General features: G+C 40.7%; 4 protein-coding genes and 1 long non-coding RNA gene across 6 annotated transcripts; 4 read left to right on the plus strand and 1 right to left on the minus strand.

Annotated features, from left to right (window-relative positions):
• The first annotated feature begins 2,825 nt into the window (after nt 1-2,825).
• LOC144583624 (EF-hand calcium-binding domain-containing protein 13-like) lies at nt 2,826-8,891 on the plus strand. The gene is made up of 4 exons (XM_078377813.1): nt 2,826-3,153; nt 4,328-4,471; nt 5,115-5,186; nt 6,592-8,891. Coding segments are annotated over exons 1-4 (369 nt in total). The 5' UTR covers nt 2,826-3,152; the 3' UTR covers nt 6,744-8,891.
• On the plus strand, nt 7,029-29,554 carry LOC144583622 (EF-hand calcium-binding domain-containing protein 13-like). Its single transcript, XM_078377810.1, has 17 exons — nt 7,029-7,119; nt 7,424-7,567; nt 8,633-8,704; nt 10,589-10,735; nt 12,395-12,466; nt 13,626-13,769; nt 13,971-14,042; nt 16,214-16,357; nt 16,451-16,522; nt 17,256-17,399; nt 18,538-18,609; nt 20,147-20,290; nt 22,294-22,365; nt 24,832-24,975; nt 25,834-25,905; nt 27,158-27,301; nt 28,549-29,554. Exons 1-17 carry the CDS (start codon nt 7,029-7,031, stop codon nt 28,953-28,955), a joined length of 2,157 nt encoding a protein of 718 aa, XP_078233936.1. The 3' UTR covers nt 28,956-29,554.
• On the minus strand, nt 19,324-25,024 carry LOC144583626 (uncharacterized). Its single transcript, XR_013537529.1, has 3 exons — nt 24,931-25,024; nt 22,256-22,382; nt 19,324-20,301 (listed from the first exon to the last, which is right to left on the minus strand). It is a non-coding gene; the product is annotated as an uncharacterized LOC144583626 (long non-coding RNA).
• Nucleotides 29,555-29,798: 244 nt separating the features above from the next.
• On the plus strand, nt 29,799-94,780 carry LOC110081351 (uncharacterized). The gene is made up of 31 exons (XM_078378729.1): nt 29,799-29,868; nt 29,954-30,097; nt 30,808-30,879; nt 31,499-31,642; nt 34,296-34,367; nt 34,456-34,599; nt 35,013-35,084; nt 35,923-36,036; nt 37,376-37,447; nt 39,142-39,246; nt 47,038-47,109; nt 48,187-48,291; nt 50,419-50,490; nt 50,739-50,843; nt 51,851-51,919; nt 53,186-53,272; nt 56,238-56,342; nt 57,811-57,879; nt 60,764-60,868; nt 66,480-66,542; nt 66,797-66,901; nt 68,160-68,231; nt 76,718-76,802; nt 77,523-77,596; nt 78,109-78,252; nt 80,441-80,512; nt 82,777-82,894; nt 84,324-84,535; nt 86,433-86,620; nt 86,993-87,097; nt 91,538-94,780. Exons 1-31 carry the CDS (start codon nt 29,799-29,801, stop codon nt 91,829-91,831), a joined length of 3,330 nt encoding a protein of 1,109 aa, XP_078234855.1. The 3' UTR covers nt 91,832-94,780.
• A 15,302-nt stretch (nt 94,781-110,082) lies between these two features.
• LOC110088994 (tRNA N(3)-cytidine methyltransferase METTL2) lies at nt 110,083-119,433 on the plus strand. Of its 2 annotated transcripts, none has more exons than XR_013537531.1 (9): nt 110,083-110,311; nt 111,074-111,165; nt 113,067-113,443; nt 114,253-114,302; nt 114,583-114,643; nt 115,894-116,033; nt 117,134-117,810; nt 118,621-118,686; nt 118,895-119,433. XR_013537531.1 is itself a non-coding variant. In XM_020811698.3 (9 exons), exons 1-9 carry the CDS (start codon nt 110,220-110,222, stop codon nt 119,062-119,064), a joined length of 1,155 nt encoding a protein of 384 aa, XP_020667357.3. In that variant the 5' UTR covers nt 110,083-110,219; the 3' UTR covers nt 119,065-119,433. The 2 variants fall into 2 exon arrangements, 1 of the variants encoding a protein (XP_020667357.3); XM_020811698.3 differs by having other exon boundaries at nt 117,134-117,240.
• The last annotated feature ends 2,458 nt before the right edge of the window (nt 119,434-121,891 follow it).

The following is a 121,891-nucleotide window of genomic DNA, read 5'->3' on the forward strand; positions in this document are numbered from 1 at the left end:
TTTCCATACACTTCCTCATGTTGAGCCCAAACTATTTTGCCATGTGCAACAAGCAAACATAACTTATTGTTAAACCTGAGCCTTTTAGCTACAGGGAACCTCACCCGAATTTCAGGGGATTACAACTTCAGCAGAAAATAATGATATGAAGGAATTTGTGGCAGCCTATGGAATATTATCTAAGCTATATGATGTCGCCTCCTGGGCAAGACCGAACATCAAGTGCATTTTTTTTCTTTGTGGTTTATTTTGCAATGTATGGAGGCTTCTCCCATTTCTCAGCGAAACATACCCAATAGAGCAAGCAGAAAGGGACATGCTGATGGATCACAAAGACTCAACCTGTCCGATTCTACTGTTAGTTGTTCAAGTGACAAGGCAACAGTTCTCATGGTTTTCAGTTTTGCATATTTTAAAGCAATGCGTACAAATAGATGTTACTCGTGTGCAAAAGCTCTCAATAACTGAGAAAAAAAATCTCACTGTGGCACAGCAAGGAGAAAATTCTAATGTTGTTTGGTTTACTACATATGGAGAAGACATATCAGAATTTACATACCTAGTTGCCCTATTCCTTCCAGCCCTTATTTAGCACTGGTCCACAAAGCCATGCTTCAACCAGAATGGTTTATCACATCTCTGAAGATGGCCAAGGGAGTCTCCAAGGGACCGTGACTTAGTAGTATTACCTTCTAAATGCTGTCATCATTATTGCAACTCATATTTTGATGAAGATCAACTTGTGGAGATCAAGGAAAGACTGCTGATTCACTGAGACAATAGGGCAATGGAATTTGAAATCTAGGATATCTTCTACAGTATGTCAGTGGTTTCCAACCTTGGGTAACCCAGGTGTTCTTGGATGGCAACTCCCAGCACAGCTGTTGCTTAAGGTTTCTGGGAATTGCAGTCCAAGGTTGAGAACCACTGTTCTATGTGGATGTCCACTATGAGAAGACTAGGTGTCAGTGGAACCTACAATGGCATGGAAATCTATTTATGTTATTTTATTTATTTATTTATTTATTTGATTTATTTGATTTATATCCTGCTCATCTGGTAAATCTATACCACTCTGAGCGGCTAACAGGAACATGTATACAATTATAATAAAATAAATTAAAAATATCAATTAACAGAAAATGACAAAAATCATAAATAATCGTAAATAATAAATAGATAAAGAAGAGAAAAATAAATTAAGTTAGATTAGGTGCTGGCAGGAGGGAAGGCCTTGACATAGAGCCATGTTTTTAGTTGAGTTTTGAATGTACCCAGCGTAATTTTAAATTATTGTAAACATTTCCAGCTCCTCCTCATTTCCACACAAAAGTAGTGTTTTGCAAGTAACAACATTGCTCCTAAGCAGTTTGCATCTGCTTTCAAACAAACTGTCTGCATTTTTTGCAAAACATTCATATTTTGGAAAAAAAATCCTAATAGTTTAGATTTAAAACTAGGACTGCATTGACACACTGCAACTTTTCATTTTAAAGAAGCTTGCTCTTTCTTCAGTAGGGCAAAACAATGCTGCTGTACATCTTGAATGAAATGAACTGCAGGAAGAAAAATCCATCCACTCTGTAAAAAGTTGTCCTTTTATTGTATGTTCTCAGTTGCTATAATGCCAGCCACCAATTTAGAAAAAGGGTGGCAAAAGAGACAGCCATTTTGAATTTCTGAAATTTCAAAGAGCTGCCTCAGAACAGGGCTTTCCAGAGAGAAGAAAATGGTTGGGAGCATTTTGCTCCTCTTCCGCTCAAAGTTCTTTCTCATCATTTTTGAAATGCATTTGAAACAAATTCCACTGATTTTGACGTAGGTGAAATGTCTAAACAATGGTTCTTCTCAATTTGATGCAGCTTTACGTTCAAATATCTGGATCTGAAACCAGCTGACTTGGCTACAAAACCAAGGAATACTGTTTTGCCATTTTATTAGGTCTTTCCTGTAGTGTCTTTGACATAATGATATGGTGCATCAGAAAAATACTAAAGCGTAGAAAACATACTGGCCTTTATTTGGCGGTGGTGGAGCACATCCACATCACCCCTTTCTTTGTTTCTTGGCTTAAAATCACCCTCTTCTGAAGTTGATGTTCCTTCAACAATGTCAGTGTTATGTTTTGCATATTTGTGTACAATGTGTAGTTTGCCCCAAACCAAAGTTTCTTTATAGCCTTTCAGGATGTTTTTGACACCATTCGTATGCTTGCGGGAGAGAGCATCAGAGACCATGAGCTGTGCTCAGCTCTAAAGAAACTGGGAGTGAGTTTGAATGACAAGGAGTTCCAGGAATTACTGCAGACGGCAAATGTGGCAAGTAAGTATCACCAAATCCTTCTAGTTGTTGTTGTTGTTGGACTGATTGGGCAAGTGGGTGTTCTCATTTTGATTGCACTCTATTCATAGGCAGGATTCTCAATTTCTCTCTTGGTTTCTAGTGTCCATGCTCTTTTCTAAAGAACATATGTTGATTGCTGTTGTGTCTCTCTTAAGTCAGATCTGAAGGTCAGATCCTGTGCCCTATGGAAGCTGGCAACTCTGACTTCACTGGGCCAGGGGATCATCTCTGGGTTTTAATCTGAACACTACAGACACTATCCAAGATTCTGAACCCTATGTCCAACATTGATTCCAGACCTTATATTACTCCTGTAACACTGGGACTAAAACCTCAAGTGCTTTCACTGCCCCTGCAGAATCAGAGTCATTAGCCTCTGCTACCTGTAGTTGAGGAGTGAACAACATACAACCAGTCAGGGTGGACTGTGTACATTTCACCCAAGGCCATTTTTGCCAATTGTGGTTTTCAAGGGAGTGCATATGCCTAGTGCAAAGTAGCAAAATCATATCTGGAAAGCTTCTGTCAGGCCCAATGATTTAAAGAAGTGTCTTTGACTGTTCTGAGTCTTAAAAACATGGTTGTGAATTTACAACCCTCTTACTGCCAAGGGCCAATGGGAGTTGGTTACCAATAGTATCCAGATGGCCTCAAATACCCCAGCCCTTCTCTGATGCTTTAGATTATTCATATAAATATGAGTAAACAAGCATTCATTGTTATTCTTATTTGACATTACAGAAGATGGGACAGTGAACCTCAACAGCTTCATTTTCATCTGGGAGAAGACCCAGTTCTCTGGATCAACAAGTAAGCAAAACAAGCTGTTCCTGGTTGGGAATGGGACATTTACAGATGACAAACAAAAAACAAAACCAAACAAAAACCTCTGCCAATTTCCTTCTCATTGTTAAAACTTGCATCAGTAGCACTATACAGTACAGTATATCCCAATGCCACATAGACTTCCATGTGGTGTTTCTGAAAGAGCACAGGGTATAGATGTTCATGCTGGCACTGAGAGAGACTGCTTTGAAAGCAGAAATTAGAATGTTTCCTTTTTAAAAATAACTTATCAAAAATTTATTTATTTATTTATTTATTTATTTATTTATTTATTTAGTTAGTTAGTTAGTTAGTTAGTTAGTTAGTTAGTTAGTTAGTTAGTTAATTAGTTAGTTAGTTAGTTAGTTAGTTCGTTAGTTCGTTCGTTCGTTCGTTCGTTCGTTCGTTCGTTCGTTCGTTCGTTCGTTTTATATCCTGCCCATCTAGACCGAAGTCTACTCTGGGCATTAGTCAAGAGATAGTCATGACATCTCAGGTTGGAACACTCAGGAGCCTCAGAAACTTGTGAGGTGGAAGGGAGAATAGGAAATGTAAAATTAAAGATTAATCTCTATGGCTATCAGCCTTCACACCTGTGGAGTTGCACAACAGGAGTTTAGCCAATGTATTCGGAGGCGCGTTGGAGAAGAGCCTCCTGGATGATCTTATGTCAGGGACAACCTGGTATTGTAAATGGTGTACCTGCAATTATCTATCTATCTATCTATCTATCTATCTATCTATCTATCTATCTATCTATCTATCTATCTATCTATCTATCTATCTATCTATCTATCTATCTATCTATCTATCTATCTATCTATCTATCTATCTATCTATCTATCTATCTATCTATCTATCTGACTTATGTACCACCCATCTAGAACATGTCTACTCTGGGTGGTTTATACAAAAAACAAAAATACAGATATAATAAATGAAAACATAAATACATTAAAAGATGGGGCCTAATTTTACTACAAGATTAAAAAAAAATAACCAAAACACTCCTAAGTGATGGCTTTTGAGAAGGCTTGCCTGTAGAGTCAGGTCTTTAGTTTAGTTAATGCCCTCAGCATGTGGTTCATGAGGGGAAAAGTTCTGAAATGAACATAACTCTAGTTTGAGATTACTGGTGTACATGTTTGCAACTTTATAGTGTTGAAGGGTACCATTCAGGCTATTGACAAGATTGAAGGAGACAAGATGGTAGTGCATGATCTCCCTTCCTTTATGAGAAGCATGGGTGTCCACCTGACAGACCAAGAGTTTCAGCAGGCATTAAAACAGATTCCTGTAGATGGTGAGTACATGAGTAAATGTTTTCCCATCCATGCCACTGGAGTTACTTACCACCATCTAAATAAAAAAGAATTTTCTCCCCCCTCTCCCTTCAATATCTTTTGGACTGTAGACTATAGACCACTGTCTAATTTGGGTGAAAACAAAATTAAAATAAAAAGTTAAAAAAAGAAGACAAAAACATGGTGGCACCTTAAAGACTAACTTTGGTATTTCTTAAGGTGAGCTTTCATGGGCAAATCCACTTCCTCAGACATAAGAGCATCTTATATCTGATGAAGTGGACTTGTCCACAAAAGCTCACATTAAAAGTTGTCTTTAAGATGCCAACACATTTTTGTCTTTATTAACTTTTTATTTTTTTTTTTGTTTTCATCTATGATGCTTGCACAGACTAACATGGCTATCCCTCCTACAACCTCCAAGTTGGGGGAAGCATTAGTCTGTTTTTGTTCATTTGTTTGGTTACTGAAAACGTGATCAATCTGGCAAAAAGTTTTTGCTTGAACATGACCCAGAGCAAATATTTTCCCAGTCACATGCTCTGGCTGCCAGTTCTGGAGGGAGTACATTGCATTCATTTTATTTTCAGTCATTCCACCAAGGTGATCGTTCTGCTTCATATACTTATGCTTTATTTATAGGTAGTGGAAAAGTATTTGTGAGAGACTTCATTAAGGTTCTTACCAACACTCCACACTTCTCAGAACTGTCAGGTATTTAAGATAATTTGTTGGTGTTGGGGAAGGGAGAATTAGAAACAATTGCAGTGATATTTATTCATTTCACTCACTTGCCTGTGGCGATGGTGGTGTTTATTTTGAATCCTGATTGAAAGCCATTGAGACTTAAGGTCATCATGATCATGACTTTCATAAGTATCACTGATTTCAACAGTCCTACTGACTAAATCAGAATTCTACCTTGTTCACAGTCTCACATTTCTCATCTCAGATTTCAATGTGTCTACGTATTGTTGCAGGGTTTTAATTTCTGGTTAAATTCTTTTAGCTGCATAGCAGAAGTGCAGGGATTCACAGAACACAATACCTTCAGTTTTAACAACTCACTCGGAGAAAGAAAAAAACATTTTCTTTACTTACAGATGTGCACAGATCAAACAGCAAACTGACAAACACAACTGCTTTCAACAACAACGAACTTCAACAGACTTAAGAGAAAGAATTCACAAGTAGAGGGAGGACTTTCTTTGAATTCAGAGGCAGGGAAGAAATGATTGGTTAGTGCTGGATGGACTGACAGTTACTCCAGCCTAGAAAGGTACCTCCCAGCCAAACCTGCTTAAGGCAGCATGCAAGGTTGCAAAACCTGCAACACATATGACTACATGTGACCATACTCACTGTTCTGTTGTGAAGTAGTGGCTCTGCACAGGTTAGAATGCCTTTACTTTGATAAATGAAAGAAGCCAAGCTACTTTACAAAACTTTCAGAGGCCAGCACATGGTCCCAGTACCCAATAAGTGAAGCTATGGTCTCTGAAACCCTTAGGTATTTCCCCAGTCTACCTTACTCTGAGAGAAGGCTACTTTAATTATTCAGATTGCTTCTCAAGATAGCATCCGCAGTTTGCTCATCACACACTTGCCTATCTTAGCAACCTATCAAGAAGAACTGCTGGATAGCTCAGTGGTTTAGGTACAGTATTTGGCTACGAAGTCAGAGATGTAAGCCGCTGATGTAAGCCGCCCCGAGTAGACGTTGTCTAGAGGGGCAGGGTAAAAATCAAATAAATAAATAAATAAATAAATAAGTAAGTAAGTAAGTAAGTAAGTAAGTAAGTAAGTAAGTAAGTAAGTAAGTAAGTAAGTAAGTAAGTAAGTAAGTAAGTAAGTAAGTAAGTAAGTAAGTAAGTAAGAGATAAGGAGTTCAATGCCTCACTGTGTCTCCTTGACAAGGGCTCGAAAGGGACCCTTTCAGCTCTGCAGTTCTAAGATTAATGATCATGATACTCACCTAGGCTATTGTTTAAACTCTGATCCCAAGAAGGATTGGGAAGTGGGATGAGGCCCAGATTTCTGCTGTTAGTTTTTTCCAAGGGGGCCTGAAGAATGTTTGCCAGTTCTCGTGAGCAAAACTCAGCTTTGCTTTATCCCTCAGTGCTGAAGGACACCATCAAAGCAGTCAGCAATATTCAAGGAAACAAGGTTCCTCTGCAAGATCTGAAATCCACTCTCAAGCACATGGGCATTCATCTATACCCACAAGAGTATGAGGAGCTAATTCAGAATACTCCCAATGATGGCAAGTAATATATGGCCCCATCTTTGGGAGGCTGGGGCCTTAACTGTATCTTCCTGACCTCCTGCTGTTGCCAGGCAACAGGGAGAGATGACTACAAATTGCCTCTGTTTTAAATGTGGTGTATGTCACATAAAGGAAGATCTTAGACAGGGAAAGGGTATTCTGGGAGCAAAGGCCTTCTGGCTATGATAGGAACATTTGCCAATCTAGATTACTTTTTTTTTCATGGAACTCCTTAACTATTTCTTTCATAATATGTCAGTGGCTCCTGCCCCGGCACATTGTTGAATATAATGTTTTTTCACTTTTCAGGAGAAGGGAACATTGATATTGATCAAGTCATAAGAAAAATATCTAAAACACAACGCTTCTCAGAAATCCAAGGTGAGTGAACAGGAGTAGAGCAGCAAGGTACTTGAAAAGAATGAAGGGATGATGAGAAGAAATGTTTTGTGATGAATTGTTCTCCAGCTCTAGAGTGCTGTGTCCAGTTTTGTACTCTTTAAGAAGGATTCCAACAAACTGGAGCAAGTTCAGAGGAGGGCAACAAGAGTGACCAGGGGACTAGAAACCAACTTCATATTCTTGTAGTCATGATGACAGAGAGCAGCAGAAAAAAAAGTGAGGCACTGGTGAGATAAGTTTCATGAGAGTGAGAAAGTTAATTTTGTGTTCTTTCTCCCCGTAGTTCTGAATAATGCCATCAAAACCTTCAGTCAGTTCAAAGATGAAAAAGTGGCAGTTTCAGACATGCAGACGTGCCTCAAAAATATTGGAGTCCATCTAACCAAGTCAGAATTGGAGGAGGCCACAACATCTCTCAAAGGTTCTTGTGAGTATTTGTGCCTACTCATTATTGTCCAATTTTATCCAGATGTACAGATCTTAACTCAGGTCAGGCAGAAGAGTAATAGTTTTTCTGTTAGTTCTAAGAGTTGCTTCCCAAATGGCATTTTCGATAACATGATTGTAAGTTGGCCAGCTGAGACCAGTCAGGAATATGCAGGGCTGAAGATTTTAATCAATTGATTAATCAGCCAACATTTTTATTGATTGGTCCAGCTATGCAATAAGGACACATTTGTCCAGAACACTGATTGCTACAGGTATGAAATAGTCATTCACTTCCAAGGACAGGTAATTCTGCTGATATATTTCAGTGCACTGGGGTACAGCAGAATTACTTACCTCAGCAGAGGCTGATTGAAACAATCAAATACATGAGCAGTGAGATTTAAAGAAAAGCCACCTTGATGAATGAGTAGTACTTTCTGTGTCATGGTCATCAAAGAAAGTCACATACATTATATCCTTTCTGCTCATAACTGCTATGGAAGGTAAGACTGTGAGATTATTCTGATATTGCAGAAGGAAGTCTGAATCCAAGAACAAGATACTGTATGCATAATGCCACCCAGCATACACACAGCTGAGGTTGAGGATTATGATTTGTCTGGCTCATTACTTTCTCTGACTCGCCATGTTGTCCCCAAATGGCATATTGCACTCTTAGAAGCTTCCAAGCTATCATGCCTACTTTCTAAAAAAAATAAAATAATAAAAATGACATTTTAAGGTCTCAGACAGGCCCAGTGAGGAATTATGTTTAAATGGCAAATCACTCCAAATCAATTTGTAATTTTGTAAATGGAGAGTACTTTGGGTCATACTGATGAACCCATGGGTTCATATATACCCTGTGGGCTACACTTTGTCCACCTCTGGCTAGCCACTATACTACATTATGGAGGAACTGTAATGATGAATGTCCTTCCTCAAAAGAAGAAGCTTAGTAAGGGTTCTGTTGTGGGAATGTTTGAGGTACTGATTAGAAGTGGGACATGGTTGGGTGTATCTTATAATAAGATGTAACTTAATTATTTGGTTTCTTCTGTAGCTGATGGGACTGTAAATGTCAAGGAACTTATTTCAGCTGTCAAGGGAATAAGGCGCTTCCAAAATTATTCAGGTAAGCTCTTACATGCACAAGAACAAACCTGTATGAAAGCACATAATGAGATAACAAAATGGTTTAATTTTAAAAAAATTAGATTACTTTAGTGTACATATTCAAGTTTTGATAGTGAACTGTATTCAAATGAACACATATAACTGAAGACATTTTGCTACTTGAGACAGGCAGGATTGTCCCCCATTATCACAACCCATGTACAAAAGTGGATTGAACCTGCATTTGATCCTCACTTTACAAGTGGCAAATGGGTATTAATTTCCATTCCATCTGAAGCAAATAGACTAATCTGAAGAGGCTGACTAAACAGGTGTTTAGCCTGCTGTTGGATCTGCTACAGGGATGGGCTGCTTTGTTCCCAAAGGTGGCAATCAGATGATGTCTTCACTGGAATGAACCAGCCCATTCCAGAGTGTTCGTACCTGCACATTTCTGGCCTCTGTCTGAGGTGCCTACTTTTTTTCATGTAAGTAGGATTGCTCCATGTTCAACACATGTGATCGCTGGAAATCAAAAGTTTTTAGTGCATCATTTTTAAAACAAAGTATGTATGGGTGTTAACATTTAGGCATGTTTATTAGATTGGTATACCTAATGCACTTACCTAATATACATGGCTAACTTCTAATTCACATACAGTACTTAATACTGTTTTTAAAAATGATGTAGAGCATCTTTATTGTTCTACTATACACTTTTTTTGCACTTCCTCAACCCCTCTATGGAGCCGAAGAAGTGTTAATTTGCCAACATTGTGAAGTGCCTTTGTTTTTAAGGCACTTCACAATGGTGACAAATTGACAGCAGGCTGCTGCAGATCAAATAGGGTCGCTTGAGGTCTGTAAGCCATTTGGATACAAGGTTAACACCAAACAGCACACCTGACCTCCTAGTGAGCCTATTTAGCCCGATCTAGTCTGTTTGAAATGTCACATATAGACAAGCCTTTAGAGAGTGTAGAGCAGGTTGTGTAGCACACAGTTCTCCTCTATCTGGGCCATCTCACTCCATCAAATGAGTGGACTGATGCCTTAGTTTTCCGATATATTCAGCCATGAAGCATCATGATGAAGGATCAATTGCTCTGAACTTAGCCAGGATATAGCTTAAAGCCCTCAACAGACATCTCAGTTGGATTGGGGAATCTATGCACTGCGCTGGTTAAAAGACATCTCGACAATGTTACTGGTTGTGTTGAAGGAGTAGTTGCTGTAGGATAGGAGCAGCTCTATCTGTCACTGCAGTAGTGCAAGCATGCAGATATGTGTGCGTCTGAAGGAAAATGGCTTCTAACTCACTCATTTTTGACCTGTGTCCCTTGACATAACTTCCGCTTCAGCCAAATAAATTTCCCGTTACAGGGTATGGCGTTACCCCATATTCCTTGCAGGAAAGGTTATACCAAAGCAACTGGGATATAACAATACCTGTACCTGCACTGACACACTTCGCATGTATAAAGAAGGGTGCTCCATCAAGTGTTGAAAGGCATCTAGTCCTCATATCCATTATTTTCTTCACCTGTGTATCTTGTGTCTATGTGTTTAGTTCTGTAATTGGTCATTGGATTGTAAACACAGGCTTAATTTGCAAGCTTGGATTTTGAAGCATGTATCAAGAGGAAAATGGATATGAGAAAGTGAATTATCCCAGTGGTTCTTAACCTTGGGTTACTCAGGTGTTTTTGGACTGCAACTCCCAGAAACCCCAGCCAGCACAGCTGGTGGTGAAGGCTTCTGGGTGTTGGAGTCCAAAAACATCTGAGTAACCCAAGGTTAAAAACCACTGAATTATCCCATAAAGTTTGTTTGTGAAAGCAAGCGACTTTCTTCTTGCGCATGACTAAAGTGTAAAGGATGCAGCTTCTTTCCTTCTCTGCAGTTGTGCTTGAGGTTATCCTTGCTCTCAAGTTCCTTAAAAAATACACAAAGATGGATTCAACATGGGTGAGAAGAAGCCTGAATACCTTTGGTTTCAAACTGGCTAATGAAGTGATCAGCCAGGTATTAAAGTCTGCACATATGACTGGTAAGTGTCCGAACTAGCAGGAAGTGATTACCTATCGTGGTTGCATCTGACTATACTGAGCGTTTCTGGTGATTCTGGTAATCACCAAAAGTTGGTGATTACAGTGAATAATTTTAATCCTGATCTCTTTCTTTGGGATAGAATTGTATTTAATGTTCAGAATGCCTGAGAGGAAAGCAATTTATGTATGTATGTATGTATGTATGTATGTATGTATGTATGTATGTATGTATGTATGTATGTATGTATGTATGTATGTATTGTTTGTTTGTTTGTTTGTATTTATTTATTTATTTATTTATTTATTTATTTATTTATTTATTTATTTATTTGCTTGCTTGCTTGCTTGCTTGCTTGCTTGCTTGCTTGCTTGCTTACTTACTTACTTACTTACTTACTTACTTACTTACTTACAATATTTCTGCCCCACCTTTCTCCTTAAAAAGATCTTTTCTTACTTGTGGAAGGACAGCAAAGATGGGGCCAGCCTGGCCTCCTGTGGGAGGGAGCTCCAGATTTTGGGAGCAGTACCAGAGAAGGCCCTCTCCCTGTGTCCCCACTAAACGTACCTGTGAAAATGGCAGAACTGAGAGGAAGGTCTCTGCCAGTAATCTTAACATTCAAGCAGGTTCATAAAGGCAGATGTGGCCATCCTCGAGATAGATTGGGCTCTAGCTGTTTAGCTTTAAAAATTAGAACCATTTCTTTGAATTCTGTCTGGAAATGGATCAGTAGCCAGTGGAGCTGCTGTATCCGTTCTTTCAAAAAGCACATCCAGTGTTTTTAACTTTTGATGTTGATATTCAGAACTAGGGAAACGTGATTGCCCTGTAATTTATCAATCATTTAACATCTGTACCATATGAAACGTAAGGTTCAGTACTGTGTGATCTCTTAAAAGTTTGTGTAGGCACATATACAGAATATGCTACCTCCCAAGAAGATCTTTGTGGGGATTCAACAAAAAGGAGGTTGAAACCAACATGGTGCCAGAAATTCTTTCTGACTTTTTTCAACGATTCTCTTTCTGTTTGATGAGAAAGATAACGGCTGTTTTATTTTATTTTGGCAGAAAGAAGGAGGAAATGGTGGAGAAAATTTTTGTTGTAGGGTATGGAGTTCTAACCTAAGTTAAGAGGAGGCTGAGGTGTTTGGGGAAAGAGAGAGACTTTATTGTAGGATCATTTCTCCGGCATCCTGCATCCCCATTTCCTTCCCTGCTTCCAATAAAATCATACGGAGAACATGTTATGAGGTAACACCTTCCCTGGGACTTTTTCAGATTAGCAGATTTGGGAATTGGGAACTAGCTGCAGAACGATATATAACAGAAAATTAAAACATACACAGTAGCTTCAGTCAACTGGTGACAAGACAAATTCAAAGACGTTACGAAAAGAAATTTCAAAGCACAGTTAAGAGAAAAGGGGAACAAATTAGAATGGTGATTTACCAGAAAGATACTAGTGATGAAAGACAGTTGAGAGGAAAGTCCTCTTTCTTTGACTTTTTTATACCTGTTCTACTTCTGGAAATTTGTCAAGTCCAGAGAACCCTTGCTTTTTTTTCCTGGTCTCATTAGTAAATTAAGGATAACCAAGATGAAGGTTCCCACCATTTTTTAATTGCTTCCTTCCCTATTCCTACTATAATTTACAGAAGCTGGGTGGGCAAAGTTCAATAATTTCTTGAGGATTTTGACAAGGAATCAGCAATTTAAAACATCTGCAGGTAAGCAAACCAACTCTGTTATAGTCAAACTTCTCTCTGGTACTATGGAGAAGGCAATGTTTACCTTTTGTCAAAAGTTGGAAATAATTTTAACAAATTATTTCCAACTTCTGATGAAAGATTCAGTATTTTAATGCATTATGTTATTCAGCAATTAATTAACAGTTCATTACTTTATTCTAATGTTGAACAATAGTTTCATCATTTATTGGTACATTTAATCATGATGGTAGTTTTTAGCAATTCTAAGCAATATTTTAAAATTACCTTTTTAATGACTTAACTAAGGCAACAATCAATGAATTAAATTTGTTAACATTTTAAGCTCAATAGATTAGCTTTCCTTAAATATTTAACGTTAACATATGTGGCTGCTGCAGTTTGCAACATCTACTCTGTGTAGCTGGGCTTCTCCGTTTCTATTTTGGCAGTGTCATACTCTCCACTTCCCTGAATGGTAAGAAGTTCCAGTTCTGTGGAACTCCTTGCCACAGGATGTGGTGAAGGTATCTGGCCTAGATGGCTTTAAAAGGGGATTGGACAGATTTCTGGAGGAAAAATCCATCGCAGGTTACAAACCGTGATGGGGATGTATAATCTCCAGGCTTAGAAGGAAGGTCCCTCCAAATTCCAGATGCAGGGGAGTGGTATCAGGAGACAGGTATCTAGTTGTCTCGTGTGCTCCCAGAGGCATCTGGTGGGGCCACTGCGAGATACAGGAAGCGGGACTAGATGGGCCCTTGCCTGATCCAGCAGAACTCTTCTTATGTTCTTATGAGTTAGCTTTGTAGGTTTATGTTTCCTTTGATCAAGAGACCTCTCAAAATGTATGTTTTCGAAATGCTGCCTACATTGATAAATATACAAGCAGAGCAAAGTGGAAGGCAACAAATAGCAACAGTCAGGCAATCCAATATCTAATTCTATACCTGATCCCCAGAGGGAACTACTGTGCTTTAAAGACACTTCAGTGACCTCAAGGTTGGCTGATCATCTTCTGAGTCAAAAGAAGAAAGCCAAGGAGAAGAGGGTGGGACAAGGAGAAGAGGTCTTGTTGCGTTTTCGCCTAGTTTAAGCTTAGTTGCCTAACTAAGCCTTCATTGTGGTTTCTTGTATGTCCAATCTCTTCCCCTTCCTCTGTTTCTCCCCATCACTGTAGTCTTGGCAGATGGCTTTGATGTCCTTGCCAAGCTAAACAACGGGAGGATTGGTGTGGATGAGTTACAGGCAGTTATGAAGAGCTTCAACATCTACTTGCCCTCCAGTGATTTGTCAGAGGCTTTGGCCTATTGCAACATTGATGGTAAGGACCTGTTATACTTGGTGCAGAAGAGAGTGGCAAGGTAGGATGATGTGTGCTTGTGTATGTGTTCCATATATTTAAATATTTTGTATTAAAATGATACAGTTGCTATCTTTTGGAGGGAAGGCAGTCTGTGAATATATGTCAAATCATCCAGTTCACACAGTTCTTCCGTGCCTTTTTTTCCTACTCTATTTTCAGAGAACAAGACAGTGAATCTGAATGACTTTCTCAGGAGTGTAACCCATACTGGTGCTTTCATAACTAATCCAGGTATGTGAAGAACTCTGGGAGTATAATAAAACTGGTCTGGGGGCTCACAACTACAAGATTAATTTATTGCCATGAATCTTTAAAACTGTAAATGTGCAATATGATCTCAAGTGCCTCTTACTTTTTGAAATCCATCTTGAACATCAGGCATTTTTCACATTTCTCATATAAGGCAGAAGCCTTTGTTGCAACACCTTGAGCATTATTTTGCTTGCATGGGAAATTAGAGCAATGGTCCTATAATTACTGCACTCCTTGGCATCTTCTTTCTTAGAGACTGGAATATATGTACAGTGGTGCCTTGCATTGCGACGTTAATTCGTTCCGCAAAAATTGCTGCAGAATGAAAATGTCGCAATGCAAAAATAAAAAGCCCATAGAAGCGCATTAAAACGCGATTAATGCGTTCCTATGGGCTTAAAACTCACTGTTCAGTGAAGATCCACCATAGTGCGACTATTTCTGGTGCCTCTTAAGCAAGGAATCCGTCCCAGAAAACAGTGGGCGGCCATTTTGTTTACCCAGTGGCCATTTTGAAACCGCCAATCAGCTGTTCTAAAATCGTTGCTTTGGAATGCTCGGTTCCCCAAGCAGGGAACCGATCATCGCAAAGTGAAAATCCCCCCATAGGGAACATCGCAATGTGATCGCTTTTGCAATAGCAAAAAATGCGTCGCAAAGCGATTTCGTCATAAAATGGAGCGATCGCTAAGGAAGGCACCACTGTATATTGAATGTTTCCTGTCTGTGGCCCTTTGTTTTGTCTTCCATATTTATTGGCACAATCTTGGATTTTGATTAGTTCTGTGGTTTGACACAGTTCTATCGGTTTTCCATCTACCTCAGTAATTTATTTCTTCCCAGCGCTTTCAGCACAGCTTTCACTTCACTTTCTAGAACTGCAGGTCCTTCATCATAGGATTTCTCATCAAAGGAATCTATTATCCTTTTATCTCTTCTGCATAGGTCTACTGTATCCATCTTTTCTTTATTTTATCCTGGTCAGATAGTGTGCTTCCTTGTTGGTCTTTCAACTCTTCTAATCTAGACTTAAATTTCCCTTTAATTTCTTGGATCTTTCAGAAGGGATCTCTTGTTTTTCCTCTTCTGTTACATTCCCCTCCTTAGATGTACTGCTTAACATTGTGAAGGGATTTGAGTGTGTCAGAAAAGATGAGAGCAATGCTGTCAGCTACCCAAGACTGAATGTTCACAGCAGACGCACCAGATTAAGGTGCATACCACCCTCTTTACAGGAAACAGAACTAAGGTCAGAACCCTGAATGCAGCTTTTCAGCAACTGTCTGGCAGAGACAAAGAGAACTATTATAATCGCCAGAGCAAAGAAATAGAAGAGAATCATAAAACCAATATCAACACATTATTTCCAAGCTCTGAAAAAGAATAACAAAAAGGGAGAAGGAGGAAAGAGTCTTGTGGCTCTTTTAACAGATGAATTAGCATGAGTATTTTTGGAGTGTGATCCACTTCTTCTGGAAGTGTTAGATGTAAATAGATTAAAACAGCTACCTCTTTGAGCAGAAAGAGTATTTTCTTTCTGTATTTGTAGCCCTTCTGCCAATTGTGCCCTCAAAGGTGAAAGGAGCAACTTGAAAAAATGTGTAGTAGGGAATGTATGAAGTCAGTTATACTGTATGAGAAAACAAGTAAAGGGTACAGTGAAGAGGTCATCTCACTGCAGGGGGAACTGAGAAGGAAAAGTTCTCTTAGGAAAGGAATTTCCAAAGAGGTAAAGGTGGAAAAATTAAAAGGTGGGGGAAGGAAAACAATGTGACATGTTGTGACACTGTAAAGACTAACAACTCAGTGTCTGAAGAGAGTTTTGATCCATGAAAGTTCACATGGAAATAAACCAGTCAGTCTTTAAGGTGCTGTATTATTTTGCCTTTTCCCCCCACCTTCCATGTCTCCTTTTTTTCTTTTCCCCTTGGATTTTGCCAGTATATTAGAAAAGGGGTTGTTGAAAACTCAAATATGACTATAAGCTTGGTACCTTCCTGTTATGTTGTATTACATCCCCCATCACACAGTAGCCTTACTAGCAGAGGTTAATGGAGTATACTCAATCACCTATGAAGGTTATTGGCTTGCAGAGAGCTCCAAAGATTTGTTCTGCTCTTTTCTGCTGACTTTGGAAAGTGTTTTTATAGGATTGCAGCTCACATGCATGGCACTGAGCAAGCTCAAGGACGGCCATTTTGATCTCCATGCTCTTGAGTCCACTCTGAACACGATGGATCTTCCCAATGCCAAAGAATTACTGCAAGATGTCATGAAGATGGCCCAAGTTGACAGTAAGCCTTCCAAAAGAGAAGTGTCTTAGAAGTGTCCCCAATATTCAGTTACAGTTCACTCACTTTCTTTCTGACCTACATTTTGCTTTGCAGATGGTGGCAATGTGAATTTTGAAGAATTCATGAGGATTTTTATTGTTGTGCCAGAGTTCCCAGAAGCTATTGGTAAGGATGTGCCAGGCATTCCATTTACTGTTCCAGTATAGTAAATGGCAAGATCTCTTTCTTTGGCATGAAATCGCCCCCCCCCTCAAAAAATAAGAAGTTAAATGCAGTTGCAAAGAAGTTCTCTGCGGCCTCATTCTAGTGGTGGGCATCAGCCAAAGATGAAATGGTGAGACCAAAGATATTAGTTATTTCAGCAAAATCTCTTATTGCCAGTAACCCAGTTTTAGGAGAAGTATTTAAACTTTCAGAATGGGGGAAAACTTTAAAAAACCCACAAAAACTAGGAAACTTGTAAATGAGAGTGTTCTATGGCAGGGTGTGTGGCCCTCTTAGGGATCACTTAGTCTTTGCCTCAGAGTGTGAGGTTTCCCACAACTGACTTGGAACCACCTGCCAGTTTCCAGAGAACCTCTGTTCTCAGCATTTTACTCTTGAAATTTTATTTAATTATGAGTTACCCTATTCTTTCCCCAGACAGTTGGAATTTTCAATGCAAAGTGACTGTAGGAAGACAGGGATGGGTGAAGGGCAAGAGAGGGCTGTCTAACTTTTTCCCTTTCCTTATCCCCATTTCACTCAAAATAACCCCAGGCTAATTTCCTACCTGTAGAGGAAAGATCCAAATACTTTACTGGGCTGAAATGCAAGCAAGTGCTATATGTTGTCTCAATCTCAGTTCAACTGGATGTAAACTGAGCTGGTTTGTTTTCCTCTTTCCTGTCTTCGGTAGTGCTGAAAGATATATTTGATGCCATGAGTAATATCAAAGACCATCAAATCCATGTAGATGAACTGCCTCAAACATTGACTAATGTTGGCCTTAATTTAACTCCAGATGAGCTCCAGTCTCTGAGTAAATCAGTCACAATAGCAGGTGAGATTATAAGCACTTGTTTCCATACAGCATTGTAAGATGGTTTGGTTTAACCACGGAACACACTGTTTTGGTTTGGAATAACTCCATGAGGATTGTGAAAAGGAATCCAGTTATAGTGACCCAAAACCAAGGGGAATAATGTGTTTCTTAGACCATCCTTCATTAAACCTTACTATCCTCTTTTATACAAGGATGACAGTGTTTCTTTTTTGTTGTTGTTCAATCATGGGGGTGTCACATACTGTACTGTATACTGTTGCAGTAGGAACCCATCTCTCTGCTATAGTCTCCCCAGGCCTCTCTGTCATTCTAGAACAAAAACACACCAAGTGCTTGAGGGATAGAGCCCTTAAATCTCACTTCTGGTTAATTAACAATACTTACTATGTTATTCCAATATTACTATGGCCTAAATCTAACATCGCTTTCCTTTTCCCTCCCGCAGCAGCTTTCAATTCTGCCTGAAAATTTAGTCTTCTCAGTTTTAAGGGTGCACAGGGAGGCTGTGGGGGATGGGGCTATTGCTCTTCCCATTTCTGCTGGATTTCTTAGTGTCATGAGGTGACATCCAATATTGGATACTGGCCATAATTCACTTGACAACTATTTGACTTTAAACCATCCTGAGGTATTGTATAGGAAGCAATCACTAATCCTACGTAGGTTTCACTGATTCAACTGACCTATTCTAGTTTTAACCTAATCCTGGATTTCAGCAAGGGTATGCTTCTGATATGTGTTTACTCAGGAGTAAATCAACTATATTCTATGATGCTCCTTAGTAAGCATATTTAGAATTACAGCCTTGAGGATCATACAGATGCTTAGCATTGTTATTAATGCTCTCAAGACACCATTAAAGCAGTGGTCTTCAACCTTGGGCCTCCAGATGTTCTTGGACTTCAACTCCCAGAAATCCTGGCCAGCCAAGGTGGTTGTGAAGGCTTCTGGGAGTGGTAGTCCAAGAACATCTGGAGGCCCAAGGTTGGGGACCACTGCATTAAAGGATGATTTCAAGTCAAATCGTCATCAAGTCAAGTATGAAAAGAACTGTAGGCAAAATGCAAGAATTCTCATATATAGATACCACTTCCTTTGTTTAGTCCTTGTGCCATTCTGGTTTTTTACTGTACAGGAGATGGAACAGTGGGTTTTGAAGATGTCATCATGAACATGACGGGTGCTCAGTCCTTTGCAGAATTTACTAGTAAGATCACAAATGAAAATTCTCTCATTGTCTTAAGACTTATTTGCCCAGCAATAAGTCAGTAGTTCAGAGAATGTTGACTATGTGCATGGATGAAGGAAGGAGTTCGTTTTGCCCCAATACTTCCCATTGTGCTTGATTCACAAGCTCTTTTCTGACTTGTTTTTTCACTATTGTTCATGTTATAGAATGCTCCACCATGTAAAGAATGCCCTCTAGTAAGGAATGGAATGTTGGAGACAATGGAGGGTGGTGGATCTGATTCCATGGGGGTGGCAAATCTGCTCTCGATTATAGTCCATACTTTACAAGAGCTCTCCAAGATGCTTAAAATGCAAATTAAAAACCCAGAGCAGATACATCACCCCTTGCAAAACCGGGAGTCACCAGCAGTTTCCACTACTTGGACAGAAATGCTGTATCTATTAATACAAAGTGATTTGTGCTTGCTTGACATGTAAATCTAGTACATTCTGAATTGTTTCTTATAATCACTTGCACAGCGAGGAGAACATTTTGCTTTGGATTACATCTTCTAGAATGCTCCAGCTGGTGGTAGTGTTGGCTAGTTTATTCTGGTAGCCATAGTCCAAAGAGGTAATGCTGTTTCTCTTTTCTGCATTTGTGTGCAGACATAGTGGGCCAGCCAGAAATGTAGCTGCTTCCAATGAGTCATTGCATGTATTTATTTGTTTAGAATATTTATATCCCACCCTATATCACAAGGTGGCCTAGTAGCCAGATGGGCGGTATAGAAGCTGAATAAAGAAATAAATAAAATAAATAAAAGTGTCAGGATAAGGTACACAATAAAACAATTTAAATAGTGTGAAATCTATAAAACCATTTAAAGTTTAAAAACAATTGTAAACACATGTCTAAGAAATTTAAAACCATTTGAAACCATAAAAGACATTTATACAAATTTTATATTAAAGAAAGAAACTACTAAACACAAGCCACAACCTGTTCAAGCTGAGATCCTTAAACTCAGTGAGCAGCCATGTTTTAACTTAGAACCAAAATGAAACTGACATCACTGCCAATGGAGCCTCCAAGAGGAGAGTATTCTGCAGTTGAAATTGACACATGCCAGCATTTACCCTTTTCTCTCTTTCCTCTGATCGGGTAAGTAGCAGCTGATTGACTGGCAGTGGTATATCCCACCCAAGTCTGGCCTACACAAAATGGGTTGATTCATATTGTCTCAATGGTAGCTTTAGTTGACTGGATAGCTCAGTGAGTTAGGGATCTGGTTGCAGGGCCAGAAGTTGTGTGTTCGATTCCCCACTGTGCTCCATAGGAAAAGACCCAGCCAGCATAGCCACGTGGAAGCTGCACCGTCCCAGGGTTCCCCCAGAAGCAGGGAATGGTATTCCTGAGCATTGACTACCTCAAAAACCCTGAAAAGAGTCACCATAAGTTAGAATCAATTTGACAGATGATGATGGTGATGATGATGATTGGTAGCTTTAGGACTGATGGGGAGTTGGGAATTAGCATAGCTGAAACTCTGCTTGAAACTTGGTCCTTGCAGCTCTACGCGATGCTTTCAGTGTGATCAACAAGGCCTTCACAGAGAAGATTAAGAAGGAAGATCTGCCAGGTGTCTTAGAAGGCCTGGGTTTCCAACTGCCCCCTGATGAACTTCAGGCAGTTCTGGCATCTGCTTCAACTGGTGGTGCGTAAAAACTGGATGAATAAGTTTAGAATATATCTTACCTTTCTGTCCAAGCTGGTTAACAATGTCTATTAAATATTTTTAAATCAAAATTGACGCCTTTACATTTCTGTGAGTAACTCCCCATCTAATAGTCCAGTATTCTAGTGTGAAATGGAACCTGAGGTAACACAGTTGTCCAAAACAGATGACACAGCACATTGTTAGAAGCAGAGGTCTCTTAAAAGGTTAATCCTAACACAACATTTGCACCTCTGTAAGTGGCAAATTTGCTCACTTTTGGTTTTGGCTGGACTACCTAAAACCCCAAAGAGCTTTTGTTGTTTCACTCAAGTTGGAGATAGAAAGCTAATGGTGCCGTAGAACATTTATCACAGAGATAATTGACATAGATGCAACATAATACAGTATAGCAAAAGGAAACATGGAGATGCTCTTATACAGTGAGTAAGCCCTGCAGTCCAGTCAGATCTGACGCTTTGAGACATGTCAGGGGCACTAGAAAGGTTTTTAATATCTTAGCTTCCCTACATGGACACTGGAAGGAGACAAATAGAGGCTAACCTCCAACTCCAGAGGACGAAAACTGTTGCACGCCAAGTGGCATGAATGTCTCTGACCAGGTGAGCATGTTATCACCTGGGTGAGATAAACTACTCTTAGAGCCATACAATTGTAAACTTTAGGATACAAAATGCAGTTTCTTTCTATGCTCCCTAAGCCAATGCCACATCTGTGAAACAGCATATAAATATATTTTATATAGTAAATTTACAACCCAATCTTATCTGTGATTGGTCATCCAGAGTTCAGCATAGGTTTTGTCTGTGAATCCCAAATATATGTAGAAACATTCTCTGGAGAGGAAAGGTTTTATTACCTTCTAATTGCAAAGGCTGTATTCTTTTTTTCCCCAACTTCTAATAGACAGTCTGTGGTTTTATTGCATATAATCATAAACCAGTGGTTCCTGATCTTGGGTAACCCACATTACACTCCAATTCCCGGAAACTCCAACCAGCACAGTTTGTGGTGAAGGCTGTGGGAGTTGTAGTCCAAGAACACCTGGGTTAATGAAGGTTGGGAACCACTGTCATTGATTCTTAGTAAAGATGGGGGAGGGGGGGAGGAGGCTAGCCAAGTAGGAGTAAGTTTGGTTATCAGTGCCTTGCATTCAGTTATGTGGGACAAAAAGCAAGCCTGGTAACTGGCAACTGAATTGCAGGAGAGCAAGTAAGTATTCTAAATAGTTAAGTATAAGCAGATAGGTAACACAGGTGGGAGCCTATATGAATATGCAAACAGATGGAGCTTAATTATGGACACTTTAATAGGCTGGGTATATAAAATATATTCTTTTGGAAGGAGGCACATGAATTTCATTTGTTCACAGTCTTATTGGAAGAAATGATACATGCAGCATCCTTCTTTTGCTAGAAATAGGAACGAAATTACAAGCCCTAGCTCCTACAGTGAAAAGGGCTTCTACACTTCCCACCGGGAATACTTCAATGTGTAGTCCAAGTCTCTGCCTTTAGTAGGAAAATATGCTTTTCCATGAGAGCTCTGAGCAACTGCCACTGTCTTTTCCCTTTCCTTTCACCTGCCCAATGGTGAATATTGTTACTTCTGAACAGGAGAACAGGGAGGGAGAAGCAGCATTGTGGATGCTAAAAGTAAGAACCTTTGAGGGGTTTTCTTGTATTTCAATTAGTTACATACTTCTCAGGGGAAAGCACTGGGATTCTTAGCAGTATGCATCTTTTGGGGCCAATGTAATAATTGAGGTATGGTGGTATTTCATGGGTGTTTCTAATTAATCTTCAAGGCTTCCAGAAGCCTCCATGCAATTTTGGAGATGCACAATACTTAATAACAATTTTGAAAACTGTGATCTTGTATTTGATTATGAAGGGGCTGTGTCTCATGGCAGATGCCAGCCAGATGATGTCTCTCCTGTCTGACCTTATCTTGGTGTTTCCTTTTCTCTCGATCCACCGTAGACTCAGGGAAGTTGGATGGGATAGAAATCGTGAAGATCTTGTCCAATGTTCCATGCTTTTCTGAATCCAAAGGTAGGCACCTAAAGTGTCTGGAGAGAGAGAATATGAATGCTTCCTCTATGGCAGGCAAACCCTGGAAGCTCTTCATTGGCAGAGCAAATGCCATGCAGAGTTGTGGTGAACAACGAGAATTCACATTTTTTTTTAAAAAATGTGACTCATTGTAAAGCCCCCAGAAGCAATTAATTGCCATTTATGTTTTTAATCATACTTCATTGCAATGCTCATTATTTTTATGTTAATTAAGTTGGATTGATAAAAGAATAGCACAAAACTAGGGATGTGAAGAATTTTGCATTCTCAGGAAGATCTGCTGCCTCAGTTTGTGGCAGTGTGAGTCTTGTATCTATACTAGGAACTAGATGAGGGAAACCTTTTTATAAGGATTCTGCAATTAGATAGGATGTCCCTGTACAAAACTAATATCTTTTCCTTCTGTTGGGAGATCACAAAGATGCAAACAACCCATCCAGCACTCCTTTTTAAATATAAAAGTCAGTGCAACAAGGCAGCAGTTTTGTTTTGTGCAGTTGTGCAATTTGCGCAGATTTGTTTTTACAATTGCAAGACCTCTCCCTGACAGCACCAGAAAATCTTTCACCAGTTCGTGAGTAAGAGCGAGGACATTTTTGTGGTTTCTTCACATATAACCCTGAGACAAGGAAGGATCTAGATCCTTTCACCAGGTATGGTATCGGAGCACAAACCTGAACTCATACATGTTCGAAGACACACCTGTAAAAGAACTCTGAACGATAGCAATAGTGCATCTTGACACAGACGGGGCTGAGTATATCATGCTCACGCAAGAGCTATTCATAAGGGAAACGTTCTTGAACACCAAAGGATTAAAATATATCAAAGATCCAACAATAAAGCATATAACTAATACAGGGAAATAAAGACTCAAAAGAAGCAAACTTGCATGGCTAAGAGGGTTTGGAGATTCAAGCTTCATTGTCAAGTTCTACAGTGCCTGGGCAAAATATTTGCAGAGGTTCTGCAAGGGTGTAATGAGAACCAAAGGAAGGATCTTTTCCTAAACCACAGACACATGCATACAAAGGAAAGAGAGGAAAAATTGGCGAGCCACTGTTGTGTCAGAAAAATGCTCCCAGAAAATAAATTAGGGGTGGAAAAGGTTAGCTCTCCTTAGTCTCGTAAGACTGCCTAGGAGCTGGGGAGCATTGGAACTCCAGCTGGAACAATGTGAGGGAATTCCTGGGTAAGGATCCTAGGAGTGGACAGGCTAACAGAGCTTCTAGGCCAGAAACTAGGAACTCAAGAGAGCAACATAGACTTACAGGATTCCCCAGCTAAATTCTGTATTCTGGGGAGCTAAGACAGTGATTTCAGCTCAGAAATAAAGTCAGCAGAGAAAGGCCTGGCAAGGAAAAGCAGAATCACTGTACACACACACACACACACACACACACACACAGAGAGAGAGAGAGAGAGAGAGAGAGAGAGAGAGAGAGAGAGAGAGAGACAGCAAGAAGATTCATCTCTGAACAAATAATACCGGGTGTCTTTTTAAGTGGTTTTTGGCTAGGCTGACTAAAATGTTCTGGCCCCTTGTTAGTCATGTGTCCACTTAACCTGTTCTGTCCTGATTATAATCTTGCCACCTACCTAATCCAGCCTGGGGCACCTGATTAAGCAGAAAGAAGATGGCCAGATTCTATTTGGAAAAATGCAGAACATCTAGAGTGTTTGCTGTCACAGACTTCCAGGCAATCCTTGTAGTACAAAAACACAAGAAGGTGATCTAATCCAGATGTCCTCTCTACAGGAGGGCCATCCTATGAGATAACTCTTTAGCTGGGCCCTTCTATGCAAGGATGATAGGAGTCATTTAGAACTGTGTTGCTGTCATTTCTTCTTGGGTCTTGATTCATTTGATACCAGAGACTGCTTCTTCACAGTCACTGTTTTTAACCTAATCTTGTCCTTGGTCCAACAAGTTTTCCATTTAAAACAGTCTGCGGTATACATGCGCGTGCTTTGGCAACAGTGAGACTTTGCTGGAACGTTTTACAAACCTAACCAGTTTTGGTAATCTCCACGTAAAATTTTGGTGGGGAAATCCACTAAAAACTTCTTTAAATATGCTGTAAATGATAACTCTTATAAGTAGATCTTGATTGTCACACCAAAAAAAGTGATGTTAGTCCACCGAATACATTGCTTTGGAAAAGTAACTTTCTCATGCTGTACAGTTTTTTAAAAATGTAATGGATTATTGGATTCTGGAAAGCATCGTTTTCCAGTTTCTGATACAGCTATGAGAGAGAGAGAGATTTGTTTTAAAAAGAGTAAAACAGAAATGGTATGGGGGCTATATTCAGTGGCTGTACTAAATTTTGCAGTTTTTCTGGATTTCTGTCAAGTGTAGCCGTAACCATGGTAGGTTGAGCAGGAAGATCAAAGAGATGTGGTAGCCCCCCCCCATTCCTTTTCACACTTTGTATTTTCCAGCACTGCGGGATGCCACAAAAGTTGTTGAAAGCATAACAGATGAGAAAGTGACTGTTAATGAGCTGAAGAAGACTCTGAGTAGTATGGGAGTGCACTTACCTAATACAACCTTCAATGAGTTGGTCAAATCTACCAAAACTGATGGTATGTTAGACTTAGTTGTTGCACTTCTTCCTCTCTTGGTTCCCTTTCAGTTCCTACTGCTGTACTTAGGAATTACCTGAAACATGCTAAAAGTTAAAAAAAAAACCTTTACCAGGTTAACTCATATCCAGCACATAGAAAAGCTAAGTGTGGAATGGTGATGTTTATAAGTTACTGAATAATCTGTTACTGAATACTTCACAAGTCAGTACAACATGCTAACAAATAATTGCCATGTTTTGCTATTGATGCTGCTTCACATATTGGCCCTATTACAGTGTTCAGCCTGAAAGTATGTTGTGTAAGGCTCAAAGGATGATAATGATATATGGAAGCAGGTGAGCCCCTTGCTAACATTCCCTCCAAAGGTTTTGTATGATCTTCATATCTTAAGTGTGAAGGTTTGCAAAAGTACTGCAAACATGTGTTACTGAAGGTGCTTGTGGTGTTTCCATGATCATATGAAGGTCTGCATGACCTCTGGTTGGGGTGGAGGTTGGGGGGCAGCCTTATCTGCATCTGCAGGTGGCTTATGGACCAAGATGGAGGCCACCTCAACCCAAAATTTTTAGAGGGGACAGCCCCTGTCTTCATCCAGAACCATCACTGTCTCCATCCCCATGTCACCACCACATTTCTAGGCTGACTACCTTAACAAAACTATTGTTCCCAGTGGGTTTGAAAGTTATAGGTAGAAGCAGCAGTCAGGTAGTGCCTATACTATGATTCTGAGCCAGCAAGACACAATATTGTTAGAATTTCAGCATTCATTTAAACATGCACGCAGACACTTTGATCTCTCCCAGAACTGTACTGTACACTAAATAAATAATGAAACAATATCTGCTTGTTTTTCAGAGGATGGCAGGATTGGTTTCAAAGACTTTTTGTTAGCATTGGGTGAAACGGATGCTTTTACCGAACTAGAAGGTATGTTCAGCTTGATCTAGAGCCCATACTAGTCTTTAGTGGGCCAGACAAGTATAGCATGGTCAGATGCCTCTTGGCCGAGGTGGTGATTTTACGGGGACATAGCAGTCATTAGTTTCAGTACCTTTTCCCCTCACAATGCCAGCCACATTCCAGAATCTAATCAAGAGAAGAAAGAAGTAGGGTTTCAGGGCTCAACTGAAATGTGTGCTGTCATGGCGAATGTTTCTGAATTAAGAAGACAAAAAGACCATTTTAACTGGGGTATGTAGCACTCAACCCGTGTGCCACATGTGGTCCTGCCTCCAAATCTGAGCAGGCTGGCAACATAAAAACAAACAACTGCATTTCCCTTTGAAAACAAGTCACACAAGAGTCGGAGCCTTGCTTTGAAGTAAAATCATGGTTGCAGAAGCCTCCATGGTATTAAATTGCCCCAACTTTCAATTTGGATGTTACTTATGTTTAAAAAGTCCAGAATTATTAAACTGGATAAATCATGAGGGCCGGCTGTAATCCCATTATTCACAATGCTTGTTGAATAGCTGTTTAACATTTCACAGCAGCACTCTATTTATTTGCTTATATTTTATATATACTCTGCCTTTCTCCCTGTAGAACTTTTTCATGACCCTGGGGAAGCAATAGTTCTATCCTGTCTGTATGGAAGTACAAAAGAGGACAACTGGCTTCCTAAATGATAGCATAACCATTATGACTATAACTGCTGGTTGGATAATTGGTGATATGCATTAATAACTTTTGTTAAGCACTTCTTGATGCAATTAACCTTTACTCTATTAGATATTTGTTAGCTATTGGTATTGCTTATATACCACCCTATAATACTTAAAGCACTGTCTGGATAGTTTACAACTTAATTATGTAGGCTACACATTCCTCCACCACCACCACCACCACCCCAGCAAGCTGGGTACTCAATTTACTGATCTTGGAAGGATGAAAAATTGAGTAAACCTTGAGCCAGCTACCTTGGTTTGAACCCGGGGTGTGAGCAGAGTTTTGACTGCAGTACTGCAGTGTAGCCACTGCACTATGGGGCTTCATAACGTGATGTTGCTCTGTGGTTCATTTTAGTGCAAGACTACACATAGCCCTCTCTCCAGATGTGCTACTTCTGCATGGTGCCCTGGTGGTGGCAGATGTGGGTAAACTCCCATTTAGATATAGTGCACGTCTATGTTTTCTTTGCAGCATTAAAAAACAATATTGCTTTACTTTGCTACTCCAGCTTTACAGCATGTGATCACCATCACTGGCACAATGCATGGCAGTCAGCAACAAATGCATGAAGTACAGAACACTCTTGGTAATCTGGGCATTCATTTGACAAATGAAGAGTTCCAACAAATTGTGGATGCCATCGATATAGAATGTGAGTTTTGTTCACTAGGTGATTCAGTGTGCATTTTGATTCAGTGTCATCGATCTCTCCTGTGTCATAAAGAAAACATTGTGGGTTGGGTCCAACCATTATGGGTTGGCATTAGTCAGATTTGGAATGCATGCATTGAAATCAATGGGACTTAAAACAATCATGAATAACTCTGGTCCTATTGATTTTAATGGGTCTACTACAAGGATGATTAGGGTTGGATCTAAGCCTTGAATCCAGTAGGCAGAGCTAGAAAGGATGGGAATGGGTGGGTGGGTGGACAGACAGATGGATGGATGGACAGTCAGTTGGATGGTCGGTCACCTCTGCAACTTCCTCAGCATCATTTTGCCAATAATTCAGGGATCCAATGAAACAAGGAGAAATGGTGAAATTAGGAAGCACTCTTGTCATTCTCATTTGGCTTTGTGACATCTTCACTAGTAAAATTAGATTGGCTGCGTGATATCACCATGATGGACAGGATCATGTAACTAAACCGGCATAGATGAAATCTGCAGCATAGATGAAATCTGCATCAAGCTAATGCTAAGAGAAGTGACAGGAAGAAGTAAAATAATGGGGGAAACTCACACAAAGTGTTGCCATTTTTCAGAGATCTCTGCAATGTCCCTTTTTTTGCACAGAAATGTTTGTGCATATAAATTCAGTTAATTGCTAATAATGTCTCCTAATGACTGGTTTTTCTTTAGAAGCAATCCTTTAAAAATGACTTGTGTAAATGACTCCTTAAAAACACTTTTAATCTTTTTCTTTTAAAAGAGAACTTGGGGTGGAGAGAGAGAGAATTAGTAGTAAGGCAGATAAGGCAGACAGTAAGCAGGCCAAAACCAATAAATGGCTCATGCAGAGCAGGTGACTGGTGGCGTAGCAATGATAACTGGCACTGGTTGGATAGTTTATGTCCTCATTTAAGAAGATTCCAACTTATTATACAAGCTTCCCATCTGGAACCGTCTGCACTTATGTTGTCTTATCAGCAGTCCCAGGGATACAGGGAACCAGCGTTTGATGATCTGTATAGTACAAGGCTTAGTGCCTGATAGTACTAGTATGGTAACCATTTTTAATTAATGTGCTATTTCCCTAGGAGGAAAAGATTAAAGAAATATAGAAAAGAAAGGTGTAGATGTCGCTTTCTATAGTATTTTAACTCTCTTTCGCCTAAGGGTAAGCTAGTGGATCCCTTCTTAACTGTTCCTTCTTATATTATCTCTTCTTCCCAGCTGGTGGCACGATAAACCTGAAGGAATTTCTGCTGGCACTGTCAAAGACGCAGCGCTTCATGGATTCTATGGGTGAGCTTTTAATAACAATGGCAAGAAAAAGAAAACTGATAGTTGTAGGTTTTTCGGGCTGTTTGGCCATGTTCCAAAGATTTTTCTTCCTAAAGTTTCACCAGTCTCTGTGGCTGGCATCTTCAGAGGGTGAGTTAGAACTCTGTCTGCATTCTAACTCCTGTCCTCTGAAGATACCAGCCACAGAGACTGGCGAAATGTTAGGAAGTAAAACCTTTGGAAAACAGCCAAACAGCCCGAAAAACTACAACAACCATTGGATCCTGGCCATGAAAGCCTTCGAGAATACAAGAAGACAACTCCAGGACAGGCATGGCCAGACTCATTGGTCTTGAGAGCTGCCTTCAGGATGTGCTGGGAGACCTGAGGCTGCACGTATGAATATAGTCATACACCTATACAGTGGTGCCTCGCTAGACAATGATAATGTGTTCCACTGAAATTGCTGTTTAGCAAAATCATTGTCTTGCGAAAAGCATTTCCCCATTGGAATGCATTGAAACCTGTTTAATGCGTACCAATGGGGAAGAATCGTCATTGTCTAGCGAAGATCAGCCATAGGAAAACTGTTTTGCTAACCGCTGATCAGCTGTTTAAATCACTGTCTTGCGAAGCTTAGGTCCCAAAAACACCTGTTTTGCGAGTGCGGAGGAAGCTGTCAAAATCGTCGTCTAACAAAAATTGGTTTGTGAGGCAGGGACCAAACATTGTCCAGTGAAATTCCCCCATAGGAATCACTGTTTTGCGAATCGCTATAGTGATCGCAAAAAATCAATGACTAGCGAAAAAACTGTCATGTGGGGTAACTGTCTAGCGAGGCACCAGTGTATATGTACACACATAGATGAATAGATAGATGGATGGCCAGACATACAGACAACCCTGCCCAACATAAATCTCTCTCATACTACTTTGACTTAATGTACTGCTATTTAACAGGGGAAGGAAGAAAATGGAATGGCACCAAAAGAGGGTTTGAGGAGCGATGTGTGTGTATGAGGGAAATCACTTTCCCTGACCCTCTGTAGATGAATAGGGGGAGCGCTTAAGAGCTGATATGAATACAAGGGGTCATTTGCTGTTCAGATAGCAGGATCATGTCAAATGACGTATCAGTCCTCCCCCGCCCTGCTCAACCTCAACAGAACTTTTGTATCCTGATCCATCCCACAGCCAAAATGGACAATCTGGAAAGGCCACAACTGGGGGAAATGGAATCCTTCCACTGGAAAGACAGTTTCATTCTGGGTGAAACTTTAGTTCCTATGAAATATGCATCTCACGCCATACTGATGCCACATTCGGGGTGTATGTTCGCTCTCTTTCACGGCAGCCCTTCGCTGTGCTATTGAGGCCTTTGGCAGGATCAAGAATGAGAAAGTTGACACTCGAGAACTGGAGACCATTGTGAGTAATCTGGGCATTAATTTGAGCAACCCAGAATTCCAAAAGGCCCTTAAAAACACCTCTGTAGATGGTAAGTACTGCAGTTGTTTTGTTGTTGTTGTTGTTGTTGTTGTTGTTGTTGTTGTTGTTGTTGTTGTTGTTGTTGTTGTTGTTGTTGTTGTTGTTGTTTTTCCTGATTCTCACAGTGCAAATCCTTGCTGGAAATAGTGAGTTAGCTTTATATCTGCTTAGTGTATGATTCCAACAAAGCTATGAGCCACACGATGCTGAACAAACAGCCTAGAGGAGAATGACCAAGAGTTCAGTAGCTAGAGGGGAATTTCTAATTTCCAGGCAGCCAAAGCTAAGCAGCAAGCAAACTCTCTCAGTGCAAACTTTTGAGAAAGAGAGAGATTTGTTTAGCATTTGTTAGATTTGTTTGATTGCAATGGGACCCTTAATTAAGGAAGCCATTAAAGAGTGCCTAAGCCCTGATCCTTGGCTCAGAGTTAGCTGTAATTTAAATAGGTCTCCAAATCAGGCAAAGAATTTAGTTGGATATCACAGTCTCAGTGAAAGTAGCCTTTTCATGTCTCTCATGACAAGAAGAATTGCTCCTCACCTTGACAATTCACATCTTTGCACAATTCACGGAGAAAACTGAATTTTCACAGAATGCAGACAATTGAAATTTCAAACAGCTAAAAACATGAGCAGCTGAAGAAATACATACAAACACTCTCAGTCAATAGAACAGAAATACATACATGAAATAAATGCATGAATACATTCTTTTTTCAGAAGGTGGAAGGGCAAATTTCAAGGAATTCTTGGTCAATGTGATGGACAATGAGCGTTTCTATGAATTATCAGGTGAGTGCGATTTGCTTTGGGCTGGCACTTGAGAGGATCCAGAAGCAAAAACTTGTCAGGTAAGCTAAATATCAAGGGTCAGATCAAATATTCCTAAGATGTCTGGGAAAGAAAGCAAATCAGGAGAGTCATAGCTTTTTTTCTCAGCAGGATGGCAGGGATGTTATGTGTGGATAGCTTGTGAACTGGGACAATTGGGTGTCTCTACCTAGAATTTGAAGGGTCACCCCCTTCCCTACTAATGAGCCATTACTGATATAATAGGACACTTAAGCCTCATTCCATTCCATAAAAATGGTGGAAAGAATTTAGATAGGGATGATGTTAAAGCCTCTCTTACATTCTGAGCAATTCTGCTGTTGATCGCTGGTATAAGAGAGACCTAAATGTCCTCCACTCCAGCAGTGCTATGTAGGATCACTAAGAATGGGAACAATTGCATTTTTAAACATCTCCTTGCAGTCTTCATCTAGATGCACGCAGGTGAATGTTGTGCATAAACTTACTGTAAGTCTCTAATCAGGACAGGACCCAACATCTGGAGGAAAACGCACCAGCTATTGGAAGAAACAAAAATAACTTTGTGCTGTAGAATAACACTGTGCTTTCCTCTTTGCAGCTGTTCATGATGTCTACACCCTTGTCAGCAGAGTGAAAAATGACAAAGTCGAAGTTTCTCACCTGAAGGATGTGCTGGCTGCCATTGGCATCACATTGAACAAGGAGGAAATGAAGGACGTGATGAAGAACATCATGGTGGATGGTAAGAAACCTTGATACATGATGGATTTGAATGGGCAGAAATTCCATGTGAGGTAGGTTCTGTCAAGTCAGTTTGTGTGGCTGAGGCTACAGGTTAGAAAACTGTCCTGTATTTTAAAAAATCCACCCTTTTATTACTAATAGAGAGATTGCACAGCAGTGTGACAGCTAGGCTCGAAAATTTCTATTTCAACTTTTCAATTTACTCACATGCGGCAGCGGTGGGAGGCAATATGGAGGAACTCTGAAAAATGTTATTTCTTATAACCTATCCACCTCTAGGAGGTGTTATGCACAATTCCTCTGCACAGATGAACCTGTTCTTAGGTAAAGGTAAAGGTAAAGGCTCCCCTTGACAATTTTTTGTCTAGTCGTGTTTGACTCTAGGGGGCGGTGCTCATCACCGTTTCCAAGCCATAGAGCCAGCGTTTTGTCCAAAGACAATCTCCTGTGGTCACATGGCCAGTGCGACTTAGACACGGAACGCTGTTACTTTCCCACCAAGGTGGTCCCTATTTATCTACCAGTTCTGCTCCAACGGCGTAATTTCATAGCTCACTTTGCTGCCCCATCCCTTCTTGGTCTGCAGTCAAGGCCCTGATTTAGAGCATGTGAGTAGCCCACCTTTCTTCTTACAAGAAAGGCTCAAGGATGGGCAACCTTGTACTGCCAGATGGATACCATCAGTTATCTGCTCCTACCTGCTCTTGATGCTGCCTCCATTTCTGAGGGTTCTCTTGGTTTGCCTGGAGCAGAGAACGGTGAGCTGTGGAGATAAACCACTCAGGAGTCATTCCTCACTCTAAACCTGCTGCCTCCTCAAGCCAAGTATTTTACAAGGTGGTAATCTCAGGACAGTGTTTATGTTTGAATCGTATGAGTAGTAAAGTCAGCAGTAAGAGCTACCTCTTCTCCTGATATCTAATCCACTTCTAGGGTGGTCCTGCCAAGAAGGTGGTAAGACAGGATCTGAGTGTACAGTATGGAATTTGGAATCCTTGTGCCTGGGATGCTCATAGCAGCTACCCAGATGCAAAAATACTCTGGCATATCTGGATGTCAATATTGTTGACATCCGTGATAAAGACTCTGGATGCCCTTACAAACTATCTATTTCCTGGGTCCTTGGTTCCTGAGACACTAGCATTTCATCGTTCAGGGTGTCAGGACAGGAGGAGTGGAGATCAGGGCCTTAAGCAAAAACTGTTATTGTGAGCCAGGTATATAGGAAGGGAACTGGGCCTAGATAACAAAATTCCAAATCAGGCTAAAGGCAGCTTGCTCATCACTTAGCTTTTCGGCTGCAATTTGACCAGTGCAACTGTCCTCAGAAAGAGGTCATCTATTTCTAGAGAGTAAAATGAATTGATAGTTATTAATAATGATAGTCTACAACTTTTAACCTGGCAACAGCCAAACACTATTAACATGGTAACCTAATGTAATTAAATCCTAATTATTTTAACACCTGATCAAAACTTCAGTAGTTTATAGAGCTTTATTAATTGCAAATACCTTTAGCTGGTCTGTTTTTCCAGGGCTTTAATCAGCAGTGAAAGCATGTAAAGTCTAGGCCACAGCCAGGAGAAGGAGAAAGCATTACGAAAACAGAAACAGGAAAGTGAGGAGTCTTCTGTTTTAAATTCCCAAGCTGCAGCATGAAACTGACCCTATCAAATCAGGGTGGCAAAAACAGAATGAGGCAAGCTAAGAGGAAGTTGGTGACTGAAAGAGAAGAGGGCACTAGAGCTAGCTGGAAGCAGATGAAGAATGAAGCCATGTTAGGCTGGGCAAGCACATCAGGCAAAATCCAAAGAAACAAAACTAAACTAAAGAAAACATGTGGCACTTAAAGACTAACTATTATATTTTACAACAGTACCCTCAAACAACACACGATACCTGTTGCACTATAAATCCCATCATTCCCAGATAGCAGCTGAATTGTGGCATTTATACTCCAAGATGTTTAGAAAATGTCATGTTGGGGAAGCCACCTACTTGACAAAAAGTCAGTATGAAGAATGCTACTGGCCTTCTAAGATTTCTTTTAAAAATAAACTGCATTTCACTTGATTAATTAAAAACTCTACTCACTAATGTTAATCTGAATTCAATGGGGGTTTGGGGCTCTCTAAGTAAAATCCAGTCCTAGAAAAGCACAGATGGGCACCTCCCTTCACACCACATTTTGAGAGTCAGTGTGGTATAGCGGATGGCTATTTAGGAGGCACAGTCAGAATGTCGATCAGCTCAACAAATGCTGAGTATGGGTCCCTTCCCTTGAACACAGTGTAAAACAAACATTTTGAAATATGAAAGGGAAAGATGCCTCCAATCTTAATTTAGAAAAGTAACTTGCCTACAGTATGTTGGAACCTACATTCTAGCAGCGAGTAAGAATCAGGACTAACTCCATAGCAGGTGGAATTTGCTAAATGGGTAGGGATTTGAACCTCATCAGAGACCACCTGCACACATGATAAGATTGTATGGTGCTAGTGGCCCACTGGTTCTCCCCTCCCATAAATTGAAATGTTTTGCCTTGTTTGTATTTATTGATGTGGCCTTGGATGCATCACCAAAGGCTGTAGACCTAAACTATCTTTTGGTGGTTTCTTTGTCATCTGTTTCTGTCTTGTTTTGTATTGCAGAGGATGGAAAGGTGACTCTGAAAGAATTCGTGAATGTGTTGCTTCATACCCAACAATTCTCCACAGCTGTAGGCAAGTTCAAAGCTTGCTATTCTGTCACCTTTATCTCTTGTAAATCTTGCCTTTGGAGGCTTAATTGGGTCACTTCTTGTCTGTGCAGAAATGGGAGGAGCTCTCAAAGCAATGCAAAGCATCAAGCAGGACAAGGTGAACATTGAAGACTTGGACTCCATCATGTACACAATGGGCCTCAATTTATCTCCAAATGAAATCCAGCAGGCATTGAAGTATGTTGTGCAGAATGGTAAGAATTGACCTTAGCCATCTGCGAAATTTCCCCCAAAATTTACAACTTACACCATAATCTCAGAGGAAGAGAGTAAATCTGGCTACTCTGCTTTCCAGTGTTACCAGCTTTACTTAACTACTAGCAGATGAATGAACTAAAGCTTTAGTTGATCAATGAATAAAAGCCCATTTTAATTACAGAGTCAAGTCAGGAAACTTTTACATGTTTAAGTCATTTTGCTTTTGTTACGTCAGCATAAAAGAGAAATGAAAACCAATGTAGTAAATATGGCATTTCCTTCAATGAATCAACTAGCCAATAAAAAGGAAGATGATTAATTAGTTACAACATTAGTTAATTAGTTCAGAGCTCTACATCATTTTGCATGTTCTAATTGGAAATTGATTAACTAATGTATTCCTTTGCAGTGGATGGGACAGTAAGTCTGAGAGACTTCATGTTTGGCGTGACCAAGACTCAGCGCTTTTCCAAAGCTGAAAGTAAGTGAAAATAGAGCTACACCTTGAAAAGTGGGTGACAAAATACAGATAAAAAGGCTAGCAATAATCAAAAGAGATAACATTGGAGTGTCCCAAATGTCTGTCTGGACCCTTCTCATGGAAGAAGAAACATTTCCATGTTATGTGAATTGAAGTGTGTCCAAATGCCTCTGTGTGCATCTTCTCTCCCGCTATTTATAATTCTTTCAGTGGTTCACATGTCCCCCTGCCACCAATTTGTAAGTAATATTTTTCCAAGGACCTGAAGGTCGAAAAGCTTGGAACTCCAAGAATAATTATTCAATGGAAAATCGTATTGTTTCTGCAGTCTTTATAACTCCAAAAATTATAATCACCAGAAGAGTACACTATAGGACTTACAAATGATAATTATTTAGACATTGTAACATAAATAAATTAATTATAACATAAACAAGTTCAGCTGTCAGGAATATTATGATACAGTGAAAGCTAGCTAATTGTTGTAGTGTGACTATAGTAAACTATTATTCAAGCCTTAATTTTAAGAGCACGTTTTCTATACCTCCCTTAATTAATTTTATTTAAACACTTTATACAACGAATTTTTAAACTTTTACAGTATGCAACAGCTGTCCCCTCCTATAGGTGCATCTTTGATGCAAAGAGGATAGAAATAACATGTGTGTTTATTAATGTTTACCCATTATAAGCCTAAATTTTGCTTCTATTTCTACTATACTAGTAAAGTAATGAGTAGAAACTACAAGTTAATTTGAGAAAAGATTTGGCTCCTTGACATGTTTTTCACTGAAAGCCTCAGCTATACAAATTGTGGTCATTATCTCCTCCTCTCTAGTTGCCCAAGGAAATATGGTTCCTATAGCCGATGTAGATTCATGTTTATCCAACATGGGGGTCCACTTAACCCAAGAGCAGCTTCAAGAAGCTTTGAAACATGTGAACATGGATGGTAAGTATGCCTGAGGAAAAAAGTCTTTCTGTTAAAACACGTAATATCTTAATTCCAGAAATCCTAGATTATTATTTTGCTGAAGCAGCCTGTGTCTGCACTTTGCATGCTGGTCATTAAATAATCTCGTTATCTGCTGCTACCTCATCGTCCATTTCTCCATCCTAAAAATGGATGTAACACTGTCTCACCTTATGGCTTTCTGAAGGCCAATAGGGTAACACCAGGTAAAATTCAAAGTCTATATACCTTCAGCCTCCCTTCATGGATATCCTTGGCCAGTTTTTGCAGGTGCTTAAATTGTGTTTCATGCAGCTGGGCCAGGATTGGTTCTGTAGCAGGGACAGTGTCCTTCCTTTTACCCTCTAATGTGACCCTCATTCTGGGTCCATTCTCCTCAGATTCTCATGGATCCTTTGTGGTGAGTCCCTGCAGCAAAGAGTGAAGGTGAATGAAGCCCAATGGAGGACTAGAGCTGCATATAGGGTGTGACCTAGCTCCTCTTTACTCCACTCTGGATTGAAGGATACCAAGATTAATAAATGAAGGGCCCCTGGGTTCTTGCCTGTCTCTAACATATTAATCAATCAGCCAGAGACAGAGAGATCCAATAGATATTTTACTTTCAGCTGAAAATAGGTGCAAACCACACACAAAAAACATGCAGAGAAGAAGCGTGGCCCCAATACAAAAGTATACATATTTATAAGGCATAACACAAAAGCGGGACCAAGGGGGTTGAGAAGAGGTGGAGAAATGGGAGGGGTTTCTATAATTGGTACACATTCCTGCGTGAACCCAGCTTTGAGCAGTAAATCATTCCCCATGTCTACCATCCAGCTTCCCAAGGACAGACTTTTAATTAGACCAGTTAGTTACAAGTAACGGAATGCCAGCGGCCTCTCTCCTTTATGTTTTTATCTAGTAAGCAGAAACTTAATCATGCAGCAAAGCAGTTACAGAAAGGAAAATGGCTGTGGTTAGGCTAAGATATATTTTATATTTTATATGTATTCATCATCATCGGCCCAATCTTCACTCCCACTCCCTTCCTTTTCCCTGCCAACTACCCTCAAGCTCCTTTTATTGTCCTTTTGGTCGGGAAATTTCTTGGGGGAGGGGAGCTTTCCACCTTCCTCGTCTTTTTGCCCCTTCTGGTCTTTCAGTGTTTTGGTACAAGATCTTGATAGGTATTACTGTCATTTCTATTTGGTAGGCTTAAGAACTGGAAAATTATTTCTATCACACAAACATTCCTACCCTAATTGTTTTCTGCATTGCTGATTGCTTGTCAGTTCCATCACTCTCTTTATCTTATGCCAGTATTTTCTTACTGCAGAAAACAGGAAAGTGAATATGACTGAATTGCTGGGAAGTGTGATGAAAACACAGAGACCATCTCGAGCTGATAGTAAGTGGGTTTCATTTGTTGAGTTACAAACTGGTTCAGCTGAGCTGGTAGTATTTGAGAAGAGCATTAATGTCCGGCAGATCTAAAAAGCAGGGACAGGAATTAGATAACAAGGAACAAATTGGCATGAAAAGAAATGTGATAAATGAAGGATAGTATATTTTGTGCATGTCATCACGTTGCAGGAGAGCTGAATGGTGTAATGGAGTCAGGACTCAGCTTCTCAGCAAGCTTTAAACAAGTGTATATAACAGGGTTTCTAACCCCTGTGGCTGTGACATTATGTTTGATGGCCAGCACCTCTTGACAACCTGGAAGCCAGAATGGTGATAGGGAGTGAAGATACTGAAGTCTTATATAGCTCTTTGCACTCCTTTTCTTCAGCAGCCCCCTCCCACAAAGCAGGACAATTAAAATGTACAACAAACCTCACACAGCAACAGAAAATATGTACATTTGCACACACAGTAGTCCACACTTCTTAACATGGAATGTGTATTTAACATATGAATGTCTAGCTTTGTTTATTTATTTGTTTAGCACTGAAGAGACACAGCCCCATGATGCTATACTAATGTTGAGGTGTGAATTAAGTTCAAAGATATCCAGGGCTAAACCAAGTTCTTGCATAAAAGAATAATACTGTCTATCGAATACAATGATGTTAAAATGCATGTAGTGAATAATCAGTACAAAGAAAGCATACACATCCCTTTACAAGGTGTGCCAGATAAGCTCCCAAAATCCAGCTTTGACACTGTGACTTTGAGATGATAGGTTGCCAAGTCCATTGCGAACTGCTTGCCTCAGTCAGAAGGCTGAGAAATAATTAACTAAGGGTATGGTTACGCTAGGGAGAAAACCCATATTTGAAATGAGTTTAGGATGTTTTAAATCCATTTCTTAAAAGGTGCAACAAGTATTAAAAATACTACTGCAGCAGCAATGGTGAGTGGCCAGCACGAGGGTGGGCAGGTGGGTGCAGGACAAATCCCTGGTTCCAATAATTTTAAACCCCTGCATACCCTCTTCAACCAATATGCAGTGGTGCCCCGCATAGCGACGATAATCCGTTCCAGATAAATCATCGCTATCTGGAATCGTCACTATATGGGGCAAAAAAAACCATAGGAACGCGTACAACCCAGCTTAAAAACAGATTAAAAGTTTTTCCCAAGAGGATGCACACCCCAACCCAAATACCATATGACTGTCACATCAAAAAGCCTGATCCATCTCCCAATTTATTTCCATAATGTAACTGTACCCAAACTTGGACTTTATACCTTCTTTTTCATATGGGAGAAGGGAGGAAAGGAAGCTTGTCAAGAGAAGCTGCCTCCTTTTCCCTGGTGCTTTGCAAGCCTCTTTATAGGAAGTTACAATATAACTCTTTATCACCATAATGAGTTAATGCAAGCCTAACAAAATGGAAAGTTTATGGGAGCTGGTACAAGACTACATAATGGTTTCAGCGTGGCTGCCTGCCACTTATACTTAGTGTGGGCTACTCATTAATACATGAAACTATATTTGGCTGCAGCATGGCTACTGTAAGTAATCCATATGCTCCCTTTTGGCAACTACCCTCTAGTAAAAAATCCCATTACAGTAGCCTTAAGTGATTTTATAACCAAGCAGGATATCCAGAAGTCTGGATGTGAATATTTTCTCATTTATCATGTATCTTTTAGTGGGTCAGGTAAATGTCCACGATCTAGATGGTGTTTTGGCCAACATGGGGATTTACCTAACAGATAACGAAGTTCAGCAAGCTTTGGAATATGCAGCTGTAGATGGTGAGTCTTTTAAACACTTGTTCTTATGCTTCTTGATTTTAGAGTATCCCATTGAAGGGAGAGACAACGATTCCTCTTAATGTTCCTTAAGGTGTTCTTTTTCACAGATTCTGGCTGAAGCCCAAACAAAACTTTTATTGTGCAATCACTCATCCTGATTTACTCCAAGGGTCAAATGATACCTTACAGAAAATAGGGAGTCGGAAGACGAAAATCCTTAAATGCCTAGGACATCTGATTGTCATGGAACAATCTTTTTCAGACCTCCTTTGATTTACAAATTAGCTAACTTTTGTTTTGTTGTTGATATTCTGGGTGTAAACATGAGCTTCATTTATAAGTCTTCAAACAGAGGGCTGCCAGAATCACATCTCTGAAGCAAATTTTCTACTGAATTCAGCTGGAACAACTTGTTATTTATTACAAATATAGTTTGGTCCTTGATGTGGTTTACCTCGGTCTGTAATCTTTTTTACATTTTCTTTCAACTTCTTGAAGCTTGTTCTTTCTATTTCATAGGGAAAAACATAAAAGCTGCACAACATTTTTTAATGATAGCACTGAGAGCCCTTTGTCTGGAAGATCACTCAGTTTTTGTAATTATGTAAAATAATAAATAAAATAACACATACAGTACATGCTTTCATTTTTTCAAATAAATAAAGGGAAGTCATTGAGTTTCAGTGAAGAATGGGTAGATACTGTATACCTTGTCCTCATTTCCCCTTGGTCCATGTTTTCCTTCATTGTGATTCTAATGGACCCGACCTGTTTCTTTAGGAAGCTCCTTAGGAAAAGATAAAGGTAACAGCCCTTGCCCTTTGTTTATCCCTAGTCTCTGGTGTTTATAAGAGAGCGTCAGGGAAATATATATATTTAGTACCACTCTCAGACTGCCAAAACTAGTATGCCACGTGTTGACTGGGAGATTTGGGGAGTTATTTCCTAAAAAGTAACTTTCCAAGCTTTGATTCAGGAAACATTGCCTCTGAGCATGGAAGTTCCATTTAGTTATTACAGTCAGCAACTGTCTCTAATCCATATTTTGTCTTCTTTCTCTTTGTTTTCCTCTGAATGCTTCTCTGTTGGATGATAACTGTCATTAATTCGTTTCTTGAGATTTCCTTCTTTAGCAAACTTTTTCCTAAATGACCTTCCTTTTTTTTTTTTTTGATAATTTTTATTTTATACAAAAAAATACACAAAAGAACACATACATAACAAAAATACAAAAAAAATACAAGTAATAGTGCTTATTATAAACTAAATTCTAATGTGCACCCCATACCCACGGGACTCTATTTACTATAATAATTTTTTTCTTACAGATTACCTCTCCAAAATTGTATTGAGTATTCTTTAGAGGCTTTCCCCCTTCCTTTCACTAACACAAATTCCACAAATTTACCCCAAATATCATAGAAATTGTTACATCTTATTTCCCCTCTTTTTATTTTAAGTTCCATAGTCAATTTATCATTTAATGCAATGTCCCATACTTCACAATACCAGTCTTCAATTTTAATATCCTTCTTGTCTTTCCAAAATCTAGCTATTAATATTCTAGCACCTGTCATAAAATTAGTGATTAATTCTTTCGAGTGATGGTCCAGATCTGTATTATCAAAAATTGACAATAAAGCAATTTTGGCATTAAAATCAATATCTTTACCAAATATATCACACATTTCCTTAAAAATCAATTCCCAAAATTTCTTAACCACTTTACATTCCCACCACATATGAAAATACGTACCAATTTCCTCATCACATTTCCAACATGCTTTGGAGTATGTTGGATTTATTATATTCAATTTTACAGGAGTCAAATACCACCTTAGACAGATTTTAAAAAAATTTTCCTTTATTCTTGTTGACATTAATCTTAACACTCTCATCCTCCACATTTTTGTCCAATCCTCTATTTTAATATCTGTTTTTAAATCGTTTTCCCAAATTAATTTTAAACCTTCTATTCCCCATTCTTTTTCCTCTTGTTCCAAAATTATATTATATATTTTACTTACTATTCCTTTCAAAATTGTATCTTGCATATCTTCATGTGATGACAGAAATTGTTCGTACTTAGTAAGTTCTCTACATTTACCATTAGTTTTCAACCAATCCTTTGTCCAGGTGTCTAACTGAATAAGATTATACCATGATAGTTTATTAGATTGCAGTTTAGACATAATCAACTCCTTCGATCTCATGTTACCCATCCAGTCCTTCAATCTTGCAACCCTTTTATTCTTAAATAATTCTACTAAATCCTTTAAATTTATAGGAAAGTTTTCTGTCTCAGTCACTAGTTTTAATGGTGAAGTTAAGGGACAAAACTTCTCTTTATATTTATTCCAAATATTTAACAGGTTTCTTAAAAAGGGGTTTTTAATCTGATTTATTGAACTTCTCTTTAGTATATTAAACAAGTATCCTTCAGCATTTCCATTTATTTCTGAAGATTCCATCTCCCACCAAATTAATTTTTCTTTATTGAATATAATATCTCCAATAACTCTTAATTGATTTGCTATATAATAATTTTTAACATTGGGCATACCTAAACCTCCTTTTTTTTGAGCCTTATACCAATATCTTTTATTTATTCTAGATTTTTTGCCTTGATTACAAAATCCATTAATTAATCCCTGCCAATATTTAAAATCCTCCTCTTCTAATCGTATTGGGAGCATCCTAAATAAAAAAGTGATCTTCGGTAATATTTTCATCTTAATTAAAGTGATTCTCCCAAACCATGATAGTTTCAATTTGGCGTACTCTTGCAATTTATCTTTAATTTCATTTTTTAATTTATTAAAATTTTTCTCTTTTAATTTTTGAGTTGTTCTAATTATGTTTATACCTAAATATTTGATAAGATTACACATTTTAACGCTATATTTATTCACAAACATGTCTTGCTCCTGTATATTATAGTTAAACATCATCATTTGTGATTTTTGCCAATTAATCCTTAAACCTGTTATTTCCCCAAATTTTTCTAAATGGTTTTTAATGTTTTCCATACTCTCTAATGGATTTTTAATAGTCAGTAAGGAATCATCAGCAAACAAATTAATTTTAATCATTTCATTTTTACCTGTTCCTTTAATTAATTTATCATTTCTTATTGCGTTAGCTAATAATTCTATAATCATGCAAAACAATATTGGTGAAAGTGGGCAGCCTTGTCTAGTACCTCGGCCTAGAAAGATCTTTTCCGTTATACCATCGTTAACTATTATTTCTGAAGTATTATCTAAGTATAATTGATCTATAACACCTCTAAACTTTTTACCAAATCCCCAACCTCTTATAAGAAGTTTTAGTGTTGACCATTCAACACAATCAAAGGCTTTAAATATATCCAATGATAAAATCATTGCTTTTATTTTTTCTTTTTCTATTTCATGTATAATATTTAATACTCGTCTAGTTAAATTGTCCATTTGTCTACCCTTAATGAAACCACATTGGTCTTCTTTAATATAATTTGCTATAAATCTATTTAATCTATTTGCCAATATAGCGGTAAAAATCTTAGCATCTTGGTTTATTAAAGATATAGGTCTATAAGATCCTGGATCTGTTTGATCCTTATTGGGTTTTAGAATGAGAATCGTTAATGAATGTTTCCATGAAGCTGGTATTGTCTCTCCTTCCATTATCTTATTATAAATCATTTTTAGCTTAGGTATCAAAATGGTGCTAAAGTGTTTATAATATTCTGGACCCAATCCGTCAGGACCTGGTGTTTTACCATTTTTTAATTTATTTATGACTTCAGCAATCTCTTGTTCATTGATCTCTTCTTCTAATATTCTTTTATCATTTTCCGATAATTTAGTTTTTAAATTATCGTTTATATATTTTTCTATACATTCTTTCTTTATGTTATTTCCTTTGTATAGTTTCTGAAAAAATTCATGAAAAATCTTCAATTTTTCTTTCATTATATTACAATTTTTACCTGTTTGATCTTTAATTATCCCTATTGAATTTTTTGCTCTTTTATTTTTACACATTTTAGCTAACAATTTTGAGTTTTTGTTATTAAATTCAAAAAAATGTCTCTTTAAATACATCAGATCTCTTTGAACTTTCTCTATTTCTATATTATCTAATTCCTTTCTCTTAGCCTGAATTTCTATTAATATTCTTCTATCTCTTTCTGTAAAAAATCTATTTTCTAAGTTTTTCAAATCTTCTTCTAGTTTTTTCACATGTCCCTCCTTAATTTTTTTTAATTTACACGATTCTCTTATCGTTATTCCTCTTGTGATTGCTTTCATGGTGTCCCACAACAGGCCTGGGTTAGCACCTCCTGTTTCATTTATTGTCCATAATTCTAGCCATTCCTTCTTTATCTTTTCTATTATTTCTGGATGCTGCAGAATATTATTATCAATTCTCCATCTTTTGGAGTCTTTATAATCTTTCTTTATTTCAATCTCTATTAACATCAATGCATGATCTGTTATTTTAATAGGGTTTATTTCAGTATCAACAATCTTAGAAATTAAATCCTGAGATGTAAATATATAATCTATTCTAGAGTAAGTATTGTGCACAACTGAAAAATAAGTATATCTTTTTTCATCACCTTTCATTTCTCTCCAAATATCCTTCAAATGGTTATTTTTTATCTTTTTACTTAATATTGTGTTTCTATGATAAATATCATTCCGACTGTATGCAGTTTTGTCTTTTATCTTATCCATAACCATATTGAAATCTCCTGCCATAATAACATAACCTTTCTTTACCTTTTCCATTTCTTTAAAAACCAAATCATAAAATTCACCTTGTTTATTATTAGGTGTGTACATATTTACCAAAGTATATTCTTCCAACCCCATTTTACCTTGCATTATTATAAATCTACCATTACAATCTTTTACTACCTTTTCTACTTTAAATTCGCAGTTTTTGAAAATTATAATTGCTACACCCCTAGATTTAGAAGTTCCAAAGTTTTTTTCATAAATGTCGATATTGTTCATCTTTAACTCATTGACTCCTTTTTCTGATTGATGAGTCTCTTGTAGAAAGACAATATCCAGCTTGTTTTTCCTCAACAATGCTTCTATTCTTCTTCTTTTCACTGTTGATCCGAGGCCTTTAACGTTTAAAGTTGCAAGTCTTATTTTTCTACCCATATGTGTTCAAAAGTTTTCTTTCCAATAGGTCCCGTGTGTAACCTTACCTCCCACCAACCTACCAAACATAAACTAAAACATAAAACAGACAAAACAACACCCCATAATTGATCTTCACCAATTTTGTGAACATATACATTTGTATCCTCTCCACCATGGTCCCATGCCATGACCACTGGCATGAGCAAAAGGTGGGGGGGAGACGCCACCATCGTCCGGCGGAACCATGACCGGAGCCTTGCCTCTGATCTTTTCATTTAACTTTTGCATTTCTACTTAATGTTTAATACTACAATAGTAACAAAATAAGAATAAGAATAAGAATACCCTTCTCCTTCCCCCCTTCCCCTTACTGGAATCCTTTAAAGAGTTTATATTTAGTTTTTAGTAATTTTAATTTTGTTACCCCTTTTACTATCTAAATTTAGTGTGTTTAGTATAATTAGAACAAGAGTAAAATAAATGGTATTATTCTATAAAGCTAATTTAAAAAAAAACAACAAAAAAGAACCTCAAAAATTAGAAGAGGGGAAAGAGGGGAGGAGAGAAACATATATATGTATATATATATGCACACACATACATATATATAAGAAAGATTTTGTTAGGAGAAAGATAAAGGAAAAAAAATAAAAGATATATAGAATAAAATAAAATAATAAAAAAATATAAGAAAAAACTGGTCCATCTTCTTCCTTCTGGTTCAGCCTTCTAGTTCTTTGCTTGTGGTTGGAATTAACTCCTGACTTTCTCCTTCATAAATGTTCCAATCTTTCAGCAGTTGTAAACCTTGCTCGCAGGAGTGGATTTTAAACAAAATCTTGTCTTTCCAGATTTTCAAAAAAATTGGGTAGCCCCATTGATATCTGATGTTATTTTTCCTCAGAATTGCTGTAACTGGCTGCATAGATCCTCGCCATTTCACAGTCTCTTTACAAAAATCCTGGAAAATCTGAATTTTTCTGTCCCTATAAACCAGCTGGTCTTGTTTTTGTTTGATTGCTTTTAAAAATTGATCTTTCTTTGTATGATTCAAAAACTTCACAACCACTGGTCTAATACCGAGACTACTTGGATTTCCCAGGAAATATGCCTTTTCTATATCTGTTTCAATCAGATGCTGTGTGCCCATTATAGAGTTTATCCAAGCCATTATCTCCTTTCTGAGATCTCGGCCCTGTTGCACTTGGAAGTTCATTATTTTAATATTAGACCTTCTGAGGTTATCATCCATAAATATGAGCTTTTTATTGGTTTCAGAAATTTGCTGAGCCATGGACACAATTTCTTCTTTATTTCCTTGAACTGTATCACCAAGGTCCCTAATTTTGCTCTTCATGTCCTTTAACTCCTGTGACACCCCTGAAATTTGGTCTTGAAGCTTAGTAATGCTTCTTTCGATGGACTTAGATCTTTGCTCTGTTTTGTCAAAGCCTTCAGACATTTTACAAGACAGATCTTTTATAAGCCTTGTAACCTCGTCCATCCTATCGTCTTCAGTTGGTTGTGTCGTCAATCTTTCCAAACTGCGATCTGAGGGGGTTTTGGCAGTTTTATCCCTCCTCCTTGACATAGAGAGTTCTAATTAAAAATAATTATTGTTGTTTCAGGCTTTTCGTTAGGAGCAGGGCAGCTGGAAAACGCCAGTAGCTAATCGGCCATGAAAGTGAAAGTAGTTCATAACTTTAAAAAAACATAGTCCTTAAGGCTTTTAATCAGCGATATGCCTTCCTTATCCTTCTCTCCAAGGATTTATGATAAAAAAAACATTCTTCTAAAGAAAGAAATGCATTTTAATAGCTTTTTACCTTGCTAGGCGATACGGAGGGTTCGCTCCTAGCTGGTCATCCCCCCGAGCGGAAGTGACGTCTCCTTCTAAATGACCTTCCTATGTGTTTTCCTTGTTTGGACATTCATTGCCACTTTACTTTCAGATAAGATTGCCAATTGCTTTAAAAAAAATCCCTTTGTCAGCTTGCTCTTTTGACCTGCAGCTGAAGATTTTCCATTATTCAGTGGTGGTCTGTGGTTTATCTTCTCCTTGCACCACCCCCAGCATGTCATAATAATAAAAAAAAATCCATGCGCTATCAAGGAAAATCGGACTCATGGTGATCCTTTTCAGAGTCTTCTAGGTAGAGAATACTCAGAAGGGGTTTACCATTCCTTTCTTCTGGGGGCACCTGGGGACTGTGCAGCTTGCCGAAGACCACACAGGCTGACTCTTCATGGATGCAGAGTGGGGAACTGAACCCCCAGTCTCTGGCTTTGCAGCTAGATACCTAACTCACTGAGCTATTCAGCCAGCCGAACTTATGTCATACCATTTCCAAAACAAAACGTACAAACATACTGTATATTAGTCTAACACTGTTCTACTTTTTCGTTGTTTTGCATTCTGGGCCCTCCCTATTCCTAAAATGAAGTCTTAAGCTTTTTATTTAATGTGCATTTATTTTATATCACATTGTCTGCATGCAGATGGCTATCTTGCATATCTGAAGCGTCATATGCCACCTTCACATTCCATGCAGCTTCTAGTGTGCCCCTTTCTGGCTAAAACGACAGCAGTGGCAGGTCTCAGTCTTTCTCCTTTGACTTGCACCTCTTTCCTCTTCTTGTCTTCCAGAGGATGGTAAAGTCAACCTAAATGACTTTGTGAAGGGGGTGAAGACTGTACCACTTATAGCAGGGGCAGAAGGTAAGTCTCAGCTGTGGTGTTGTAATGCTGACAGGCTGAGTAGTACAGAGTTCTGCTGTTCAGTCTCAGGAATTTTGTTATGTCTTAGGTAGGGCACCCAGGAAAGCAGTAAAATCTCAGAGGTAAGAGAGGAATGGAATGATGGGGCAAACTTGTACGGCTTGAGGACTTTTGCTATTCATTTGTACCGGGCTCAACTCCTGAGACATGACAAGGCCTGGCTCCTTCCTTTGATGCCTCAGCTAATACTTTACTCTGCTTCCTGGCCTCTTGTTCCAGTAGGCTTCACTTCTCCCACAATCGGCAAGAGATGTTGCAAGCGTCCTGTGAGAAGGGTTTGAACATGCAAGTGCCTCTGTGAGCAGCTGAACAGGACTTTGCCCCACATTGTAAATGGAACTATAGTGCACTGAAAACCAGACTACACAATATGATAGAGAGTGCAACTCTCCCTCACAAATGGAGTGGGGTGTGGGATGTGGGTCAGGAGCCCTGGCAGAAAGGGTTCACTGTGATTTTACTGAAGGGACAGAAAGGTACTTTGTATGCTATATTTGTGCTTACATGCATATATTTCCATGGGAAAATGACACTCCCCCCATGCCATTGCCCCAATCTGGATTATACCTCCTACCCAGTGGCTTTTTGTTCCCAGAGTGTGGAGGGGCAGAGGCAGTTTTTAACTTCCCAAGATCATTCTGTTCCTCTATGGAGGGGCAAAGGGAGGAAGCAGAGTTTATTTTAAAAGGCTCTTAGGGTAGCACTGATGCACTGTACCTTTCGGGGGGGGGGGAAGAATGCTTCTTCTTGGAAGGAGGAGAAGATAGGAGAGGGCAAGGAAGGGGATTTATTGTTGTTTCCTTCCCCACCCCACCCCAGGAGACAAACAAAAGAGAGTCATTTGAGGTGCAAATGCCATGTGGATGCAAGAAACACACCAAATGGCATACCAGACCTCTACATGAGCCTATTTAGTTCACTCCAAGTGAGCCATCTAGCCAATTTGACAGTTTTGGCCCAAAAAAAGGGAACAAATATCCATAACATGTCATAATGATTTCTGCTAATTGATTTAAGGGGAAATAATTCATATTGGTGACTTGAGTTCCACTCTGGCGAAGATGGGCATCGACTTAACAGAAGATGAAATGCAGGAGGCTTTGGAATATGTCCCTCTTAATGGTGAGTTGCCAAGGAAGCTTATGATGCAATTGAATTTCCAACATGCTTGTAGGAAGGAAAAACACACAGAGACATTTGTGTGGCCATTTTAACGTGACATTTATTCTGCCATTTTCCAAAATCAGCTGTTTGTTTTTTGTATCTAGAGAAATATATGAGTTTCAAATACTGATTAATATTGGCAAGCTCGATTGGTGAGCTTCTTGCTGTCTTATTAAGCTTTTATCGCTTTTATAAGCAATAGCTAAAGTAACAATGCTGGCTGGATAGCTCAGTGGTTTAGGAGGGGTTGGGAATTTGGCTTTCCACTGTGCCTCCAGCAAGTAGAGATCTAAAATTTCTTGAAATTTTGAAGCCATATAAAACAGCTTTGGAGGGGGGATGGAAAAACCCTGTTCCCCCCCCCCAGTTTTTCCATTTTCCCCCAAGGCCTTCCCATCTCTAGACATCTCTACCTGTGAGTAAAGCTAGCCTATGTGGCCTTGGGCAAGCTGCACAGTCCCAGGATGCCCCCCCACCCCCCGAAGAAGAGGATGGTAAATCATTTGTGAATGTTCTCTACCTGGGAAACTCTGAAAAGGATTGGCATAGGTCAGAAATGACTTGATGGCACATTATTATAATTTTAAGGTAACAGTATAGTCCACTGGTTCTTAACCTTGGGTTACTCAGGAGTTTTGGACTGCAACTCCCAGAAGCCTTCACCACCAACTGTGCTGGCTGGGGTTTCTGGGAGTTGCAGTTCAAAAACATCCGAGTAACAAAGGTTAAGAACCACTAGTATAGTCTCAGGATTAGGAACTGTGAAACTGTCCTGTGATTCTGGAAAAGGGCTGCTACACTAAATTCATAGATGTCCCTTCTCTTTGTTGACAAACAGGGTCCTCTAGCAGCTAGAACAGTGAGGTGCTTCCCCTTAGCTCCCAGACCAGCTCCACTTGGTTAGTAGGAAGCAGGTTTCTGGGATTGATTAGATCTAAGAACGTTTGAAATTAACTTCAGCAGCTTGTTTCATTTGTGAGACAGGAGGGCACCTTTAGGCAGGGACTCAAGATTGTGTTTGGTTGTTCCCTGTACCCAAACCTTGAAGAAAGTTCCCAAGGACAGAAAGTCTTTCTCGTTCTGGAGAACCTTCAAATGCATAGCTTCTCTCCATCTTTCCATCTCAGCTAGAAAACAGCCAGTTTTGAAGTAAAGGAGGCTATTATTTATCTCCATATCTTCCTTGCCTTCAAAAGTGAGAGAGGGAAAGGAACTGCTACATGGTGAATTATCACTCACAACTTTCACCTACAACTTGTTTCATTCTGCAGTGCCTTATAATGGCAGATGCCATTTTGAAATTTGTGGAAAAAGCAAGTGACAATGATCACACTCTTCAGTCGCCGTTTGGAAGTTGGCGCTCTGCTTCTGGTTCACTAATTTTTCCAATCTCTTCAGCAGCCACAAGATGGCACCCAATAACAAAATATACAAATATTTAAAAAATGACTGAAGACAACAGAGAACAAGCAGGAAAGAAGAAGCAAAACATAGTAATATAGGCAGCAAAAAATAATACAGGAAGCACAGTATAGAAACAAGTGCATACAAAACCAAAACCAAAACAACAAAATAGCTTCTCAATTTCTAGTAGCATTAAAAAGAGCCAAACTGTATGTTAGAGATAGTCATTAGAAGCTGAAACCATTTATTGTTCAGAGATATAAGTTAGGCAGCTGGGTGGATAGCTCAGTGAGTTAGGTATTGAGCTGTAGAGCCACAGGTTGGGTGTTTAATTCCTCACTGTGTCTCCCAGGAGTAGAGGCAGCCTATGTAGCCTTGAGCAAGTTGCACAATCCAAGATGTCCTCAAAATAAGAAAATGGTAAGCCATTTCTCAATATTCTCTACCTAGAAAACTCTCGGAAGGGTCACCATACATCAGAATTGGCAATACACAATTAATTAATTAATTAATAATTAATAATTTAGGCAGACCTTTGTGAAACTATAAGGTTTCTGTTTTTACAGTGGCTAGATGAACAGAGGTTTGCATTCATTATCTACAGATAACAGACTGTTCATCAGATTCCCTTTCTTTTCCTTCCTTCCTTCCTTCCTTCCCTTCCTTCCTTCCTTTTTGCAGTTGATGGCAACGTGAACTTGAAGGATGTATTACAGAGTGTTATGCTTATGCAGCGACCTTCCAAGCATGAAAGTGAGTTGAAGCAAGGGCTCATAAATGGGTTTGCATAAAGAAATGTGAAGTAACATAGAGAGTATGCCATGAAAGATGCCTTGCCAGGTGTTTTGTTAGGTAAAGTGTACCCCATCATTTTCTCTGGGCACAGGGATCTGGACCAAAGCAGAAGTTACCAACAACTGATTTGCTAAGCTCTCAAACGATGTAGACAGGACCTACATTTACCATGCCAGACCATATGGGTTCTTTCCCTCTGTTCGCAGGAGACAGGGTTAGTACTCACAATTTGGATGGCATCTTGACCAGCGCAGGCATCCATCTCACAGACGATATACTCCAGGAAGCGTTAAAAAATACCCCAGTTGACGGTGAGTATTTGCTTTGATAAAGCAGTTCTTGGAAGCTTTTGAGATCATTTGCCAGCTTAGACCATCTAGCATTCAGTACTGAATGAACATGGCTAGCCCCATCGCTAAATTCCACAGCCTTAAGGTTATAGATTCTGTGATATGGGCAGTATATGCAGAGTCTGAAAATGTGCTTTTTTATATTTCTCCTTGCATTATCCAGCTTATATAATGATGGACGTGTTTCAGTTTCCGTTATGTCCTTTATACAAGTATTTAAAGGCAGAAGAATTAATGATGGAAAGGAAGTGCTGGGAGGGCGGACTGGAATATTGAATAACATTTTCCCCAGAGTCAGATTCTCATGGCAATGACATTTTTTTAACAACAAAGAAGTTCGAAAAATGACAAAGAAAGTAAACTATCTAATAGTTGAACTAATCTTGCTTAATTACACATGTGGCGGGTAAACATAGTAACATCTGGCCACTTTGAACTGGCAATTAACAAGTCACCAGTGGGATTTTTGGAGGCACATGCACCCATTGTCCTGGCATTGCCCAGATACAACTTGCTAGTTGCCAATAGAACTGACTGGCTGTTAATGCTGTTTGCCTTTTGCATGTGTAACAAAGTAACAAGATTTCAGTCTTTTTTAATAATAATAATAATAATAATAATAATAATAATAATAATAATAATAATAATAATAATAATAATAATAATAATAATAATAATAATAATAATAATAATAATAATAATAATAGAATCCAGAACAGAGTAAAGTGTTTATGGTAGATGGATGTTTAGTTTGCTCAAAATCAGCCTTCTCCAAGGCGATACCTTCTGATTGTGATTGCTTATGCTAACAGGGCATGATGAAAGCTGTAGTCTGAAATCTTTGAAGGACACAAAGTTAGGAAAATATCCTCTGCTTCCATCTTTTGGTCTGCATTCCTTTTTGTATTTCTCATGGAAGATTTTTTTTCTCTCCTCCTTGCTCAGAAGTCTTTTTCTCTCTCCTCTAGCTGAAGGAAAGGTGAATTTGGGAGAATTCATGAAATGGGTGAGAGCAGTTCAGCTGCTTCCTCAATCCTGCAAGTTAAATTAATTAACTGATTGAGAATATGCTGTGAGAGAAGTGTTACAGTGACAACAGGAAAATGCATGTCTGGGTTTGCTTTTGAGCCACATATACCTTGGAATCAGAACCCTGAGGATATACAAATGCTGATGAGTATGGTCAGGGTTTGGAGGAACTGCATGTTCACACAAAACTTTTTCAAAATCATTAAAAATTGAGGTTTTGTATCCGCTAATCATGCAAGCAAAATGTGCAGCGACCATTACTTTATTTTTCTGTGACATTTAGACGCCTTTTATTCTAATTTCTTGCTGACAAATGGGAACATTATTGATATATATTGATATATATATTGATATAAATAGAGCAGGCAATATATATATTGATATACTGATATATATATTGATATATTGATATATATATTGCCTGCTCTATTTTTCTACCAACTCCCATCTTTCCATCACTTTATATCTTTTGCTTTTCTATCAAAAATGAAATCACAAGCAGAATGATCACACAATATATTTTGATGACACACGTAAACATCCTCCATTTGGAAGCATCTCTATCAATTTTTCCCTACAAGCGCCATGCTCCACCTTTTTTCCCCTAATAAAGGAAAGAAAAACTTCCCAGGAAAGGTCTGAGTTGTTGTGCAACAGTTTTGAAATAGAAATTTCCCATTCAGCCTCTTCCAATTACACCTGCATTTTTTTTACATAGGACCCAAGCTGGGTCTGCTGCTGCCATGTGTAATTTGACCTCAACATTATATCAAAAGTGGTGACATATAAAGCTATCCGGTTGCAAATTAGCAGATATCTTCAAGGTTAATTAGTGTAAATGAGTACAGATGCTGTGAGATCAGAAGATTGCTATTTTGGGGTTTTTTGCCTTTACCGTACAACAGTTGAGATAGTGCACTTTAGCAGATTTGCCAAGGCAGTTGAAGAGATCCATGAGTCACCACCTTGTGAGCTGAGAGTCTCAAAGCCAAAATACATTCTGGGGAATAAAATCCCTACTGGTTTGTTCTCAGGTGTGAGAAAGAGAAAATGCAAAATTTCTCAACAAGATCATGTCAGTTTTGCTGAGAGTTTTCATGTACTCTAGATCTTTTTCCCCCCTTTTCATCAGCCCCCATGTGTGTAGTGTTCGGACTGAACTTAATTTAAAGAACTAGCCAGAGATTCGTTTTAGCATTCTGCAGGACCTCGTGTCCCTCCACCATCTTGGCTGCTCTGTCTAACTGGTTTCATTTTGTCCTTCTTTCTTGCAGCTGATGGGAAAATGAAGCTGGACAACCTGAAGGATGAGATAACTGTTGAGACGGCCCCCCACATAATTGTGGATGGATGGAGTAAAGGTGGAATTAAATCAATCTGTGGAAAAGTGGGGGGTGGGGGGCAGAAGGAGAATTCCATCCAAAGAAAATCTCCTTTTCAGATGTTCCTATTTGGCAGGTGTGCCCATGGGACTCATGGGACTCGTTGTCAAGTCGGACTTAAGTTGAACCAGTGCTTCAACTCAGACTTGACTCAGAGTTTGGGTTTTTTTTAATGACTCAGACTCCCTTTTTTCTGGGGGGAAAACTTGTTTTTAATAGAGACTCAGACTTGGAGTTCGAAACTCGGGACTTGGTACCAAAGACTCAGATTTGGGCTCAGACCTAAAGACTTTCCGACATCCCTGGCCCATACAAACACATGCATGCAGAGAAAAATATATCAACAATGGTATAACGATGGCATATAGCCTGCTGTTTCTGCCTCTTGGGGTTGTGTTTCATTTAACTCATTGGTCCCCAACCTTGGGTCTCCAGATGTTCTTGGACTACAACTCCCAAAAGTCTTCACCACCACCTCTGCTGGCCAGGATTTCTGGGAGTTGAAGTCCAAGAACATCTGGAGGCCCAAGGTTGGGGACCACTGATTTAACTAATCTGTAACTGCTGATGAGTAGACATTTTATATTAGGGAGTGTCTGCTAAAACAATGGCAATCCACACCTGCCACTTACTCTATAAGACACACGGCAACTTTGAAAGGGCAAAGGGGCTTCCTAATCTTTTGTAGTGTTCCTCTTTGCTACTGTTTTTGAAAGTGAAGGCGATGGTTTAAATAAATGTGTAGGGAGTTACAGGATGGAAGGTATGAGTTTTGTTAAGGATCCCTACCTCTTTCCCCTCCCCCCCCTGCTAAGTTTGAATTTTGAGGCAATTCAGTTTGGATTCTTCATCTTTCTTCAGTACAAGGGTCATAGCCCAATTTATTCACCAATGATTACTTCAGTCTTTCAGTTGGGGGTGGGGGGAGTGACCAGTCATCTGTTTCTTAGTGGCATATCTAGTTGGCTCTTGGTCTTGGAGTATATTTTGTACTAACCAATTAAGAGCATCTAAGCATGTACAAAACATTTTCTTTCTCTTGTGTATAGTGCCAATCAAAACTGTAGCTGTGGACAATTTCTTGATCAGCACAACACACAAAGGAAAGATTTTAAAAAAACAATCTAAATGATGCAGTGCATCAGTGATGGACTAGCACAGGTAAAAATAATAAAAGTCAGCAAGCCTTAACGAAGAGCTTAACTCTAAAAGCTAGCTTTAGAAACCTCTTTATACACAAGTGGGATACAAAACAATAGTTTTGTTTGTTAACAACCACAACCACAAAAACAAAATGTCCCCTCAAATAATAATGCGCCCTCAAGTCAATTCTGACTTAGGGCAGCCCTTTTTTCAGGGTTTTTGAGGTAAACAGTAGTCAAAAGTGGTTTACTAGACTACACAGGCTGGTTCATTTAACAATGAGCTGCTTTTAAAGAACGTTAAAAATCTACATTCTTTAAAAGCAGCTTATTATTTTAATGCAGGTTTAAATTCCCTTTATGTGCCAAAGGCCATTTGAAACCAAGCCCCCAATGAGGGATAGAGTCAGCTTAACGTTCCTTGGGAGAAACTTCTAAAATGCCATTTGATTGCTCGCACCAGGCATCCTGCATCAGGAAGCACCTCCCAGAAGTTTTTCTTCTCTTTTGAGAAGAGATGTGTTTATGTTCACTTTAAGGAACTTCCAGATGCTTCTTAAGCAGCCGTCCCCTATACAGTGACAGAAATAACCTGTACTTTGCTGCCCTTTGGGGTGAATCATGGTTTACAGCTGTAGAGAGAGAGATGTTCTCCAGCCACAGTCTACTTCTAGGCCACAGAGTGACTCTACCCAGTGAGGCAGGACACTACTTTCTTTTAACCTAATAAGGCTGTAAGCATTTTGTTGGCCTGAACAACATTTCAGCCTTGATCTACTCTGCCCAGCTATCTTGTAAACAATGGATGAAGGGTGCTCACAAAAGCAAGGGCCCTTGTTTGAATGCTCTGCAACCAAAACTGCTCATACTTACTCTGAGGAATATATTGTTTGCCTTGGTCCTAGGAACTGAGAACTCTCCGTTACCCAGTGAGTAGAAACATATTTTGAAGCTGGGCCAGGAAAAGGGCAGTGATATCCCAACAGGGTATCTTTTGCCACTAGAAACCTGAATGATCAATCCTAGTATTCCTGCTGCTTCTTGGTACATTTCATGGACATTTGTAGGAATTTTGTACACACTTTTTCCTACACTTGCATTTTGAAAAACGTTCTTCTCAATTAATGCATGTTTATATCCATTTACTAAAGCATGTTGGTGCACATTTTTCAAAGGCACACATGTGGACTTGTATGCATTTGTGTTCATATACTTTGAGAAGTATACTCTGCCAAATACTCTGCCATGCGTTGTTCCTTCTGAATGACAGAAAAGAGAATACAGTTACTTTTACTAAAAGACAATGAATGGGATTACACTTGTTTTCTAAAAATTCATTATTATATACAGTATTTCTTTGGGGCCTTCCGTGGCGCTCTCTACCTTGCCCTGGGGTTCCTCAGGGTGACGTTTGTGGGGCCTGGGGAAGAAGAAATGGCAGAGGGTGTTTTCATTTTCTGAATGAGCTTTGCAAACATCCCAATCAAATGCTTACAAAGAGTTGAGTCCTTGCACGCATTCCCTTGGCAAACTCACAAATCATTGAGTCTTTAAAGGTGAGCAGCAGGATAATCCGAAGTCCATTATTTGCGGTTCTTGCACTTGCCTGATGCTTCTTACGCCAGCAGCTTTCCTTCCTTTGTTACTTCCTGTCAGCTCTTTTAAGTTAGTGATGGTCCAGTATCTGGATGTCCAGGTACTACAATGGTGATGGGACTTCATCATGAAGTCCTGAGCCAGTGTTGCATATTTCTTTCTCCTTTCAATGAATCGTTTTGGGGCAATACTGCTCTCTCTTACAGAGAAGAAGGTTGATATTGACTGCTTGGATGAGATCTTGGATGAAATGGGGATCTGTTTAACCAACAAGCAGCTGTATGAGGCATTGAAATATGCTCCAATGGATGGTGGGTTTCTTTGTTTGTATATTGTTGTTCAAAGCTATTGTTCAAAGTGTAATGTTTGGCCACATGGGGCTTGCACTGCTTCAGCGAGAGAATTCTTAGGTTCTTACAAAACTTGTGACTAAACTATTTGTGCTGTAGTTGTACAGAAACACCTGTCAGAATGAACCAGACAGCCCTTACAAGAAAAGAAAACAATCTGTGCGTACCTCAAAATCTATATTGTTTGTAATTAAATCACAAAAACAGAAGAGCAACCTCTGGGAAGACTTGTAATATAAAGGCCCCCAAATCCATCACAAATCCTCGGGGGGATTTTACCACCTCTCCCCAGCACTGAAATTCATTTAAGGGCTTAACCAGACAGCCATTCGGAGTGGGCTTTTGCAAACTACCATATTTTTCCATGTATAAGACAACCCCCTAATTTTAACCCTTGCTGAAGGTGGAGGAGAAGACAACGGGCAGCTGTGAGGTGCTCCTAGACTGATCCTCCACCTACTGCTGGTGCCTCTGCAGCTGGATTGCTTCCTCCAATGCTACTCGCGGATTCCCTTCGGGCAGGGGACAAGGCGGCGATGTGAGCTGGGGGTGAGCCCTGGCAGTGGCGCTGGAGGAGGCGATCAGACCGGTGGAGGCAGCAGTCAATGGGCAGCCATGAGAGGCAGCCGAGCACAGCTGCTCCTCTACCTCTGCTTCCACCTCCACCTGTGTATAAAACAACCCTCATTTTTTTCTTTTAATGATTTTAGGGGAAAGTGTCATTTTACACAGGGAAAAATACGGTAAATAAGGTTGCTTAATATAGGGTGGAGATCCGGTGTGCCACTTGGTGCAATCCCTGAATCCACATACCTCAAACTACCCTACTTGGCCCACCTCTCTTAAGAAAAGGAAAAGAAAGGGGAATCCCCCCTCCTTGCCCCCTCTTGTCTCCTCCTGATTCCTGGAGGAAGCCTTCAATTTTTAAAATGATTTTCTAAAAGGTATGTTGTGCCCTAATTGTCTTTTTTTTAAAAAAAAAAAACTTGCTTCCTCCCTCTGCCCATGGAGGAAAAGAGGAAGGAAGTTTTTTACTTTCCTAATTTTTCAATAATATTAAGTGGTTAAGCTGTCCATTTAAGCCACTAATGATATTGGGAAATTGAAGCCAGATCAGAAATTACAACAGCAAGTTCTACTTTGATATGATCTCAGTGACTGCACATCCTGGAAACAGACCAAAACAGAGTGATCCTACTCATACCTAAAAAAGAGTAACCCCCAACAGGGACCCAGAAAGGTGTGGGTAAGAACACTCGGGGGATGGGCTGTATTTCTCTAGCAATACATCATCTGATTATTGGCAAAATGAGCAAACCAGCCTTTCCCCACAATGGATGCCAAATGCCTGTGTCAACCCCCCCCCCCCCAAGTTGAATCCAGTTCTGACCTGCCTTTGTATTTCTCATGATCTGTTTGTTTCATGTAGCCGATGGGAAAGTGGATCTGGAAGCATTTAAGAGAGGTGCAAGTGCTGTCTTGATAAGTGAAAAAACTGGTGAGATGAACCATAATATTGGAAAATGGATGAGGATAGTACAGTTGTATTGAGAACTGTTATTAAAATGTCTGAGCCTTTATTTTGTGTATAGGGACATTGCAGTTAATAAATACCGGTAAATCAAGCACTTGTTTAAATGCCAAGGACCTCACCCTGAAGTCCGGGAATGGGAATCTAATTCCTCTGGTCCAGTCAACACTTTGCAAAGTGTTCCACCTGACTTTCCCTAAACACATTTTTTCCCTTTAACAAAACCACTAGATGCTGGAATCAGGCACTTGGAAAAGGTGAAATGGCATGAATATTTAACATTTTGTATGCAAGTTGCTTTTCATTTTAACATTTCTTCCACCAGGCTCTTTTTCCAAAAGCAGAGTAAGATACAGACATTTTATATTTTTACTCTTGTAAAAGCAACATACCTGTATAAGGTTTTGAGCAGAGCTTGGAAATCTGTTTATTTTTTTTTAAATGATATTTTTAAAAAGAAAAAGAAGAAAGCCAGTCTAGTCCTGGTATTCCAGGATAGATGATGCCTTTATTAAACCACTAAAAGACCACAAACCTAAGCTAGCTTTTCACTTTGTAGAGGTCTTCATCAGGCTGGCCACCACAGAGCCACAAGTGTTGCAGAAGAAACATAAAATTTTCAGAAATCCAGGCCAAATATATGTGCAAAGCTCTTTAACAAAAAGCAAATTTCAAAATGGCGTAAGAGTGTGAGTTTCAGATTTCACCTCTTGCAGTGTGGATCAGAATCTCTCTCTCTCAATCTTGTGAAGGCAAATGGTTGCCAGCCATTCAGCATCCCCTTCATGGCAATGGACGAAACTACACCTCTAACCTGAGTCTGTAGCCCCCATGTTGAAACTTCCTTTTAACAAAGGAGTTATGTGGTTGCCAGCCTGATGAAGACCTGTACAGGGTTAAATGCTAGATTATGTGGTGAATGTTAATGGTCTAATAAAGGTATAACCCATCCTTCCCTTAAAAGAATAAATATAATTTGAAATAGTGTCCTCTAAAGACATATATAATAGTGTTGTTCAATACTGCTCAGTTAAGGATGGCTTCAGCCTGTCATTCATTATATTTGTTCTTTTGAAAAAGAAATCTAAAGCTTTTATTTTAAGAAGGAAAACAGCTGACAGGGAAATAATTAAACTCACATTCCTTACTCTGCCTCTCCTTCTTCCTTTCCTGACTGCATATTTCAGAGACTGCTGATTTTCTTTTTAAAGAATTGCAGGGATAGATAAAACAGAACTCAGTGTGATAGTTCGTTTCTCATTCACTATGCCAGCATATTGTTTCATCAGAGGAAATTTCTGCTGTGCTGTAGTGCCTCTACCAATGGGTAGGAGTGCAGATTCCCGGAAACCGGAAGTCAAGTGACACAAATGACCAGTTAGCTTTCACATTGTGCTGTAAAGCTGCTTGGCTCCATATTCACAACAGATCTGCTCAGTAGAGATGGAGTCAAACCACCAAAAGGTGTTTTGTCATGGTTTCTGGGTCATCAAGGTTGACAACCAATGACCCACAAAGCAAAAAAGCAAAGCATGCTGCTTATATACCGCCCCATAGCGCTTCAAGCACTCTCTGGGCGGTTTACAAATTAATTATGCAGGCTACACAAATTTCCCATGGGATTTCTGACAAAGCACAAATCAGTTTTTTAAGACAGCCTGTGGCTGTCTAAAAAAATTAAAAAGCTGACCCTCCCGCCCCTTCCTGCTCCCCCACTCCCTTCCCTCTGCCCTCCTTTGTCTCCCTACCTTGTCATGCTGCTGGAACTGCCAGAATGGAAGCTAGGCTTATGGAATGGAAATCGTTGTTCTGGCCGACTAGGCTGCTCTCTCTGACGCTGGGCACGCTGAACAGCTGATTGGCATGAGCAGAGTCAGAGAGAGCAGGCTAGCCAGCCAGAACGGTGGTTTCCATTCCAGCAACCTAGCTTCTGTTCCACCACCAGCAGGGGCAGGGGTGGCAGGACAAAGTAGAGAGATAATGAGGGGCAGTGGGAAAGGGGCAGGGGCAGGCTGTGGGGGCAGAGAGACCGGGCTTGCCAAACAGCTGTTTAGTGCACCCATAGGCAGAGAGAATGAACTAGGCTGCCAGAACGGCCATCCCAGCAGCCTAGCTTGCTTTATGGGCTCAACTAGGGACAAATGGAAAGAGCAAATATTGTCACTTCGCATTTGTCAGGGTCTTCAGAATTGACGAATACAAAGTGATGAATATTGCACAAATCAGCAGTATCTGACAAATATCACAATTCTTTTTTTATTCATCTCCATGTCTAGTATGGAGCTTCTCTCAGAGATCTTGTTCTCACTTGTGTGGCTGGATGCCACTTGCCTACAGAATGTGGACCTTGGTGGGGGAAAAAAGCCAAAAAATTAAATACTGCATATTAAAATATTTCCATTTTATTCGAGGTTGGATAAATCAACTTGTGGTGATGTCTTACAGCTTGAAATAATAGAATCATAGAATAATTGAGTTGGAAGGGGCCTATAAGGCCATCTACTCCAAACCCCTGCCCAATGCAGGAACCCAAATCAAAGCAGATCTGACAAAGAATATAGATTTAAACTTTGTCTCAAATTTACCCTTGTTGTCTTTCCTTGTGAAGTGCTAATTAATGTCATCACAATTATATGACTCTGACATCCCTTTGTAGTGAGACTCTCAGGAAATCAGAAATGAGATGGGGGATAAGCAGTAGGAGGGGCACTGTGGAAAAGGTATTGAAATGAGCATAGAACAATATGGCGGGAAAGCAAAGGGAGAACACCCTGGAATTAACAATAAAACGGATGAATATTAATTGATACTCCATGCTTACTTGTTGTTTCCTCCATACTTTCTCTTCAAGGGAAGAAGGTGGATGTCAGCAAATTGGACTCAATCTTGACTTGCATGGGGCTTCACTTAACTCAAGAGGAGGTGCAGGAGGCTCTCGGGAAAACAACACTGAATAGTGAGTGTGTGTCAGCAGTCTCATTTTTGTTGTTGGATTCTTTGTTTGTTGTTTCTTGTTTGCTTGCTTGCTTGTTTAGCTTATAGATTGCCAGACTTAGTGAGTTTATATAATTAGGCAAAGCATGCCACCGACTAAAATATATATATATTTAAATCAGAAAACATAACACCACAAACTAAAACAGAAAAGACAAAGATTGACTCCTGATAAATGAAATCAAACCAAACTGCATGAAACATAACAAGCAAAATATACACTACTATAATAAAAATAATCAATAACCATAGTTATAAATATAACATACAGGTCTCACCAATTAGCTTAAGATATTGCCAAAGACCTCCTTAAACAGCTCTGCCTTCAATAATCTTCTAAAGATCGCTAGGAAAGGGGGTGCTCTCTAATTTCTGATGGAAGTTTTTTCCACTGCAATCAGGTTCCTGGAATGCTTTATTTGCCACTAGTTGCTCACACTTAGGTACAAACTCCACATTACAGTATAGTACTTTCTCTCTGTGTGTGTATATGTTGATGGCATTGTTCTTTTTAACCAAAGGGAACCTAAGTAGCCTACAGGTGTGAATGGTGGAAGGATCTGGGGAAAGAAGCTGACTAACCTTTCTCTCTGGTCATTTTCAAATCAAAATTACCTTTTCCAGGCTGGCTTTTAATAAAAGAAAAAAAAGGGGGGGGAGGTATCTCCATAATGGCCTCGTATCTTTGTCCTACAGTCGAAAAACAATTTAAACAGGCTACCGTTCAGCTTTTTAAAAAATCTGTAATCAGCCACTCGCCATCTGCCCTGTTTCTATTCCAAAACAGCCTGCGAGGCTATGAGAAATAATTTCTAAATTCTGCTTAATGCACAGGATGCTTCCCGATAGATGGCTTCCAAATGAATGATATTGTACAGTTATTGTGTTGTGGTGAATAGAAAAGAAAGAGATAGAAGCGGTGGGAAAACATGGAGCAGTTACTAATGGAAAATTCTGTCATGTAGAATAAAATTCTACAGGCTGGTCCAAGACATTTTGCAGCCTGAGATGGACTATCATATACTGTCTCCCACACATCCAAGCGTGAGTATATTACCCAAGGCCAACCAAACTATTTTTGGACACAAGAAAAGACATCCTGTGAGACTTTCTCCCTATCTCTGTCAGCAAGCATATAACAATAACAAGTAACTAACAATTTTGTGCCTTTTTGTAACACCCCAGATCTGCTACCTGAGGCAGCTGCTACACTGTACCAAACAGTAGAACTGGTCTAGCAGTTGTATGAGGCAAACCTCATCTGGAAGCAGCTGTAATTTGGGTCATTGTTGTTGGAGAAAAATCTGTCCTTTTGAATATGAAATGCCCAGATGCCTTTATTATGTTTCTCAGGTCACATCCAGACAAGCATACAGTATAAAGCAAAAAAGCATGCTGCTTATGTACCACCCCATAGTGCTTAAAGCACTCTCTGGACGATTTACAAGTTAATTATGCCGGCTACACATTGCCCCCCACCCTGCCCCCAGCAAGCTGGGTATTCATTTTACTGACTTTGGAACGATGGAAAGCTAAGTGAACCTCAAGATGGCTACTTGGGACCGAATCCTGGGTTGTGAGCAGAGTTTGGCTGCAGGACAGCAGTTTAATCACTGTGCCACAAGGCTCACTATATGATTTGCTTTGGTTTTGTTTGGTTCGAATCAAATTATGGTGTCCACACAAATTTTGATTTACAACAATTTATCCCACCCCTTTTTAGAGCTGTCCTACTCCTTTTTGATACAGTGCTTTGTCTACAGGGAGTGCTCTTAATTATCCTCTTCTATGGCCCATGCAGATGGTTAGTTCCCCTCAGACAGAGTTGTGGGCGGTGTTAACAGAGGTGTCAACCGTGTGACATATGTAGTGGATTGTGGCATTGAAAAGGGAGGGGGAGATGCAGGAATTGCCAATGATAAACACTGCTTTTTCTTGTTAAGGAAAGGATACCTCTACTTCTGCCTCATGTCCCCACTTTCTACCTGCTGGCTGTGAGCTGATGTTGTGCCCAGTTGCTTAGAGAGAAGTAAAAAAAGGGAAATGACTTTTCAGAGAAATGATGACAGCGGCAGTGCCTGGCAATGAGCAGCTGCTGAAAACTTTTTCTCCTCTTTCATGCCATCCAGCCAGCCCCCACTTCCCCCTTGCTTGCTTGCTTGCTTGCAATTTGCACAAACAGGCCAGGGAGAGGGAGAGAGAGGTGGTGGAGGAGGGAGTGCTGAGACTCGTTTTGCTTTTGACTTGGACTGATCTTTGCTAAAAGCAAACAACTTTTAATTTTGCTCCTGCAATTGACATTGCCACCTGTTTTCCTTTCCATTTTCTATATCTTGGCAATCATGATATCCTTGAGGAATCCAAGTAGCATTAGGGTGTATGCTCAAACCCGTGCTCAGATCATGCCAATGCAATCCTCATGCAACCCTTCCTCCCAGAGGACTGGGTACTGCATAAGACTGAAGCCTCAGTGAGCAAACATGGCTTACACTTTCACTATTCCCCCATGGCAACTAAAATCAATTGTTTATGCTGGGATGAAAATCCAAACCACACTTACCCTCCCAACCTCGGAATAAAATGTGAGACAGTGATATGGGTTAAATACAGGGCCACACTTTCTTAATATACAATCAGATCCGAATTTCTAGCATTCTTTTTCAAAAAGAAGGGGGCCTGCTGTAGTGTGGAAACAATTAAATGGTGGGATTAATGAAAGGGTGAATCCCCGGCCCCAGGTTCCAGCGATCTTAAGGACAGCAGGAACCCAGACGGCCACTAATCAACACCCCCAGACCGCAAGCCCTCTTTAATCGAGGGCTGTTGGTCCCGAAGTGGCCCCACGGCCGGAGTCAAGCGACCAAGCACCCAGCCAGCTCAAGCCTCCTGACGCTGGGTGACTGCTGCCTCTGATCACGGTAGCGGGGGACCCCCAGGAGGTCTCTCAGGGCTTCCCCTCCACCATCGGAGACCTCCTGGGGGGTCCCCTTCCACCGCGATTGGCACCTTCAGGCTTTTCCCAGGGAGTATATATTTTATATATATTATTATTATATGACTGTGGTTGTCATATATTATATTATATTATTGTATAATAGAGCAATCAATGAATTGAAAACCCACTGTATACAGCTCCTTCAGTGCCAATTGTAAATGCTCCAAGCTTATTAATTGAATCAAAAATATTAAACATCCAACTGAATGCATGCCAATCTATGGATTAATTATTCAGTTAATAAAGGTTTGCTTATCCAAACAACCCAATAGCAATCTCAAATAAATTAATTGAGCTAATAAATTAATTGAGCTAATAAATTAATTGACCAATTAAGTTGCCCAATTAATCCCACAATAGTAATCTTTATATCAATAAATGCTGCTATCTTATTGTGTGATAATCAATTTATTATCTATTCTATTATTAGTATTGTTTATCAATTTATTTATTTCAGTTACCTATATTTGAATGTATTTAAATTTTATATATTAAATTATATCGATCGATCGATCGATCTATATTTATATTTAAAAATTATAAAAGTTATTTAAAAATATATCTATGAACGTTAACCAGTAGCAGTGGTAACAGATGGATAAAGTTAGAATGCTGGCCAAAGAAAGCCAAGCAAAATTAAAGTGTCGGCGAAACAAAGCTGAGGCAGAAACAAAAGGGTGTGTGTGTAAAATTTGGCAGGAAATTCAAATATGGGCCGAGAACAAAGCCACCAACCAAGCAAACAGAGCCACGTAAAACCAGAATCGCATCCTAAACCCCCTCCTTTTAGTCCCCTGCCTTACCACCACTCCTTTATAATGCTACTGGTAGTTTAGCTGCTAAATCTGTGTTCCAAACCACAACCACAGTCATATAACCGCCAAGCTGGAACTCCGGTTTGTTTTAGTTTTCACTGGAGTACCCTTGCGCCCGAATACAGCGGCACGAAAGCTACGTCGCCGCTTTCCCTTACGAAGTAGGGACTCCAAACACCAGGACTGCACAATCCGAACCAAATAGCACAAGTAACTAAACAGATTATAATAAACCAGAAACAATGATAAAGAAGAGATTGGTAAACTCAGCTGCTGGAGAGAGCCAGTGCTGCCCTCCCGTCCTAAAGTTCAAGCGCCCGACAGCAAAAGGCAGACCTCCGTGGCCTCAAAACCGTAGTGTCCAGAGTTTTGTAAGAACCATTGTGCTCCTGGGCGGCCTACCAAAAATGCAGCCATGCTCCTTTCAACTACACCCCTTCTCACTGGGGTGTCTGGAAAGAAGAAGGTGATCCTAGAGGGGAAAGCTCCTTAAGTAGCTGGCTTTCCCCTCCTACTCGTGATTCACAAGGCAATAATCCGTCTCGTGATATCCCAGGTGGTGGGCAAAAGCCAGCTACGCTGTTCGAGGTCCGAGGCCCCTCCAGTGGCTGGAGCCAACGATGCATGATTTCCAGCTGATTCTTGATTAGGGAATGTTCTCTCCCTGAAAGCAAACAAGCAAGCAAACAAACAAACAAGCAACAAACAAACTGACTTGTCCATGTTCGGATTCAAATATGGTATCTTATTTTTAACAGAGCTTTTTCCCATGAGGATCTGAAAGTCTATGCCATCCTGGGTGGGATGAGAGAAATGTTGGAGAACACCCCTCTTTTCATCTACTCTACCATTTTAAATTTTTTAAAATATATTTTCCTATCGATGCAGCACTATTCTAGATAAATGAGACAGAGGTGCATTGCTGTTTCACTATGTCACTTACTTTATGTAACAAAATAAGGAAAGTCACTCTGGCTGACTGAATTATGGTTGTGGGGAAAAGTGGGGAAGGTGGCAGGAAGGGGAGTGTCTTTAATTGAAAGGGGGGAAAATTGGAGTGATCCAAATATCTGCTTGGACCTTTCTCACAGAAGAAGAAACATTGATCAGTGTGAATGAAAGATAAACTAGATCACACTAAAAATAAGAAACTTTTAGGTGAGAACCAGACCACTCCAGCTTCCCCCGTCTGAATGTGCCCTCAGTCAGTATAGTAGGGGACATCAACTCTGCCCATTAGTTATTCTGGATTGCTAGGCTGAACAGTGGTGATAAGACTTCCTGAGTTATTGAGCTACAGTGGACCCTTGACTTACAGAGGGCTTGACTTTCAGACTTTTTGAGTTACAGACTTCTCTGGCCGCAAAATTTAGGTTTGACTTGCAGCCTGAGAATTGACTTACAGACCAGAAAAAAACCAAAATGGAACAAAAACGGCCTGTTACGGGATTAATCGGTTTTCAATGCACTGTAGGTCAATGGAGACTTGACCTACAGACTTTTTGACTTGAGAACCGCCTTCCAATACGGATTAAGTTCTCAAGTCAAGACCCCACTGTAGTCAGCTGTTGAAGTGAGTAGAAGAGATTTCATCTGGATAAGGGAAATGAATGGCATCGTCTTGAAAGGAACTAGCAACAGTGAGATAATTTTCTTCTTAGGGGTTGGTGTGGTAGATTTTTGAGAGATGTGGGAATTTAGTAGGATGTAAGAATCTCTGATGGCCATCTCTGTCATCTCGTTTCTCTGTTTTTGTCTTACAGAGGATGGGACTGTGAATCTAAAAGATTTCATGTGGGCCGTACAGGGCCTCTCCAGTATTCAAGGTGAGTTTTTACATTCATGGCGGAAATAGGGAGGGAGGAGAATCAGACTCCTAGTCCTACCTAACTATAGGCTCATTGAAGGAACTTCAACATTTTGTAATCAGACTTAGCATTTGTCATTTATAAAATGGGAAATAATTATTCTTGTGGGGCAAAATGAAGCAGCTGATGAGATTATTTATGTACATTTAATGCAACAAGTATATATTTGTGCTCGAATCACACTTACCCGGCATTATTGTCTTTTATTAAAGACAAACAAATAGATATTAAGAATTTGGAATCTCTCCTGAGTGGCATGGGGATCTATTTAACTCAAGAGGAGCTGCAGGATGCACTGAAGTTAACAAAGTATAATGGTGAGTGTCGTCCATAGTATTATCTTTTTCATTTATCTTGGATTACCTGCCCCTCTAAAATGTCACATCTGTACATTGATTTCTATCTTTCAGCCACAGCCTAGTTGGTATTTCTGGTACATCTGTCAAACATTTTGAATAGGATGTTGAAGTTTCAAGTCAAGTCTTTCTCAAGGCTAACCCCTGCTTTAATAGAATTATTGTTATTTCAGGAAATATGTCAACAGTGAATGGGAAACTTACAGTAGGTGGCATTTACTGCATAGTTTCTGCCAGGGCAGAAGAATAGCATGACCAAACATACTCCGGCCTGTGCTGACTTCATTTTTAAAAGGCCTCTCTCATCTGGATTGTTAGGCTGTCTGTCCTATCTGCTAGACATTGATAAAAACATTTAGGTATAAACAAGTATTAAGAAAGTGGCTCATCAGTCTTTAGCTGAGTGGAGGGCATATTACCTACCTTTGTTTCAAACCGGTGCTGCCTGAAAATAGTTTGAATGCTTATTTGAAATTACAGTGGTGCCTCGCTTAACGAGTGCCTCGCTGAGCGATGAAATCGCTTAACGAGGCACTCTGGGCCATCGCTGGAGCATTCGCTCAGCGATGGCCCCTATGGGGTTTTTTCGCTTTGCGAAGATCGCTAAGCGATTCGCTTAGCGATCTTCGCATAACGAAGCCGGGGAGAACAGCTGATCGGCGGTTCCAAAATGGCCGCCGGAAGGTCCGCGCCGCATTTTCGCACCCTGCCCTCGCTTAACGAGGGCGCGAAAATGGCGGCGCTATGAAGAAACATCGCTGAACGGTGAGTTTTCAAGCCATAGGAACGCATTGAACAAAGTTCAATGCGTTTCTATGGCTTTTTTTATTCCGTTTAGCGATGTTTCGCTATAGCAAAGGTTAATCCGGAACGGATTAACCTCGCTATGCGAGGCACCACTGTAGTTTAAATGGCAGATAAGGTTTCATTTCAGCTTTAAAAAACTCTGTTTTAAGATGTCTTTTTATTGCTTTATTGTGTGTCTCAAGGCTACTGTTGGTGGGATGAAAATGCAATTCATCATTAGGTTTGTGAATAATACTGTAATGAAATTCTTTACTTGGGGATCCCTAGTAATCTTTGTTCCCTGTCTCAAAGTATGTCATTCTGGATTGTGCTGTTTTCCTACAGTTATGCTTTAGGGCTTCAAGTGCTCTGGCCTCTTTCATCTAATTTCTTTCTCTTTCTCTTTTCTCTTTTTTACTTTTTTGCCTTCCAGAGGATGGGACAGTGAACTTGAAAGACTTCATAAATTCTTGCAATGCCACCCTAACTCCCTCCAGCACTAAGGGTAAGTGTGAACTTTTGAAGGTAGAAATAAGGAAGCAGTCAGCTGGAAAAAAGGGCGGTTAACAGGCCTCCCTCCAGTTTTTGGAAGCCTCAAAGGAGCATAATCCCTCCTTGAAATTACCTCCATATATTCATTATTGCTAGTGCCTGCTGGTGCTCATCATTACTATCACCTGTTTGATTGCCTGAGACTTTTCTGCCTCTACTCTGAGCAAGAACATTTGGGAATACAGTACCTTTGAAGGAGGTTGATCAGGCTGCTAGTACGACAATGCCCTAGCAATTTACAGTACCTCTGCCCAATTTCTGTCTACAGTGAAGGCATCTATTAGTCCTGGGATCTTCCCCACCTCAGAGTAGTCCCAGAGGATGCTCTTGTCTTCCTTTTGTTGGTAGAAACCCAGACTGACCGACTGCTGTCCTGGAAGCTGCTTGCTTCTTTAGGCTTAACTAGTCCCACCAAGCACTGAGGACAGGATGGAGGAAAGCCAGCCTGCTTCCATCTGATGTAGCAATAGCGTTTGTATTTCTCAGCTATAGAGAAGTCTCATAGTCAATTATAGAGATGTCTCATGATGAGACACAATGGTAATGTACTGTATTAGTAAATGTTGAACTGAACTGGTAAATTATGTAAGTTGAAACAGTGTAGAGATATCCTGCACTAACAACTTAATTGGCTTCCTAGTGATGGCTATAAAGTGAGCTGTTATAAGTGGAACCTGACTTTACTATTGGTGTTGATGTGAAAAGTACATAAAGGTTTGATGCCTGGTGAATTCTTAAGTTTCCGTTCTACCTGCTCTCCTTGCCCCTTTCCTGCTTTCTATTTCTGAACCCTGTTGATGTCTCTTTCTTTGCCCATCCCTCTTTCACTGTCTTGCTTGCTTTTTCCATCCCCCTCTGCTAACTTATCAATTTCTCCATCTGTCCTGCATTATCTTCCTTGCTCCTTCTCTTCCAATCTGTTACTTCTGTCATCTGTTTATTCTGTTATAACTTCCTGCCGTTAGTGTGCTGGTCACAGAGGTTGTACAAGTGAGTTTTGGACGGCGCACTAGGTAACACTGGAGCAGCTGTAAAAGTGTGATCGTAAAAGGAGCCACCACAACTCAGAGGTCTAGTGTAGGTTTTTGCTAACACAAGAAAGGATGAAGTGGGAAATGAAAGTGAAAAATAAAAGTGTTTGTTGTAATTCATATTCACAGTGTGAATGAGATGTGCACTATAATAATAATGTATGTTCTCTGTGCATAATTTACTATATTTCCTGGCAGAATTCAAGTGAATGCATATCTGAGCACATATACGTACATATGCATACATGTGAGAAAGACAGAGAATTCTTTTTTTTTTTTAAAGCAAATTAGGAGAAAACAAATGATACAAGTAGAGCTAACTGGGCAAAGGATACAATAAGTATCACTAGCTAAAATACATAGATATGCACAAAGTAGGCAAAATTTACCTCTAAAATAAGCAAATCAAAAAGGCAAAGAGGGGATTAGTCAAATAGCTAATGGAATCAGTTAGCAAGGGAAAAAAGGTAGAAATTGCTCAGATTAATATAATTTTAGAACTGCAGAGCTGGAAGGGGCCCTGTGAATCACTGAATCCAGCTCCCCCTGTCAAGGAGCCACAGGGGGGGAATTGTACCCCCAACTTTTGGCTCCTCAGCCAGATGCCTAATCTTAGAATATTGTACATGCAACACAGTTACGTTCTTAGAGGTCTTTCACTCATATTTCTAATAATGTTTCTGAACCTGGTAAAAGACAGAGTCTATGAGATAACTGAATATATACGGTAACTTCCGTTACTTCACACGATTCCTGTCCCCCAAGCACTGTGATTGAAGAGTGTGATGAGATATTTGTCTCACTCGACACTGGAATTGTCAATAAGCAAAGTGAGATCACCTTCCTATCCTTCACCTGGTCAGTCTGAAGCATTGCTCTTTCACCTTGCCCTGGAGCCAAATCCGGCCATTGTTCTTTGATTAAGCCCTCAAACAAATTGGTCCAATTCAGGCCTATTTGTTTAAAAGCAAAGCAAAGCAAAAGTGTGCTGCTTATATACCGCCCCATAGTGCTTCAAACACTCTCTGGGCGGTTTACAGGTTAGTTATGCAGGCTACGCATCCCCCCCCCCCCCGTGAGCTGGGTACTCATTTTACCGACATCGGAAGGATAGAAGGCTGAGTCAACCTTGAGCCGGCTACCTGGGATTGAACCCCTGGTTATGAGCACAGTTTTGGCTGCAGTACAGCCGTTTAACCACTGCGCCACAAGGATTATGTCTTTGTGCAGCCCAAGTTAAAACATTTCTCAACTATTCCTTAGTTCTTTGAGATAGCTGACTCAATCAAACTAAGCCCTTCAAGCAAGAAGATGTAATTTCTCCAGGATCATTGGTAGTGGTCCATGGCATATCAGTCTCCTCTCTGGAGTGAACCTCACTCCACACAAGCCATCTTTGTGTCATTCTAGGGGAGGATAATGAAATAGAAGCACAAGAATCTGTCAGTTATTTCCGAGCTGATGGTGTGCCTCTCTTGCTGGCTGGACAAGATCCAGCTGACACTACTAGTCAAGTGGTAATAATAGAACCATAGAATCATAGAATCATAGAATAGTGAAAATGGAAGGGGCCCATAAATTCACTGAGTCCAACCCACTACTCAGTGCAAGAATACAAATCAAAGGGTATCTGCTAGGTGGTTGTCAACATTTCTCTTGAATGCCTCCAGTGTTGGAGCACTCACCACCTCTCAAGGCAATTGGTTCTGTTGCCATACTGCTCCTAACAGATTTCACCTGGAATCTGGCTTCCTGTAACTTTACCCCATTGTTGTGTGTCCTACACTCTGGTATGATCGAGAACAGACCCTGCTCCTCCTCTGTATTACAGCTTTCCAAGTATTTGAAAAGTGCTATCATACCTCCATCGTGACCTTCTTTGTTTTCTAGGAGGGATGGTATTCTCTCACCTTTTTTATTTTTCTCTGGGGTTGACATACAATGAGCTACATGTCTACCTCTTAGAAAGTATACCAGATTGTCCCCTTCATGGTGTGTTGGAACTTGTTAATCTCATAAAAGTCAGAAGGGTACAGTCTCTTAAAATGGAGGTTCTGTTTCTAGCAATCAAGAAGAAATGACTAGATCGGTGCTTGTACATTTCTCCTATACAGTGGGGTCTTGACTTAAGAACGGCCCGAGTTAAGAACATTTTGACTTACAAACCACTCTCATAGGAAAATATTGACTTGACTTACATACTTAGATTTGAGTTAAGAACTGAAAAAAACCCACGTGGGAGGCAGGGAAAGTGCGAAATGTGAACTTTCAGTTAACTGTTGGCCAGTGAAAAGGGTGCCTGTCTGCTTCCTCACTCCTCCCAGCGTTTAGAGAGTGGATTGGCAGACAGTCTTCGGACTGTCTGGTACTGTACTGCCTGGACTGTATTTTCCCTGCCTTCCCTGAACCTTTCTTGACCTAAGAAAAAAAGAAACAAAATATCCCCCTCTAGTGGTTGAAGGCAGAATAGCAGCTTCCCATTAGTTTCTATGGACGGAAAAGAGCAGATACGGATCAAATGGTTTTCAATGCATTCCTATGGGAAATGCAGATTTGACCTGAGAACTTTTTGACTTGAGAACCGCCTTCCAATACAGATTAAGTTCTCAAGTCAAGACCCCACTGTAATTTATCCAAGGTCTTGAAAGACCTATACAAGATTATTCTTGTCCTCCATGTTACTCATCTTGGATGGTGTTTTACTTGCCTGTGCATTTCCTGTGCCAGACCCCACTCATCCAAAGCAATCTTCATTACTGCTTGGAATTTGTCTTCCAGAGTAGTGCTTCCTGCTCTCTCTCCATCATGCACAGCCTGCTTACCATGCCATCTCTGGGGTCCACTTTCACAGGACTAAAGAGCTTGCTCCTTTTGAGGTCCTCCCTATTACCAAGGTTACTGGTTGTCTGGGGTACATAGTATAAGTCACAATGTCTTGACATCAAAGAGCATTTTAAGTTTTAAAGCCTACAGGATAAAACCAGTGGATCTGAACAATCACTGTCTTGTGTTAAGTACTTGGTATGTAAAACAAGCTTTTTAGCTATTGCTTTCTGTGTTTTCGCCATTTGCTCTGAAATTTGAGATGTGTGCTGTTCTTCCAGGAGGGGGATAGGGAACCAAGAGGGGAAGGGAAAATGCAGGGGATATATTAGGGTCTCAGAATGAGAAAAACACTCTCAGAAATAGAGATCTGCCCCTTGATACTGCTGGACTTCTGGAACTCAGTCTAATTGTTCATCCCTTCTACAACAGAACCATTGGCAGAATGGAATGTAAGTCAATATTTTATGAAAGTCCCACTCTGCTTGGACTAACAATTGGATTTAGGTGATACTTGTCGGAAAGGGACTGTTCGTATTTGAATTATAACAAATAGAGATGGAGATATTTGTATTCATATACAAATACCCCCATCACAACTGGCCCTAATTAGGGTCCGGCCCCCCATTATCGGACTGTCCACTCATGCATCCTGCCATGGTGTAGGTCTCGCTCACATTGCCAATGGCACCCGGAGTTCCACTCTCTTCCTGCTCAGCTGGCCACTCCAGGCAGAGGGTGGGAGAACAAGTCTTCCCACATGGCTGCTAAGTGGCCATCCGAGCAGGAAGAGAAGGAAGCTCCAGGTGCCATTGGCGGTACCAATGGGACTGGCACCACGGCAGGATACATGGATGGACAGTCCTGTCCTGGGGGCCACACCCTCATTAGGGTCAGCTAAGACAGGGGTATTCATATTTGTATATGATACGAATATCCCCATCTGTGATAGCAAATCATAAAGTGAAAACTGGAATAAGTCTGTGACCAAAGGTTGTTGGTTTGAAAGTTAACTCTATCAAACTAAGGGGTTGGCTAGACAGCTAAATTGGAAGAGGCTGAATCAGGATAAATAGGATCACTTAAGGTGATGTAAAGGTATGGCATGCCATTTGATGTGATTCTTGCATCCACATGCCATTCATACCTCAAGTGGCCCTATATGGCCTGCCTTCCTTTAAAGGGAAGGAAAAAAAGAAAATGTAAACAACAGAAAAAATCCACTTCCTTACCCCCTCCTGTTTTCTCCTCCTTCCAGGAGGAAGCTTTCTTTCTTTTTTTAAAATTAATTTTGAAATATGTAGAAGTACTAAAGGAAAACTGCAGAAAAAGAAAAAATTGTACATTTCATATATATCAGGGACAACGAACAGGCCATTTACATAGTTTATATAGCCCTCTATTTTAACATCTATACTACAGTATACATATTATTCTAAACAGTGCCATGTTTTTAGAATGTGAACTCTACTAGTTTTACATAGTTTTTTTGCAAAGTTGGTTCTATACCCCTTCTAATTAATTATAATAGTCAAAATAGTTTTCCCACTTTTTTCAATTTCTCTAATTGACCTTCTGTGTACATAATTTGTGAGTTTTGCCATTGTGACATATTCAAGTATTTTATCTCTCCAATCTTCTTTTGTTGGCCATGTCTCCATTTTCCACTTTGCTGCCATTGCTACCCTAGCTGCTATCAACATGTAATTGAAAAGTTCTTGTGAAGATTTTCCCAAATTATCTGGTGTTATTGCCAAGATTATGGTCTCTGTTTTCATTTCAAATTCAAATTTGAGGATCTTTTCCATTTCAGAATGAATGTCTTAAGGAAGATTTTTTTTTTTCCTTTCCAAAAGCACTGCCCTTGGAAAAAAACAAAAATAATAAAATTTGCATCCTCTGCTCCTCTTACACAAAGGGAGCAGAGCACATTTTTAATTTCCAATATTGTTAAGTGGCTAAGCTCTCTGCTGAAGCCACTTAATAATACTGGGAAACTGAAAATGAATGAGAAATTGAAATCAGCAAGACATGCACTTTGGTTTGATCCCAGCAATCACACATGCTGGAATTGAGCCAAGACAGAGTGATCATACCTGTACCTAAAAATGCATAACTGCTGACAGGAAGCTAGAAAGGTGCTGGTAGGAATGCTCTGGGGATTGGCTCATTCATGCTGGCTATTATGTCATATGATCACCGGGAAAGCAAGCCTGTCCCCAGAGCAGACCAAACAGCAGGACAAATCCTCATATAGTCACACACTAAGTAAGACTTGTTTCAAGTCTAATACAATTAAGAGAGCATTAATGTGAATTATGCCACTATGACAGTATATCACATAGAAATCAAATAATATAGGAGGGAGCTATATCTTGCTGGCAATGCACTTTGTCCCGTCTGTTCTCTTACCCCAGTATGTTCTGGTTCCAGCACTGAAAAGGCAAGAGGAAATATATTCTTAGCTTTTCTCTTAGATTTACTGCTACCAACATTGCAATTCCAGCTTCTTCTCATGAGGAGAAAGCAAACTCTTTTCCACTGTCCTTGTGAGACAGTCAATACCACATTATGGCTGTTTCTAGTTGCACTTTGGGTAGCAGAAGTATCGAACAGGCATCGGATGGTGGGGGGTGGGGGGATCTGACTCCTGAACAAGGGGCTCCAACAAGTTGATTGTGCCAACTGCTCTAGTCTCATGATGGCCCTGGATCAAGGAGGATCTGCATATAGCCATGAAGTTCTCTGAATGGGCCTCAAGGATCTTTGTATGTGTTGAGGAAGGTTGGGGTGGATCCAGCATTCCCGCTTCTCCTGAAAAAAAGAGAAGTAGAGTGGTACCTCGACTTACGAACTTAATCCGTATTGGAACGGCGTTCGTACATTGAAAAGTTTGTAAGTCAAGTCAAGATTTCCCATAGGAATGCACTGAAAACCATTTAATCAGTTCAGGCTGTTTTTCGTTTGTATGTCGAGGTGCTGTTTGTAGGTAGAGGCATTAGTTCCCATAGGAACTAATGCAAAGCCGGTTAATCCGTACTCTACCACTAGGGGGTGAATTTTTTTTATTTTTTCTTCTTTAGACCTAAGATGAACTTAGGTCAAAAAAAGGGCAGGAAAGGGTTTTTTCATTTTTTTTGTTTGTAAGTCAAGGCTCCGTTAGCAAGCTGAAGCGACTTTTTGCGAACGGAGCCATTCTTAACTCGAATCGTTTGCAAGTGGAGATGTTCATAAGTCAAGGTACCAGTATACAGTCAATGGAATGTGAATCCTCTGCTTTACTGTCCTATGAAAAGGGCTAGAAGTGGTGTCTAACCTTGGCCCTCCAGCTGTTCTTAGACTACAGCTCCCAGAAGACTTCACCACCACCTCTGCTGCCAGGATTTCTGGGAGTTGAAGTCCAAGGAGGGCCAAGGTTGAACACCACTGGGCTAGAGTGGTCGAAATGACCAGATAGGCGGGGTATAAATGGGATAGATAGATAGATAGATAGATAGATAGATAGATAGATAGATAGATAGATAGATAGATAGATAGATAGATAGATAGATAGATAGATAGATAGATAGATAGATAGATAGATAGATAGATAGATAGATAGATAGATAGATAGATAGATAGATAGATAGATAGATAGATAGATTCTCAGCTAAGATTGTGGAAAACATATCAGCTTGATCACATTCAGTTCTGAAGGTAAAGGCAAAGTGACGGAACCAAAAATAGTAAAATTCCACCTTCAAGGCTTTACTTGCCAGTAATTAAGCCTTAGGAGCAACATTTCAAGTGTCTGGAGTAGGAAAATACTAGGTGACCTGCTCCCCAATGACGGGGATGTGTGAAAGGGAATATGGCCTTGAGGGGAGCCCAGGAGGTTTGACTGGAATCCCAGGAAGCTCTAAGCCTTAGCTGTTTGAACCAGGCAGGGAAGAAAAGTAGCACAGGTGATAGAAAGTGATAGAAAGGCATATATAAAACAAGCCAGGCTGTCCCACTGTCTCTCATTTGGCTCTTACTCATTGTCATAATACAAACTTCATTCAGTATTTGTGTTTGTGCATCAGTGTGTCTGTTACTTCACTTTATATATGTCTTATAGAAGTGGGCTGTGGCAGTGCCCAGTTCTACAGGACATATATAAAGTGAAGAAAGAGACACACTGATGCACAAAGAGTTTGCACAATCAGTGTACAACTTTCATGGCTTTCAGGAAAGGTGCAGGTAGGACAATGGAACCAGGAATCTCTAACAAGGAATAATCTCTAACCTCTCAGAATTACTGTTCCCAAGGTTCTTTGAGCAAAACTATAACAAATACATTTCACTTAATTTCATTTTGTTGTATAGCTTTTTGCCACCTTTCCCCCTACTTTAACTAAGCATCCAAAGTTGTGGGTAAAGCCTGGAAAAATTACATGGCTGTGCTGGTGGAGGGGATGGCCTGTGTTCATGTAATGGAGAGACAGCCTTAGCCCAGACACCAGAGAAACAGTGCTGAAGGGTTCTAGAGCAGGCATGCTAATAGTCTTGTGTATGTTGCCATCTACCATTGATGCATTGTGTATAATTGTTTGTTTTTCAATAGGAAGATACCCAAGTAAAATGTCTGATAGAAAGACAGTGAAGTTTCCCAGGGTCACAGAGAAGCACCGTCCACTAATACCAGGCAGGTCAGTAGGATCCGATTGCACTTGATTTCCTCATCTTGTATTTACCTCCTCACCCAACATTGCAGGTCTTTTAGACTTTGACAACTGCCAAAAGAGGCTTGTAGGGATCCTTTGGTGCTGGGGTGGGGTGTCAGCCCTCCCTTGTGTTTATAGTGCACTGAATGCAACATTTTAATTCCGTTAAATAACAACCCATCTTAGTATTGGTGAATATGTCTATACAGTATATCACAGATTATTTCAATGAGCTGTGTGTTTTGGCATGGCTATGTTCTATCAAGGTTAAGTCAGGAAATTAGTCTGGGTGGAAAATAATTCTCAGATGTTGGAATGACTATTGGATTGCTGGCACTGTCTTATCTCTCTAGGGGAACCCAGATAGTCTCTCTCTCTCTCTCTCTCTCTTTTTTATTTATTTACTTTTTTGTCATCCCTACTATCATCAATTTGCCAGATGTTCTGGTTGTAAGAGTCTACGCTTGTCTAGTGACAAGTCATTCCAAATCGTACCACCACTCTTACCGGACAGCTGTAGGCACCAAATGCAATACAATGGTGAAGGGACACAAAACCAAAGCCATACTTCTACAGTAAGTGTTCCATCATGTAGATGAAACTTGGGCTGTAAGTGTAGAGCATTTGTAGATTTGAGATGGATTCAATTGGTTGATATTGTGCTATTTTTTATTTTGGTTTTTTTGTTTTGTTTTGTTTTGGTAGAGTATTCCCATACGGGACTGTCCTTGGGAACACATTCAAAGCTGTTAAGGACCTGAGTAAGCCACAGCTGGAAGGTACGTCTCTTGCTTGCAGACCATCTGATTGTTGAGTGGTTTTTCTGTTATGGTACATCCAAATGTCTACCCGTGACTCCATGCCACAATTCTGAACTGTTTGAATGAAAAGAGTATCTTCTGCAAGAGACTTTAAAGACTTTGGGGGGGGGGTGTCCACACTGACATATAGGCATGGTATATCGATGACTGATGGCATGGTTTAGTGGGAAGAGACCATGTCTGCATGTGTTTCTACTTAGATTGAGCCATCCTTCTTGACTTATCAAATTCCCATTAATTTAATTACAGTAGTTTAGTGAGAGCTAATAATTGGTTTTAAGCTGATACAGGTATTCGAAACATTAAAGTCAGGTGGGGATGATACATTAACACAATAAATGTGATCACAATAAATGTGATGAATAGTTGCATATTTCTTCTGCAAGTCATCCCCCCTCAAAAAGCAATCAATCAGTGATTATCTGTTAAGCCTAACTTCTTCCTACTCTTTTATCATATGCCTCCTCCAGCTTTCCACCATGCTTATGACACCTTCAGCAAGGACCTCAATGGCAACATTGATCTTCCAGCCCTACAGAGCACAGCCCATAACCTGGGAATCAACTTGACTGAGGAAGAAGCCTTTGATGAGTTGATCTATGCTGACACAGATGGTATGGGTTCACTCTCGTTCAGATACAAACACACATCCCTATCCAATGGAAATATCAAAGCAATATGAGTTAGACTAAAATTGCACACCATGGGCAATCCAGTTTTTACGTCTCTGCTAGAGATGGGCACAACTCACTTCATGCTGCATTGTTACAAGCCATCGGTGCAGTACCACAGCTGCTGCATATTCTCTTCCTCTCCCCAGCTGTGGTGGGGGAAGGGAACATGTGGCACCTGTTAACAACTTGTACCAACATGACATACAGCGAGTCATGCCCATTTCTAAGTCTCTATCCTTTGGTCCTTCATCAGCAGCACTCCTTCTAGGCAGGGATATATCTGGAGTTTGTTTTTACTTAAAAAACTCTGAAATGCCCTATACAGTACTTCCACTCTATAGAAATAGCAATAAACTATCATCATCATAATTACTTGACAAATATGATACTTTGTTCTAAAGCTCCGAAATACAACAAGGCAGCATCAGTTTATTTGACTTGAAAGATGCTGTTTTTGCAAGGTGACTATTTTTCATTGCAGGAGTAATGTTCCCTTAGAAAATATAGCCCTCTTTTATTGGATTGTGTTTATATTCAGCAGCTCTTTTCTTTTTGCAAGAGACTTGCTAAGTCAAAGGGGTGCATTATGCTGACTGTTTTCATTTTAAAAGCTGGCAACCCTCCGCGCCTCCTACAGAGAAGTAGATTCCTCACTCTTGGCAAAACGCTTGCCAAGTGAAGGAGAGAAAGTCTGTTGTTTCACAGTGTTTGTTGCAGGAAGTAGATAAAAGCTCACACTGAAATAAAACTGTTAGTTGCTTAAGGAGTCACAATACTTCATTCTTATTTTATTTGTTTTTATTTTTGTTACTTATGCCATGAAAGGTCTCCTAGAAAGCGGTGACTGCTGCTTTATAGAAGGCAAGCGTTCCTGTCCCTGTTTGTGATGTCCTGCCCTCCCCTGTCAAGAACAGCAATGCTTTCTTTTCACACAGGATAAAGCTTTTTTTCCTTTTCTTTTTTTCAAAAAAGGAGGCACATTTTGGCTCCGAGTTGGAGAAATTAGGAGAAAAAGGTAGATTCGCATTTGGAAACCTTGCCTGAAGAACACCTTCCTCATTTGAAAAAAACAAAAAGATTTATGCTATTTTGAGGCATGGCTGGTCTATTGGCCTATTTAAAATGATTGATTAATTTTCTGATTGCATATCTTCCCATCTATTGAGTGAAGTCAAGGCTCGGGGTAGATAATAATAAAATATAAGCAATAATAAAATATAAGTGAAGTACATTTTAAACCCCTATTAAAACTCATTTTGAATAAAGTCCTTCATCTGGCTCCAACCCACTGTGTCCAGTGAGGTTTACTTCCTAGTAATGTAAAACTGTTGCCTGAGTGGGGCTTTGATGGTGGAGCTTCCAGACTTCTCTTCCAATCACAAATATGAATACGTGGATATGTGCACGTCATCTCATGCGGCAGTCTCTGAGTGGGCTATACTTACAAACTCCTACATGGAAAAGTGTAGAGAAGCATTTGGTACTGTGTGAGAAGAGCCCTTGGCCTGCACACTTTCTGAACTCGGAAACATCACTTTCCTCGTTTTATTCTGCACTGTGCACATTGCAGTCGCTAATTAGGGGTCAGAAACCAAAGGAATCATGGCAGGTGAGTTAGGAAGCAAAGCAAAGCAAACCAAGTGTGTTGCTTATATGCCACCCCATAGAGCACTCTCTGGGCAGTTTACGTGTTAATTATGCAGGCTACACATCACACCCCACCCCCCCAATATCGGAACATTAGACTGTATCAGGTAGACCCTTGATTTGATCCAATGAGATTCTTTCTATTTCAGTGGAGTGAAGGAGCAAAACCACATACTGTGTGATAAGCATGGATATGTGGCTGCAGCATGCCGGACAGAGCGTGGAGGCATTACTTTTTGGGATTGTGCTTTCCTTAATCCTAAGCCAGCATGATCATGCTGGCCAAAAAAAAATGGGAGTTGTAGTTCCCCAAAGTTACTTCTAAGGACTAATGCTGGTTAATGAACTGTGATACAGTGGTGGGAATATTACCTAATCATTACTGATATCAAGAATAAAATGTAGATGACAGAGGGGCCCCTTCAAGATCTCTCATCAACTGATTTTTTGTTTGATTTTTGTGTGTGCGGCTGTCTTACAGGAGATGGAAAAGTGAATTTTACAGATTTTCTTAACATCATCACAGACAGTAATCGCTTCATCCAAGCTGTAGGTGAGAAGAAAGATAAAACCTGTTGTCAGTAGAACTGATCCCTGCTCTCTGTAATACATTGTGCGACCTCACGGTCTTATGGATCACATATGGCTAATTTGCCAAAAAGATTTAGCTCATTTCTAGAGATGGGATATTTATATCTGTATCCCTGGGGATACGAATATGAATATCATCGCCACAGGTTCCTGAAGAAACTAGACCCTGCCCCCACAACAGGCTGGTCCATTTACTGCTCACCACATAGAATGCACACCCATTGTTATTCACACTGCGCCAATCACAGAAATAGCCCAGCTGGCACTTCCCCACCTACCCGCACAGCTGATCACTCCAGCAAGGCAGGATTATGAGTTTTCCCACTCAGTTGCTAGTGATTGGCTGTGTGAGGAGGTGAGGAAGCACCAGCCGGGCTGCTTCCATAATTGCTGTGACACAAACAATGACAGTTGTGTGTGCTGTGCAGTGAGCAGTAAGTGGACCAGCCAGTTCTGGGGGGAGGATCTGGTTTCCCAAGGCACCTGTTGTGACAATATTTGTTTTCATGTCCCCAGGGATATAAATACAAATATCTCATCTCTCCCCATTTCCAAGTGGTGAGTGAAATGTGCATTAAGACTCAGGAATTTCCTTTCAGTCCAAGGCTCTGAGATCCTGAATTAGAACTTTCTGTTACTACAATCCATTTTTGCCCCTTGCCATCTGTAAGTACCATAATGGCTAATTTTTCATAGCTCTTCACTGGATTGTTAACCTTGTTTGTGATGTACTCCTAGGTTTTCAAATTTCCTGATTGTAGAGCATTAATTTTCACTAGAGGATATTACTGAGGTTTCATCCTAAATATCTTGTTGCAATTAAGATGCACTTTCAAGAGTTCAGTGTCCACTTGAAATCTGAGCTCTCTGGAAAAGACCAGCTAATCAGGTGGTGGAAAAAGTAAGGGGGCAATCAGACGAGCATATTGCTCGTCATTTGTTTTGCTTTTCATGCAGTTTGGTTTGCCCTATTTTCAGCATCCACAAGTGTTTTAAATAAGACCAATCCATCCCACTCCTTTTGTGATTGTTTCACTCTTTCCAGGCACAATGTTAGCTCTGCAATTTATTTGGTATGATTGGGATTGCTCCTGATTATCCCATTTGGCAGTTTGTGTGGTTGCTTCATTCACTCCCAAATAGTGGATCAGCATTCTCTTTAGTGATAACCCTGTGACATATGCAATGGGTTATGACAGTAGAAATGATGGCAGAGAAACCCTCTCCTTTATTTTCCTTTTTTCACAATTTTTAAAATATTATCCTAAGAAACGTAGCACTATGTCAGATATAATGAAATATCCATGCTAGTTTGATATAGTGCTGTAGCGCTATGTCAATTTTTACAAGAGAAATTGCTGTGGCCCATGAAATAACAGCCACAACAAAAAGTGGGAGTGAGGATAGGAGCGCAAGCATCAATTATCAAAAGGGAGAGAAACTGGAATGATCTGAAGTTCTCTGGATCCTTCTCACAGGAGAAGAAACATCTTCTGTGTGTAGACAGAAGAATTGCTCAAATATGAGAAAAAAATAGATTGCACCAAAAATAAGAGCCTTTTAAACATGACTCGGATCGCTCCAAATTCCCCTATGTAGTTGCACACTAATTTAGGGCTTTCACTCTATTTTTAGTAGGTTAGCTGCAAAAGGAATGCGGCAAAATGTGCCATATAGGAATAGATGTTGTTTTCAGTATAAATGTGTATCATAACACAATCTGAACATGTCCTATAAAATTAAGCTACCGTGTTTGGTGTGTATGAGAGAGAAAGAGAGATTTCACATTGCCTGGTTCAGAGCTCCAACCTGACCTCAAGGCAGCAACTTTAGAAAAAGGAACAATCTGATCTGAGGTATCAGACATAGTTACAAAGAAAGAATGGGGCGGGGGGTGCTACAGGAAGACATTGAAGACAGATTGAAACTGTATTTCCAGTTAACTGAGATTAAAATTTTGAAACTGACTGTAACTGCAGCCTGCATTAGCATCACTTAATGAGTGACAAATCCATACTGTATTCTGTCATGGTTGTTGGCACATAAGCTCCTGGTTTGACACTTGGTTGCATGAACGAATAAAACTGGCAAGTGAAAAGACCACATGACCGGTATATGCTTGACATTTGAGTTCTGTCCAGTTTCTTAACATGACTCTGTGGGGAGTAAGGCAGAACTAGACCTTCCATGATCACTCTGCATTCCTCCCCTCATTTTTATTCCCAGCCCCTAAGAAAGGTGATATGGAGACGGTTGATGCACGAGGGATCCTATTCTTTGAGCTCTTGTCCAAACTGGTGGAGACTTCTGTGCTGCCACGGAAAACCACAGTGAATATCGTCAGGTGAGAAATAAGAAGACCTAAATAGGTACACATGCCATCACGTTCCTTTTGCAAAACCTATTCAAAAGAAACTTTGTTGTGAGATTTAATAGTGCTATGTAATATTCATTACTTCATATCTTCACTGTTAAAATATAAATCGTATGTTTTTTGGGAGTTTGGGCCTGCTTTTTTGTTGTGTTGCTTTGCAAAGTGTTATGTGTCTTCGCGAAGGCTTTCACGGCCGGGATCTAATGGTTGTTGTGGGTTTTTCGGGCTCTTTGACCGTCTTCTGAAGGTTGTTCTTCCTAACGTTTCGCCAGTCTCTGTGGCCAACATCTTCAGAGGACAGCACTCTGTGCTCACAGGTTGCTGTCCTCTGAAGATGCTGGCCACAGAGACTGGCGAAACGTTAGGAAGAACAACCTTCAGAACACGGTCAAAGAGCCCGAAAAACCCAGAGCAACTGTTATGTGTCTGTTGATGATGTTATATAAATAATAGTAATTGCTATTGAAAATTAATGGAATTATTATATAAATACTGTACAATTAATTCTTTAATTAGTATCAATGCCTGTGCGAAACAGGAATGTGTCGTGTGAAATTTCCATGTTTGATTGATTGGCCTTTTCCAGAGCATTGTCCACCAGACATTAATGTAGGCAATGCTCCCTTGTCTTTTATCAATGACTCTTCTGCCTTTTTTAAAGGCCTCTCTTTTTCAAAAATATAGAAAAGTACCACAATCTTCACGGGTGTGAATGACTTTAATGCTGATCTTCTTTTTTAAAAATCTGATAACATGTTAAAGCAAAGGCTTTTTTCTTCCTTCTATAACCTTTCCTTCTACTTAAGTAAACTTGTCAGAGCTAAGTGATTGAAACCTTAGACATGGAAATAAAGCTGCGCTATCTCCCAGTTGACCAGTTCAGACTACAGTACTTTGCTAAAGGCAGATAGAGGCAAGCTCATGATAGAATAAAAGATACAGTAGTCTTTTTCTTTTAAGGGATTTCTCCTGTGTTAATTGAGTTGCCTAGTTGGCCCCATGATGTGAGCCTAGTAAGAACAAGCACCCTGACTTGGTGAGACCCTGATGGAGCATTGGAGGGGATGAGGAGAGAGGAGAAGAGCCATCAGCTGTGAGCCTAGTTGTTTACCAGCAACAGTAGGCCAGGCAACAGCATGTGCTTTCTTCCCTCAGTTAACAGAAAATTAATAAATAGATGGTGCAACTCTTTCAGCACAGTATGTAGAAAAAGCTGGATGACAATCACCTTTCTGCTAGTTTCTCCTGTTGTTTAAAGCTCAGGTTATTCAATATAGTGAAAACATTAGGTGAATAAATAAAAATAAATGGTTAACTACAAATCAAGAGGTAGTCACATTTGCTGTCTTGTCCCATAATTTTCAGCTTTTGTCTTGGTTCTCGCTTTTTGGCATTTTAGCTACTACCGGCAAAAGTTCCTAGAGTCTACAGGCAGGAAAGCTTGGCGTGCTGATAGTATCGATGAAGAAAAAGAAACGGGACGTGGTGGCAAGAAAAGGCATGTGCCCAAAGCACGCTCCACTCCCTTGTCTTCCTTCGCTGGCGCTGCCCGCATTTGCATCATGAATGATAAAGAGCTGGAAGATTATGTAGAACATCTCCGCTTCCGAGGTAAGAACTGCTTTTGCACCTCAGTTTGTGTCTGAGCAGGTTTGGATCATGACCAGGAAAACTGGAACTAATGGTGGTGTGGAAGGAGGCCAAGCTTTTCACAGAGACTGCATGCTGTCTTCATGATTGTGTGTATACATTCCTGCTCTGATCATAGCTGGAGTGTGGTCAGTTCAGAGGGAGACATGGATCCTTTTTTTATTCTTATTGTTGATGTATTTAGCACATTTACATGTATGATCACTTACCAAACAGAAAAAGACTGGGTTGTGTCCTACTGGGCTTCCAATTCGAGGTGCACACGTTTGTGTTTTTGGACTATATGTCCCATAATTCCTCAGGTGACACCTGGGGAATTCTGGAAGTTATAGTCCAAAGGCACAAACCTTTATTTATTTATTTATTTATTTATTTATTTATTTATTTATTTATTTATTTATTTATTTATTTATTTATTTATTTGTTTGTTTATTTGTTTGTTTGTTTGTTTGTTTGTTTTTAGCCGCACCATTACCAGTGGCTTCTGGGCAGTGTACAACAATATTAAAACTTAAAAACATTAAAAACATTAAAAAGACAATATAAAATATCCTATATTAAAACAATTCTTAAAACATTAATATTAATAAGTCCTGCTGCTCATGTGGCCAGCTAGAGAATACTGTTTAATTAAAATTCTGGCTAAACAGAAAGGTCTTTGCCTGGCACCGAAAAGCCAAAAGTGTTGGAGCCAGGCAGATCTCTATAGGGAGGGCATTTCAAAGTTGGGGGGCAACAGCCAAGAAGGCCCTATTTCGGCATGCCATCCCCCTCACCTCTTTCAGGGATGGCACCTTCAGAAGATCCTCCTGGCCTGATCTTAGAGGACGGGCAGGCTCATACTGCCCGTCTTCTAAGATCAGGCCAGGAGATCTACTTAAAATCTATACTGTAATAAGGACAGGTTAAGCTATTCAATATAATTATGATCATTGTTATTGTTGTTCTACCCTGCTTTTTCACCAAAATAGCATACAAATCTCAGTAAACATCACTCATTTTCGTTCGTTTAGTCGTTTAGTCGTGTCCGACTCTTCGTGACCCCATGGACCAGAGCACGCCAGGCCCTCCTATCTTCCACTGCCTCCCGGAGTTGTGTCAAATTCATATTGGTTACTTCGCAGACACTGTCCAGCCATCTCATCCTCGGTCGTCCCCTTCTCCTCTTGCCGTCACACTTTCCTAACATCAAGGTTTTTTCCAAGGAGTCTTTTCTTCTCATGAGATGGCCAAAGTACTGGAGCCTCAGCTTCAGGATCTGTGCTTCCAGTGAGCACTCAGGGTTGATTTCCTTTAGAATGGATAGGTTTGTTCTCCTTGCATTCCAGGGGATTCTCAAGAGCCTCCTCCAGCTCTAAAGGCATTTTTTTAAAACATCACTAAAGGCATTTTTTTAAAAGTGAAAAACAAATTGAACAATACGTACTACCACATAATCAGAGCATTAAAATCAGAGATCATTAAGCTCAAGTAATTAAAATAAGAGCTATGGGTAGTTAAGCTTAGTTAGAGTTGTAGAGAGGAACCAAGGAACTGATGCTAAAAGGAACAGGTAATCCCTGGCTGTGCAGCTAAATCCTATCCCTTGGGGTCCCGTTGTGGTTCCTTTCCCTATCTCACCATCCTTTAGTGGACTAGGGTGTGATAAGAATCATCATTGCTCCTTTACTTGTCTCTGTGCCCCTTACTCTGTCTTCTTCCTTCTGTCTACCCTACATGCTTGCTTCTTTGTGTCTCTGCCCCCTCCTCTGTGCCTTGTACTGCTCCAGTCCTGACAGGTTCCAAGTTTACACCTCCAGCGCTGAAAACTCTTGGGCTGAAAACTCAGAGACCGCTCTTTTGCTTTCCTTTTTGCTAGCAAGCACAGCACCTTCAGACAGCCCTTACGCTCAGGTGCCCATCTTTCCCTTGATCCCCAACCGGGACTGCTTAGTGAAAGGAAGACCAAAGGTAGATCTCCAGAAACTGGAGGTGCAAAGGAGGCTGGAACCCATTTCATCTTTTGAGGATCACTTCTTCCGTAAGAAAAGATGGTTACAGCAGGAGGTAAGAATAGCGCTTCATATTTGTGAGGCTCCGAGCCTTTGGACTCTAGATCCCAGCATCCCACAGCACAGTCACTGGCCCTGCTATCTAAAGATTTGAGGAACTGTGGTGCCTTTTCCAAGTTCTGCATCAAACTTCATATAATGCAGCCATGGAATATGCTGTTTATGTGTGTATGTATCTTTATCTTTAACTCTTAACTCTAATTCAAATTCTAACTCTAGGTACTCTGTCTATAGACATCTCTCTCTCTCTCTCTCTCTCTCTCTCTCTCTCTCTCTCTCTCTCTGTGTGTGTGTGTGTGTGTGTGCGCGTGTGTGCAAATCAGTGCTACTAAACATGGTGATTAATTTTTTGTCTTTTTCCATATAGGCCAAGCTCTCCAAGAACCCCAAAGCCAGCCTCACTCTCACACCAGAGCTGACACGCAAGTGCCGGAGGTTAACTATGGACAATCTGAATGAAATACGACGAGAAGTAAGTAATTAAGGGCTTATCTTCTGCATTTGGTTGGGTCCATGCTCGGTTTGTTGTCCTTTGGTGCTATTAAAATCAGTTGATATTAAACAAGGTTGTCATTGGCTTTGTTTCATGGGACTTAAGCATAGCTAAGGAGTCTGCCGGACACGGCGCTTGTTCTCCTTTGTTTTGTCTCTTTCCCCCACCTCCTTTGCTGTTGCTTAGTGATAGTGGTCATTGGACATCCTTTCTTTTAATTGACTAGTGCAGACATCTACTTGCTTGTGTCCAACAGACATCCACTGTTATTGAGTACAGTTGCTGCATACATCTGAGCATTTCCTTGACAGCTACTTCTTGAGTCTCATGACACACTAGCATTATTGTTTTCCTTTGGTTTTTTGAGGGATAAAAATTTGTGGAGATTTGGAGAACGAAGCAAAGTAAGGGGGACATTGTTCATATATCATAGAAATTTCTTATAAGATCAGTGAACAACTGATCCTAAGTTATTATGTGAATTATCTCTAATTGTTATATATCCATATGTACATAGGATGTGCAGGTTTGATATTGATCTTCTCTACTGGGTTGTGAAAAAAGGGTTACTGAGATATAAATATAGAGTGCTTTGAAGATAGCCATTGTTCACTTGCTTATGCAGCTGGAGATATCTTCTTAGTATTCAAATCTGGGCACCTGTGGGCTCCTTGAAAGCTTATCAGGGGTTCTCCATAGGAAAACCAGTAAACAGTGCGGTAACATTCTGTATCATTCCTTGCTAGTATCAGATACTTTTCCCTATTAGAAGCCTGCCCACCTAGTACTGGTCTTCCACTGCTTTGTACAGGTGAATGTTTTTTAGAGCATATATCCTCCCAGATGATGAGGTTCAGCAGGCCTGAGCAATGTTCCATCTGAACAGTATATGCACCAGAATTGTTTGCAGTCCACAAGACAGAAAACTCTTACTGTCCTGAGTGGGAAGAGCAGATGGAGGTGTTAGATCAGCTCTAGTTGATCTGATAGGTAGGCTGGAGGAGGTACAATGAATCACAGAACTGACAAAGAAGGCAAGTCAGTTGGTGGGCCGATATGGGCAGTCTCAGAGCAGTTCACTTAAGAGCAACAAGTTTAACAAGTTATTTGTCACTGCTGGGGCCACTTGGCTCCCATTTTGCACCACAAGAAAGAGTCCAATCTAAATTCCAAAGAACTATCTTACAGGTCCCAAGATGTGTGTCAAATGCCAGGGTAAGATTGGAGACAGGTTGAACCCTGGGTTGGCCTCCTATCTATCTATCTATCTATCTATCTATCTATCTATCTATCTATCTATCTATCTATCTATCTATCTATCTATCTATCTATCTATCTATCTATCTATCTATCTATCTATCTATCTATCTGTCTGTCTGTCTGTCTGTCTGTCTGTCTGTCTGTCTGTCTGTCTGTCTGTCTGTCTGTCTGTCTGTCTGTCTGTCTGTCTCTCTCTCTCTCTCTCTCTCTCTCTCTCTCTCTCTCTCTCTCTCTCTCTCTCTCTCCACACACACACACACACACACACACACACAAACACACACAGTGGTGCCTCACAAGATGAATTTAATTCGTTCCGCAGTTAAAGTTGTCTTGCGAAAAATCCATCTTGCGAAACGCATTTTCCCATAGGAATGCATTGAAATCTAATTAATGCATTCCTATGGGCAAAAAAAGTGAGAACAAAGTCACATTTGGTTTACAAAGGGTTTATTAAGTGCTCTTTAAAGCCATACATATTGTGCAGATGATTTTAAAAATTTCAATCAAAAAGCTTTTAACTTTTTAAACATCATAGAAAAACATTTTAAAATCAGCAAACATGAGGCAGGAACAAAAAAACGGAAATCCTTCATCTTGCGAAGCACGGCCATAGGAACATTTGTCTTGCGAGTCATCAACCCCATTGCCGAAACCATTTGTCTTGCGAGTTTTTTGTCCTGCGAGGCATTTGCCTTGTGAGGCACTACTGTATGTGGCTAAAGGGACATCTAAGTCCACAAGGTCTGTTTTCTTTAATATTGAATGACAACTTTCAATCCAGCTGGGTCCAGAGCTGAAAATTTGCCTTTCCCCTCAGGCGCTCTTATACAGAATAGATGAGGCACACACACACAGACAAAAATTTAAGCAAATAATTGAGGCTACAGAACATCAAACCGACCTTTCCAGCATACATAATACTATAGCGAGGACCTATATCAAAAACGCTGTGGAACTGGCAAATTATTTAGCATTTCTGGAAGGAAAAGAGTTTAGAAGAGACTTCACCTTCGCAAGGTGCTCAACCCTGCCTTCCCCTGTACTTGAACAGAAGTAGAAGAATATCCATTTTGCTGAAATGCTTCGTAACCATCTTTTAATGGAGGTCGAGACTATAGAGCACATGTTCTTCACTTGCTTGCGTTATGAGGTGGCACTCAAGGAGATCATCACCCAAATGACTAAAATAATAGTAATAATTCCTGGCCATTCAGAAAAAAATAAACTTGAATTTCTTTTTTCTGATATAGACCCCAAGATAACTTACCAAGTAGCCAGCTTTTTTATGGTGATACTCAGGTCTCAGAAATTTTATGGTAACTAGTTACTAGATTCTAATCTTGTCTTTTAATGCCAAATGTTTTTTTACAAAATATCTGGGAATTTTGGAAATTTGTACAGTGGACCCTTGACTTACAGATGGCTTGACTTACAGACTTTTTGAGTTACAGACTTCTCTGGCCGCAAAATTTAGGTTTGACTTGCAGCTGAGATTTGACTTACAAACCAGAAAAAAACCAAAATGGAACAAAAACGGCCTATTACGGGATTAATTGGTTTTTAATGCACTGTAGGTCAATGGATACTTGACTTACAGACTTTTTGACTTGAGAACCGCCTTCCAATACAGATTAAGTTCTCAAGTCAAGACCCCACTGTAAAGGTTTATTCCCCCCCCCCATATGATTGGTCTATGGACTGTAACAATAGACTGACTGACACAAAGCAGAATAGTTTCAATTTCTCCAGGAAATCCACCCCTTTTCTCATTAATTAGTGTTTACAGTCTCAATAACTCACTCCAACATATGAATAGGAGACACAATAAAAGGCTTCATTGCTTACAATTGAACAGCTCAAACAGCAAATTGACAAACATGACTGCTTTCAGCAAAAGACCTTAAGAGACTCACTGCTAGCAACAGACGAAAGGGGGAAAGAAGCAGAACAGAGTGGTGGTGCTCTCTCTTCAATTCAGAGACAGGAGGAAGCTATTGTTTAGTGCTGGATAGATTGACAGTCACCTCAGCACACAAAAGTCCCTCCCAGCCACACCTTCTACAGGCATCATGCAAGGTTGTAAAAACTCCAACAGAAGGAAGGCCAGGGCACAGAAGACAGATAGCAAAGACAGGTAGCAAAGAATTGCCTGGATGGTGTTAAGCAGGCAGAAGCTGAAAATGAGTTGAGGTCAGCAAGAAACAATAAAAGAAAAAGGAAAAAGCATTCTTCTGGTACATGCATACCAAGACAGAGAAAAGTAATACAGTGGTGCCTCGCTTAACGGGCACTCCATTTGATGATGAATCGCTAGACGTTGATGTTTTTGCGATCGCAAAAGCGATTGCAAAACGATGTTCCCTATGGGGGAATTTCACTTTGCGATGATCGGTTTCCTGCTTCGGGAACCGATCATCGCAAAGCGATGATTTTCGGCCAGCTGATCAGCAGTTTCAAAATGGCCGCTGGGTAAACAAAATGGGCACCCGCACGGATTCCTCGCTGCACAGGCAGCAAAAATGGCCATGCTATGGAGGATCTTCGCTGGACGGTGAGTTTCAAGCCCCTAGGAACGCATTAATCGGGTTTAAATGCGTTTCTAAGAGCTTTTTAAAATCTCATTACGATGTTTTCATTTTACAGCGATTTCGCTGGAACGAATTAACGTCATAATGCGAGGCACCACTGTAGTAGCTCATCTACTCAGTAGGAAAGGAAAACTGGTAACAGATGACAAAGAAAAGACAGAAGCACTTTAGCTCAGTATTTTTTTGATTTGATGGACTTATAGACTCTTTCCAATTCCTTAATTCTATGAACAGTTTTTTCATTTTACTTGTTTAATTTGCATATGTGCCTAATTTTTATTATTGTTTCAATTTTTATTTTCTTTTATTGCATCTTAAGTACTGTTTACTGCCTAGGGAACATAATTCTATGATAAAGGTATAAGGTATTATTCCTGATGTAAATAAAGTTATAATTTGCAGTTTGAGAAGGTAACTGGAAAGCCAAGCTTTTCAGAACTTAAGTCTCGTAAGACTGTCATGTGTGTACTGATAAAATTCTAGCTTGTGTAAAATCTATTCTGAGACCATCCAGAACTGCTCTGGCAGTTTTATTTCCTACTCACAAGCCTCTGCCTCCCTTTCTCAGGTCAAGAGAGCAACAGATGCCTACCGGAAGGCGATAGCTCTCCGGGAACGCAACAAGTCGCTGAAGCTGTGGCGAAGACTACGTGGTGGAGAGATTGGACTGGACTCAGGGAACCCCAGCTTCTACCAGACCTTTTCCACATATTCCTGGTCATGGAATGTCTGCCAGGAACTGGTGACACCTCGAGAACTCCGGGAATATGATAACAGACTATATCATCATCACGGCTCCCGAACACCTACCTTTGCAGACAAGCAGATCAGGGCAGGTGGAAGGGAGAAAGGAAATAAGTAGCTCCCACCCAAGGTGTTGCTGCCCACACTATATCCTCCTTTCCATGTGAGGTTATTCCACAGAAAACTCTCGGGCTGGAATCCAAGCTCTTGTGACAAGAAATGTAGGGTTTCCCCTTTCTATGCTAGCTAATACAGTGAAAAATTAAGCTAGAAGAGATGAGTCTCTCTAGTCAGTCTTTGGCCTTCCCAATTTTTGACTATTCCTTCAACAGCGGTCTGGAGTGGGGGAAAGGAAAAGGGGGGAATTGCTCTGGAGATTCCAGAACGAATGTGTATGGAAACACCTACATTTTCTCAAATTTATCGGGCAGACTCCTGCTAATGTTGTAATTTCCACAGCACAGCTGAGCACCTGACAGAAATTCCTCACTTCCCACAAAACATCACCATAACTCCCAATAATGATTATTCCTGTGATGAAGAGCTCCCAAGATTCTCTGCCTTTCAGCATCCAACATGTGCTTCCTAGTGGAGACAAACTCATAAAGTTCGATGTACCTCATAGATAATCTAGAAAGCTTACTAGCTGCTAACGAAATTCATTCATTCATTCATTCATTCATTCATTCATTCATTCATTCACTTAGTTTCTACTCCACCTTTCTACCTGTAGAAGAACACAGGTGAAATCCAGATTGCATAATTGCTGAGAAGTGGTTATGCTATTTTTCATCAAAGGTGATTTAATCATAGATACTGATTAACTGGTGAGAAGTATTATCCACTATCACACTTCTGTTGTTTAGGTAGATGGACAGTCTATAATTACTGTATTTTCCGTGTATAAGACTATACTTTTGTCTAAACTCTTTAGACTAAAAATTGAGGGTCGTCTCATACACAGATGCAAGCTAAGGAGAGAACAAAAACAAGTGGAAGGGAAAGCAGGAATCAAAGTGATCCTGCAGGACTTTCTGCTTTCCCCTCCACTTGCTAAACCACAGATTTCTTAATTTTGGATTAGAAAAGTGTGGGGGGGTCTTATACATGGGGGTGTTTATACACAGAAAAATATGGTAATTCTTCTGACAAATTTATGATGTAAGTCATTATTCTTTCCCTTCTGTAGATAAGAAACAATGTTATTCTTTCAAAACTGTCCATATAAGGATTTTGCACACAGGCATCTATGTAATCAATCCAATTTTGAACATATTTTAATAATAATAATTGTGTGCTGTCAAGGCAATTCTGACTTATGACAACCCTTTCAAGGTACAGAAATGGTTTCCCAATAACTTCTTCAGAGGGCACGGTAGAGAACTGAATTTCCAGCCTCTGGCTTCATTGTTATTACAGTAATTCCAGGAAAAATCAGCTTGTTTATTTCTACCTACATTACTTCTGCATTGTTTCTATGCTCCATAAGGACAAAATACTGTAAAAAGTAACACGTCAAAATGTGTAGACAATATTGCAGCTATGGAAAAACTGTAGGCATAAATGCTTTAAAAATGTAAGAAATATAAGAAAGCTAAACTTAAGTTACAGGCAAATAGTAATAATTCAGTTGAAAACACAGGAGCATAAAAAGTATAATAATAATACCAAAACAAACATTTTAGTCATATTCTAAAAATGCAAGAGCTTTTAGCCTAAACTGGGACACTGAAAAAAAGCTGAGAATATGTCTCTTAAAGTTCTTAAAAGTAAAAATATATAAAGTTAAAAGCATTTTTTAGCCTTTAAGCATAGTAATAACACAGAAAGAAAATGTTTCTAATCCTCACCCAGCCAAACCAGTTTGAATCTAAGGAGGAAAATTCATTTTCTCTTTGCTGCAACTGTTGTATCTACCACTACATGATAGTTGTTGCTATCCAATGTGTGCGGTGTGTTGTGTTGCCTTATTTTTTGTAGCCTGATGGTGTGGACAGGCCCAGCCCCAGTTTCCTACATATCCTGCAAAATGTCTACCGTTCTGATGGATTCTTTAGCTGAAGAGATCATACTGGGAATTTAAATACTGTAATGGAGAAAAGAACCCTCCCCAAAAGCATCATCGAGAGGATGAAGTGAAAGAAATGTTGAAGACTTGTGTGAAATCCTCTGAAGTTTCTGTAACTGCAGCTCTCTCTCTCAAATACACACGGGCGCACACACACACAAAGACACAAACACACAAACACAAACTATCCATTCTCCTTGCAGCAACATCATATACTGAAAATGTTTCAAACAATTAAACTAGATTTTTGAAGGTTGTTCCCCCCTGAGACATTAATTTTTCTGCTCCCCTGCCCCCCAAATATGTTTATAACTGGAATGTTCACATACAGTATTTTGCACCCACTTCCTTTCTCCTCTGGCTCTACAATAGAACTCCCAGCCTCTAGCTCCACAGCCAGATATGCAAACCACTGAGCTATCCAACCGGCTGACAACTGGCAGAAAAAAAGCAAAATCCAATGTGAATTTTCTTCACTCCCCCTCATTTTAAAAGTTAAATATTTTTGTTTGCCCATTTTTTTCTTTTTCCATATTACTCATTTAAGGAAAGAACGGTGCTGGACAGGATATTATCTCCATGACACAAACTACAGTCACACGGTTTATTGGTATTCCAATGTCTGTTTAATTCAACAGACCTTCCCTCCAAACACCTGATGCTTAAAAATGAGCTACTCTTGCTGACCAGCTTTTCATAAGGACAATCAGCAACACCAGAGACTCTGTGTCAATGATAGGACATGTTGATGTTGTTCTTTTGACATATACTGCCTTATGATGCTAGCGCACACTCTGGGCAGTTGACAACATGCTGGAAGTCACTCATCCATGAGGTTACTCTAAATCAGAGGCAACATGGTGGCTCTTAAAAACATTCCAAGCCGAGACTGAAAACTCTTTCTGGTTTTGGACTACAGCACCCAGAATCCCCTCAGGCACCATAGGCAAGGGGATTCAATATGCAGTGGGTTGCTTGGTGAATGTGTCACTACAGACTGATCTTCCAGTCCACTATAAGACCAACATTCTGTTGTTTTTAATAGACTCCGATTGATGGTTCTGTAATCACAGAGATTGATGGGTTCTTGCGGTTGGCATGGATACAGCACAGGCCAAAGAGAAATAGAATTCTCTGATGTCAGAGTGAGGAAACAATCTGGAGAGTTCTTGTTTCTCTGCAAACTAAGTGACAGTTAACAGTCAGGCTCAGCCTTAACATGGTCAGGATGGATCTTCATGACACCGAAAGGGAAAGGTTGGGTTGGGGGCAAGTTGAATTAATTTTTCAGACTCACTGTGGTAAAGTAGATAGAATATTGGACTATGGCTCAGGAGACCTCGATTCCAATCCCTCCTCGCCCTTCAAATCTTTCTAGAGAGTAAATCGTGAATCCCTCTTGAGACATTTTATGTACTTCACAAACCCTGTCAGGGTCGCCAGAAGCTGAAAATGACTTGCCAGAGGACAATAACATTGTCCTTTTAAGCATAGGGAAAGCTGTTAGAAGGATTTGTGAGAAGGTTTTCTGAGTGCTTTCCTACCCATTTTGTAAGGGAAATGGATGCTACGCATTGCAACTAACATGTCTGCTTCACAGAGAGTGTTTTGCTCAGAACTTGTTTGAATAACAGCTCTCAGAAATAGTTTTGGAGCACAGCTCCCAGAAGCCTTGGGTCATGATGGCCAGTGGCCATCCCACCTGGCACGTCTGGGAAATGTAAGAAAAAAAGAAACTTTTCCAAGCTCTGCTTCTGAGCATGAGACTCAGTAACCAGATGACCATGCCTATGGGGAGAGGTCAACATCTTCCTTTCTCGTCTGATTGCAAATAGATGGTCATAACGAGGGCCAGACATCAGGAGAAGGCAAGACCTTCTTGAAGAAGGAGAAATCAGACATCCAGGTGAGCTTTAGTCCGCAATTTCTCTCCATCTTTTGCTGTAGAGCTTCAATGCATAAACACTAACAAATATTATTTTCCACATATTTGAAGGAGGAACAAGATGCTATGTACATATAACCATGGCCAACGAACAAGGACAATCGGTACTATCCGAAGCTGTCTGGAAATTTGAACAGGCTGTAGATGGTGTGAAGAAGCCCACGCTGAGAGCCTAAGTAAGGAATGTGTTTTCTACAATTAACGTGCAGCCTTGCTAGTTTCGGAAAGGTGATGAGGGTGCAAGAACCGGGGTGTAGTGGACAGAATGAATTGGTAGAGAAACATTAAATTGTCGGAGAAAAAACCTCTCACAGTATCAGTAGGATTGTTTGTGCAGTCTTCAAGCGCCCTGTCTTAAAACCATTTCTGTTAATATTCAAGCCTATCTTCATTTGGGAGAGGAGCTCTTCATCTCAGGGAACAGCAGTGGTTGGGGTGCTAATTTGATTCTCATGCTTTTCTTTGAAGAGTTGAATATTTTGGTTGGGCTGTAAGTTCTCTTATGTTACTCATTTCTGAATGTTGCTGTATAGGAGAGGACATTCCCTCTCTCACACCCAAAAACAAACACAAATAATCCATTTCCATAATTTATTTGCATCTCTCCTCTTTTAAATCTTGTACAGCTCTCCTCCAAACACCTGGTGCTTACCAACAATCCACAGATGATGTGAGGATGCCCACACTAAGAACCTCAGTAAGGAAACTCCTTTACACAAGTAAGGTGCCACCATGCTAGTTTCTGAAAGCGGAAAGGGGCAAGAACCAGGCGTAGCAGCCACAGTGAGAACTAGGACTTGAGAGACTTCCAATTCCAATTCCTGAGTGACCACAGAAACTGAGGGGGGGCCCTGGTAAAGCCCCTCCTTCAAAGCGAGAAAGAAGCTGTATAACTTTGACATGGGGACTCGACACACAGTGAGTTGCTTGGGGAATGTGTAGCCAAGAAGTATGGGAAAGAGCCATTTATTCCATTAATTGTGCCCCTGATTTGACCATCGGACCAACATAGGCTAAGCATCAAAATACATTGTGCAGAAGAAGTGAGACAATGATGGTTGGAACAGGTTTAAATAACTGCAGTTCACTTTCTACTTAGCAACTTGGTCTAAAAATCCATTCAGAACTTAAGGAACTCTCCAGAATTTCAAAGTCGCGCCACTTGGAGGGGCTGCAGTAATTTCTACCCATTTACTAACAAAGTGTAGATGTCTTTCACAACTTGGTCTTTTTTCCCCTCCAAAATAGGTCTCCGAGGAACTATGGGAGTTCTCTTGGGCACCAGCCAGAGCAGACCTGCTGGAAAGAAGGAAAGGAACATCAGGAACTCTTTGCATCAGGATTGCAATCTCCTTCTCATTCTGTTCCAGGATCCTGTTCACTCTCAACAGATCCCTCCCTCTCTCTGTCCCTGCCTCACTCCCCCCCAGTCTGACTTGACCTGGCTCCAAGGGCGCCTGCCCTTCCACCTGGAACCGGAGCCCCTATTGGAAATGGGGAAATCAAGAGGGAAATGCCCCTGGATACAATGATCCAGATTGGCAGATCTCTCTGAGCCCTCCCCCAGCCCCCATATTCCCCCCTGGGAGCCCCATCCCATCCCCCCACCTGTGGACCCCCAGACACCCCTACTTGACGGCTGTAGCTGCTGGGCTACAGAGTGCCTGAGGCAATGGCAGAGCAGGAAGGAGGGTTCTCTACCACTTCCTCCTCCCCCCCCCCACATTTCTTGCCTTCCTTCTCTCTGCCTCTCTTCCTTTTCCTCCTCCCTTCCCCTCTGGTTCTTCCAATGCTCTTAGGGTAGCCTTGGCAAGGTCAGAGGGGCAGAGGAGGAAAAGGAAGGGAAAAGGGAGGAAGGGATGATGGGGAGGGAGTGGAGGAGGAGTGGGAGAGAGGAAGGGAGGGAGGGAAGCCATTACCCTTCCTTCCTTTTCTGCCATCTAGTGATGTGTGCCTCTCCCCCCCCCCATTTATCCTCATTTGGGATGAATCAAAGCCCATGGCTTGGCCTTTTCCAAGCAAATTGGACTCCGATTGGATTGAGTTGCCCCCAGTGGGGGCACCAAACTCTGAGCGGCTTCCCCCAGCCCTTCCTTGAGTCTCCAAATGTTTTTCCCAAATAAGGTGGATCAGAGGGCTGCTGGATGGAAGGGAAGGGGCTCAGAGTGTGCCAGGAAGAAGCAAAGGGCTCACTGCTCTCGGGAGGAATGGAGGGAGGAGGGGAAGCCTTGGAGACTCAAGAGAGGGGACCGGGGAGTTGAGTTCTTCCACGGTTCGGATGGGTATCCCAGCCAGGGAAGAACTCTGGGGGGGTCGTAAAGCTTCCCTCATATTTGAGGTGAAGATAACGATGCACCATCTTTGTGATCTGAGCCAAGCCATGAGAAAGCTTGGCACCTTGGCACCGTCATCTGCACAGCACAGCCAAAGTCGGGTAAGTGAGTGTGAGTGGGAGGGAGGAGCAGCCCACTGCCCTCCCAACTGTCCTCTGGCTCGGAGGGCGAGATGGGCGCCAAGTACGAGCGCACCACCAGCCTGCTCCCAAAGCAGGGAAGCAGGCGGTTCGGCAGGTCTTTACTTTCCCTGGCACTTGAAACGCTGCTATGGCCAAGGAGGAACGGCAGGGAAGAGGGGTGGGAGGCAGAGAGGGAGGCAGAGGAGAAGCCAGAATCAGGGGGCTGGTGCAAATTCCTAGCCACAACTAGAAGGGGAGGTGGTTTTGCAGGCTCCCTGATGTAGGAAAGAGGGAGGGGGATGAGGCTGGAGTGGCAGAAGGTAGAGCAGGATGTGGTCCTCCCTTCCTCCTTGCCATCACCGTTGCTGCAACCAGAAGCTCCAGAGGGGAGGGGGAGGGGGAGGGGGAGGGGAGAAGAGGGTAACACTTGGGCTGAAGGGAAATGCTCTCTGTCCTGTATGGGCAGAAAATGGATGACTCCAGTCTCTTCCTGTGCTGTGCTGACCTTGAAGGGTTATGAGACATCCTTGACCATCCTTGATCTCACCATGGGCAATCACTCTGTCACTTCTTGTGTAGTCTTGGGTTTTTCCTAGTCGTCCAGAACCTCCTTGGGTTTCACTCTTCAGAGACTTAGCTCACAAAAAGTTCCCTTTGCAATCTTATTACGATTTTTCCATGCCTCATGACAGTTCTGCTTAGAACTGATCATCCTCTCTTCTATTCCCCAAGGGAAAGCTTCTGCTTCCCTGAATGGATGGTTCTGCCTGATGGACCATATTTCAGGGCTGATACACCAAGAGGGTAAAGTGCAGGAGGTTCCTTTACATTGAAAGGAAACATCTAACCCGGAGAACCAATTTCCAAGCTTTCAAGCCTTCATGGATTTTAGCACCAGGGTCCTGGGTGTCATTCCTCTTGTGTCTTCCTGCTCTTGACTTTCCCCATTTCCTGAATACCTCCATATCTGTTTCTCTTGAAAGAACCCGGTTTGGGGGCATCACTAGAATTGAAGGTGCCCGGAAGTTACATCCACTGGCAAAAGTGCACCAACAGGATTTTGTCAATTATTTGCTAAATATCCTAAACAAAATCAGTTTTGTTTTTTTTGTCATCCTGCTGTGATTCCAAAGCTGGTTTCCTCCTCCCTGCCACCCAAAGCATCTCCTCTCCTTGTGTCAAACCATCATTTGCTGTTTTCCTCTGTGACTATGTTGCCTCTCTATCCTTTTTCTTCCTCACTTGGAAGGTTTGGTTTTCTGGGCTGCCCCACTAGATCCCCTTGGTCTCTTTTTGCCATTGACTTGTTTTTGGTTCAGACCATCCGCAGTGGTGGCCCCATACAGACACCCAACAATTCTGGCTCCAGACATTGCAGCTGAGCAGGGTGCTGTATTTCCATGGCTCAGCTAAGGAACAAAATGACATTTTAACAATTTCAAAGATTCGCGTAGGTGGTTGTTCTTTTTTGAAGGGGGTGTTTTTGACCTTGCTTTTTCCCTGTATGTGGCTTATAGGTTGTAGGTTACACCTTACAATGATAAATCGGTCAAAATTATCAGCTCCCTTTATTACATTTATTTTAATCCTCATTCAAACTGAATGAAAGCGAGATATTATGTACCCGATCCCCCATTCATGACTTTGGTTGCTCCTCCCCCAATGTGTTTTTGAAACCTGAAACTACCTGTTGCCACTCATATCCATACTTTACTTTGGGCACCTACGGTACTCTGCACACCTTCACGGCCCTTTGTAAGCCCAGGAATCTCTTCTTTTGTCCCCCACTCCCCTTGTTAACTGTCAGGACATAGACATGGGGTCTCCACGCCAGATCTCCTGCCATTCAGAGTCCATTTTATTCACGTGATTCCACAACAAAACAGGGGAAGCATTTTCCTCACTCTGCTAGACTCTACAGCCTTGGGAGGCTTCTCTAGATTCTTGTTTCTATATTTTTAAAATCTATTTCTATTCTTGCTTTGCTTTCTGAGCAGGAAATCCCACGCACACCTCAGTTAGGTGATTGACATTTTGTCTTCCTGACTGTCCCCGTAGCTTCTATTATCAATAACTTCTCTCATTTACTTAAAGTTTTTCACCACCTTTGATATCTTTGCCCCCACAACAATTCTGCTTCTGATCATCTCAAGACAGAAGGTGCTGTATTTCCAGGATTCCAAAGCTGGTTTCCCCCTCCCTGCCACCCAAAGCATCTCCTTTCCTTTTGTCAAACCATCATTTGCTGTTTTCCTCTGTGACTATGTTGCCTCTCTATCCTTTTTCTTCCTCACTTGGAAGGTTTGGTTTCCTGGGCTGCCCCCATAGATACCCCAGGAATCTCTTCTTTTGTCCCCCACTCCCCTTGTTAACTGTCAAGACATAGACATGTGGTCTCCACTCCAAAGCTCCTGTCATTCAGAGCCCATCTTAATCAAGTGATTCCACAACAAAACAGGCAAGCATTTTCCTCAACCTGCTCCACTCTGGGGCCTAGGGAGGCATCTCTAGATTCTTATTTCTCTATTCTTATTTACAGTAAATCTATTTCTATTATTGTTTTGCTTTCTGATCAGGAAATCCCCCACACACCCCAGTTAGGTGATTGACATTTTGTCTTCCTGACTGTCCCCGTAGCTTGTATTATCAATGACTTCTCTCATTTAATTACAGTTTTTCACCGCCTTTGACCCCCCCGCAACAATTCTGCTTTTGGTCATCTCAAGACAGAGGGTGCTGTATTCCCAGGGCTCAGCATAGGAGTAGAAGGACGTCCTAAAACTGCCTCATCAAGATGAAAGTGGGATAGAATAGACATCCTTCCTTCATTACTTCAGTGTTTAGTTGCTTCTCTTCCATTTTATTTTTCAAACTTGTTGCCTCCTAGATGTGGGATTCTCTTTGGGTTCTTACAGGGGGAAAAGGCTGAGGGGGTCAGGTGTCAATGATTGCTCCTGGCATTGTCTACCTGCACAAAGCGTAGATGTTGAATCCACAGTGTAGCCATCACATATCACTTAGTGGTTACCTTAATGAAGAAAGTTCACAATGAACCAAGAAAAGCATTGTCTTAACTCAACAACCTTTTCCACTCCTTTTGACTGTGGGATGCTTTCTCAGTTCTTATTTAATTCTATTCCTATGATTGTTTTGTTCTTTTAACAATAACCCCTCCTCACAGGATAGCACAAAAAGAGTAAGGGTCTCCAGACAAGGGTTTCTCGGGGGAGAGAGTCCCTTGCCTTGCTTGTCCTACTTTGGTCCAAGCCTTACCCAAAGCATAGAATTGGGGAGAGTCACCTTTCAGTTGGGAGATTCCCTCTCCTTTCCCATCCTGGGGTGCAACACAGTCTGAACAGGGAAGTGAGGAAGCTCAGCAACACCTGATCCCCTACCTTTCCCAGGCTCCCCCATGTTGGAGCTCAAGGCTCCGGGGATCCTGGGAAAGGTAGCTGCCATAGCAACCTTCCCTGTGCCTGAGGATGAGGGGCAGGGACGTAGAGGGGGAGGCGTCCCTGCCCCTCCCTGCTGCAGCCAGAGCCAGAGGCAGTTCAGCAGGTGTGAGTGGGAGGGAGGGGCCACATGGGGGAAGGGGGCCGTTCGGAATGGGGGTGCCAGTCAAAGAGGCAGCCCATTGACATTCCGGATTGGGGGATTCCAGGACTCAGAGGCATAAATTGTCCCCCGGGTCATAAATTGTCCATATCTTGAGAAAGCCTTCGGTCAGCCAGGATGAAAGACGGAGGTTCAGCTACCTGTGGGAGCAGTGGAGGAAGAGATGGAATCTGCTGAGAGCATAACAGGGTCCTCACTATGCTGTATTGAAGTTAGGCTGGTGTTCAAGGCTGCAGGTGCGGGAAGACATGGGATTGCATACTAAGAACACTAAGTGGGATGTTTAGAAACGTCCTGTGGAAAAACATGTGAAAAGAGAGGTCTAAGGACTGGAAGGGCAGCCTGAACAGCAGCACCAAGGAGGTCATCTGGAAAGGGGCAGAGCCAGCCCAGCTCAGGAGATGCCTTGTGCGAGATGGAAGTGAGAGCAGTGCTGACCATCTCGTTTCCACCCAACAATGCCTGCAACTGGCCCTTCTTCTCTCTGCTGTGTCATGGAAGGCCTTTCCCGCTGCTCTTGTGTTCTCCATCATCATCAGAGATGATGAACCAGTAGCACCACAGTACAATTAATATATGGGATAATTTCCACCCAACTATGCGCTACATCAGGAGCATTTGGGACAGTTGACATGATGTTGTTCATGACAGATGTTGAGGGGCATGAAGTAGCCTCTTACAGGTCAGACGTCTGTTTTTCTCTACACTCGCAAAGTATTGTTTTGGCGCAAACCCCCCATTTGCTTAGGTTCATCTTGGTCCTGCCAACTCCACTCCATCGTCTATAAAGCAACTTCCAAGTAAACCCATGCTCTATGTGACTGGGGGCTAGACTTTTCTAGGGTTCACTCTCTTTTTTCAGTTGTGTAGTACTTCCTCTCTACATTGGAGTCCCGGAATTCTCTACTGTAGAAAATCTTCCTGCCTTCCTCATCGATGGAGATGTTATTTTGATCCATACTCTGCTGCTGCAGATGTTGCTGTAGGACAATGAATGTTTTTAAGACCTGTAATGACTTTCTTGTTATGGTAATTGCCCTTTGTGTATTTGTAATATTATTAATGCTTGTTATGTGATTTGTTACTGGTCCAAAATAAATGATGCACTTGGCACTTAAACCTACCCACCTTTTGTATTTGATTTTCTGTTAATGCCCTGTCCCACAGCTTCATGTTCATTTTCAGTTGCGTCATATGTCCTCATCTTGCAGTTCCTATTCTTCCACTGATATGCTTCTTTCTTCATTTACATGATCATGCAAATGATCATGTTTACACAGCATAAAATTTACCTTCTGCGCACCAGGTTCCCTTCTGAGATGGATTTTTAATGGGTGTAATAAAAGCACACTTATTGAACTGTTTGGTATGCAACTTAGCAAAAAAAAAGTATCAAGGAAAACTTTTATGTGATTCCTTGAGCATCACCATTTTGCCTCCTGTGAAATTTTACCCTGATCAACCACAACATTAAAAACACTGACAGGTGAAGTGAATAACATTTATTATATCATTACAACGGCACTTGTCAAGGGGTGGGATATATTAGCCAGCAAGTGTACAGTCTGTTGTTGAATTTTGTGTGTTAGAAGCAGGACATTTTGGCAAGTGAAAAGATCTGAGTGACTTTGACAAGGGCTGAATAGCGATGGCTAGATGGGTCAGAGCATCTCCAAAATGGCAAGTCTTGTGGGGTGTTTCCAGTAGGCAGTGCTTCCTATGTACCAAAAGTGGTGCAAGGAAGGACAACCAGTGAATCAACATCAAGGCTGCAGGTGCCCAAGGCAAATTGATGCACGTGGGGAGCAAAGGCTCGCCTGTCTGGTCCAATCACACAGTACAGCTACTGTAAGTCAGATTACTGAAAAACCTAATGCTGGCATGATAAACAGGTGTCAGAACGCATGGTGCATCGCTGTTTGCTGCATATAGGGGCTGCACAGCTACAATCTGGTCAGACTGGTCAGAGTGCCCATGATGATGATGATGATGATGATGATGATGATGATGATGATGATGATGATGATGATGATGATGATGATGCTTTATTTATTTTATTTTATTTTATTTATATCCCGCCTATCTGGTCAGTTAAGACCCTGTCCACTGCCAAAAGTGCACACAATGGGGACATAAACATCAGAACTTGACCATGGAGCAATGGAAGAAGGTTGTCTCCGACCAGTCTTTTAATCTAATAACTTGTTTCTCCTTAGTACATTTTCTAAACTCATTTTCAAATTTGCTCAAAACGTCTTTAACTCTACTACTGGTGGTAATAAAGAAGTTATTGGGATAATTCTTTTTCTTTCTTTTTTTTACAACAAATCTGTAAGATTTTTAAGGAAACGTTTCTTTCTTTTTAACAATACTCTTATTATTTTCTAAAAGAATATTATCAAGATACCCACCAACTTCCTGCAGTTCCAACTTTATCCATATTAGACTAGGCTGAGATATAATATTTGGTATATGACTCATTTGATTAGCTATATAATATTTTATTAGGAAGACCTACCCCGTCATGGATTGCTGCCTTGTCGTGGCGAAGGGGCTTGAGTAATTCAGAGAAGCTATGGGCTATGCCATGCAGGGACACCCAAGATGGACAGGTCATAGTGGAGAGTTCTGACTAATGTGGAAGACAGGAGGGCCTGGCATGCTCTAAAGCAGGCTTGTCCAACCTGCGGCCCAAGGGCCGCATGCGGCCCAGGTCGGCTCATAATGCGGCCCAGTGCAATTTTTTATTTTTAAAGAAATTCCAAAGTTTCAAGTTACACTGTTGGCACTTGCGGCCAGAAAGTGGCTGGGGGATGTCATAATGGTAGGGGGGGAGAGACGGAAGGAAGGAAGGAGCAGGAGGGGAGAGGGGAGCTGCGTGGATTCAGCCATGGATTCAAAGCCCAGATCCTCATCAATTTATATGAATTTTACAAGGGACCAACCTCAAAACACCATCACACCATAGGCCACACGTATTTCCAAGGTCAAAAGAAAATTCACAGATCCTGTAGTTCAATGGTCCTCAACGTTGGGCCTCCAGATGTTACTGAACTACAACTCCCAGAAGCCTTCGCCACCAACTCTGCTGGCCAGGATTTCTGGGAGTTGAAGTCCAAGAACATCTGGAGGCCCAAGGTTCAGGACCACTGCATAGTTAACTGTGTCCCAATCATGTAAAATGTGGATTCAAAGTAGAGATCATCATGGATCTACAGTAATTTTACAGTGGATCTTCCCAAGACCATGATCAAATGATGTATCACATCTATGTCTAAAATCTCAACAATGAGATTTATGGATCCTTACATTTTTACCATATAAACCATTGTCAAATGGTAGACCACATGTTTGTCCACAAACTGAGTCATAAAAATCACAGATCTCCTACGCCGTCAGTGTGCAAAACATGGATCTATACAATCACAAAACAAAGCAAGGTGAATGTATTTGTGAAGGCTTTCACAGCTGGGATCTAATGGTTGTTGTGGGTTTTTTGGGCTCTTTGGCCGTGTTCTGAAGCTTGTTCTTCCTAATGTTTTACCAGTCTTTGTGGCCGGCATCTTCAGAGGACAGCACTCTGTGCTCTGGTGTAGTTGGCTTGGGAGTGCAGTATTTATGACTGTGAGATAGGCTTTTGTCTTTTTCTGTAGATGGGTGATTAGTGTGTCTTGTTGTGGGTGTATTGTTGTGATAAGGAGATTATCTGTCACTGTGATTGATGGGTGTCATTAGCTGGTCTTTTGTGTGTAGTGATCCCCTGTCCTTGTGGCTGGGTAGAGTTCGTTGACCTTTTGCACACTGTATTTTTGAGAGCTGGGAGCCAAGTTTTGTTGAGCTTCACACTTTCCTCTTTTTTGTTGAAGTTCTGCTGGTGCTTGTGGATTTCAATGGCTTCCCTGTTCAGTCTGACGTAATTTCATGTCCAGTTTGTTTTAGGGCATGTTCAAATCTGCAGTAGCTGAACATGCCCTAAAACAAACTGCACATGAAATTCTATTTCAAAATACTGAAATACTGGACAACACCAGCAATCATTACGTCAGACTGCACAGGGAAGCCATTGAAATCCACAAGCACCAGCAGAGCCTGGATTCACGGCAAGCAGCAGAATTCTGGAGAGTCCAGATTTCTTGCTGCTTTGCTGTTTCTAGCTCCGCCCCTTCCCCAGATTTTAATTTCTTGAGCTCCATGATCACTGCAGATGGTGACAGCAGCCACGAAATTAAAAGACACCTGCTTCTTAGGAGGAAAGCGATGACAAACCTAGACAGCATCTTAAAAAACAGAGACAACACCTTGCTGACAAAGGTCCACATAGTCAAAGCTATGGTTTTTCCCGTAGTGATGTATGGAAATGAGAGCTGGATCATAAAGAAAACTGATGGCTGAAGAATTTATGCTTTTGAATTGTGGTGCTGGAGGAGACTCTTGAGAAGTCTCCTAGATGCAAAGAGAACAAACCTATCCATTTTGAACCCTGAGTGCTTACTGGAAGGAGAGATCCTGAAGCTGAGGTTCCAATATTTTGCCATCTCATGAGAAGACTCCCTGGAAAAAGACCCTGATGTTGGGAAAGTGTGAGGGCAAGAGGAGAAGGGGATGACAGAGGACAAGATGGTTGGACAGTGTCATCAAAGCTACCAACATGATTTTGACCAAACTCCAGGAGGCAGTGGAAAGACAGGAGGGCTAGGTGTGCTTTGGTTCATGGGGTCACAAAGAGTTGGACACTGAATTGAATTTCCCCATTCCCGTCCATTTTAGTTCACTGACCCCCAGGATGTCAGTGTTTATTCTTGCCATCTCCTGTTTGACCACATCCAGCTTACCAAGGTTCATAGCTTACATTCCAGTTTCCTATACATTATTTTTCTTCGCAGCATTGGACTTTCATTTTCAGGCACATCTGCAGCTGAGCGTCCTTTCGGCTTTGACCACTTCAATAGCTCTGCAGCTACTTGTCCTTGTCCTCCGCTCTTCCTCAGTAGCATGTTGGACACCTTCCGACCTGAGGGGCTCATCTTCCAGCGTCATATCTTTTAGCCTTTAGAGCAGGGGTGTCCAACCTTTCACCTTCCCTGGGCCACATTAGAAGATGAAAATTTGGTTTGGGCTGCACATAAATTTGGTTTGGGCCGCATGGGGGGGCAGCCCTAGCCATCCTCTGCAGCCCTGCTCCAAGCGCGCTTACCGGCAGCTGCAATCTCAAATAGCAGAGGCTGCCAGCTTCGACTCCGGTGGCTTTATGAATCTGCGTAATGAATCAGTGTAAAGTCTGTAGTGATTTGTCGGCAGATACGGCTTATGGTTTGACAGTGGTTTCAGGTGGATCATAGGTAAAAACCTTGCATAGTTAATGGGAATCTGTGGATCAGATTTTTCCATTGTGGTGGCACCCTGAAGAAAGAGATCTGTGATTTTTGTGATCTCTAATTTGATGGTGGTTTGTAAAAATATATATGAAATAAAGAGATTTCATTATACGAAATCAAGAAATTCACCTTTTTTTATCTCCGTAACAGGCTGGGGTTAAATTAATGCTTACAACAATCCCATAGTAGTTAATGGTAGTATCATAGATCACATATTTGAGCATGTACGAGGGGGTGCTGGTAGGTTTTGAGCCTTTCCCAGAAAAAAATTGAGCTAGGAAGCTATAAATTGCAGGGTGTATTGGCCAATTTGTCTACAGTGGGGTCTTGACTTGAGAACTTAATCCGTATTGGCGGTTCTCAAGTCAAAAAGTTCTCAAGTCAAATCTGCATTTCCCATAGGAATGCATTGAAAACCATTTAATCCGTATCTGCCCTTTTCTGTCCATAGAAACTAATGGGAAGCTGCTATTCCGCCTTCGACCACTAGAGGGGGATATTTTGTTTCTTTTTTCTTAGTTCAAGAAAGGTTCAGGGAAGGCAGGGAAAATACAGTCCAGGCAGGACAGTACCAGGCAGTCCGAAGACTGTCTCCCAATCCACTCTCTAAACACTGGGAGGAGTGAGGAAGCAGACAGGCACCCTTTTCACCGCCCAACAGTTAACTGAAAGTTCACTTTTTGCACTTTCCCTGCCTCCCACGTGGGTTTTTTTTCAGTTCTTAACTCAAATTTAAGTACTTAAGTCAAGTCAATATTTTCCTATGAGAGCGGTTCTTAAGTCAAAATGTTCTTAACTCAAGCCGTTCTTAAGTCAAGACCCCACTGTATATACAACAGTACAAAAATCAACTACCTATGATTTTAACTTAACTTTCATTTTCTGGTCCAAAGTGAACATGGCGGTACCTCCAGAAAAGTTCAGTGTGGAAGAGCATAGGACCATAATCAAGTTCCTGTTTCTCCAAGGGAAAGGTGCAAAGCAGATCCATGATGAAATGTCACAAACTATGGGTGACAGTGGCCCTTTATATGCAACAGTTAAACGCTGGGTTGTCAATTTTAAAACCGGCCATTTCGGTGTTGAAAGTGAGAAACCCAGTGGAAGGCCTGTTTCTGTCCCTGTAAATGTGAAAGCCATCCGTGACATGATAGATAGATAGATAGATAGATAGATAGATAGATAGATAGATAGATAGATAGATAGATAGATAGATAGATAGATAGATAGATAGATAGATAGATAGATAGATAGATAGATAGATAGATAAATAAATAAATAAATAAATAAATAATGGAGGACCGCTGAATATCAGCCAAAAGTATTGCTATATATCTGAGAATATCACATGAGAGAGCTGGTGCCGTTATTCACAACAACTTGGAAATGAGAAAGCTGGCAGCAAAGTGGATCCCCAAACTTTTGACAACCAAACAAAAGAGGAAATGTGTGGAGTCATCGGTGGTTGTTTTGGAACATTTTGCAAGAATTTCCTGGGCAAACTGGTAACTGGTGATGAGACATGGATCTATTGTTATGATCCTGAGACAAAGGAACAGTCTAAGGAATGGAGGCACCGTGGTTCCCCCAGGCCAAAGATGTTCTGAGTGCAAAGGTCGGTGCAGAAGCAAAAGGCAAGTTTTTTGGGATAAGAAGGGAATTCTGCTGGTGGACTACTTCCAACAGGGTTCAACCATCAATGCAAAATATTACTGTGCTTTATTGACTAAGTTGAGGCAAAACACCCAGGAAAAACATCCAGGAAAGCTCTCTAAAGGTGTCATCTTGTTGCATGACAACACCTCGTCACACACTGCAGGTGAAACAATGACAAAACTGTCATCTTTAGGCTTTCAAGTGATGCCCCATCCACCCTATTCTCCCAACCTGGTTCAGAACTAGTATTTGTTCCCCAAACTGAAAAAATACCTAGAGACAATGATTTGGGAGTATTCTGGAGGCAGCTAATGCTGCAAATGAGTGGTTACACCAGCAGTTGGAAGAATTTTATTTGCAGGCACTTAAAAAGCTGCAGGACAGATGTCGCAAGTGCATTGATTTCCTGGGGGAATATGTAGAATAATGTGGCAGTTACAGCTTCCTAGCTCAATTTTTTTTCTGGGAAAGGCTCAATACTTATCAGCACCCCCTGGTATAACAAGACAAAAGTAAAACGAAAGTACTGCGACACCTTTAAGAGTAACAGGTGTAGTTCAGTGTCAGCTTTCCTAAATTACTGTCAACTTTCTCAGACGCTGAGCTAGATGGCTATAATCTAGAAAAACACATCCTGAAATAAAACACTTCGAAAACGGGGTTACGGTATCTAGGAAAGCTCACACTGAAATAAATCAGTTTTTAAGGGCTCCAGTCTTGTTTTTCCTATTTTTACAGACTAGCACAGCTAACTTTCCGAAAACCAAAATCAAAGTTAGGTTTGGATTGTTAGCTGAAAATTCCCCCTACAAATTAACTTTCAGGGTGCATTCTATGTTAAATTGCTCATTCAGATCCCGTCCCAATCTCGATTCCCAGAATATATACAGAAATCAGCAGGTTAGTCTTTTCTTCTAATGACTCGCAAACCGAGATGCCGCATTTTAAAGGCTACAAACGTTTTTAGTTTTTTTAAATCGATTAAATAAATCCTAGATTAGAAAGAATGCCCACTTTTTCTGCTTCCCCCCTCCTCAGTGCCAGGCTTGGCTGGGGCTCATGGGAATTGTAGACTTCAGCGTTTGGACTGCCCTAGGCAAGTTTTTTGAACGCGGAAGACCATTCCTTGCGTGTGTCTCTCTCATTTCTATCTCTTCGGTTGGGAAAACTTGACAATCCGTTTTCACTTTGCTCCACTACTAGAGAAGCGCCGCGAGCAAAAGCAAAGCGTGCCTGGCGTGCCGTGTTGCGCATGCGTGTAGTGCGGCCCGTCGTAAACCACCCAACTCGGAACCTGCGGGAGTTGATTTTGTGACGAGGTGCTCGCGGGCGGCCTGCTTCCGGGTACCTTCCTCCTACCCGTCCCGTGCTTTGCCTTATTGTTCTTCCCTTATGGCGGCAGGCAGCGAAGATGGCTGGAAAAGAAAACAGTTTGGCAATCGTTTCCTCACCGATCCGGCTCGCCTTTTCCAACATAACGCCTGGTAAGGAAAAGAAGAAGACTGGGATTATGCTTTCCGGAGAGATTGCCTTTTTTTCCGGGCGAGAACAGTGGTCCGTTTTAGTTTATCCATTGTTTCACATAGACCTCACTCTTCGCGAAATAAAAATAAAAAGCAGATTTCCTTGCGTTCATTCTTCGACAAGCCTTCAGCTTCGAGCCTTGAATACACCAAGTATTCCTATGATTTAGAGAATGCCATCAAATCGGGAAGATGGGTTCTTGCCCCATGGAGGTTACCGTCTCGATTTCACCCAAGGGGAGGGAAATAAGGGGGTAAAGATTAGGCAAAACAGAAAAAGAGTGGTCAGATCCTTTGCTTATGCTCCCTAGATTTCGTTTCAGCAGCGGTGTGAATTGGGTTTTGAGCCTAAAGCGTCATAGGAAGTGAAAATTATAAGCAGGATGTTGAAATGAACACATGGGTTTGTGGAAATGGTTTTTCTGTTGCCTTTCTAAACCTTTACAGCTGTACTATTCCCCAACTCACTGTGGAGTTCGTACATTTTTCGTTCTTTTTGAATCATTCTGCTGAACTTATTTTTAGTTGTCCTTCAGTCCAGTATCTGCTGTTTCTCTTATTCCATTCCACAGGAAAATACATGGTTTTCATTTTCTTCAAAATTATCCTGAGTGTGGATATATACTGGTACCTCAGTATTATAAGACTGGTTCTGAACAACTGGATTGCTTGGACATTAAATAGACTGGATTAACACTTTCCCTCCCGCCCGCCTTTCTGCAGGGATAACGTAGAATGGTCTGAAGAACAGGAAGCTGCTGCCCAAGCAAAGGTCCAAGAGAACAGCTCAGAGTTTGTATCGCAAGATCAGCAAGGTAGTCTTGGTTTGAGAAAAGCAGTGATCCTTCACTTTCTATAAAGAGCTGCAGCTGTAACAACATTATTTTGACCACCAAGCCAGAGTTGTTTCTGATTAAATCATAATGAAGTAAATGGGACAAATTAGTGTCTTCCTTTGCTCCAGACTGTGTCCATATTTTAGATATGCCAAGATTGTGTCATGAGAATTTTGTATTGGCAATGCAGAATTAATAATAATTAGGTACTTTATTGCCCCATATCAGGCCTGAATGGTCATCCTCCATAGAATGCTAAGAATCATCGATGGGATTTGCTTATGTCTCCTACTGAGTTCAGTGGGCCAGAATGATTCAAATCACATTTAGATATCTGATTACTTGACAAAGACTGAACGGCATTCTACGCCTGCCAATATAAATACTTGGGGGAGAATGTTGCTGTTCTCATGCATGTTATACCATACCTGAACTTTCACAGAGAACACTCCTGCTTCTGCATGCAGAAAATCTGCAGACAACCAGGAAAGGAGATGTGAAGGCTTGGGACTGGGCAGAAACAAATCCACGAGAAATTTCCCTTCAAATTATTTATTAATTTTTTTCTTTGAAAAAAAATGAGAACTTGAATTACAGAATACTTTTATGTTACAGTAGCCCAAATACTGTTGCTTCACAATTGCACAATAGGCCCATTGAATCAATGGAGATTTGACGAGTCAGCTGCTTTTTAAGTTCCAGTGATTTAAATGGGCCTACTTTAATTGCAACTTTAGCATAGTACGTTGTACTTAGAGAAAGACCATCTGAGTCAATGGAACCTATGGAGAAGTTGATTAACCAAATCCCCATTGATTCACTGGCCCTGCTCTAGTGCTGTTTTCTATGCTAAACAACAGGATTTTGGCCACTGATGAACAACATGTAGTGTTCATATATCACTACTGGGCATTCATCCTCCCAAATATATTCTAGCATACGTAGAGCTTGATGGAGGAAAAGAACTTCAAAATGCTGTAAAATACAGAACACTTCCAGTTATTAGGCCAGGAATGCACTCTGGGAATCTGGCAAGCATATTTTTTCTATAAGATGGTGGCACAGCCTTTGCACAGCACAAGTAATCCTCCTCCTCAGCTGCCGCAGATTCTTTGTTGTTCTTCAGTGTGTCAAAGAAACTGAACTATGTTTGGAAATACCTCAGATCAGCAAATAAAATGATCTGTGAAAGGCTAGAGGAGCTTGTCTTAATCCGGACAAAGTTTATTGAGATCTCCATGAAGGGTGATCAAAATGAAGGATCAGAAAAAGCAAAAACTGCTGAGAACTAAACAAGAAACAACTTATTTAACTATAAAAAGACAGTTCCAAGGTGTATTTGATGTAAATCAAATCAAATTAAATCAATATTTAAATTTTTTAAAATCAGATTTTTAAAAATCATTTTAAAAAACATTGATTTCTATTCACCCTAGACAGTTCCAAGTCAAACTGGGAAATAAAGTTTCTTACTATGAGTGACTAAGCAGTGAAATATGTTTCAGGAGGCCATGGGATTTCCCTTCCTGGCACAAATTTCAAGGAAAATCTGGCTAGGTGGTTTCATTCAGCCAGATGTCTTAGATCAGTGTTCCCCAACCCAGTATCTTTTAGATATTTTGGATTACAGCTCCTCTGTAATCCTCTTTAATCAGTAGTTAAAAAGGATGGGAATTACAGTTGAAACAAGTCGGTTTAGAGAAGACTGTCTTAGATGCAGTCTTATCTTGTTGCAAGGGTACAACGCTGGACAAAGAAACACGAGGTTTTTCTAGATTTACACTTTGGTCCCTTAGTATTTCCTAAATGTGACTAATGTATTTTGGCAAAGACATTAGAGTTCAGTTTTGTTGACCTGCATTTTTTATTTCTTTTTGCAGATGTTTATGAGATGAATGCCCACAAATACTGGAATGACTTCTATAAAACCCATGAAAATGGTTTTTTCAAGAACCGACACTGGCTGTTCACTGAATTCCCGGAGTTGGCGCCAAATCAGCATAACAGCCACGTTGACATATGTGCCTCTGAGGACACTGTAGAAGATGGCAAAAAAATAGGCTCTGGGTGTTCCAATGACAATGGAGTCACCTCAGTGGAGCCTGAGGTCTCCAAAAATCTGGATGGGGAGAAAAACAGCAACAGTCCTTTCTACCACTTGAACACAAAAGATGAAATAGGAACACAGAAGCTAGATGAAGAAAAACTAAGAGAGACTGACTTCCCAGGCTCATCTGCTACTTACCGTATACTAGAGGTAACTACACAGTAAAGTCGAACTTCAGAATGGCCATGGTGTGCAAAGCTTAATGATCCTGTTTAACTCAACATCTTAACTACTGATAATGGCCAGCTGAATGTGTCAGGGAAATTATAGACAAGAGTTCTGATGGTGGAATATACCCTTGTTAATTTTGTTATGTAGTTAGTGGAGAAATATTGGCCATGTATATGGCACTCTGCTGGTATCTGCCATGCTTATTAGCCACCAGTAGATCATTTGGCAGAAGTAATGGATATTGGTGGCGACACATTTCGGAGACATTATTACGCATCATATGAAGAAAACTTGCCAGCTGTATACATTCAGGCATGTTATCACAGTTTTGCTACATTATCATGAGTCCTGTAGTTTGAAATGTTTGACAAGAGCACAGAAAATGTGTGAAAATAACTAGCTACCAATCTTTGGATCAAATGCAATCCCTGAGACTATATGACATCCCTGGGGAGGCAGAAAGCATTTGTGGAAGGAGCACTGATAATCACAAGGCATGTTAGCCATCTCCATAAGGGTGCTCTAAAGCCCTTGCTATCCACACTCAGTTGCTTACTTAAGAGAAAATACATTTGTTCTAATAAAGAAGGATATATGGGGAAAGGACTTTTATTTAACAAAAGCATCTTACAAGGTAAAATATGTAATAGAAATCATTTCCAGAGTGATAAGATATGGCAAGTCTGTTGCTTCTAATCCAACAAAATGCCTTGTGCTTCAATACTATTGCATTCATTCTGACATAAAAGTGTTTTATCATCGTTTAAAATACTCTGTTTTATTGCCAGGTGGGATGTGGTGCAGGAAATACAGTCTTTCCTATCCTCCAGACCAACAAGTAAGAAAAAATGCATGCTGATTGCAAAGCCAAATTTAGAATCCAGTGGGGTGGGGGGTTTGCCATGATCCTACGATATTGTCTGCCTAAAGTAAGTCCCATGGCATTCACTGGGACTTGCTTACTGATAGAGTTTACATTTGGTGTACCTAGTTTACCATCTTCCACTTCATCCTTGAAACAGCCAGTCTGTCTGCTATCAGGCGCCCACATTTTTAAATTAGAAGTTGGCTTCTCTCTGTGTTCATTTGGTCAACTTATATTGTATTGTTCATTTCAGTGATCCAGGCTTGTTTGTGTACTGCTGTGACTTCTCTACTACAGCAGTGGACCTTGTCAAGGTAAAATTTAGAAATTATTTCATCTTGACTTGATAGTGGGAAATGTACCTAAAATCCCTGGTTACACCGAATACAGTTCTGGGGCTAATTATAGGTCTGGAATGCTGTACCCACTACCATCACCACTAAAAATATTTAACAAACATTTTGCTTTAGAACTGGAGCAGAGAATCCATAGACTGGATCTACTTAATTCATAATTGGAGAAGGCTAACAGAATGTTCCTGTAGCATTAACCCATCTATTCCATTGATCATTGACAATCATTCAAAGGAAGCAGCTTATTGTCTCCTATAAGCTCTTTCTTTCTCTGCTTTATCTATCAAAGGGTTGCCAACAGGGAATTATGATGCTGCATCACTGGCTTGCTTTCACCTTCACCAGCAGGATGTGCCTTATTGCTCCTGTCCTTGGTGCTAAGCAGCCACAATGAAATAGTTAGGAATCCCTGCCTTCTTGCTCTTGGCACTACTCTCCTGTGTCTGTAAGTTAGGGGGTCAAGTAGTTTGACAGCACTTTGTGTCCAGAGTAGTTCAAGGATCTGGAGGACATAGCAGAGTAAACAGCACCATCTCTACACTGCTGTTGCAGTTGCAACTAGGTGCATATCATGCAGAATGAAGCTTGTCTGGATAGACCTTCAAGGAGACCCTGAAGACAAGCCTGTACTTATTCAAAAGGCCATAGATCTGGCTAGTGGGGTAATCAACATTAACTTGAAGGTTAAACCTCTGCGTTGTTTGGAGACTGGCAATAAGGCAGGCAGGTGCCTTGCTTGAGCGGTAGAAACCTGCAATATTTGGATGGCAAGAAAAGGACAACAGGTTTGCAGAAACTGGGAGCAGTGGTGATGAATAGCTGCACCCATCATAAGCCCCGATTGCCTAATCCTGGATTCATTGATTCACTGATTACCATGGAATGCCCTTCACAGAAATAAAGTTCCTAATCCACATTTTAAAATAATGTTAATTATTTATGAAAGCTAGGTAATATAAGAAAACACCATAACTTCCCTTCATTTTGGTAATGTGTGAAGCATCTGTTATTTTAAGTTGCAGAATTCCAGGTAATCTACCCACAGAATGAAATGTTTAGTTTTGGACAAAGGGGAGAGATTCAGGTGCAGGTGCAACTGTTATTCAGTGATGAGAATGACTGAATGAGACTTTGCGTAAATGTTCCTTGGAGGTGCAGCAAGGGTGAAATGAGTGCTGTGATTTAAGAAAGATAATTGTCTAAACATACAGGCCCATCCCGAATATGATACTTCTCGCTGCTTTGCCTTCGTTCATGACTTGAGCAACAATGGAACCCCCTTTCCAATGCCTGATGAGTGTCTTGACGTGGTGGTTCTCATATTTGTTCTTTCAGCAGTTCTTCCAGAAACGTATGTAACTCTGTCACACAGTTCTGTCTGCATAATGGGGGAAGGGGCTTTTTTGTAATAAGCAATAAACTGCAACAGATCAGAAGTCTTTGTCAGTGCAAAGATTAGCTAGCTATTCTGAAGAAAGGCATGAGATAATAGTTGTACAGTATTAAATGTTTCCATATCTTCAGCTGCTTTTGTTGAACAAATAAAAGTGTATTTGAGTAGCTATTATATTAAGTCTTTTCTTACTCAGTGTATCTGAAAGTTGAGTCATGACAATTGGACTTCTTTCTTGTTAGGTTGAAATGTTTTGCTTCTCATCCAAATAGCTTCTTCATTCTCAGGAGAGTTGGTAGGAGATCCCTGATATACTGTATCCTCCTTGTTGGTTTTACTTCCCTCTGGTCTGAATGGAGGACAAAGGACTGGGGGGTGAGGGATAATCCCACTTCTGCAGTCCTTCTCCACCCATTGTCATGGGTTGTTAACAGTCGTTAACAGTGGTGTTTCTGGTGTGTGTGTTCCTAATCTTTCTGGGGACGGATGCAAAGGCAGCATGATAAATAGGAGACAGATTGTATCTAAGGCCTCCACCCCTGTTGAATGAAGGATTTTCTGTGTGCACATGTATGGCCGCCCTGACCCCTCTCAAACCACCTATCTTCTCTGTCCAAAACAAGTACATCTTGGTCATCAAATGAGTGTCCTTTGTCTTTCAAACGAAGGAACACTGCTGATTGGGGTCCGGAGCCATTGCCCCTCCTGTACTGGGCCATTCTCCTATGCAGTGGCTGTTTGGTTTCTCCAATGTAGAGTTCCGAACACTCCTCTTTGCATTGGACCACATATATTATATGGCTCCTGTTGTTTTGGTGTCCGGTCTTTTGGGTGGATGAGTCTCTGCCTTAGTGTGTTTGTGAGCTTGAAGTGCATGAGTATGTGGTGTTTTGAGCTTTTCAGACACACCCAATCCTTTTGAGCTTTTCAGACACACCCACATTTCAACCTAACAAGAAAGAGGTCCAGTTGCGATGACTCAACTTCCAGATAATCTCACCTGGATGACTGATAATCTTCACAGATACATTCTTACTCAGTGGTTTTCCATTTCCCAGAATGCAGTGCATAATCAACAGCCTTAGCCGGCTTCTAAAACCTGGTGGAATGATTTTGTTACGAGATTATGGCCGTTATGATCTGGCTCAGCTTCGCTTTAAGAAAGGTATGGTGAATGGTTGGATAGTGATACTTATTTTTAGATGTAGTCACTGTGCCTTTGTTCCTCTTATAGGGAAAGAGGGAGATGTTAGTACAGTATTTGATGCAATATTATATTCCACAATTTAAAAAGAGATGAGCAAATAGTCTTCTGTGCCTCTGCAGGTCAAAATAATGAAACAAAGTGCAAAGCTTTATTTATTTATTTATTTATTTATTTATTTATTTATTTATGTTAAGCACATGGGAATAGAGTATGTAGTATATTTCCTGATCTTTTAAAGTGAGGGTTGGGTTTTGCATTTTTGAATGGGTGAACACTTTCACCTCTTAAGCTTGTAACATTTTGTCCCCGATGCAAAATGATGTTTCCTATGGGGGAATTTCGCTTTGCGATGATCGGTTCCCTGCTTTGGGAACAGATTCTTCGCAAAACGACGATTTTCCAACAGCTGATCGGCGGTTTCAAAATGGCCACCGGATAAACAAAATGGCCCCCTGCTGTTTTCTGGGATGGATTCCTCGCTGCACAGGCAGCAAAAATGGCCGCCCTATGGAGGATCTTCACTGGACGGTGAGTTTACAGCCCTTTGGAACGCATTAAACGGGTTTTAATGCATTTCAATGGGTTTTTTCTTTTCACATTACGTTTTCGTTCTACAGGGATTTCGCTGGAACGAATTAACATTGTAATGCGAGGCACCACTGTACTATGGTGTAATGTAATCGTTTCTAACTTTTGGATGTTGGAGTTCAGCTCCCAGAAACTAGGATTTCTAGTCCAACATCTGGGGATCTTAAGAGTGAAAACATGACTAGATTGATGGACTAGGACTTGGGAGATACAGATACCAAATTTCCACTGAGCCACAAAACTAAGCGGAGTGAGAAACCTTGAACCACTGTTTTTCAGCTTAACCTACCTCAGTTTTATTGTAAGGATAAACAGGGAAGGAGAAGGGCCATGTATACCACCTTGATCTCACTGGACGATATAATTATATGGAAAAAAATAAATACTACTACAGAAGGAAAATATACTTCATAATTTTGACAATGAAAGGTGAATGGTGGGGAAGGTTGCTTGATAGCAAAGTCATGTGATACGTATGCTGACCAGTAATAGTTTCTTTGTCTTTAAGAAGGAGAGCATAAAAAGATTGCAAAACTGTTTTCAGTGTTAGCTTATCAAAAACGTTCTTGGGAGTGGGAACAGGGAAGTAAGCTCCAGGTTGTCTTAGCTGATTTTTGAACCAGAGACCAGCCATCCTATTTTTGTATTTGTGGATGTAGGACCCCTGCTACCATTATTTGTGGGGAAGAGGGGGCAACAACAATTGTTGTAAATTGAGCTATGGTCAGAATTCTCATTCCTCTCTTCTAGGTCAGTGTCTAGCTGATAACTTCTATGTGAGAGGAGATGGCACCCGAGTTTATTTTTTCACACAAGGTAATCAATTTGCAGCTCCGGTCACATGCTATGTTAACACTTCACTACATATTAAATTATTGGTAATCTTTTTAGATTTTTAAAGGAAGCATGCCATTGGATTTTTTGGTATTTTCTTACCATGGATTGTTCTATTTTGGCTGAAAATTGTACTGTGTAGTAAAATGTGATGAACACAAGTAAATGCCAGATTTCCTTTGCCTCTTAGATGAGTTGGATTTGCTCTTCTCTGCTGCTGGTTTGGAGAAAGTTCAGAATTTGGTGGACCGCCGTCTTCAGGTTAATAGAGGAAAACAAGTTACCATGTATCGTGTTTGGATCCAGTGTAAATACCGCAAGCCGCACAAGCCAAAGGCAGACCACACAAGAACTCTCTAGCACAGAGGATAACCTCTCACCATTGTGGTTGAACATAATGAGGACCTCCATGTTGGGGAGCTGGCCCATAATGGAAGGGAAATAATCAGACTCAGTGTAGCAGTACAATTCCATTGTGCTTGTATCAGAGGCAGAATATTTACTGCCAAAAACCTCAACATTTTGTTTTGTTTTACAATTTGTGGGTTGGGTGGAAAAATGCTAAATATTTGTAATGACTTTGAACACAACTTGCAGCGCCATTCTTGGGGGTCTCTTGATTCCGGGAGTGCCCAGGAAAACTGATCCTGGTGGCTGCACTGGTTCTTGCATTCTCTAATCTTTAGCTGCAGCCTCAACATGGCTATAAAGAAAATTTTTATCTAGCAACTGCAAAATCAGGACTGTTCTTTTGGTCATCAGTTCAGTTCCTCATGTCTACATTACCCAAATTGCAGTGCAGGGAGGCAACGAAGTGCCAGCCGGGCTACTTATGTGATTGGCATGGCAGGAATGATTACGGCCCTGCATGCCATGCCATGAACAGTAAGTGGACTGGCTGGTTCTGAAGGGTGGGGTCTAAAGGGCCCAGCCACCTATGATTGTGATATTCATATTTGTCTCCTCTGGAAGACGAATACAAATATCCCATCTCTATTGACTGAGGTTTCGGAGGACAAACAGGTGGGTATGTAACAGAACCACTGCAAAAGATCAATTGCAAAGTGTCTATCCCAACTTTATATCCTTGGAAAAAGAAGAAGCATATTTCTCTGAAAAGACACAGTTCACCAAAGCCAGTCAGTCAGCTTGCAGACTTGTCATTCTCCTTAGTTGAGATGAGATGTACAATACAGAATAGTGGATGCTAGGAGATCTTTCTGCCAGTGGCGGAGTAAGAATAAATCTCTTCTTACATGTCCTTGAAACTCTGCTCTTCAGATCTATAAGAGTACCTGCTGCATAAGTTTTTATTCCATCATGCAGCTGAAAGTGTCGTCAGTCAACTGATCACAAGCTATGCACTACCTCTGTGTGGTAGGGGTACATTGGAGGAGCAGAAAGAAAACATTACTGCTTGCTAACAGAGATTGCCAACATTCCATGATGTCACATTAATTATTTTTAATCTTTATTTCCTGTGTCTGAAAAAGCCATGGTAAGGTTCTGAGGTGTTTTGTATGTGACCATGAGGCTTGCTAGAATCAGTATTTGCCAACAAACAAGATGTTAATATGTATTTTGGCATCACATAACAGGCCCCATTCCTCTCCGCATAGGCATTATCAGTGTGCAATCAAGTCACTATCAAAAAAGTATCTTATTTTTCCGTGTCTAAGATGCCCCCATGTATAAGACACCCCCACTTTTCTAACTCAAAATTAAGAAATCTAAGTGGGGCTTAGTAAATGTAGGGTAAAAAGGATCAAAGTGCTGCAGGATGGCTTTGATAACTTTCTCGCTTTGTGCTAAGCGCCTCGTGGCTTAGCAAAATAAGGGGGAAAGGGATCAAAGCAATCTCACAACTGCACAATCATTCCCTTTTCCCCTTATACAGCCACGGGATTGCTTTGATCCTTCCCCCCTCCTTTTGCTAAGCCCTATGGGACTTAGCAAGCAGAGGAGAAAGCAGGGATCAAAGCGATCCTGCAGCACTCTGATCCCTGCTTACCTTTTGGTAAGGCTTAGCAAGAGTAGGGGAAAGCAAGGATCAAAACCCTGCAGGATCACTTTGATCCCTGCTTTCCCCTCCACTTGTTTTTTTTCTCCTCAGCTTACTTCCATGTATAAGACAACCCTCAATTTTTAGTCTAAAGATTTTAGACAAAAGTATAGTCTTATACATGGAAAAATATGGTATTTTCATATATGTGAATACAAAGTGACAGAGTATGTGCATGACTGTCATAGCTAGATGAGCATGAATTGCCAAACCAGCTGTTCATATTGGTTTATCCTTCAGCCAAACAAGTGTTTGGCGCTTCCCAGTCCCCTCCTCCAACAGGTACCCAATCAGATGCTTGTCCTCACTTCCATGCCCCCACCTTCAGGCACTGCCTCTGAGTGGGCACCTGACGGAGGAGGAGGAGGAGCTGGGAAGTGCCAAACACCTGTTCAGCTGAATAGTAGCTTGTGCCTATCTCTACTTATAGTCTAAAGATACCAAGCCTACACTTAAGCCTGCCCTGAAAGGCTAGGTGTTCAGCAAAAGGGCATGGATGCTGAATCATAAAGCGGTCATTCTGCAAGCACCTAGAAAACAATGCAATAATTAGCCAACATGGATTTGTCAAGAACAAATCCTGCTAAACTAATTTGATCTCATTTTTTGATCAGGTGACCTCCCTGATAGAGGGAATGCTGTAAATGTAGTATAGCTTGACTTGAGCAGAGCTTTTGATGAAGTGCTCCATGATATCCTGTTTAGCAAGCTAACTAGTTGTGGGCTGGATAGATCAAGTGTTAGGTGAATACTCAATTGGCTACAGAATCATACTCAGAGGGTGATAATTAATGTGTCCTTCTCTAACTGGGAGAGGGTAACAAGTGGGGTACTTCAAGGCTCAGTCCTGGGCCCGGTGCTCTTCAATATTTTTATTAATGACTTAGATGAGGGAGGGCAGGGAATGCTTGTCAAATCTGCAGATGATACCAAATTGGGTGGAATAGCTAATACCCTAGAACAGAGGTCCCCAACCCCTGGTCTGTGGCCCGGTGCTGGTCCGTGGCCTGAGCCGGACTGTGGAAACAAACCTCCCCCCCATGCACTCCCCTCCTTACCGCCCCTTGCGCCTGCGTGCACACCTGCGCCCACATGAGCACACCCTTTGCACATGAACATGAGCGA

Source organism: Pogona vitticeps, chromosome 6 (genome assembly GCF_051106095.1).
Source record: "Pogona vitticeps strain Pit_001003342236 chromosome 6, PviZW2.1, whole genome shotgun sequence".
Lineage (NCBI taxonomy): Eukaryota > Metazoa > Chordata > Lepidosauria > Squamata > Agamidae > Pogona > Pogona vitticeps.

What these genes read in the sequence shown, in the direction of transcription:
- LOC110081351 (XM_078378729.1), top strand. Translation starts at nt 29,799, where the DNA reads ATGGACAATCTGGAAAGGCCACAACTGGGGGAAATGGAATCCTTCCAC. An exon ending in TAAAAACACCTCTGTAGATG is followed by an intron (nt 30,098 to 30,807) that starts GTAAGTACTGCA and finishes TTCTTTTTTCAG; the next exon opens with AAGGTGGAAGGGCAAATTTC. An exon ending in CGGGAAAACAACACTGAATA is followed by an intron (nt 60,869 to 66,479) that starts GTGAGTGTGTGT and finishes TTTGTCTTACAG; the next exon opens with AGGATGGGACTGTGAATCTA.
- LOC144583622 (XM_078377810.1), top strand. Translation starts at nt 7,029, where the DNA reads ATGTTTTTTCACTTTTCAGGAGAAGGGAACATTGATATTGATCAAGTC. An exon ending in TGCTTTCATAACTAATCCAG is followed by an intron (nt 14,043 to 16,213) that starts GTATGTGAAGAA and finishes GTGTTTTTATAG; the next exon opens with GATTGCAGCTCACATGCATG. An exon ending in ATGCTTTTCTGAATCCAAAG is followed by an intron (nt 22,366 to 24,831) that starts GTAGGCACCTAA and finishes TGTATTTTCCAG; the next exon opens with CACTGCGGGATGCCACAAAA.
- LOC144583624 (XM_078377813.1), top strand. An exon ending in AAAACAGATTCCTGTAGATG is followed by an intron (nt 4,472 to 5,114) that starts GTGAGTACATGA and finishes CTTTATTTATAG; the next exon opens with GTAGTGGAAAAGTATTTGTG. An exon ending in ACACTTCTCAGAACTGTCAG is followed by an intron (nt 5,187 to 6,591) that starts GTATTTAAGATA and finishes TTTATCCCTCAG; the next exon opens with TGCTGAAGGACACCATCAAA.
- LOC110088994 (XM_020811698.3), top strand. Translation starts at nt 110,220, where the DNA reads ATGGCGGCAGGCAGCGAAGATGGCTGGAAAAGAAAACAGTTTGGCAAT. An exon ending in TGTATCGCAAGATCAGCAAG is followed by an intron (nt 111,166 to 113,066) that starts GTAGTCTTGGTT and finishes TTCTTTTTGCAG; the next exon opens with ATGTTTATGAGATGAATGCC. An exon ending in CAGCAGTGGACCTTGTCAAG is followed by an intron (nt 114,644 to 115,893) that starts GTAAAATTTAGA and finishes CTAAACATACAG; the next exon opens with GCCCATCCCGAATATGATAC.